This window comes from Paroedura picta, chromosome 1, assembly GCF_049243985.1.
Source record: "Paroedura picta isolate Pp20150507F chromosome 1, Ppicta_v3.0, whole genome shotgun sequence".
Classification (NCBI taxonomy): domain Eukaryota; kingdom Metazoa; phylum Chordata; class Lepidosauria; order Squamata; family Gekkonidae; genus Paroedura; species Paroedura picta.
The window spans coordinates 41,950,653-42,089,076 of record NC_135369.1 but is presented as its reverse complement, the minus strand read 5'-3'; the positions used below and the strand labels follow the sequence as shown (position 1 = coordinate 42,089,076).

The window sequence follows — 138,424 nt, the reverse complement described above, 5'->3', positions numbered from 1 at the left end:
CAAGGTTCCCCATGATGTTCTGATGGGTAAAATGAAGAACTGCAGACTGGATTTTCAGATGGTTAGGTGGACAGGGAACTGGTTAGAAAATCACACCAAGCCCTATGAGGAAAGGCCAAGAGACTTCGGGATGTTCAGTCTGGAGAAGAGGAGGTTGATAGAGGACATGATGGCTGTCTTGAAATATTTGAAAGATTGTCACTTGGAGAAAGATAGGGAGCGATTCCTGTTGGCAGCAGAAGATAGGACCTGCAGTAATGGGTTCAAACTACATTAGAATGATACTGGCTAAATATCAGGGGGAAAAAATTCATAGTTGTTCAGCAGTGGAATTGGCCTCCTAAGAGGTAGTGAACTCCCCCTCGCTGGTGGACTTTAAGCAGCGGTTGGGCAGATACTTATGGATGTTTTAGGCTGATCCTGCAATGAGCAGGGGGTTGGATTAGATGGCCCATTCCAACTCTATGATTCTATGATTCTATTATTTGTCGTATGCTTGAAAGCAGACAATGGTATGGAAGTGGCTTTAGTGGCCCTATTTAATTATCTCTATTTTAATGTAGATGGCTGTTCCTCTCTGTTGCTTTTCCTGGATTATGGTGGATCATGCCATTTTATTTGATATGATGATACATCATTCCATTTTATTTGGAAGAAGAATTTGGGATTCCAGTTGGACTGGTTTAAACAATTCCTTACCAGTAGGACTCAAAAAATCACTATTGGAGACCAGCCATCATCGGTATAGGATTTGCCTTACAGGATTTCACAAGACTCGGTCTTATCCTCCATATTATTCAATTGTATGTATATCCCTGAGGAGAAATCACATGTGGTTTTGGAGTAGGCTGTCATCAATATTATGGCCCCAGCCAGCTCTATATCTCTTTATCCAAATCACCTGGTGATACTCTTGTTGTTGTTGTTGTTACGTGCGAAGTCGTGTCTGACCCATCGCGACCCCATGGACAATGATCCTCCATGCCTTCCTGTACCATTCCCCGGAGTCCATTTAAGTTTGCACCTACTGCTTCAGTGACTCCATCCAGCCACCTCATTCTCTGTCATCCCCCTCTTCTTTTGCCCTCAATCGCTCCCAGCATTAGGCTCTTCTCCAGGGAGTCCTTCCTTCTCATGAGGTGGCCAAAGTATTTGAGTTTCATCTTCAGGATCTGGCCTTCTAAGGAGCCGTGAGGGCTGATCTCCTCTAGGACTGACCGGTTTGTTCGCCTTGCAGTCCAAGGGATTTGCAAGAGTCTTCTCCAGCACCAAAAGCCTCAATTCTTTGACGCTCGGCCTTCCTTATGGTCCAACTTTCACAGCCATACATTGCAACTGGGAATACCATAGCCTTGACTAAACGCACTTTTGTTGGCAGGGTGATGTCTTTGCTTTTTAGGATGCTGTCTAGATTTGCCATAGCTTTCCTCCCCAGGAGCAAACGTCTTTTAATATCTTTGCTGCAGTCCCCATCTGCAGTGATCTTGGAGCCCAGGAAAATAAAATCTGTCACTATCTCCATTTTTTCCCCATCTATTTGCCAGGAATTGAGAGGGCTGGATTCCATGATCTTTGTTTTCTTGATGTTGAGTTTCAAGCCCACTTTTGCACTCTCCTCCTTCACTTGCATCAACAGGCTCTTTAGTTCCTCTTCACTTTCTGGTATTAGAGTGGTATCATCTGCATATCTGAGGTTGTTGATATTTCTCCCTGCAATCTTGATCCCAATTTGTGACTCCTCTAATCCCGCCTTTCTCATGATGTGCTCCGCATACAAGTTAAATAGGCAAGGCGGCAGTATACAGTGATACTCTAGAGACCTTAAACCAGAGCCTTACTATCATGATTAACTCTTGTCTTCCTTTGTAGTCTAGGGGTGTTTCTGCACAAGGACCAATGTTGCCAATTGGTTCCACAAAGTGGAAACACTATTTTAAATAGTGTAATCTCGGTGTTACGCATACCTGCCTCTGTAGTAGAATCCAGTAGTGTTTCATTCGTTTCTCACAGGTTTCTGGTTTCGCAAAAATCGCTAGAAAGGAAGCGATTTTTTCTGTGCTTGTTCCCACCCCTGGCCATCAATCAAATGAACAGCCAATGGGCAGTTGTTAGCATGCTCCGGAAAAGCCCCTTTCCCTTTAAGCAAATGTTTTTTTAAAAAAGAAAAACTGTCAAGTGCTGACAAAACTCACAACAAACCTCTATGGAAAGAAAGCTTTAATGGAAGTTAACTCTAGTCACTATAACATTAGAAGTCAAATCTGCCCAACACAGGAACAACAAGCACTTATCAATACAATTCTCCCGCCCAAAACTTGAGTGTTCCCATGGGAGGGGGTGCCTCCTCTCCCAGGTGCCATCCCAGGCTTCCTGCCAGAGGTGTTGAAATTCACGCGGCCTTGGTCAAGCCGGCGCCGGCTAGCTGATAAGCCTTTCGCAGACACCGCAGGATCCTTGTAACAATGTTTCACAGACCCATTATGCACGGGGGTTTTAGCGCACATTCGGGGTGGAATGGCGGCGACTAAAATCACGGATAACGCACGGAGCCGGCTGCAACCGGCTGCAGCTTCGGTGCATGCCGCCGAAAAAGCCGCGTCAGTGAAACGCGGAAGAAAGCGCAGCTTCCGGGTGAGCGGGGCGCAACCAGAAGCGGCGCCCGGATCGGTGCGTGCATAATCGGTTACTCTGGGTTTTGCCGCCGTCGCGCCCCGCCCCGTGTATAACCGGTATGCGTCGCGTCTTCCCCCTCCGCGTTTTCCATGTGACCCGAAATCGCCGTTTCGGCGGCCGTGCATAATGGGCCACAGTGAGGAGGGAAAATATGCAGTGTGGGCAGACAGGGATCAAAGCAGGCAAATCAAAGGAGACAACTACAAAGCATGGTTACATGGGGACAGTGAAAAGACATGTGTCACAAGGACAAAGCAAAATATGCAACAGGCAAGATAGAGTCACACAGGTTCATCAGACAGAAATCATGGCAGAGACCAGGAGCTGATCCTGACAAAAACACACGTTGAAACAAATATGCCTTGATTCCTCCTAACATAGAGATCCATCTAGCTGGCGTGTGAGCTGGCGAGTCATCGTTACCACGCTCCCCCGAGTGAACCCCCCCCCCACGGGCACAATTTTTGGCCAAAAATAAAGGGAACTTGCAAATGGGGCTGTGTTGTGCTTGGGGACTTAGGGGAGCTTTAAAGCACTTCTGTGGAGGGACTGCTCGCTTTGAGGGGAAAAAAATGGTGATCACTTTGCCAGAAGTTCGGAGGAGAGAACCAGTGGGAGGGACTTTGTTGGAACTGCAACAATGGGAACGCACAGGTCTTTTTTGCTAGTGTTGCAGATTGTTCGCAAAAGTGTAGCGCTTTTCGGAGGGTGAATCCACTTTTCCCGATTTCCCTAGAAGCGCTACAATGAATTGTTTTCGCGGGAGTGTTGCAGGAGTGTTGCAGATTGTGTGTGACGCCTTGTGGAACTGCAAATTAGTAGCGTTTACAATATGCAAGCCTTCTGCTACATTAAAGTTGTGCGGAATGGTTTTCCATAATGAGGTAATATACAGACCTAAGAATCACTTTCATTCCTGTTAATACCTTGAACACAACCAAGACAAACATGTAAAGGTAAAGGTAAAGGTATCCCCTGTGCAAGCACCGAGTCATGTCTGACCCTTGGGGTGACGCCCTCCAGCGTTTTCTTGGCAGACTCAATAAGGGGTGGTTTGTCAGTGCCTTCCCCAGTCATGACCATTTACCCCCCAGCAAGCTGGGTACTCATTTTACCGACCTCGGAAGGATGGAAGGCTGAGTCAACCTTGAGCCGGCTGCTGGGATCGAACTCCCAGCCTCATGGGCAAAGCTTTCAGACGGCTGCCTTACCACTCTGCGCCACAAGAGGCTCTTTACAAACATGTAGTCCTACATAAAAACCACTGAAGGGAAATAATCCCATATTTAAAGGCATCCTTTGGGAGTGAGTGAAAGAGGCTCTGGCTCTGGCATTACAGTCCATGCATATTAGGAGACCTGCTATTACACATAGATGCTCCTGGTACAGGTGATTACCATGTTGTCTGATTTGTCTGATTTGGGCAATTTTGAGTCTGTGGGTTCAGTGATCACAGGCTTCAATTCTTCAGAACAGCTCTTTTTATTTAGTAACTCCAGACTACAACTACTGAACAGAGAAAAACAGGCAAACTCATGCACATTTATACCTTTCAGGCAGCCAGCTGCTACCTCTGATTGGCTCTAAGCAGAACAATCCGATTGGCCCTGAGCAATCGTATTGGCCCTAAGCAGAGCAATTCGATTGGCTCTAAGCAGAGCAATCAGGTGTCTTTGATTGGTTAGTTCCTTGGCTGGCAGAAGCCCTCATTTGCATCAGTGGCCAAATGCCCACAGACATAACAGACATCTGGAATTTCACTTCAACTGTGGGTATTGAGAAGACTACATGTGGCATGTGTCCTCTATATGTATGGTTGGCAGGTTTCCAGTATGTGAAACAGTACATGAGCTGGGTAGCTGTGTTGGTCTGCAATCAAGCAACAAGTTTGAGGTCCAGTTGCACCTCAAAGCTTAACAAAATTTCCAGTGTAAAAACTTTCAGGAGTCCAAGCTAGAAATCTTGTTGGTCTTTAAGCTGGTACTGGACCTAGTACATGAAATGGTAGCTTTCAAAAGAGTTAGATGTGACATTAAAAGATTACGAGAAAACCTACTGCTCTGAAAAGCACTACACCTGTCTTCATTTGTATATTGTTTTCTGCAGCCTCAGGAAACCTGAAAGGTAATTCTCAGACTTCCACCTGAGCACAATTAAATCGTTTAAAGTGTATTCTTGACCCTTTAAAAGCACACTGCCTGCTTTACAGCACTATGAGAAAATTCTCCAAAGGGTTAAACACTTTATTTAGTTGGGTTTGTTGGTTACATTATAGTGCTTTGCTTTTTCTGAGAATTAATGAAAGATAAGCTAAAAGTTCATTTATAAGAGTATTAAAGGATAATTATGATGGAGAAAATGCAGAGGGTCAAAAAGCATTATGATGAACAACTACAGCTTGGAAAAGAGACAGCAATATAGTATAAAATTCCAGTCTTTGAATTCCATCAGATGGTGAATCTTCAGCATTAAAAAAAAATTAAACTTCTTTGTCACTTTCTTTTCCCATTTTAATTAAAAGGAAGGTACTTGGAATTTTCTGTTCATCTGCTCATAATGATAACTCAGCTTCAGCATCTTAAATTAAAGTTGAAGGCAGGAAAGGAAATATGTGACCTTTTAATATCAACAAAACAATAAAAAAGATTTGGGTAGGAAATCTGTTTCAATCAGATTAGAAGAAAAGTGGGTAAAGCTGATTACAAGCCCACTAAACACAGTATTTGGGCAGAGTGTTTGTTCAGGAACAATAGCGTTAATTCCACTTTAACAAGTATTATCGTAGAAAATCAACAGTTAATGGGAACCCATTATTAACTTGTAAATGTAGGTGAAGAGAAAGTGGATGAAAATGGATTGGCCTCTTTTAATGTCACCAGCATAGTGAGCTTTTGAAATGTGCCACAACAAGAACAACAACAAGTGTGCCATGAACATTTTGCAGAATGAAATAGCAATAGTACATTGAGCTAGCCATAGTTACACTGACAGTGCAATCCTAAACAGAATAAAATTAACGGGTGTAGTTTTGGGCACCCCAATTGAAGAGGTATATAAACAAACTGGAGCGTGTCCAGAGGAGGGCAACAAAGATGGTGAGGGGTTTGGAGACCAAGATGTATGAGGAAAGGTTGGGGGAGCTTGGTCTGTTTAGCCTGGAGAGGAGACGACTGAGAGGGAATTTGATAACCATCTTCAAGTATTTAAAAGGCTGCCATAGACCGTTTATGCACTGGCCACTTCACTGCCCCAGCTCTCGTGCAGGAGCACAAATCGGGGGAAGATGAGGCACACTGGGCCAAATGCTCCCCCATGTGGATGCAGGAAGAGGTGGGGCAACCTGCCACAACTAAAACTCCAGCCTGCAGCCCGGCATGAAACCTCCAGTGCATAAACGGTCATATAGAGGATAGAGCAGAATGGTTCTCTCTTGCCCCAGAGGGACAGACCAGAACAAATGGGATGAAATTAATTCAAAAGAAATTCCATCTAAACATCAGGAAGTAGTTCCTGACAGAACAGTTTCTCAGTGGAGCAGGCTTCCTTGGGAGGTGGTGGATTCTCCATCTTTGGAGATTTTTAAACAGAGGCTGAAGAGGCTGACGGAGAGGCTGATTCTGTGAAGGTTCAAGCGGGTGACAGGTTACAGTGGATGAGCAATAGGGTTGTGAGTGTCCTGCATAGTGCAGGGGGTTGGACTGGATGATCCACGAGGTACCTTCCAACTCTATTATTCTATGATTCTAGTATTCTAGGATTGCACTGGGAGTATCACAAACATGCCAAATGCTGTAAATAAAGACAGAGTTGCATGGGTGGAAGAGATCTTATTACAATCCATTCTGCTTTTTGTCATGGTAAAGTACCTCTGAGTAGATTTTCTCCCTCTTTCTTATACAAATTGAAGTGGCATTTGTAAAAGTACATGAACTGACATCTTCATCACTTTCTTTCCCATCATCAGCCCCTTTTGATAGAAACAACCTCATTTGTCCTTATGAGTCTGTGTGAGTACAGTTTGTGTGACTTGTCATTGGAGTAGGTTTTTAAAACAGATGCCAAATAGTGCTGAGAAGACAATATACTTCCAGATTATACTAATGTTCTGCGTAAGGGAAAGAAGCTTGTACTTGCTGGAACTAAATATTAGCAGTAGACAGCAAGTGCCCTGTACATTTCTGTGAGCCTTTTTGAGAACAAGACTCAAAGGGTCCTGTTCATATTCTGACTGAGGCTCTATGTATCTAGAAGTCTTCAGGTGCCTGTAACATCCATCAGTCCATGACTAGAGATCCACCTTCTTGACCTTTCCTTGTCCCACACTTTGTGCAAGGAGAGAGAGCTTCTACTCTTTATCCATTCAGCCTTTAGTGTCACTTTTTTCTGGTGGAGAGGAACAAGAACAAGCTATAGTCCCTTTGTTTTCTCCACTGGCATCTACACATTGTATGGAAATCAAAATCGTGCCAGGCATGATGTGAAACACTTCAGTGCCTTGCTTGATTGTGAGATGAAGTTTTGCAAATCCCTTTACTAACTGATGGGTTTACTTGATTAGAATGCTAGAAACAGCTATTATCTGGAGGTAGGAAATAGAAGCAATCTGATTATTTGAAGCTGCCTTTGCTTGGAGGATATATGAAAACCAAGCTGTTTGTGTCAGATAGGGACACATAGCAGAAAATGCAATGTAGGAGATAAAATTCCCCACAGAGACACAGACCAAAATGGAGTCACAGAAGGCTAACCACTTTACAAAGATACTTTATCTGCTTCCACCAGGAAATAGGAGATTGTGCCAAAGGTCCTTGCAATGTCACAAGATCCTCTAGGATGATATCTCTTTTCAGGGAGAAACACCTGTAGGAGACAATTGGGTACAGTTGTCCTGAACAAGGATTATACTGTACCTCCTCCAGGAGGATCTTTCACCAGGAAATCAGAAATAGGTCGCATGGACTTTTGGGATGATCTTCCATTGCCTGTTGGAAAGAATAACAGGGAGATGAGAACACCATAGCAGACTATGCCAGTTGAGGGCTAAGGTCAAGGAGGGGCTCACTCTCCAGCTTCTCATCTCCCAGCATGCCTGTGACCAATACTTTAGCGATGGAGAGAAGGGAGTGGTATTCTTTCACTCTGGTTCCCTCTCTCCCTGGCCTATGCTTGCCCTCTGGCTTTGAGGATAAGACCTGCCCTCTTTCCTTCTTGGTTGTCTTCAGGCAGGCCACATAAAGGAACACCTGCAGCTGTTGTCCTTCCACTCTCTCCAGTTTGCAATTTCTCCTCCAAGTCTTTAAAAGCCTTTCCTTGAGCCTTCCTTCCTAGGCTTATCTCATATTTTTCCAGACTGCTTCTGGCCTGCTGGGCCTTCCACCTGCTCTGGGGAGTCCCCCAGAGGTCACCATTCCTTTTCTCAGGTTCCTGTTGCCACCCAGCTGCCCACTGGCATCACTTCACCTTCCCTCTCCTGACTTGCCCAATAAAGCCAGCCACCCTCAGTAAGGGTTCCCTCCCCCCCAGTATTGTTAATAACCAAATATTTTCAAAATGTATTTTTTGGATGATGAAATGATAGACAGAATTTTGTCTCTGGTAATATTTTGCTTTGTATAGTTCAATCCCCAAATGGTCCTACAATATCCAAAATTTGTAGGGGTCTACTAATATTAATTTCACAATGTGTAATCACTCTTCAACATTAACAATATTGAGAATATCACTGATGAAGATATCAAAAATGAACGATACCTAGGAATTCATTTTGAAATTGTTTTGAACATTACTTTCATTGGAATAAATCATTTTGCCATCGCCAGCTTGAGTCTTTTTTCTTCTACTTATATTACGGCTGATGAGTCTTCAACTGTTCCCTCAGTTTCTTTGGCAAATCCAACTCCTGAGCTTCCAGTGATCATGGCCTGGTCCTCCAGACTGGCTCCTGGGGAGGTTCCTCTGTATCCTTCAAAGGGGTTCTGGTCCAGGCCTTTCTCATCTTCATCCCAGGGCCTCATGGACAAGTTTCACAAATGCTGAGGCATCTTGGATGAGGAGCACAGGGTAAACTCTCTGTGTCTCTCCCATCATGTGGGTACCATCTCTGTTGCTAATAGGTATCTGCAGGATCAGCCACCAATGGGCATGTTGATTCACATACAAGATTTAGATCTGACATTGTATGGGCAGCCCAAGCAGGAGGAGGAGTGATCACACCATTCAGTATCACCCAAGAGTTTTCTGCCTCAGATGGTAACAGAGGTAACCAGGAAAGACCTGGTTGTCTACCAAAAATAGAGTCCCCTCCCAGCCCCTTTCACTTACCATTAAGGGGTATTCATGACAAAAAAGTACCACTTGGCCTAAGGTGTAACAAGGACTCCTGGCAGGGCACCACCGTACCCCGGCAACTCTGCCCTTTCACTGGTGATCCTCCAGAGAAAGCCCCAACCTCTTTCAGAGCCAGCAGACCTGGTGTCTGGGCCCAACAGAAAACTGGGGTCTGCTGCGAACCCTGTGGCCATCCTCAATCCTCAGGCACCTCATGTCTACAGATACAGCATGCAGGGGGCAGGACTGCCAGAGCAGACTCACCAGGCAAGTTGGTGGCATTGTCTGCCACATAATTCTCCAGGATGGTCTTCAACCTTCTTAGGGTATTTGGGCTTGCCCTGGAGGACCCGGAGTCAGATGCTGGCAGGTACAATTTGCAACACATGCTCTGTGATCACCTTTTCCATCAGTGGAGAGCCAATAATATCAACTCAGTCATCACCAGTTATGGCCAGTTGCCCTTCTGCCACACCAATGCTCAGAAACATGCCCCAGAATTTCCTTTTTCCACTTAGATGTTATCTTCTCATGGTATTCCTTCACATTTCCTCATGCTAGAGTTGCCTCTGCCCCATAATGCATGTTAACAACACATCTTGGGGGTTGTGCATTCTGAATATAATAATAGCATCTCAGGTGGCTTCCATACTGAGGGTATGTTCCATCCTGGCTCTTAAATTTAAAAATAATTATCAGGTGATATGACCATATATGGTTGTGTTGACCAGCCCCCCCCTCCCAAAATGGCCAATGATGGGCCTGGAGGGCATAGAAAGTGGAGGGGCCCTGGTCATAAAAATCCTTCCTGGCCGAGGCTCATTGCATGTGGTAACAAATGGAGTCCCAAAAAGTAAGTTCTCTCACTTTAACCTAACTGCATTGGGGATGTGTGAAGAGGGCCAACGGAGCAGCAGATGCCTGCTACAGACTGGAGTAGGCTACTGGGCCATTTTCTGGTGTTGGGGAGATAGGGATTGACACAGCATGAGGTCACATTAGGTGGGAGCGTCTGGGTGATGTCACTTTTGGTGACATGTGACTTTAGAGGGTGTGGCAGGGATGTATGGCCTATTGACATCATTTGCAGGGTTTCTTGAAGCCTGAAGAATGTTTCAGGGGTTTCTCAACAATAAAAGAGTTGAGAAAGGCTGTCATAATGATATGCCTGTGTGTGTGTGTTTTTTTTAAGTTGGCAGAAAGCCATTCTGTGGTGCTGGGTGAATCCTTTCTTCATTTACTGTCTGCATTTCTCACTAATAATCAAGGCAGATTAGAAAACATCATCTGAAATTGAATTGAAAAATCAATTCAAACAAACAGCACAGATCTCCAGTAAGACTCAACAATGGACTAGGGAGAAGAAATTGGGGAATCGCTTCTGCATTCACAGCAGGAGGGAATCCACAGTGAGGCATCATCCCTGGGTGGAAGCAGTCCTTATAGAGAAGTCTGACTGGTGCCCAATTTATAACTTGCAAGAAGTTATTTCTTGCAAATTGCAAGAAACTGGTGTTCCTTCCAGGGTGATTTTTAGAAGTCTGTAATGATTATCAAGCCCTGACCAGGATAGCTGAGGCTAGCGTGATTGCATCTGATCTCAGAAGCTAAGCAGGTTCCCAGGACCACCAGGGAATACCAGGGTCACAATGTGAACACAGGCAATGGCAAGCCACCTCTGAACATCGCTTGCCTTGAAAACTCTACAAGGTTTAAGTTAGCTGTGATTTGACAGCAAGACAACACAAAAAGATCACCAGTGATCTGAGCCCTTGGTGGATTCCTGGAATGTTAATAGGGTGCCCTGCGTCTCCTGCAACCATCACCATTGATATGGGCTGGCCCATGAAAACGGCATGTCGGTTGTGCTGCGATATCATTTCCTTGACAATCAGCAATACGTGAGGCTTTCAGCAAAAAGAACAGATTGAAGACAGATTGCATGGATGATGCGCTGTGGTGCCACATCGACAGGGAGTGGCTACAGAGAGATGACATTTAATCATTCAACATTAACACAAGACATCTGTCACCATACTCAGCAGCAATGAGGCTTTACTGCAGCTCGGAGCAAAAAAACAATATGTTCTGGACCTCATAATCACTTGGGGGGGGGAATTCTGCTTTTGCAAAGCGTTCTTTTAGTGTCCAGTATAAATCTGTATATTTTATTGTCGCAATCTCAACTCAAATCCTTCAGTAAATGGAGTTGTTATTAATGTGCAGCTGTTAAGTAAACAGGGGGGTGGGGACATAAAATGAATCCCTGATTAATCGTGCTGATCCAAAAGAGCAAGAACCAGAAGCCAAAATAAATTTGTACAGACTTTTATTATTATTATTTAAAACCATGTTTCATCCCCTCACAATCCTTACTTTCTTATTTTTGGCAAATGGCTTATTTTGCAATTTCCATAGCTGGGTTAAAACAATGTGATTCAGTTGCTTTGGAGATTCCACTACAGAGAAGAAGTGGGGGTGTTCTTAAGGCCAGTGGAGGAAGCATGATGTAGTCTGGCCCTGAGGGAGGCATCGAGTTGAGAGATCTTAATTGTTTTGGCAGTTGATGAATTAGATAATTTTTATGCACAACTCTTCAGACCAAAATGTGATTATGTCTCTCAGCTTACAGCTGCAAATTTAAACAAATAAAGAGATATTATTTGGCTAAGGCAGTCTTTTTGTTGCAAATTTATCCTATTAAGCAGGGGTCTCCAAAGCTGAAAGTGGTCTGGGCCTCTTAGTGCTTAAGAACAGAGGAAGAGCCTGGCTAGCTCAGCCCAGTGGGCCATCTCATCCAGCATCCTGTTTAACTCAACAGCCAACTAACGCCCCCCCCCCCCCCAGTTTCATATCTTTTTCAAGATTTATGAGTTTGCCATTAATTTGCTGGATATTTCACAATTGTCAGAATATTCTGTGCCAGTTAATAAATGGCCTACTGAGAGGGCTGGTGATCTGCACACTCAGTCTCCACCCCTCATGATTCTCAGCTTTTCTCCTTGCTTGTTCCCACCTGTCTTTAGACTTTGTGTGGGACTTTTTTCCTCACTAAAGCCTCTTGGCCTCCACTGGTTTTCAGTGTTCCACCATTGATCCTTCTCTCTCAGTGATCTTTCCCTCTCAGAAAGCCAGTTTGGTGTAGTGGTTAGGAGTGCGGACTTCCAATCTGGCGAGCCAGGTTCGATTCTGCGCTCACCCACATGCAGCCAGCTGGGTGACCTTGGGCTTGCCATGGCACTGATAACGCTGTTCTGGCCGAGCAGTGATATCAGGGCTCTCTCAGCCTCACCCACCTCACAGGGTGTCTGTTGTGGGGAGAGGAAGGGGAAGGCGACTGTAAGCCATTTTGAGACTCCTTCGGGTAGAGAAAAGCGGCATATAAGAACCAACTCTTCTTCTTCTAGTTGGTCTGCTTGGGAACATTCTTTAACAAGATCATAACTGTAGCTGTCCATATAACAAACATATTTCCTAATTCTATGGAGATATCAAAGATATCAAAAAGGTGATGAGACAAAGGTGAGGACCTCAGATTCTTATATAATCAAATTAATAAAGGATACCATACAAAATCAGCTATGGACAGCACATCCTATTACTTGTACGCTTCCACACTGGGACAGTTTTCCAATTTTCTCGTTGCTGCTGTGAATGCCCAGGTATTCACAGCAGCAACAGAGTGGAACAAAACTTCCACAAGGAAGTTTTCCCTGCACTTTCCAGACCTTTCCCTTTATGACTCTACAATGACCGTTTACACACTGGGAACGTCACTGCCCCAGCTCGCATGCAGGAGCACAAATCAGGGGCGGATGAGGTGCACCGGGCCAAATGCTCCCCCGTGTGGGTGCAGGAAGAGGTGGGGCAACCTGCCATGACTAAAACTCCAGCCTGCAGCCCAGTATGAAACCTCCAGTGCTTAAATGGTCAATGAGAGTTTCTTTTTAAAACATGAAAGCTGGGAACTGGTACATTGTTAAAATTGTTATAAGGCTCTAATGTTCCAATGCAGTATCCTCTGGGTTATTGTTGGATCACTAACTTGATAGGCTTCTGTAAAACAAAAAATTAGTTATTTTTATTCCTTCTTTGGGCCTGCACCATTGGATGCATCCACTCAAGGACCAGTGTCAACTAGATTGCCTTGTCCATGTGTTTCATTTTCCTCAGTAAGTCAAATTTGTTTCAGCCATATCTAAGGCAATGGTGCTTTCCAAAGAAATATAGTTTAAGCTTTTCAGTTCTGGGACAAGTCTTTCTCATTTAGCATACCCCCCAATAACAGTTACTGGCACCTCCTCCCTGGTTCTGATGTTGTTTATTTGTTTTTATTGAATTGTTTTATCATTTTAAATGTTCTTTCTCATTGTTCAAGTGTTTTAATGTTTTTTTGTTCACTGTCTTGGGGACTCTGATGAGGTGGAAAGGCAGCATACAAGTGTTTTAAATAAGTAAAAATAGTTGCACAGATTTTCAGAATAGTGGAGCTTGAATGGGTAGGTCTACCTATGAATATTTCGTATTGGTATTGTCAAACATGTAAGCTATTATAAACCCACCTCATGAACCCAATACCAAGAACAATTCTAGTTTATTTGTTTTTTTTATAAAAAGAAATGCCTTTTTTTTAAAGCCAAGGCTATATGTATTCATAATGGAATGCAGGCTGCAGTCCTAAGGACTCTTTACGGGTATTAAGGCCTGCTGAATAAAAACAAACTTCTTTCTGAGTAAAACAGTGTTTGGGTCCACTGGCATCAACCAAGTTGAATTCAAGGTATAAGCTTTCGTGTGCATATGTACTTTGTCAGATATACACTGTTGTCAGAAAGCTAACCTTGAATAAAACTTTGTTGGTCTTAAAGGTGTTCCTGGACTCAAACTTTCTCCTGCTGCTTTGGACCAACATGGGTACCCACTTGAATTTTCTTTCTGAGTAGAACTGCTCAGGATTTCTCCTCTCTTTTAAGGTGCACCAGTTGCCTGGAGCAGGGGGTGGGCGATGAGTAAGGCTGAACCAAGTTTCAGTGTGTCATTATGCCTGTCTGTTATGTGGATCATGAAACTCTCAGGAAAGTGGACTTGGGGTGCAGATGGAGACAGTTCTGTGACTTTCCCTCCAATTATTGTCTCTATCTTCTTTACCCATGTATGGTGGCTAAAACCAAGACTGACATTTCTTAACATTATTCTTGGTTATACTTCGGAGAGCTGTGTCTTTGCAGGACTAACTTGTTTAGGCAAATATTTGGCCGGAGGGGATGAGGGAGATTTTACTCCAACGGCAGCCTTTATTTTCAGCTTTGTAGAGTTTTGTATTAGACACTGACCTCTTGAAAGTAATTGAAGTAGGTTTTGGAGGATTACATGCTGATGACACCACTCTTGGAATCTCAGTGGAAATCTGGCTTGATCTAATTATCCACCCAGAACTGGGAGCACAAAAGGGCAGAAGTCAAGAAACTGTTCAGGGAATCCTTTTATTGGAAGTCTGTGCCCCTTTCTATCTTTGCCAAATCTTTTTTGCAAAATATTTGACTGCTTATCCACTGCTTATTTGGGTTTCTACCCCCCCTCCTCGAGTCACCTGTGGTTTGGGGTGGGAAGATAATAATTAGAAACATGGAAAAGAACAGGCAACTTAAGCTTGCATCTAGCTTGCATCTCTTGCTGCACTGCAATTTATTCAACTTTAGTCTTCATTATTCCCATTAATCCTCACGTGTTCCCTGTACATGATGCTTCCTCTTTCCTGTAATCACAGGCTTTGGGTTTTTAAAGCAATGAGTTTAGGCTGATACATAACTGGATAAATTGATAATTTAATGATGTTTGCCAAAGAATACACTCCTTCTCTCTCTCTCTCTCTCTCTCTCTCTCTCTCTCTCTCTCTCTCTCTCTCTCTCTCTCTCTCCCCTGAGTGAACACATCCAGCTCTGGACTGGGAGATATCGGAGGTGGGGGGTGGAGCTGGGAATGAGTGGAATTTAGTACAGGGAGGGATCTCACCAGGATATAATGCCAGAGAGTCCTCTCTCCAAAGAAGCCATGTTCTCCAGGAGAACTGACCTTGTTTGTCTGAAGATCATAGAATAATAGAGTTGGAAGGTACCTCATGGGTCATCTAGTCCAACCCCCTACTATTCAGGACACTCACAACCCTATCGCTCATCTACTGTGACCTGCCAGCCCCTTGAACCCTCACAGAATCAGCCTCTCCATCAGATGGCTATCCAGCCTCTGTTTAAAAATTTCCAAAGATGGAGAACCCACCACCTGCCAAGGAAGCCTGTTCCACTGAGAAACCGCTCTAACTTTCAGGAACTTCTTCCGGATATTGAGACGGAATTTCTTTTGAATTAATTTCATCCCATTGGTTCTGGTCCATCCTCCGGGACAAGAGAGAACAATTCTACTCCATCCTCTATATGGCAGCCTTTTAAATACTTGAAGATGGTTATCAAATCCCCTCTCAGTTGTCTTCTCTCCAGGCTAAACAGACCAAGTTCTCCCAACCTTTCCTCATATGTCTTGGTCTCCAAACCCCTCACCATCTTTGTTGCTCTCCTCTGGAAACGCTCCAATTTGTCTACATCCCTCTTCAACTGGGGTGTCCAAAACTGAACACAGTACTCCAAGTGAGGCCTAAAAAGAGCAGAGTAAAGCAGTACCATCACCTCCCGTGGTCGGGACACGATACACCATTTGTATCAGACAACTGAGAGCACGTGGAGAGAGTTACTGGGGAGAGTTGCTGCTGACCAGGTGAAGCTATTGTTCTGCCTGGGTGAGGTGATTGCTGGGTAATTGTTGGGAGGATTAAAAAGGGCTACTCCTCACCAGAGGCAGAGCTCAGACAACTGAGAGCACGTGAAGAGAGCTACTGGGGAGAGTTGCTGCTGACCAGGTGAGGCTATTGTTCTGCCTGGGTGAGGTGATTGCTGGGTAATTCTTGGGAGGATTAAAAAGGGCTACTCCTCACCAGAGGCGCGAGCCTTTGGCGCGAGCCGAAGGACGAGAGACAAAGGGCTCTTGGCCTGGGGTTCTTGGCCGAGCAATTAGAATCAGTAGATTATATCAGTAGATTATATTTCCCTAGTACTTCCACTGCCTAGACATTACAATGGACCTCCAGGACACTCATCCCATCATCTGCAGTAAGTGTGACATGATTGCCTTCCTTCCTGAAGACAAGATGGACTACAGCTGCCCCAAGTGTAAGCTGGTAAGACTTTTGGAGGAAAAGATTAGGGCACTAGAAAACAGAATTATTACTCTGACCCAAAATAAGAAAGGGGAGGAGTTCGTAGTCCAGAGCTCTGCAATATGGAATAAAGAGAATAAAGAGAATACAACCAGTCCTGAAGAGGACAAGGAGATTGACCACAATAGGGAGCCTCTGCAGGCAGTTCGGAAAAAGACTGAACGGCGAAGGGCGAGACAGTTCTCGGGGCCTTTGGAGCTCCAGAATAGATTTCAGGCCCTTGCAGAGGAGGTGCAAGGGTCAACAAGGGAAGAGGTCCCAAAACAAACTCTAAGACAAAGGGAAGAGGCCACGGGGACAGAAGGAAATGGAGTTGAGAAGGAAAAAAAAAGGAGAGTACTGGTAATTGGAGACTCCCTGCTAAGAGGAATGGATCGCCATGTGGCTGGGCCCGACCCCCTAACCCGAGAGGTGTGTTGCTTGCCAGGGGCAAAAATTAAAGATGTTTCAGAAAAGCTGCCCAAACTCCTCAAATCTATGGATCGCTACCCATTTGTGATGGTCCATGTGGGAACGAATGACATGTCCCTGAATACCATCGCTCCTATTAAAAAAGACTATCAAGATCTGGGGAGGAAGCTCAAGCAAATGGGGGCACAAGTAGTATTCTCTTCAATCTTGCCTGTCAAGGGAAGAGGAATGCGTCGGGAGAGGAAGATAATGGAGGTGAATCACTGGCTGCGTAGTTGGTGCCGGCAGGAGAGATTTGGTTTCTGGGACCATGGGATAGGCTTTCTTGAGGAAGGCCTACTAGCACCTGATGGACTGCACTTATCGAAACTGGGGAAGAATGTGTTTGGCAGGAACCTGGGGAGATTCATCAGGAGAGCTTTAAACTAAAGCCACTAGGGGAAGGAGACGATCAACATAGGGAGTGTATGGAAGGAAAACTATCGGAGGCAGCCCAACCGGCAAGGCCAGCTCATAGGGAACCAAAAGTAAAAGGATTCAGATGTCTTTATACTAACGCCCGAAGCATGGGCAATAAAAAGGAAGAGCTGGAACTTCTCATGCTGATGGAAAGGTATGATCTAGTAGGCATCACAGAAACTTGGTGGAATGATTCTCATGACTGGAATGTAATGGTGGATGGATATGAACTGTTCAGAAAAAACAGAATAGATCGAAGAGGTGGAGGAGTGGCACTGTATGTGAAGAAAGGGCTTACCTGTCAGGAAATTCTAGTGAAGGAGAGCATATCTACAGTGGAAAGCATCTGGGTGAAAATAAGCGAGGGGAAAACAAACAGTGTGGTGATTGGTGTCTGCTACCGACCGCCTGACCAACGAGAGGATGTGGATGCTGCACTTTGTGAGCAGCTTGTGAAAATATCCAAACGGCAGGACCTTGTCATCATGGGTGACTTCAATTTCCCAGATGTGTGCTGGGAAACAAACTCTGCAAAGCGTCCTCAGTCATGCAAGTTTCTGACCTGCCTGGCTGACAATTTCATTTATCAAATGGTAGATGAACCCACAAGAGGTTCAGCCATACTGGACTTAATACTGACCAACAGGCAAGAGTTGGTGGATGAGGTGAAGGAGGTGGGGACCCTAGGGGGAAGTGACCATGTCCTCATAGAATTCCTTTTGAGATGGGGAGCCAAGGAAGCTTGTAGCCAGACGCGGATGTTGGATTTTCGTAGGGCAAACTTTAATAAACTCAGAGACATGATGAGTGTCATACCATGGACAAGAATGCTGGAAGGGAAGGGAGCAGGTGAAGGGTGGGCGCTACTCAAACAAGAGCTATTGCATGCTCAATCAATGACTATTCCAGAAATACGAAAACACTGCAGGAGCTCTAAGAAGCCTATTTGGATGAACAGAGAACTTCAAGAGGAACTAAGAAAGAAAAGGAAAATGTTCAGGAAATGGAGGGAAGGACAGAGCTCTAAAGAAGAGTACCTACAGGTTACTAGGCACTGTAGATCAATCATCAGAAAGGCCAAAGCTGAGAGTGAGCTAAGATTGGCCAGGGAAGCCCATTGTAACAAGAAAAGATTTTTCAGTTACGTGAGGAACAAACGTAAAGTAAAGGAGGCAATAGGGCCGCTGTTGGGTGCGGATGGACAAACTCTAACGAAAGATGCAGAGAAAGCAGAAAGGCTTAGTGCCTATTTTACATCTGTTTTTTCCCACAGGTCAAAGTGTTTAGGCACATCTAGAGATGGCTGTAGCCAAAGGATAGTGTCTGGGTGGCAGGTTAACATGGATAGAGAGGTGGTCGAGAGGCATTTAGCTGCACTGGATGAGTTCAAATCCCCTGGTTCAGATGAAATGCACCCGAGAGTACTCAAAGAACTTTCCAGAGAACTTGCACAGCCCTTGTCCATCATCTTCGGAACCTCTTTAAGGACTGGAGATGTCCCGGAGGACTGGAAAAGAGCAAACGTTATTCCGATCTTCAAAAAAGGGAGGAAGGATGACCCGGGAAACTACAGACCAGTGAGTCTGACCTCTGTTGTGGGGAAGATAATGGAGCAGATATTAAAGGGAGAGATCTGCAAACATCTGGAGGACAATTTGGTGATCCAAGGAAGTCAGCATGGATTTGTCTCCAACAGGTCCTGCCAGACCAACCTAGTTTCCTTTTTTGACCAAGTAACAGGTTTGCTGGATCGGGGAAATTTGGTTGATGTCATTTACTTGGATTTTAGTAAAGCTTTTGACAAGGTTCCCCATGATGTTCTGATGGATAAGTTGAAGGACTACAATCTGGATTTTCAGATCGTTAGGTGGGTAGGGAATTGGTTAGAGAACCGCACTCAAAGAGTTGTTGTCAATGGTGTTTCATCAGACTGGAGAGAGGTGAGTAGCGGAGTACCTCAGGGTTCGGTGCTCGGCCCGGTACTTTTTAACATATTTATTAATGATCTAGATGAGGGGGTGGAGGGACTACTCATCAAGTTTGCAGATGACACCAAATTGGGAGGACTGGCAAATACTCCGGAAGATAGAGACAGAGTTTAACGAGATCTGAACACAATGGAAAAATGGGCAAATGAGAACAAGATGCAATTTAATAAAGATAAGTGTAAAGTTCTGCAACTGGGTCAGAAAAATGAAAAGCATGCCTACTGGATGGGGGATACGCTTCTAGGTAGCACTGTGTGTGAACGAGACCTTGGGGTACTTGTGGATTGTAAACTAAACATGAGCAGGCAGTGTGATGCAGCGGTAAAAAAGGCAAATGCCATTTTGGGCTGTATCAACAGAGGCATCACATCAAAATCACAAGATGTCATAGTCCCATTGTATACGGCACTGGTCAGACCACACCTGGAGTACTGTGTGCAGTTCTGGAAGCCTCACTTCAAGAAGGACATCGATAAAATTGAAAGGGTACAGAGGAGAGCGACGAAGATGATCTGGGGCCAAGGGACCAAGCCCTATGAAGATAGGTTGAGGGACTTGGGAATGTTCAGCCTGGAGAAAAGGAGGTTGAGAGGGGACATGATAGCCCTCTTTAAGTATTTGAAAGGTTGTCACTTGGAGGAGGGCAGGATGCTGTTTCTGCTGGCTGCAGAGGAAAGGACACGCAGTAATGGGTTTAAACTTCAAGTACAACGATATAGGCTAGATATCAGGAAAAAGTTTTTCTCAGTCAGAGTCGTTCAGCAGTGGAATAGGCTGCCTAAGGAGGTGGTGAGCGCCCCCTCACTGGAAGTCTTCAAGCAAAGGTTGGATACACACTTTTCTTGGATGCTTTAGGATGCTTAGGGCTAATCCTGCGTTGAGCAGGGGGTTGGACTAGATGGCCTGTATGGCCCCTTCCAACTCTATGATTCTATGATTCTATGATTCTATGATTCTATGATTCTATGATTCTATGATTCTATACAGCCCAAATTCCCATTCGCCTTTTTAGTCACTGAGTCACTCTGTTGACTCATGTTCAATGTATGGTCTACTAAGACTCCTAGATCCTTTTCACACTTGCTACTGCCAAGACAAGTCTCCCCCATCCTATATTGGTGTTTTTGGTTTTTCCTACCTAAATGCAGAACTTTACATTTGTCCCTATTGAACTCCATTTTATTCAGTTCTCAAGCCTATCAAGATCATTCTGTATTTTGTTTCTGTCTTCGGTTGTGTTTGCTACCCCTCCCAGTTTAGTATCATCTGCAAATTTAATAAGTATCCCCTCTAATCCCTCATAGAAATCATTTATAAATATATTGAACAACACAGGCCCCAGGACAGATCCCTGGGGTTCTCCACTTGTCACTCTTCTCCAAGAAGATGCTGAACCATTAATAAGTACCCTCTGGGAACGATCAATCAACCAGTTATTGATCCACCTGACAGAATTAGGATCCATACCGCATTTTACCAAGTATAATAGGGCCCCCATGATCATGACCGCTCTCCCCTCCCCCACACATGCTTTTGTAGTTAAGCATTTATGGGAGGTTAGAAAGGCCAGATGAGGCTTTGGTCCAGCAGGGCTTCTGAACTGCCACTGGAAAGCTGATTGGCTATGCAGATTTTCAAAAATATTGTATAGTTATCAGCTGCCACCCCAGCACAGGGACCTTCACAGCGTGACTGATTGCATGGTAAGTGTATGCAAGAAAATATTTTTAAACAATGCATTCATTTTAAAATATATCCTATTAAACAAGGCTTCAACCTGGCATGCCGAAGAGTTATTGTTAGAATTTTGCATGACTTCACTCCCAGACATTTCAAGTTTGGCTACACCCTCTGCGGCATCCATTTTGTGTTTGTGCCATCTGTGTCAGAAATCCAAAAGTGCCCACAAGTTAAAAAAACACACAAAAACCTGGGAACCCTTGTTCTAGCTCATGCACTATTGGGCTCATAGTAGGGCCCAGCTTTCAGTAATTTCTATAAGGCTTGCATAGGATTGTACTCAGTGCTATCTGGGAGAAGTGGAACAGAGCCATTTGGTTTTGTCAAGTACCAAAATGTATTGAGTTGGATCTATTTGTATAGTCATATCACCATAACTCTTCTCAGGCATTTGCCCGAGACCGACAACAGGTCCCCCCTTAGACATCCTCTTCATGGCCTGAACCAGTCTGTCCTTTCTAAGGGCCTTAGCTAAGTTCTGTTCCTATTATGTTGTTTAAGATCACTGAAATTAATGTTGTTGTTGTATTTGTTTATGTTATATATTAATTCGTTCCCTGTATCCCCATGTTGTATGTAAACCGCCCTGAGCCATATGGAAGGGCAGTATAGAAATCAAATCAATCAATCAATGTTCAAATCTGAGGAAAAGGGACGCCTGTTTTTTTTTAATTTTATGAACTCAGGCAGATTGTGAGTGGATGGGCAGGAAGGGATATGCCAGTTTTTGTCTCTTGTGGCCCTTCCTTGCACACCCAGGGAATTGCTAATTGCCACTGTGGGGTGGTAGGTGAATATCCTCCAGGCCAGGCTGGATTCTAGAGATTTTTGGTGGTGTTGGGGAAGCATTTGAGCATGATATTGGAGTCACTGTGAGTGGGCAAGTCATTGTGAGTTCCTGCATTGTGCAGGGGGATGGACTAGATGACCCTGGAAGTCCCTTCCAACTCTATGATTCTATAAAGGTATTGTGAATGTTCTTATATAGCCAAAACAAACTTGTCATTGAGACATATTTATTTAAATCAGGCCTGCACAACTTCTATACACGCAGCCTCCAAATCATTGACTGTGGCCTATAAATTCCCTGCTTCTCACGATTTTTGCTGTCCCAGTCAGACATAAAAGCCCATAAATCACCATTAGGCTAGCTTAGTGGCAGTGCCTGTCTTAAACTGGGAGTCTTATCAAAGCCACATTTTATACCCACTTTAGATTAGATATGGTCCAGCTGTGTGGTAAAAGACTGGGGGATAAATCAAGAACTCTTCCCCACCTCCCACAGTTAGCAAGATATGACTGTCATTTCCAGAAGGACTGTAGTCCGTGAAGGAGAACATGCACAACTGTTTGGATGTCACTCTGCATTTGGAAAAAAGTGACAGCTATTAGTGCATTCAAGATGAGACAAGAAGCTAGTTATTCTTATGTTTGCATGTCTGTTTCAGTTTTTAATTAGGTTAACTTTTTCCATTCTGAGTATCGCTTTGTGACAGGGTCTTTCCTTATGAAAATCAATACCATATGGCATGCTACCCAGCTATCAAACGTAGAGAATAATTCATATAGAAATACTTCTGCATAGTCTTGTGACCCAGTGCAAGCCAATTAGAGATGGGTGAACTGTTCTGGAAAAAGAAGTGATCAGACATATCTTAGCCCAATTATTTTGGCTGGTCTAAACTCCATGCCGTTTGGTTGCTAGAAAGAGGACGCTTCTGCCTGTTCTTGGCCACAAGTGCTCTAAGAGGTCAAGAATGGAGAGTAGTAGAATATGGCAGATATTGCACAGAGAAATAAGTATCTTCAGAGGATCCAAGCTTTTTAGAGTGCCATTGCCCAGTGGTAAGCAGAAGGTTCAGAGTCCAGTCTCCAGACTCTCTGTTTAAAGGATCTGGTAGCAATTGGTGTGCGTGGTCTCTGAGACTCCTGGAGAACTGCTGTTAGCTCGAGTAGACAATGCTGATGTCCATGGGACAATAGTCTAATTCAGTGTAAGGCAGAGTTGTGTGTTCAAGATTCAACCAAGCTAGCAAAAGCAAACGACATCCTGATTCAAGGCCATCCTAAAAGGGGGCCATAGCTCCATGTCTTTAAATGTGAGTCTGTTGCAATCACATATTAAGCTGGTGTGGGAGAAGCAGGTTTTGAGAGCAAAAAGGGTACATGGGAGCCAGCATGGCAGTTAATGTGGTGTTCATCCTATTGGGACGAGATGCTAGGACTGCTGAAATTCCAGTCTACTGTTGTTGAGTAACCATGCTAACTGTGAGAACAGAGTACATCCCAAAGCTGTTGTTGGCAGAGTCACCACATATGCCACCCTGAGCTCTTTGGAGGAACAGTGGGATAAAAACTTAGCACCTCAGCTCTAGTTCCCCTTGTCTGTGGCTTATCTCCTTGCACCTCTCTTCCCAGGAACATGTCTCCAGCTGAGCTAGTTGCAGACTCTGTCTGGGGAAAACCCACTTGGAAATAGTAGAGGATATGGCAGCAATCTCAGTGGGATGTTAGAGGAGGGCCCAGTGCTCTTGCCTTTTGATTTTTAAATCCTATCCCTACCTCCTATTGATATGTCGCTGGGGCAAATGCACATCTAGAACAAAGGGTTTTGTCACTGTCATTCTTGGTCTTGGCAAAACCTGGGGCACAGGTACATATTACAATCATGGCAGGGATGCATCTCATGCCACACTTCCTACTGCAAATGTGACATGTAGATACCCCATCTGCACTTTTAAATCACTCTCCCTGCATTGCTTGGGATCTTGATTGTGGCTGTGTTCAAGTGGCTGTGTGAAGTTATTGAATGGTGCTTGTTTCTGTGTTTATGAAAGGGGTATTTTACATGCTTGCTGTGGAAAACTCCGGCATAGTCCTGGGGGTTCCCACAGGGAAGCGTCATCGGTAAAACTTCCCAGTATTCATTCTGTTGCTAGACTATGGGGATTTCCACACCCTTTAAATATAGCGTCATGCCAGTCAAATGCAAGCTGAATATTCCAGCCCCTTCACATGATGTTGCCCACATCCACCATCTGGCCCGCTGACTGCTCACTACATCCTCCATTTTAAAGTGCTTCTCTGGGAATCCCAAGGGCTGGTTCTCTGCCCTGTGAAGTCACTGGAGAAGAGGAACGTGGAGCAAGGCACTGAGAATATTCACTACTACTTCTGCAGCTGTGCCAACCATTCAAAGGCTAAAGGTAGCAGTACATATCTAGGTGACCTCTTTTAGCATTTCTCTCCATCCATTGCTGGCCATCTATCGGTGGATCCTGGCCCATGAGAGGTGCAATTGGCTTGACCAGGTGGAATGAGCTCCCAGAGGAGCTGAAGGCCCTTTCTGAGCTTACCCGTTTCCTCAGGGGTCTTCCCCCAGGCATTTGGCTGAGACCAGAGTTGAGAAGATCTATGGGCCCCTCCCCATTTCAGCTATACCAGCCTACCCCAGCAATATCCCCCCTCACGAGGTGCAGTTTAGGAATGTTGAGAGGGTGGGCTTGGAGTTAGTTTTCACTGCCAGGAGGGTTGGAAGCGTGAGCCTTAATTGGGATTTTAGTGGGGGATTTTATGGTGGGTTTTTTATTGTATAACCCACCATGAGCCAGCTGGCCTGGGAGTAGCAGGAAATAAATTAAATGAATGAATGAATGAATGAAGGAAGGAAGGAAGGAAGGAAGGAAGGAAGGAAGGAAGGAACGAACGAACGAACGAACGAACGAACGAACGAATGAACTAATGGATGCATAATAACTTTAAATTATGCTATGCTGTGGAGAATCCCCCCAACTTTCATCATTTTCTCATAATTTTAAAAATCACATAAAAGGGGCTATTCTCCGGGTGTTTTGCCTCAGGGAATCACACAGAAGTGCATCTTTTCCTTCTCTTTTCATTTTCTCTTTGTAAACTATATTAGCATTTTACATGTGATTAGAATGCATTTTATTACACAAATGCTTGGAGTTCAACAGCATTTTGTGAAGCTGATGAAGTACCAATAGGTGGTGAGTTGCAACATAAAATTTGTATTGTTATCAATTTATTAGACATGAGATCCTAATTCTTCATTTAAATATATCCTGCCAGTTGTTTAATCAGACTAATCCAGCTCTTCTATCTAATATTTCATGTTATTATAGTCTGATATTTCACTGATTTGGTTAATTTCATTAAAAATGTTGGCCAGAGATTACACTGGATTAGTAACCATTAGCATCCCCTCATCTGCATACTGCATTCCATTTTATTAATGGATTAATTACGAATCACTGTTATGATATTATGCTGAATTCTATTTGGGGACAGATGGTCATTAAAAAGGGTAAATCACAATAGGAAAAGTGAGTAATTTATTTCTTTCCCTTTTTTGGTAGTCTAAATGTTCTATAGTACAATTAATTTACATACTTGCTCAAATTTTTTTCAGTATGTTTTTTCACAGTCTTATTGGCTAAGAAATTAGTTGTAGAACAATCCTTCCTTCCTTCCTTCCTTCCTTCCTTCCTTCCTTCCTTCCTTCCTTCCTTCCTTCCTTCCTTCCTGGCCATGCTTTACATGCAGAAAATCCCAAGTTCAATTTCCAGCATCTCCAGTTAAAAGAATCAGGTAGCAGGTGATGTAAAGTCCTTTGTCTAAGCTCTGGAGAGCTGCTGCCAGTCAGTAGACTACTGGCCTTAACAGACCTATAGTTTGACTCAGTTCAAGGAAGCTTCATGTGTTTTCATGCAATGCACCAATTTTGATATATGTGATTCAATATATTATTTCTGGCTGTGATAACTCTAGTATTACCAATGGAATACTGCAGGGTATCCTTCTGTTGAGGGCATTTGCATGGGTGTAGGGGTGCATCTTAACTTTTAAAAGGTTTCTCCACATTTTGCCTTGCATGACTGTTGCATTGCAATGACCTAAAACCATGTTTTTTATTATTCAATAGCTCTTTTGTGTAGTTCTGGCATTCCATTCGTGAAATCCTTTGTTATGGGAAATCTTACTTCATGTAGAAGGAAATGAGCCATGCGACTAGTTTAGAAAAGGGTCAGATAAAACAGGTGTGGCTCAGCAACACTGCAGACTAATACTTAATAGTTGCCTACTAGGCAGGCAAACTCCAGATAACAGGACCAAGGACAGCTCCAAGGCCATCAGCAGGAAGAGCTTGAAAGAAGTAAAGAGCTTTCAAGAGCTCCCTGTCTGGGAGCTGGGCACTCCAATGTCACCTTGAAGTATACCGTCTGCATTCTGTGCAAAAACCTTCCAATGAGGCTAGGGACTCTAGGCAGTTGCTCAATTGGATCTTCTGCTGACTTTGGTTGCACACTTGAGAAATCTTCAAACCCTAGGTACCCTCAGATATCAGTTCTTCTGGATGCTCTCCCTGATTGTTCTTGATTGGACCTCAGGCCAGTCTGGAGGATGCAGTCTCTGAATAGACATGCATGGGATCCAGCACCAAGGCTGCAATCTGGTTCATACAACTGAACTCAGCAGCCTTATCTCTAACTGAAGTCATTTAGGATTAGGCTTTATATGAACAGGACAAAAACTATAGGGGAAAAGGCTGCATGTGGGAAAATATATGGATCCGGGAACAAAATTCTGTGGTTATGAAAAATTAGAGCCTCTCTGTTAAATGGGCAGGCAACTCTGACTCCAAATCACAACCGTTCAAGGCTGTTTTCCATTATTTAAAAACCCAGAACTTTTGCAGCGATTGCACAGAACATATTTGTCCCTCAAATCATCTGACATTAAAAGCAAAGAATTTGATGCAGTTTAGCAATTCAGGCAATCTTAGCAACATATATAGGGTAGGTCTTCCCTTGTGCTCTCAGATGGGAATAGCTATCCACTTCTAAACACAGAAGCATTGGATGGCTGCCTTAAAAAAAGAAATCTGGGCTCCTAGATTGCCCAAATCTGGGCAACTTGACACACATAAAAGCACCTCCAGATTCCTTTCCTTTCTCTCTCGTAAAATATCCTAAAGGAGACAATTTAAAAATAATCCTTGTTATCTAAAACATCTTGATGAAGTCTGTTAATAAAACCTGAATATAATAATGTGAGAAGAAGGGCAACAGCTTCAGGACAGATAAGAATTGTCAACTGGGTGAGACCTGATATGTGCAGGCCAGCATTTCCTATTTTCAAGAGCAGCAATCAGCGGCCTCAAGAGGTTCACAAGTCCTGCATGAAAGTGATGGTACCATGTATTCAAAGATATACTGTATCTGTACATGGAGGCTCCATTTCACTAAAAGTCATTGGCAGACCTCTGTTCTGTGCATTTAACTAATCCTTTAAGAAGCTTTCTAAGCTAGTGGATATGGGCACATTTTGTTGCAGAGAATTCCATAATTAAAAATTATTGTGGGCAATGGAAGACATGCAGACTTTAATACAGGGGTAGTCAAACTGCGGCCCTCCAGATGTCCATGGACTACAATTCCCATGAGCCCCTGCCAGCGATCGCTGGAGGGCCGCAGTTTGACTACCCCTGCTTTAACAAAAGGGGAGCAGGAACCCTGCTCTAAAAGTTGGAAGCAATTTAGAAATCAGATCCAGTTGGGAAGGACTCCGGCTATTTTATGGACCAGAGTTATAAGTTATAAGAGTTATAAATTATATCCTTTCTTCTGAAGCTCAAGAGTATTTGAAAACACATCATGGAATTAAGAAATATATTAATCTTAATATGGATGATGAAAGGATGCTAGCAAATTTGGAAAATGCTACGTTTTGAAGCTCCATCACAGAAGGAGGCATGGCATGTTTATCTCTTGACTTGAGGGTTTTCTGTAATTCAGCTATGACTTGATGCCATTTTCCCACCACTATTTCCAAAGTTTCTGTGTAAAAATGCTTCCATGCTGGCACAATGAGACTTGTTTATAACATGTTTACACATGAAAACAAAGTCCTGTTCTAAGTATGTTTGTTCCAAGGCACATTTTGTGTTTCCAAAGGACTTACTTCCTTATTTACTATTGCAGCCCAAAAGTGCCTTTGAGCCTTCCACTACATATCCACGTGGTCATGTTACTAAGAACACAAAACTGAAGTGATTTTAAACTTGATGCTCCATTGAGTTCATGTAGTATTGTTATTCAAATTACAGATGCTGGAATATTAAAAACTAAACCGGGTCGTGTGGCAAAAGGGCTAAAAGACCATCTTCAATTTTTGACCTTTCAAAGAAGTCATGCTGCTGATCTTTGTCCTCTTCCATGCTCCTTACAATTCTGGATTTACCATACTTTCCAGCTACTTTTCTTTAGCCTCATTTTCAGGGTGCCCAGGAGACATCCTTGCTAATTCCTTGTAATAGATTTCTTTCTTAAGGCGTTTGATTAAAAACAGAAGAGCAGTCATGACTTAAATAGACTTTAGGAGCTAAAGCATGTGTTGACACACTGGACATTTGCATCTGGAGTGTTGCAGATTAATCAAAGTGCTGGAAAGTGGAAGAGCAAGACAGCTGTCAGAGTAGTCCTGGTGAGATCTTTTAATTAATTATTGGGGAAATACAGGGGTGGTGGTGGGGAGAGAAAATGAACATCCAGTTCCACATGCCTGTTTGGTAAGAGACCCAAATAATTGCACATACTTCTTGAGACATGGTAGAATTTGAAATGGTGGCTGTTTCCTAATCCTATTGACTTATTTGACTTCATTATATCCTACTTTTCCACCCAATGAGGACCCAAAGCAGCTTGCACCATTTATCCTCACCACAATCCTGAGGTAGGCTAGACTGAGTGTATGTGATGAGCTCAAGGTCACCCTGTGGCCGCTTCTGTGGCAGAGTGGAGATTCCAGCCCAGCTCTTCTGGATCCTAATCCAGCACTTCTGCCTTTTCACCACATTCACTGTCATATTTGTCTATTCTTAGCCTTTGAAGGCATTTTATTCAGAAGAAAATCTTATTGGGTTCAGTCAAGTTGTGCTCAGAGTTCAAGTGGACTTTCTGTCAAAACAGTGTGCAAAATAAGTTAGCCCATGAACCAAAAACATGTCTTCTCTGCATCAAGCCGCCAGTTTACTGTACATAGATGAACATGTTGATTTCCCGTTGCTATTGCCTGGAGAGAGCTGAAGATGGCTTTACCCATCCCACTGAACATAACAACTTTGGCAGAAACATGTCCTAAGCAGCATGAATCCACAGGTCACAGTTATGTGTACACAAGTACAATTGAAATCATTGAGGCATAAACATGCCAAGTCCAGGCTAGATTGTTGTCCAACTCCTGATACTACTTACCAAGTACAAAGCTGCAATAGGTTTACGGATGATGACTGAATTTTCACTAACCACAACTGACTGTTCTGCTAACAGTCAGGATGGGTGAGTCTGTACCTGGGATGATACGCTTAAAAATATGATGGCTAAAAGCAGGGGAAATGGATTGATGAAGATGAACATTGCTGTAAGTATGACAGAAAAGAACACTCCGTCTTATTTCCAGATCTCTTCCCTTAAATCAAAGCACCACATTTAACATGAAAATGGATTTCCCGCCCAACCTCAATCTGACAGATTACATTAAAAGCAGTTGGTGCAATTTATTTGTGGTCCAGTGCTGACACATGGCCCGTGCAGAATGCCAACTACCATGGGAGAATAAAACAAAACAAGGACAAGATGGGGGGAAAGCTCAAATTCCAGCAACTTAAAAGAAAAAGGAACAAAAGTAGGTCGAGAGACAAAAAGAGAACAGTGGTGGCAGATCTATACAAAACTTTCCATTACAAGTTTCCAGATCTCTAAAAATAAGTCCATATGCAATTGTTGTCTATCTACTGTGGGTTAAAATATTGATAAGGTTTAAAATCCTCAATCTACTCTTCCAGAGGTGGGTATTTATTTCTCCAGTGTTGTAATACAACTCCTTGAGTTGTAGTAAGGGCATGGAGAGTCCATTCTCATTGACAATTGGTTAGCCTCCAAGAGATGGGCAGATAGTTCAAAAGTAAAAGAGAATCCTCAAAAAACGACGAAAAGATAATACAAAACTGATTTAAACAATAATGTGCTCCCAGAAAAAAAAAAGAATGAAGAAGAAGAGTTGGTTCTTATATGCCAGTTTCCTCTACCCGAAGGAGTCTCAAAGCGGCCTCCAATTGCCTTCCCATTCCCCACAACAGATACCCTGTGAGGTGGGTGAGGCTGAGAGAGCCCTGATATCTCTGCTCTGTCAGAATAGCTTGATCAGTGCTGTGGCGAGCCCAAAGTCATATCCTAAACATAATTTTTGATGAGTAAGTTGCAACTTAAGGTCCACAGATAAAGCAGGCATAAACTTTAAGGCCATAAGGCAGGGGTAGTCAAACTGCGGCCCTCCAGATGTCCATGGACTACAATTCCCAGGAGCCCCTGCCAGCATGCCGGAGTCGTGTGACCTTGAACATATATAGTGAATAAAACTTTGTTGGTCTTAAAGGAGCCATTGGACTCAAACTTTGTTTCACATATAGAATGAAATCCAATCCATGAGATGAGGAGACCACCTGTCTTTCCAGGCCCTTTGAGGCAACTGCTTCTTCCCCTTCCTAACTATGCTCTTGGTGTATGGGTCAACCAAATTGTTAACCATGGGTAGCTGCAAATCTGAATACCACCATCAGCTGAAGAATTTGGGTTGACTGGGAGTCTAAGGGAATGAAACGACAAGGCTTCCAGGTATGTTGAAGGATGTATTCTGTGAGTTTCATGCTCAGATCTTAATTTCTAGGCATGTGAGGGGTTTGATTGATTGATTGATTGATTCGTTGGTTGATTGGTTGTATAGTCTGCTCCTCCCTGCAAGCAGGCTTGGGGCAGTTCACATCATACAATACATTATTAAAATCACCATGAAAACAATAATAAAACCTTGCAGTGCTTTGTCTTCTTGCCTCTTATTCTAGTTTGTCACCTGCCTGTCAGTCCGTTTATGGGCATCCTATAATTTTTCCCTTTGAGTTCGCCTTTCAGTTTGGTGGTGGGAATATTGGAGATAAATGGAGGACTGTGGAGGACTGAATTGGGATTGTGACCACAGAGTGTGGAGAGAGGTGGCTTAAGCCAATCCCTGACATCTCCCTATCCTGCTTTCCTGACCTGAAACAATTCCAAGAGCCCTTATTTGACTGCCTGAGTAAATTTATGTGTAACGTATTACCATGTAGGAACTCAAATGACAACTTTTAAACTCCTTGTGATCTTATGAGTTTGATGTCTTAATTTTAACTAATTTTGTATTGAACAGTCAATTTGTTTGAAATGGCCAATGGCGGACTAATAAATTGAATCTCAATCAAATCTGAGTAAATGTATGTGTAGCCCAAGAGTTTCAGGTGGGGAAAATGGAAAGAGGGCAGGGGGATTAAACCCCCTTCTCCCTGACTACTGTGGTCTCAATCGGAATCACATGCCTACACAAGCCTCAGGGATGAGCTGGGGAATGAAGTGCCATGTTTGTGTGTCCCATTTCTCCCACCCAACCACCAAGGAAGTTTCTCATGCCTTTAAGACAAACAGCTATCAGGTGATCTTCTCTTCACCCCTAGGTGAGGAGCACATCTGCCTGTTGAATTTCTGTCTGTTATACATCAAGATAAGCCCTGGGGGGGGGGAAAGCAGCAGTCCTTTAAATCATTCTTTCTCTACCTCTGGTGACCATGAGCAACTCTGATGAATTGTTGCATGGACCAAGTAGGCTGCAAGCCACAAGCTCTCCATACAGTGGTCTGAGGGTGGGGTGGGTCGGTAGTGGAACCAGCTTGATTCAAGGCCGGAGGCCCCAGAGAAACCGAGAAGGGAGGTGTGACTCTTGAAAGCTTCTGCCCTCAAGCTTGTAAAGCACTGCCAGAATCAAAGCCAGCACGTAGCAACTCCCCTGAAGCCCCGGAGGTCCCTTGCAATTCTGGCAGAACCCCAGGCCACAACTGGGGGCTGGTCACCGTTGTGTCTCCCGGAGGGCCCCTAACCCCCAACGAGTGTGGCTGTGGAGGGAGGGGGTGCCCCAACACCAATGCCAGGAGGACCAGGAGGAGGCTCTGATTGCCCCACTTGAGGCTCTGATTGCGGAAAGATCGGCAGCCCTTTGGGCTGTGGACAACAGGGTGAATACCTCAATACGGATTGAGTTGGAGTCTGACCCTCCCCTCAGGGGAGCATCTCCCCCCTTTCACTGGCCCGCAGTCCCAGGAGTGGCTTAAGGATTCCCGGGGCCCCAGCACAGGACTACTGCGGAGGGAGCAGCCCGACTTTCTCCCGGGGAAGCTGAGTGGGACGTTTCCTTTGCGCCTCCTCTCGCTTTGGGGTTGGCTGTTGTTGTTTCTGTGTGTGTGTTTGTTTTAAAGATTCCTCCACATTCTCGGTGCTTCATCCCTCAGCTTTCCCAATGCCCCGGAGGCGTATCCAGATGCAAGGCTTCTGCATCCAGGCAGGAAGAGCTCAGCATTTTAACGTCAAGGGCTGAAATTAAGCTGATTCTGGTGCCATGTCCACACACACACACACACCCCAGCCCGCGGGAGAGAGGGAGAGGAAAGAGTTTTATCCCCTAATATCGAGTCGGACAGGAAATTTGTGGTGGGTGGTGGCCGGATTAGGGTTTCTAATTACTGCGCCAGATTTCCTTCCTGACGCTTGCAGCGAAAGTCCCCGGGATCCAAGAGACCTGCAAAACGAGGAAAGTGGACGGGGTCGAGGAGGCGAGGAGAGGGACCCGCTCAACTGGAGGCGCGCCGCTCCTATGGGGGGGGGGGCAGCTGCGGAGCCAGGCGCCGGGGGAGACCTCCGCGGAGAGCCAGTCCGGAAAGCCGGCGCGCGCGAGCGTCGCCCAGGCAGGTCTCCGCAGGCCGCGCAGAGGAGTTAGGCGAGTGGCGGAAATCCCAGGCACGATCCCGTCAAGGGAGCTCGGCAGGCGCCCTCGCAGGGCCACCCCGAGGAAGCCCCGAAGGGCAGCCGGGAGGTCGAGGGGACCACGCGGCCGGGGACAGGGCGGGGCCTTGGAGAGGACGCCTTAGCAAGAGGGCTGCGCACTTGCGCCAGTAAAGAGATCAACGGAAGCTTCTCTTCATTAGTGAGGGCGGGCCGGTCTTCATCAACGGGGCCCGAAAGGCTCTTGACGCTCCGCGGGGAGCGCTGGGAGACGGAGCCTGGCTTTTTCGAAAGCCCAGCACGGACTAAAGATTTCCGTTCCGGCTGGCAACTGAAGGGGGCTCGTCCGGTCGCGCTTCCAGGAGAGCGTGGCTCCCGGGCACATATTCGCAGATGGGCCAGTTCCACTGAAGTGATGCACCAAAGCAAACATGATGATTCCCGCGTCTCAACAAACATTTGCCCGGCAGGAGACCCCTGTCCATCAGGTTCACTTCGCTGCTTCCTACCGCCCGTCCTTCCGCCTTGCTTCTTGCCAGAGGGGGGGGGGGAATTTGGGCTTAAGAAGTGGGGTCCGCAAAACCGGCAGCCTTGTAACCTTGCCAGCCACCCCCTCTTCCTTGATCGTGGCTGACAACTTCAGAACGAGAATCCAACTTTTCTTTTTCTTCTTCTTCTTCATTATTATTATTATTACATCATCATCATCATCGTCATCAATAATAATAATAATAATAATAATAATAATAATAATAATAATGCAAAATGTAATCATCAAAAGCAAAACCATTCAAATCACAAAATTACCGTCAATGAAAGTTATTGTTTTGCTAATCCTAGGAACAGCTTGCAAGGGCAGATTTGGGTCTTTCTTTAATAATGTCCAGTTAATACGCAGCCCTCTTGTAATTATCTTTATCAGAAGACCCCCCTCTTTAATCTGGTTGTTTAGCGCAAAAAAAAAAAAACCAGTACCAAAAAAAAAAGGGGGGGGGAGAAATCTGCTTTTAGAGCACTGGATGTAAGCTCTTTGTCCGTACTAGTTTGCATAGACAGATGATGCCATTCTGGTGCAAGAACTGGACCCTCCCCCTCCGGGAGAGGTGAAAAACACCTACTAGTTATAAGTGTCATTGGGGCTGCCGGGAGCAGAGAGTTTCAAGACTGGAGCTGCCCTCTTGGATTCCAGGGAGGCTAAAAATAACGCTGACCTGGAATCACTGCTTGACTCTTCTGGCCAAGGATGCCCCAGACAAATGCCCCGGCATCCAAGTGTTGGCCAGCTGACTTCAGTGGGCAGCCAATCCCATCGGCAAAGTTTCTTTCTGCCTAGTAGTAGAGGTCCCTTGTAAACTCAGCTAAAGTAGCCGAGAAAGCGGGAGAACCAATTCTAACCCAATGTACATTCTACTCTTCCCAACTAAGGTTGTCTAATTTTGGCACCAAGGCTTGAGGCACCTGTGAAAGGACTTTGGAAACACCATTCCCCTTCCCACAGTATAGTCCCACAAGCTAGGCAGAGGTCAGCAGCTACTGGCCTCTTAAAGTGTGAGCATTCCTCTTCCAAAGATAGCTTTTGCATGAGAACTGAAGTTGCCAGAAGGGCTGGAGAAGAAAAAGCCTTTGATAGAGGCTTAATGGGTGGCAATGGGCAGGCTATTCATGTGCACCTAGGTCATCGTTTTGACCATGGAGGAATCCCTGAAATATTCTTTAGGCTTTGAGAAACCTCAGAAGTGGTGACATGCCTCTTCAGAGAAGTGAGTATGGAAGCAAGTTGCAGGAGTCAGCCAATCCATCCATCCATCATTTACCATTTCCATTGTGGAGAAAGACACTAGGCCTGTAGAGCAACATGGGAAGTGGGCTCCACCGACATCTAGTGATCTCAGCCACTACTCAGACTTCTTGAAAAGGCCACATAACCCCTGGGAAGCTCACATGTAACCCCAGGGTTCCCTGGAACTTGGACATAGGTAAATAACATTGGGCAGGCTATTGGTGGTATGTAGATAAATAACATCTCATTGATCTTCTGTTGAAAAGACAGGACGTTTCCCCCCACCCCTCCAAGCAGTTGGCAATCCTACAGACATCCTCCCCCCCCCCTCCGGGTAGGTACTGCCCTGTATGAGTGCCAGGTGAAATCCTACAAGTGCCCATTTTGTTACAATTACATGTGCTTAGAAGATGCTTAGAAGTAGAAGTTTGTGACTGCTGGAATACATGCATACATAGAAGTCAGGCCATATCAGTTCAGCCTCAGCCACTCTGGCTAGCAGTGATTCTTCAGGGTCTGAAGTAGAGATCTTTCAGATCACCAAACCACCTGACTGTTTTAACTGGAGATGGCAAAGAATGAACCTGGGATCTTCTGCAGGCCAAGAATTCGCTCTACCATGGAGCCATGGCTCCTCCATCATTTCCTGTTAGAGGGAAACATCCATTGAGCTAATTGCATATGATGCTCAGACTTTGGAGAGTCAGCTAATGGACTCTCAGCAGGCTCTGAGCCCTACTCAGAACCAAGTCTGAAATTACGACCCCTCTCATTGGCTCTGTGAGCAACCAATGCACAGTCATTTATAACGGTGTTCCCCAACCACCGGGCTGTGGCCTGGTGCCGGGCAGCGAAGGCCCTGGCACTGGGCCGTGGCTCCCTGTCTCCACAGGGCTGCGCCCAGGCCGCGCATGCGCGTTTGCACCATGCGCGACCACAAACGCACATGCACGGCATTTCCACGCATGCTGTAGCATGCGCGGCCGGGCAATCGCCCTTCCTGCCGCCGCGGGTCCGCAGCCTGAAAAAGGTTGTGGACCACTGATTTATAAGGCCCAGGAATCTTATTCCTACAGCAGAACTTGAGCACATGTTGACCCAGTCAAAGTGAGGGTAGTTGAAATCTGTCAGTCTATTATCTACTTGGGTCACCTCTCTTATTTCCTTCCCCATCTCAAGATCAGCCTCAAGGGTTTGATAAGAGAAGCAATCCTTCATCCCAACCCCACCTCTGCTCCAGCAAAATAATGTCAGGTATGAGACCAGGAAAAGGACCCCTGCTTGTCCGTGTGCTGGGCAGGCAGAAGGGGAAGTGTGGGAAGACACAGAACCCTCATAGGCTGATCAGAGGCCCTTCCCTTCCTTCACTTCAATAAGTTCAATATGACTGTGGTCAGTAGTGCCAAATGCCATCCTTTTGTGGTTTCTTAAAAGTACCTAACCCTGACAGCATCTGCATGGAAAAGCTGGGGGGGGGGGGGCAGACATAATTATAACTCTGGCAAGCCAAACCCGTTTAAAAGAGGCCTCTTCAGTCATAATTCCCACTCCTGTTTGATGCATTAATGACACATATTGTAGCATTTTGTGACTTTGTTTTTAACACTGCAGGAATTCTCTCTCTCTCTCTCTCTCTCTCTCTCTCTGTGCACCTGCACAGGTGTAGTTTCAGTCTGTTAAACTGAAGGAGAGACTGCTCCAATGAGATTAAAAAAGGTAAAGGTATCCCCTGTGCAAGCACCGGTCATGTCTGACCCTTGGGGTGACGCCCTCCAGCGTTTTCATGGCAGACTCAATACGGGGTGGTTTGCCAGTGCCTTCCCCAGTCATTACCGTTTACCCCCAGCAAGCTGGGTCCTCATTTACCGGCCTCGGAAGGATGGAAGGCTGAGTCGACCTTGACCCGGCTGCTGGGACTGAACTCCCAGCCTCATGGGCAAAGCTTTCAGACTGCATGTCTGCTGCCTTACCACTCTGTGCCACAAGAGGCTCTTTCCATGCTAACTACCTAAACTCAATTACGACTGCACCCACATTTGCCAGTTGAGAAGCTGGAACAGTGGTTAGGGTAGACCTGGTTTTCAGATCCATTGCTGCCTGTGTAGGTCTGATGGGACAGCCTTCAAAAAGTTTCACAAACAGGTCAACTCTTCTGTGGCCGGGAGCCTCCCTGGGACCTACCCCCGGCCCTCCTCCGCACTTCTAGACCCGCCTGAAGGAGTCCCAATGAACAGGCCGTCAAACGGCAGCAGAAAGCCTCCAGGGCGCCCTGGGGGGATCGTGAGGAGCCCGCGGGGCAAGGGGCGGAGAGGCCTCCCCAGGCGGGCGGGCGGGCGGGCGAGAGGCGAGCGCTGCAGGCTCCCACTGCCGGCCTCGCTGGGCGTCCCGGGCGCGCGGCTTGCTGGCCGAGGGGGCCGGAGCGAGCGGGTCCCGCGCGAGGTCTTGGCGGGAGAGGGGGCGAGCCCTTCGGGGGCGCCAGTGGCCCGCGGGGGCTCCGGAGGCGCTGGGGGCGCGGCTTCGGCGCGGGGGCTGGACACGAGGCCCCCTCCTTCCTCCCCCCCCCCGCGGCGGCGGCTGATTGGCGGCGGGCGGCGGGGGGCGCGCCATAAAAGGGCCGGGGCCGGGGCCGGGTGCGGATCGGAGCGGCATGACGGGCCGGGAGGCGCTGGCCGAGGGCGGCGCGGGCAGGGGGCAGGCGCTGGCGCCCCGCGGGGAGAAGGCGTCGGCGCGGCCGTCCAGCGGCATCGTGCGCGCCTCCAAGGGCTTCGCCATCACCGACCTGCTGGGCTTGGAGGCCGAGCTGCAGCCGCCCGCGCCCGGCCCGGCCGCCTCGTCGCGCTGCGAAGCCCTGCCCGGGGCCGCCCTCCCGCTCGGCTTGGGCTTCCTCTGCGGCTTCGCCCCGCAGCAGCCCGCCGGCGCGCCCTGCCTCCTGCCCGCCCACCTGCCCTTCCTGCCGCCCCCGCCGCCCCCGCCGCCGCCGCGCCCCGAGCCCCACGGCCAGCCCGCCGCGCCCGCCCGCAAGCGCCCCCCGCTCCACGCCCCACTCTCCGGTAAGCGCGCCCCGGCCCCAGAGCCGCACGCAGCCAGCCAGCCAGCCAGAGCGGGGCCGAGAGGGACGCCCTCGGCGGCGGTGGCGGCGGCAGCAGCCCGGGCTGGATGCTTCGCCTCGACGGCTCTCGGCGGCCCGCAGCGCCCACCGCCACCACCCCGGGCTGGGGAGGGGAGAACCGGCTTCCTCGCGGGAGGGGGGCGGGTGGTCTTCGAGGGCCCGGGAAGCGCCGTCCGGGCGGTGGCAGAGGCCGCTGGGGATCCGGGAGCAACCGAGGCACTCTCTTTAGTCCGAACTTGTTTGCACTGCAAGCCAGTCCCGGCACCTCAGCCCTGCCTTGAGCAGAGCATCCCCCAGCAAATGGGGAAAGGCACCTGTTGTTTCCGATGGCTTTCCAAGTGTGGTTGGTGGGGCTTAGCCGCTTCCCTGGAGCCTATGGCAAATCCCACCAAAGACTATTGAACACGTGAGATCCAGATGGGCAGCCGTGTTGGTCTGAAGTAGCACAAAAAAATCAGAGCCCAGTGGCACCATTAAGACCAACAAAGATTTATTGAACTTTCAAGGCGTATCTCCTGGACTCGCTCTGAGCCCTGGGAAATGAGGTGCCTGAGAACAGTGGGCTCTACACTCCTGTTGCGCCGCTAAGAGTGTTGCGGAGGACATCCCGAAAGCCATTAGACTCACACTTTGTTTGGGTGGGACAGAATGATTTTGGGATTGTCTGAACAGGCAAACTTCCGATAGAGAAGGTGCCAATATGGTGTGGGACCCCAGGTGATATACCTAAAATAAGGGCTATCTGACATCTTCTGCTGTGGTTCAAGGAGGACTTCTTGTAGGGCTTGGCTATTCCTAGCCTGTTTCCATTGGTCCTTGGGTAGATAAATTGGGCTGGCTCTCCTTTTTCTCCCACCCTGGCCTCGCAGAGAGCTGTGCTGTCCATCTGCTCGTGTTGTTCTCCTGGTGCTGAAAAGCTAGCGTCTGTGCCAGCACTCCCCACTCCTTTCTTTTGCTTGGCAGAGGAGATGGATGGAGCTGACCTATATTCCCGATGACTGAGAAGAGTGGGTTTAATCAGCGCTGGCCACTTGCCAACCCTGCTTGCTCTCCTGGCTGGCAGTCATCTGCCCCCCTCTCCTTGGTTCCTCCCGGTGCCATTGTTGGGCATGGCCCAGTAGAAAGGTTCATTGCATGTGGGTCAGCATGGAGGCACCGGCGGACTGCCGCCTCCCCCAGCTATCTCTCTAAATACTTTTCTTGTTAGATACCAACTTGGGGGGACGACAGATTTGATCACTTTTCTTTTCTTTTGAAATATGTAACAGATGAAGATAGCTTGTCAGGGGACAAGAGTGACCTGAAGGTTTCTGGGTCCCAGATCAAGAGAAAGAAACGGCGGCACAGGTAACAATGCAAGCAATAGGGGCCATGACCTGGATCCCCGCTAACCTTAAGCTGTAATGCCAGCTTTCAAATTAATCTCCCTAAGAAAATGTCACGGTTTCTGCATTTTTAAGCTTTACTGTACATATCAGAGGGAGACTTAACTACTTCCATCCACTACTTAATTTCTACAGTGATTGTTTTGAGGGTTCATGACAAACTGTCACTCAGTCATTGGTTGAGAAGAATAACAGCTATTTGTATACCCTGCTTTTTACTGTCCTAAAGGTAAAGGTATTCCCTGTGCAAGCACCGAGTCATGGCTGACCCTTGGGGTGACGCCCTCTAGTGTTTTCTTGGCAGACTCAATACAGGGTGGTTTGCCAGTGCCTTCCCCAGTCATTACCATTTACCCCCAGCAAGCTGGGTACTCATTTTACAGACCTCGGAAGGATGGAAGGCTGAGTCAACCTTGAGCCAGCTGCTGGGATAGAACTTCCAGCCTCATGGTCAGAGCTTCAGACAGCATGTTGGCTGCCTTACCACCCTGCACCACAAGAGGCTCTTTTTTACTGCCCTACGGAGTCTCAAATTGCCTGCCCTTCCTCTGTGAAGATCAGTGGAACTGGGAGAGGTCTGAGAAAACTGTGGCTGGTCAAAAGTCACCCAGCCATCTGCATGTGGAGGAACCAAACTGGCTCTTAAACTAGGAGTAGCTGCTTATAGATTTTGTTATAACCGTCTTTTGTTTGCTGTATGGTATTAAGAACCATACATACCAGATTCTCTGTTAGGAGATTGTTCTTCTAAATTGAAGTTGCCAGTTGAAAACAATTTTTAAATGTCCCTTGATGAAGCTATGCAGCAAAATGCATTGGGATCAATTTAGAATTTTGAATATTAAAGAATCAACTGAAGCTTGAAGACTCCCTAGAAGTCTGTTGATTACACTGAATGATTTGATGCACCACACTGGAATCCCAGTGCCCTCTTGCTTGCTTTGTGGCAAGAAAAGTGGCATCTTGGTTATGGAAATCCTTCCCGCAACTGCTCATCTGAGATCTAGTCCATTTCTGTTATCTACTAGGCCAAGAAGTTTTTTTTGTGCATGAAGGCATTCAGTTGATGGGTGGTGGGTATATGTATGCTTGCAAACTTTTTTGGTTTTTAATGGAATTTTCATGTCTGGATGTTGATATTTTGGTAGAATTATTTTAAACTTTTGATTGTTTGTGGAAGCTACCTCAGAAGCCTTCTCTGAGAGGTGAGGTATAAAATTTTTAAAAATGCAATCACCCTCTCATGTTTTCCTTTACTCAAGGAAGATTTTTCAGGTAACTAGACTGCAGGGAGTGAGAATGGTGTATTGAATGAGGTGTGGAAAATTACGTAGTTGTGGTAAGGAGTGTGTCAGAGCAAAGATCCATCTGGTCTAGCATCCTTGTTCCTACCGCTCCCAACATAATGCCTTGGAACTCGCCGGCAGGTCACAATATTAGCTGCCATTCATATTCAGAGACATGTAGCTGTTGAGTGATCAGTAGAGTATGGCATGGGTTCATGATGCTTTCAAAGTACCTGTGCTGGACACTGCTCTGCAACCAATTCTGCAGTAGTAGTCTTGGTGCCTCTTTACTGTTCTGACACCCCTAATAAGGGGGCTCAGTTCTCTCATGCATACTCAGCAGCACTGAGTGGCAAAACCTGGTAGACATGCAAAGAATTTCCACATGAGCTGTGATTAACTGCTATTCAGTCCCAGTGATGGACTCTAATACTAGTATCATAGGAGAGAGGGGGGAAATCTATTTTACACAAAGATATCCTCCTATCTCCCAAACCTTGGGCAGCAGGTTGGACAGCTCCCTCTTTCTTTCTCATTTCCTCAGAATGGGGAGAAATTTATTTGCCAGCCAAGATTTTAGACTAGTCTGTGTAACATGTAGCCAGACAAGCTGAGTGTGGTCACGCAGGAGGCATGGCTTATCTGGGGCTCAATATTTCCCCTACTTTTGCAGGCTGACCATGTAAGCCTTGGGGGGGGGAGTAGGGGTGGGAAGGGGAAGCTATTAGACATTTTTCTTGGCTGGTCAGAAGCTGTACATGTCTTAAATAGTGAGGCTTAGAAGGTGTAATTCATTCTACCCACAGTTCGCAAACTTTTAATATAGACACTAAGTTGCCATGATCGTGGCTCATGTGCCCATTGTTTACAGTGGGTAGAAGATATGTTATTCATTTTGTGTGTGTGAAAGAGGCAACTGGACACCATGACTGTTTTTTTAAATCTTCTGTACCTTCAGGACAGTATTTACTGCCCACCAATTGGAGGAACTGGAAAAGGCTTTCAATGAAGCTCATTACCCTGATGTCTATGCCAGGGAAATGTTAGCAATGAAAACTGAGCTCCCTGAAGACAGGATACAGGTATGTAGATATGTGCCCCATAAGCTACACACAGAGGACCATGGGAAATGCATTGGCACTGGAAGCCCTTCTTTATACTTAAAGATGACATATATCCATATCAAGGAGGGAAAGTGACATGGTAAATATTGATCTCACGCTAAGCAGGATTGGTACTTGGATGGGAGACCCCCAAGGAAGACTCTGCAGAAGAAGGCAATGGCAAACCACCTCTGCTTCTCACTTGCCTTGAAAGCACATTATGGAACCAGAGTAGTATGGATGACTCCCTAATGCCTGCTGCATGAAACAGGCAGAGTTTACTCTCCCCCCCCCCCAAACAATTATGGACATAATGCTTGGTGGGATTTTTGAATCTCTAATTCATTTGAATTTGACACCCATAAGCTGTAGATAAAAGAGCTGTGTGCTCCTCACACAGGTTCTGCACTTAATCTGGAACACATACAGCTTCTCTGCTTGATAAAAGATGTTTGGAGGAATAGAGGATCATAGTACAAGAAAGGCCTGTAGCCACAGTGGTGCAAAAAGGGATGTGGCCCCACCAATCATTTTACATGCCCCAACAATTAGCATTAGGGGCTGTGAAATATGTCACAAGTCTTCTGCCAATGGGTGAATCCCTCCCTCCCTCCCTCCCTCCCTCCCAAGCTTTGCCAATTCTCTTTCCTTCCTTTCTCCCTGGCTTTCCCTTTGCACTTCACTTCCTGCACTTCCATCTGTGCTCTGAAGCATGTGACACAATCCTTTCCCCTCCTTAGTTTGCTAGCTTGTGCCAGTAATGGATTCCTCTGAACTGCAGCACTGTAGCACATTGATGCAGAAGCAAGAAGGCCTCTATTTTTTTCCTAATTGGGGAATTTTCAAGGGTGGTCAGGATCAGAGGGGCTAGGTGGCAGCAACAATGTCTGTATTCTGCCTTTCACAAGTGGACTCATGACCATTTTATGTTGTGTGCTGATGCCCATGTAACTGTTTTAGCCCTTGGGGTAGAAGGAGAGAACCCACAGTGAATTAAGATTTCACAGCATTTAAAAAATCTCTGTAAAATGGTGGCAACTGATGCTGGCAGCAATTTTGCCTTCTGTTTTAACAGGGTTCAGCAAGGGGAGGGAATCAATCTCTTTTGCTGTAGAGGGCAGCCTCCCCAGCTTCTCTTCCCATCTGCGTGAAGCAAAAAAAAAGGCACCTGTCCCCTACATCAGGGGTAGTCAACCTGTGGACCTCCAGTTGTTCATGGACTACAATTCCCATGACCCCCATGCCAGCGTTTGCTGGCAGGGACTCATGGGAATTGTAGTCAATGAACATCTGGAGGACCACAGGTTGACTACCCCTGCCCTACATGACAGGCAGACTGCAGATGTAAAGGAAAAGTGTGTGTGTATGGACTTGTTAGGGATGCCAACTCCATTCCTGGAGATTTGGTGGATGGAGTCTGGGGAAGGTAGAGGAAGGACATAGACTCTATGGTATCATACCTGGTTAATGTCCTTCATCCACCTCCACCCGTCAGACTCTACCTTCTGAAATAGCCATTTTCTCCAAGGAAAATGTTCCCTCTTGTGATAACTTGCAATTCTGGGAGATCTCCAGGCACCACCTGGATCCAGGCCTTTGTCTAATAGGAAACTGAACAGGTGTTCATTCAAAAAAGTAGCGTCAAAACTGAGATGCTGTTAATTTGGGTAAAAGTCATATGTTGTATGAAACTTTTATTACCTTATTTTTGAGAAATGAGATACTGATGCCTTCTTCTAAATACATGAATTGATGACCTCATCTTCCTCTCTCTCTCAAATACACATACTAGCACTGGTAATGTAATAAGACTGCTGTCCTATACGTGCTCTCCTACAACAGGTCTGGTTTCAAAACCGAAGAGCCAAGTGGCGGAAACGCGAGAAGTGCTGGGGCCGCAGCAGCGTCATGGCAGAATATGGGCTTTATGGTGCTATGGTGAGACATTCCATCCCGCTACCTGAATCCATCATCAATTCTGCCAAAAGTGGGTTAGTGGGCTCCTGTGCCCCTTGGCTGCTTGGTAAGAAAACATGTAGTGCCATGTCTGAATTAGTTGCGCTCAAACTCTTAAGTAAGAGAATTAGGAGGCACATTGATGGACAAAAGCTATTGAGAAAGAAGCAGCATGGGTTCTGTAAGGGAAGAGCTTGTCTCACTAAACGTTTAGAATTCTTTGAGGGGGTGAACAAGCATGTGTTTAAGAGTGACCAAATAGATACTGCTTATCTAGGCTCTTTTGATAAAATTCCTGATCAAAAGACTGCCATGGAAACAGGTTCAATGAAATTAATGAGCAGTAGGTTTAGAATCGACAAAAGGAAGCCCTTCTTCACCCCAAGAGTAATTAACACATGGAATCCACTCCCCTAGGAGTGTCAGTGGCTATAAGCATAGACTGTTTCAATAGGGACTGTATAAACATGGAACAGAGGTCCATCAGTGGCTATTAGCCACAAAATATAAATGGAGCACTATGTCTGGGACAGTGGTGCTCTGCATTCTTGATGCCTGTGGGGCCACAGTGGAAGGGCTTCTGGAGTTCTGGCTTTGCTGGTGGATGTCCTGATGGCACCTGGGTTTTGGTCACAGTATGACACACAGTGTTACTCTGGATGGGTCATTGGCCTGATCCAGCATGGTTTCCCTTATGATCTTGTTAAGCTGTCATACATGCCTGTCAGTCAGGGTAGAGTTGATGAAGGTCACCAAGATACAGCATATATTTAGTCTCTTCTTTAGTCTCTTTAGCCTCCTCTAGGTAAAACATAGTCCTAAAATGGGATACTGTTTCAGCGATGGAAAATGTGTCACCCACAATCCTTGACAGAAGGAGGTGTGGTTTTCACTGACAGGCACCCCTCAGTACATTGCATGCACAAATATATGTATGCATGTCATGGGCACACACATACACACAATTATAATAGTCATCCCTTTCTTCTACAAATATCCCACCCATCATAGTATTGGGCATTGTAGCAGTAAATACATGTTACAAAGTGGTTAAAGATATGAGCAACTTTACTATTTAAATGTTATTTTAACATTTCTATTTAATTCTTATTTGACACTTAATTTTTATGTTTTAGAAAAAAGGAAAAGATTGGTAGGTGACATATCTCGAACAGAATTGGCTTTTTCTACACTGAGCTGTCAGATATCATTAGGCACAGCATATTTTTTCCTTGTATTAAGTGTAAATTAACTCTCAAAGCTAATGGGTGGGCTCTACTCCTATCATTCCAGTAAGCAAAGTTTGAAACTTTCTTCCAACTTATTCCTCTGAACTACCTAAATAGGCAGAAAGCTCTTTGGAGAATGGTTGGATCTGCCACAATGACTCCTGTCCAACCCTCAGAGCATGGTAGGGAAGCTGTGAACACAGAAGAGTTGACCTGTTTGTGAAACTTTTGAAGGCTGTCCCCTCAGACCTACACAGGCAGCAATGGATCTGAAGACCAGATCTACCCTAACCACTGTTCCAGCTTCTAAACAGGCAAATGTGGGTGCAGTCGTAATTGAGTTTAGGTAGTTAGCATGGAAAGAGACTCTTGTGGCGCAGAGTGGTAAGGCAGCAGACATGCAGTCTGAAAGCTCTGCCCATGAGGCTGGGACTTCAGTCCCAGCAGCCAGCTCAAGGTTGACTCAGCCTTCCATCCTTCCGAGGTCGGTAAATGAAGACCCAGCTTGCTGGGGGGTAAAACGGTAATGACTGGGGAAGGCACTGGCAAACCACCCCGTATTGAGTCTGCCATGAAAACTCTAGAGGGCATCACCCCAAGGGTCAGACGTGACCCGGTGCTTGCACAGGGGATACCTTTACCTTCAGTTAGCATGGAGAACCCACCAATACAGATGTAATTGTATTTGCAGACAAGTACTTCACTAATCTGACTCTAGGTCACAATTATGCTTGGACCAAATCCAGTTGCCACAATTATATAGCACTCAGTATCTGTAAAGTAAATTTAAGGCATAAATATAAGCAAAGGTCTAAATACATTGTCTGAATACCATCCCTAAGTAGAATTGACTTTGATTTTTAAAAAATTCCTGTGACTTGTGCCAGTGCCAACAAAAAAAACCTCAAACCCAACCAAGGAAAGGTTAATGGGGTCTGAACTTTCTGAGACCGGTAGCAGATAGCTCAATGAAATTGTCAAGCCAGTGTGCTGCAGTGGTCGAAAAGACAAATTCTGTGCTGGGGATCATTAGAAAAGGAACTGGAAATAAAGTGGTTATATTATAATGCCCTTATATATATTTATGGTATGGCCTCATTTGGAATACTATGAATAGTTCTGATTACCATATATCCAAAACGACATTGCAGAGCTGGAAGAGTACAGAGAAGGGCAACCAAGATGATCAGGGGGTTGGAGCACCTTCCCTTTGAGGAAAAACTGAAGAGGCTGGGACATTTCAGTTTAAGGAGAGATATGATAGAAGTTTATAAAGTTATGCATGAGGTGGAAAAAGCTGACAAAGAACTGGTTAGCCACTGTGTGGGACAGAATACTAGACTACAGGGACCCCTGATCTGATACTGCAGGGCCCTTCTTATGTTCTTATATAGGGGATGGACCCATACTAAATTTTCTGCTCATGCACAGCCATTCTGTCAATTGAATAAAATGTTCCTGCCTCCCTTCTTCTTATTGCAGGCTACTGATTTCCCTCAAATGCTTTTCCGGTAGCTGCAGGAACAGCATGAGAGGTAAATGGAGCATCTGCAGCAGGAACAGGGAATTGGTTGAAATTACACCACCTTGATCTAACTGAGCCTTTCTCAACTTTTCTACCTTTGAGAAACACTTGAAACATTACTCAGACTTCAAGAAACCTCAGAAGTGGCGCAATCATGCAGAATATGGTTGGGAAGCATAGCTGTGTACACACATACACAGGGGCCCTCCCTGTCCCACCCCCTCCAGGCCTTCAGTGGCCATTTTGGAGGGGGGGGGAAGGTCAACATGACCATATATGGTCATATCACCCAATAAATGTTTAACAAATTTTAAAAATATATACAAAATGAATTAACTCCCACTCATTAAGCCATCAAAAAACCCCAGGGTTTCACAAAACCCTGGTTGAGAAAGCATGCTCTAACCCGGGGGGCACGCCGGCAGATACAAACGGCCATGCATAGAGCTACCGCGCATGTGTGTTAACGCCCTCTGGTGGTGAAAATGTGCATGTGCAGCAGCTCCGCGTGGCGCCCAGGCTGCTGGCTCTTCCCCACCCTAAAAAGGTTGGGGACTGCTACTATAACCCATAGAGAACTATTTTGGGCATGTACCTAGTGGATATGATTTGTAATATTTTGATAAGCAGGGGGGAATCTTGGTTGAGGCAGGGAATCACTTATTCCTAGCAAGTTGATAGGGAAAGGGAGGCTAAGGTGAGGTATTATCCTGCTCGTCTGGTGCTACATGCCACCTCTTTCTCTCTCTTCCTTTTAGGAGAGGGAAAGTTCTGACCTACACTCCTACTTCCAGTCCAGCACTGTTTAGGGTTGCCAGCTCCAGGTTGGGAAATAGGTGGATATTTTGAGGGTAGAGTTTGGGCAGTTGAGGGACTTCAGTGAAGTATAGTGCCGTACAGTCTACCCAGAGATCATTTGTAATCCAGCTATCACCTGGATAGAAACACCACAGCAGCAGCACTTCTCCACTGCAATACTGTGATCCTGAGGTGATTTTTGAGGCAAGGATGCATGAATGGGGAACAGCTGCATGTCAAGCACAGTACTAAAGAAAAAAGGAAAACGATGAACAAAGTAAAATATCAATAGAGAACCAATCATATATAAAATAAACATATGAATAATTAGTACATAATTACTTGTATATGGAAATAAACATGGCCCAGATCTGGAAAGGTAGAAAACAACGTATAAAACAGGAGCATAAATTGCCTTTGATTCTTATTTTTTTAAAAATAAATATTGTTAATCATTCAAGATGAGGTTACAGCATCCAGGTGTGACAGATGAGTTTAAGATGAATGCACACTCCTAGTAAATGTGCTGCAAAAAAGTTTATAGCTGGAGGCATTTATACTTATTTCAGTGGATTTTGAATGTGCCTATTTTTTAAAAAAGAAAAGTAGGCCAAATGATAAAGTAACAATTACTTTTGATGATGTTATATCATGGTTTAATCAGTGTTCTATTTCAATATAGTCTTTTCATTTCTTTCTTTCTTTAAGGGATGCATAAAAAATCAATGGATGTTTCAAGAAAGCCTGAAAGTGAGGAAAAAGGAAATGGTGGCTGGAAATCTGAACGTTCTGATGAGGAATTAAAAAATAAGGAGATAGAACAGGAGAGAAGCTCCAGTGACAAATTCCACTCAATGGACTATTCTGAAGATATTGCAATTGATCTCTCAAGTACAGCAAAACATGAGAAAAAGAGCAGCACTTTGAGACAGTGTCTCAGTGGAGGGCCACAGCCCAAAATGGACAGTGAGCACTAAGAATGGGGAAGAAGACATACATAGCACAACTTAAAAAAAAACCTTCAATACTCTGGGGAAATATTAATATTTATTTTAGTATTCATTAGTATTTTTCAACTAACAATACAGTATTTTGCATTCAAATGAGAACTTTTTGAGATGGTGCCCCATCCAAGATATTAATTTATTTTTTCAACTTAAAAGTTGTTTTATATGTTGTTGTTGTTGTTGTTATGTGCGAAGTCGTGTCCGACCCATCGCGACCCCATGGACAATGATCCTCCAGGCCTTCCTGTCCTCTACCATTCCCTGGAGTCCTTTTAAGTTTGCACCTACTGCTTCAGTGACTCCATCCATCCACCTCATTCTCTGTCGTCCCCTTCTTCTTTTGCCCTCGATCACTCCCAGCATTAGGCTCTTCTCCAGGGAGCCCTTCCTTCTCATGAGGTGGCCAAAGTATTTGAGTTTCATCTTCAGGATCTGGCCTTCTAAAGAGCAGTCAGGGCTGATCTCCTCTAGGACTGACCGGTTTGTTCGCCTTGCAGTCCAAGGGACTCGCAAGAGTCTTCTCCAGCACCAGAGTTCAAAAGCCTCAATTCTTTGACGCTCGGCCTTCCTTAGGGTCCAACTTTCGCAGCCATACATTGCAACTGGGAATACCATAGCTTTGACTAAACGCACTTTTGTTGGTAGGGTGATGTCTCTGCTTTTTAGGATGCTGTCTAGATTTGCCATAGCTTTCCTCCCTAGGAACAAGCGTCTTTTAATTTCTTTGCTGCAGTCCCCATCTGCAGTGATCTTGGAGCCGAGGAAAATAAAATCTGTCACTATCTCCATTTCTTCCCCATCTATTTGCCAGGAGTTTTATATGTAAACATGATCAAATTTAGGGGGAGTAGAAATGCCTTCTTAATATCTTTCACTAAGTCACCTTTTTAGTAACTTTAGAAAATTATCACAAAACTATAACAAAAAATAATTATGGAGGAGAGCTTTGTAAGCTAAACTGAGGTATGATAGTGATTAAAACAAAGTGTGTGCGTGTGTGTGTGGGAGGGAATTCAGAGATAATGATCAAACTTGGTTTCAGGCAGAGGTGTAAAAATGTAGAACAAGAATGGGTAACTTGTATGTTTGGGGACATTGTCTGGATGATAAGTGAAAGGACAGAACATTCCAACCTCATCACAGATGAGCAGGCTCTATAGGAGAATGACTTTGCCTAACCTTGGGTTTCTTGACAGCCCTGGAAGAGTTTCCCCGAATAGGTGGGAGTTAATTAATTTTTAATATATTTTTAATTTGTTAAACATTTATCAGGTGATATGACCATATGATACAACCCGCCTCCCAAAATGGCCAAAGATGGGCCTGGGGGTGGGTGGGATGGGAGGGTCCCAGGGTGGGCATGTACACAGCTATGCTTCCCAACCATATTCTGCACTATCATGCCACTTCTGGGGTTTCTCAAATCCTGAAGGATGTTTCAGGGATTTCTCATTGGTAAAAAGGTTGAGAAAGCCTGCATTAGGGGCTTCGTAGACATGGATCATATGTGTATAAAAGACACATGGTCTTATAGCTTTTCTTCTTTATAAATAAAACGATGGACCTTTTTTTGCTAAACCAATATTAATATTTGGCAAGGCTAAGCAAAGATACTTCAGATGCTAGAATTGACCTGCAGGCTACCAGTTGGTTATTTTTACTATGTGTGTGTTACATGCTGTAAGGTCACTTCCAATTCATGGCCAAATTAACGGCCTCCAAAATGTCCTGTCATTAACAGCCTTGCTCAGGTACTACAAACTGAAGGCTGTGGCTTCCTTTATAGATTCATCTGTAGTGTAGGACATTATCAATGATAGCTCTTACCAAACTTTGCAAATAATCAGATAGCATACTGGTATAATTTAATGTCAGTGGGATTTGTTCAACATAGCACCATTGGACAGAACCATTTTGCCCATATTGAAAACTGTTAACATGCACTGAGCCAGATTTTAATGTGTGCCAGAGAATGTGGTGTGCATCTCTAAAAATGATCTAGTAAACCTTACTCTGTAACAGATGCAGAGCAGACACATGTTTTATGTGTGCTTCCTATTGTACAAATGAATGGTTTCTTGGGTAAAATTGATAGATGCTGTTTATACAGAGTTTTGTGTTTGTAGCAAAACTTGGTTTGAGTAGGAGATGCTGCAATGGGGTTCATGTGTTTACAAATTGCTACAGCTAAGCTGCTGTAGAGAAGAAAAAGAAGAGCTGGTTCTTATATGCCGCTTTTCTCTACCCAAAGGAGTCTCAAAGCAGCTTACAATTGCCTTCCCTTTCCTCTCCCTACAACAGACACCCTATGAGGTGTGTGAGGCTGAGAGAGCCTTGATATCACTGCTCGATCAGAACTGTTTTATCAGTGCTGTGGCAAGCCCAAGATCACCCAGCTGGCTGCATGTGGGGGAGCAGGGAATTAAGCCCAGCTCACCAGATTAGAAGTCCGCGCTCCTAATCAGAGAAGCAGAGGGATTCCAGAAACAGTGTAGTCTATACCATTAGCCACTGAAAATTGTTACAGAAGTGTCTAGAGCCACAGGACTGTCCTTTGAGATATTTGTATCAGCCTAAGAAATTACCGTTTTTCTTATTACAAATTTGTATATTGGGGAAAATACGCAATAACTTTACATTTTGAATGTTATTACTTCTTGCTATGCATAACAGAATTCAAATTTGTATAAACATGTCAAGCCATAGGACCCAGAAATAAGATGTTGCTATCTTGTAAAATGTTATAGGAAAATATTTTGTAATTATTATATTTGTAAAAGTATTAATGTTTGCTCTTTTTCTCGGTCTTTTCCTCTTTGTCTCAAGGCACTTTAGATACTTGTATTTTTCCGAACATTACCTGACCTATTTTGTTTATCTCTTATTTATTATGTGTTCATAAATAAAGGTTTTGTGTTTCTTTGTATGCTTTCTTTTTTGTTTGGGGGGAAGGCTAAAGTTGCACTTTAATGATTACACATTGGTTTGTATCACAAAGGCTTGTGCCAGTGAAAACTCTGAGATGTGGTACTTAGAGGGCTTGCCTGTCTGGGAGACCCTCCTCACAACTTTTGGCTAAGATACTAGGATGGCATGCAGTGCTTAGAAATATGCTAATTTTTAATGCTGACTATGATTTAAATTGTGAATGAATAGTGCTATTTATGTGAAGAAAATGAAAAGATAGAGCACTCAAATGCCTTAGAAACAGGCAGAGCTGTATGGACAAGATGAAGGCTGGAAGCAATAGAACGAGGAGAGGTTCAGTAAACTTGCGAAGGTGGAATGGCTTAAAACAGTGGTCCCCAACCTTTTTTTGGCTGGGGACCGGCAGGGCGATGGCCATGCCCGCGCAGCGCGTATGTGCCGTGAAAGTGCCACGCATGTGCGATTTTGGCCGCGCAGCGCGCATGTGCGCATGCGCGGCGCGGCCCTTATTCCCTCTCCCCCCCCCTCCCGCAGTAAGAAGCTTCCCGGGCTGCAAGCTTGCGGCCTGGGAAGTTTTTTACTGCGGGGGGGGGGGGCGGGAGAGGGAACCACGGCCTGGCGCCGGGCCGTGGACCGCAGGTTGGGGACCACTGGCTTAAAAAACTGCAGAGTTGGCAGGAGGTTGAGAAATGGGAACAGTGAAGATGCCCAGGGGCAAGAAGGTCAGAGAACAAAACAAGCTGAATTCATAAAATATCAGACAGGATCCAGGAATGTGCATGCATTGGGCTGTAAGCAGAGTCCTCATCTTGGAGTTGCAAAATCAAAACAAAAGGAAGGCATAAATTAAAACCACAATAAGCCAAATGTTTATAAGACAGGCAGTAGATAAAGATCATAACATTCATAGGAGGAAAGTGCCTTTCTAAAAGCTACCAAGGAAGGTGCCAAATAAACCTTATAGGGAAGGCCATTCCCAAATCTCTATGACATCACCAAAGAGGCCCTGTCAGGTATTGAAAGGATAGTGCACAAAGCAGTGTCACAAAGTAATCTCACTACCTGGGCAGGTACCTGTTGGGGATTTCAGGTATCTTGGCTAAACCTGCACTTCAAATTGCTCCCAGAAACAAACAGGTAGCCAACCTATGGTTTAGCTGTGATCTCTGCAACAACCCCATTTGGACAGCAGCATTTTGGAACAACTGAAGTTTTGGTTATAGTTTTTGTTTTTTTAATCAACAAGCATTTATACATTTCTAACGCAAAAAATAATGCATTCCAATGATATTTATCCATAAGGATGGATCCATTGATTCTGTTCTGCTAAGTTTTCCTCCCCTGTTGAAAGATTTCCTGCAGTGACAAGAGGCTCTTCCATCTTTTAGTTGAAGGAATCCAACCTTTGTTCTGTATAGTCAGGTTTTGGAATCCCATAGCTGCACATGACGCAACATATGACTTCTGGGAGTTGATTGCTAACTTTATTAATATTATGATACATTTCTGAGGTACAAAAATCACTACTCACTTCTGGAAAACAGGAAAAAAATGGGTTGGGAGTTTAATGCAAGTCAACTGGCCAAAACAACCATCACTACTTCTGTTGTTACTGTGCCAAAATGAAATCTAATAAACCAGATACTATAATAATCTCAGAATAATTTATTATACGTGTGCCAGTTTGAAGATGCTGATGCTGATGTTAGCCATTCAGTCTTGTCTGACTCTTGGCAATCCCATGGGTCAGCTGTCTCCATGTCTTTTGATCTTGCACCATTTTTTTGTTCTATAATGCCCTGGCCAGTGTCCATTTTCATCATATCTAACCACTGTGTTCTGAGTCAGCCTGTTTTCCTTTTACCACTGACAGTCCTAGCATAACTGCTCTCTCCACTGAATTGCATCTCATGATACGTGAGCCAGAGTTTCGTGCTTTTGCCTTCCAGTGATATATCGGCTTCATGTGCTCTAGTATTTCCTTGTTTGTGACTTTTGCTGGCCATGAAATCCACAGAAGCCTTTGCCAGCACCAGAGTTCAAATGAATCAACTCTCCTCCGGTCTGATTTCTTTATTGTCCAACTTTCACAGCCATAAGTGGCTATTGGAAATAAAATAGAATGAACTAATCTATATTCGGCAATCAGGCTTATGTCCTTGCTTCTCAATGCTTGGTTCAAGCTTATCATTGCTGAGGAACCCAGGGAAATTTGATGTGTAATTTCCATACTGTGACCACCACTCATCCATTTGTGATCCAAGAAAAATTAATTCTTGAATGTATTTACCATCAATTGCTATTGTGACATGTCTGTTTCTTGCAGTGGTCATTATTTTGGTCTTTTTAATGTTTAAGACAAGGCCAAATTTTTTACACCGTTATATTTCATGTGTGGGCCAGATAAAAATGGTCCACAGTCATATATTACCAGATATATTGAAACATTTCCATTTGTTTTTCACCAGTCAATTTTTACCTTAAAATTATCTAAAGGGTTTATTAAATGTCAGGTAATTCCAGTCTGGAAATATTCCTAATTAAGATGATCATGTGAACGAAAAGTAATGATGTCCTTGATGCAGCAAGAACTGCAGCTCTATAAATAAGCAAACACTTGTACTGAACAACCTGATCCAAGAAAGTAATAGCAATATTCAGAAGACTGTAATAGTAAGAATACTCTGATCAATAGATTTTCCTCATCTCTATCATGGTAAATATTTGAAAATACTCTTTGAAAAACATGGCTGGAATATATAAGAAAAATTATAGACTTTGGGGGGGGGGAGTCCTTGTGAGGAGATGCCATCCTCCCCAACCGCCATCAACATTGATTCGGGGGGGGGGGCAGGAAGGAGGGGGGGTTGGCTTGGCTAAACTGAACTGCACACCCTTACAAGTTGTGAGAGATCCTGACTTCCTGAAATTGTTCTGAACATGATACATAATGACTGGTTAAGGTTTATTTAATCCGAAATTAGGCTTCATGGGAGCCGAGGTCTGGCACATTTAAAGCCTAATCCTGATTCAGCAGCATTTGCCAACACATTTATCTGGGCCATGGCACGAGTATTTTGTTGAGTTTATGAGTCTGTCTCCTGAATGGCACAGATGGCAATCTCTCTCTCTGGTGATCACATTAAATAACAGCAGCCAGCTATTACCAAAGAGATAGAAGTGAATAAAATGTAAATGTAGTATTCTGGGTTTTTTCATTAATCACTCTTCTCAGTGACATAAATCACCTAACCAAAACCCACCCCACTATTTGGGTAATCCCTTTGCTTTTCTGTTGCTTGGCCTACTTGTTCCTCTGCACCAGCTTCCATACTAAGGCACTTGCTACTCCTCCTTTCCCTTTCCACAAATATCACCTCAGTTATACATCCTGTTGCTTTATACCAAGTGATGACAAGACTCAGAAATCTTCTCAGAAGGGACAGTATCATCCCTATCTATCCCCATTTATTTGTATATTTGACTTTACAAAGACATATTCATCATTTATTTACCAAGGCAAGTACCAGCTAGCATGTCTGAAAAAGCCATCACAGATTGATTACCAGGGACAGAACTTTCCTGTCACCCAATACAACATTCTTCAATGAAGATACGTACCTGGCTGAGACTCATAATGCTAAATAACGATGTGATGTACCTGCATATCACCAATTCTGTTTTATATGGATTACTTTTGGATTTCTCCCCTTTGCATTTAAACAGTTCTGCCCCAATGATAGCAACTGATCCGTGTGAAATTGTCATAGTTTAATTAGCACATGCAGATGAAAGTATTTTTCCTTCTCTGGAAAAGAGAATGTGACACTGTGGTTTCTTTAGGCAACACATAGTTGCCCTTAACAATGTTGTATGACAGCTACCTTTTAAGAAGGAACAATGTTTCTATCACATGCTGTTCCCTGATGTCATGATGTGTCCATATTTCTGGCTAAAGGCCAGCTCTGGCTGATTCAGGTTTTCCCAGGTACACTCTGCTGGATAGCCCAGAGGAAAGTCCATTGACAAAGTCATGATTCTGAACCAAATGCGAGTTCAGAACGAAGGCTCCTACCACAGCAGCCATTTGAGTCAGACTAATAGCACAACAACCATTACCATTGCGGCTCCCCCAGGCTTCTATTAACATATCTGTTGATCTGGACTCTTCCCAGGGATGGATAGTTCCCTTTCTTGCATAGAACTGCCATCATGTATGGTAGCTTTGATCTACCTGTTACAGCAGGTAGCCCAGGGAGGACAGACTCTATGATTCTATGATTCTATGATTCTATCATGTCCCCTCTCAACCTCCTTTTCTCCAGGCTGAACATTCCCAAATCCCTCAACCTATCTTCATAGGGCTTGGTCCCATGGCCCCAGATCATCCTCGTCACTCTCCTCTGTACCCTTTCAATTTTATCTACATCCTTCTTGAAGTGAGGCCTCCAGAACTGCACACAGTACTCCAGGTGTGGTCTGACCAGTGCCGTATACAATGGGACTATGACATCTTGTGATTTTGATGTGATGCCCCTGTTGATACAGCCCAAAATGGCATTTGCCTTTTTTACCACTGTATCACTCTGCATGCTCATGTTTAGTTTACAATCCACAAGTACCCCAAGGTCTCGTTCACACTGAACTTCTAGGTGTTACCTAGAAGTGTATCCCCCATCCAGTAGGCATGCTTTTCATTTTTCTGACCCAGATGCAGAACTTTACACTTATCTTTATTATTAAGCATCTTGTTCTCATTTTCCCATTTTCCCATTGTGTTCAGATCTCATTGAACTCTGTATCTTCCGGAGTATTTGCCAGTCCTCCCAATTTGGTGTCATCTGCAAACTTGATGAGTAGTCCCTCCACCCCCTCATCTAGATCAGTGGTCCCCAACCTTGGGCTGTATCAACAGAGGCATCACATCAAAATCACAAGATGTCATAGTCCCATTGTATACGGCACTGGTCAGACCACCCCTGGAGTACTGTGTGCAGTTCTGGAGGCCTCACTTCAAGAAGGACGTAGATAAAATTGAAAGGGTACAGAGGAGAGTGACAAGGGTGATCTGGGGCCAAGGGACCAAGCCCTATGAAGATAGGTTGAGGGACTTGGGAATGTTCAGCCTGGAGAAAAGGAGGTTGAGAGGGGACATGATAGAATCATAGAATCATAGAATCATAGAATCATAGAGTTGGAAGGGGCCATACAGGCCATCTAGTCCAACCCCCTGCTCAACGCAGGATTAGCCCTCTTTAAGTATTTGAAAGGTTGTCACTTGGAGGAGGGCAGGATGCTGTTTCTGTTGGCTGCAGAGGAGAGGACACGCAGTAATGGGTTTAAACTACAAGTACAACGATATAGGCTAGATATCAGGAAAAAAAATTTCACAGTCAGAGTAGTTCAGCAGTGGATTAGGCTGCCTAAGGAGGTGGTGAGTTTCCCCTCACTGGCAGTCTTCAAGCAAAGGTTGGAGACACACTTTTCTTGGATGCTTTAGGATGCTTTGGGCTGATCCTGCGTTGAGCAGGGGGTTGGACTAGATGGATTGTATGGCCCCTTCCAACTCTATGATTCTATGATTCTATATATTCACATGTGTGCATCTGTCAATTTACCTCTGATGAAGTTCTGTTAGATCGAAACGCATTAGGGAAAGGTCCTAACAACTTGGTCCCAACAACAACCAGATGTTTTATGTGTGCCATCAGATATTTTAATGTTTTTAAATATATAAGCTCTAATAAGATGTATCTTTTATAATGGCTTTCATCCCTAACCTTTTTGGTTCTTGCTTGTTTGGGGTGGAGACTGCATGTCACCTTGCATGTCACCTTGACAGTTTATCTCTGGCACCAGCTGGATCAGGCTGGCTTGGCTATTCTTGTGCTTCTCAATCTTTCGGCCACATTTGATATGGTAGACCATGAGTTGTTAGCCCACTGCCTTGCCGGGGCTGGGGTTGTGGGGACACCTTACAATGGCTGGTCTCTTTTCTCCAGCACTGAACACAGAAGGTGACAATGGAGGAAAAGTTATCTGGCCCCTTTGTGCTCCCCCAGGGTTTTCAGCATCTATGTGCACCCTCTGGCACAGCTCTATCTCCTGATGGAAGGTCAGCTGGACTCCCCCCAGGAAACATTCCTGAAGTTTGGAAGCAGTATCTGGCTTAGGCAGAGTCACCTGAAACTCAACCACTCCATGATGGAGGTCCTGTGACTGGGTAGAAAGGGTAGATCAGGAAGCGCACCTCCACTGCCTGGATGGGGTGCAGTTTACGGCTGTGTCTGCACCCAGGAATTTAGGGGTGATCTTTGATGCCTCCTTGTCTATGGAGGCTTAGTTCATGAAGTTATCCAAATGGCGTTTTACCATCTTCGCCAAGCTAGGCTACTAGCACCTTACCTCTCCCCAGAACACCTGGCTACAGTAATCCATACAATGGTCACTTCCACATTAGACTTCTATAACTTGCTCTACATGGGCCTTCCCTTGTCTCAGACCCGGAAATGCAATTGGTGCAAAATGCGGCTGCTAGTGTCCTCACAAAGTCATCTTGGAGGGCTCATATCCAGCCTGTGCTGAGGCAGGTGCACTGGTAACCAGTTAGCTTCCGGGTAAGGTTCAAGGTTTTGATTCTAACTTTTAAGGCCATCTGCAGCCTGGGCCCTGAATATATGAGGAGCCAATTGTCTCCTTATGCCCCCCATAGGGCTCTTTGCTCTGCGGGTATGAATTTGCTGGTTATCCCTGGCCCCCGGGAGGCATGCCTGGCCTCGACCAGGGACAGGGTTTTTTTAGTCCTGGCCCTAACCTGGTAGAATGAACTCCCGGAAGAGCTGAGGGCCTTGGCAGAGCTGTCAACATTCCGCAGGGCCTGTAAGTCAGAGTTCTTCCACCAGGCATTTGGTTGAGGCTGGGCCAGGGAGACCGGGGCCCTCCCTATATAGGCCCCTGTAGATACCTGTAGAGGCAATGCCTTCAGTCAACTGGGCATGGGTACCTCTTACAAGGATGATGGTGGATATCGGAGACCGATGTGCCTTGGTGTTATAGGCTGCTGTTAGGGTAGGGGGAGGGATATAGATTGTTTACCAGCCATCAAGGATTATTATTGTTCCTGTTTTATGGGATTTTTATTCCTTTATTGTAAACCACCACGAGCTAGACTTGGTTTGGGAGTAGTGGTGGATAAATCTAAATCAAAATAAATAAAAAAATAAACCAGCATATGCTTTTTTTCTAGTTAACCACACTGAGCCTTAGGGAAGGGTGGTATATAAACGTAAATTAAATTGTTTTCAGAATTTCAGAAGCAATTTCTAACTAAATATGTAATACAGAATAATGAACATAAGAGGGCAATATTCAGCTATGTGTCATTTCTTAGAGAGGAACTGGTGAAGGTTGCCTATTGTGGCAGTGAGCTGTCCACTAGTGGATTACTGGCCAGCTTCCTTCTCCAGCAAAATAAGGTTTCCTGTGCTGTCAATGTGAGCAGTTAGGTCTCATTGGGCCACCTGTTGCTGGCTAACAATGGTAGTTAAAGGGAGTGAAACTGCACATAAAACATACTTTTGGTATAGACTGTTAAGATTCTTAAGTATTCCTCAGAGCCTTGGTGTCTAATATTGGAAAGTGCTTGTGTGGAGGGAATGGCAGTCCCTGCATTTGTTCAGAGATCCATTGTTCTTTATTATCACTTCATATCTTCCTATTCTACTGAGCCAAGGTGTGAACCAAGGCCAAAACTCCGTCTTCTTACACCTCTGGTAGGGTTCATCCTGGCAGACAGAAAGTTAACAGGTAAAACACTGCAAAAGTGTCAAAGTCCACTGGAAAATAAAGGCTGTAGTAGATTTTTCACCATAAGCCCCTAAGAGATTGTGCCCTGTTTATACTTTTACTAGAGTTAAAGCCCATTTTATTTGTTAATAAAATGGGCGCTAGACTGACCTTGTGGCGGTTCTGTGGGAGTGGCAGCGGTCGTCGGTGCAGTAGGCAGTGCAAGGTGGCGGCCTAGCGTCCAGGCGAGGTGGTCGGCGTCTGGCCTTGTGTCGCAGCGCAGCCGTGGCGGGACAACGATCCTGAGACTGCGAGGCCGCTGCAGTGGGTGGGAGAAGGTGGCAGGGCCCCGGCTCCCCCATGGCAGCTATCTTCATCCATGTCCCGGGCGGTGGAGTGGCCAGGAGAAGGCGGCGCGGCCCCCCCACACAGCGAGCCATGCCGAGGCTTCTGGCGCAGCAGCGGTGAGAAGGCAGCAGCCCCCCCCGGCAATCGCAGCCATCTTCAGCCACCTCCCGGCCGTTGGAGCATCCGGGAGAAGGCGGCGTGGCTCCCCCGCCACACCGGGAGCAATGGCGAGGCTTCTGCTGCAGCGGGCAGTTGAAGGCGGCAGGGCCCCCCCTCCCCAACAGCAGGGATCTTCAGCCGCCTCCCGGCCGGTAGAGCACCCGGGAATAGGCGGCGTGGCCCCCCCGGAAACAATCGTGGAACCTCCCGTGGCCTCTCTTAATCCCAGGCCGGCTCCCGACGGCGCCCTTCAGCGTGGCGTGCCATGTAATGGCGGGCGGGAGAGCCAGGGCCCTCACTTGGCACTTCGGGACTGAGAGCTGCCACAGGCCCCTGCGGGCGGCTTCCCAAGCAGCGACCTGGGAGAGGAAGACTCCCCCAAACTGCCTCAAGCCCCGCAGCCGATGCACCTGCAGCCTCTCTCTCTCCCGCGGGAGTTATGCGCCATTGTCTGCCTCTGGTGCAGAGGCACGGCAAAATGGATCGGAGCCGCCGTGCACACGGCGCTCGGTTAAGCCCTCGCCGGAAGACCGAGTTGCAGGGCCCCGGGCAGGCCGGCCTCACCCCTGCTTCAGATCTCTCTGGGAAGGCCAGGCTTGCTGTGGCCAGGCGGCTCTGGCCTAGAAGGCCCCGACGGCGGCGTGTCTGGGTTGCTGTAGCAGCTCCTCCTCCACGGGTCCTGGTCTCTGCACCGAGGAGGCACAGCCTGCGTGCCAGTCGAGCTTCCGGGGACCGTGGTGTCGCTCCAAAGCAGAAGGCAGAGCGCCCCCCGCATAGCTGGTCGTTTTGGGGCACTTCCCGGGCCAAGTTGGGAGTGTGTGCAGCTGGAAAGGGGCAGGGCCGCTGTGTCTTCCACGCGGCGTCCCTGCTCCTTTCCCCGCATTGACTCTGGCAGCCAAGGAGGAAATGGGGAGGCGCGGTTCGCGCACCTTCCCATTGCCTCCTTTGTCCAGGATTGACTCTCGGAGGGGCGAATCAGTAGCTCCTGATGAAAAGCCGAGATGAAAAGTTTTCAGCTTTAAAAAAAACCTACAGCTGGGGAAGAAATAGTATTTTAAAGAGACCAAATTAGCAATTTGTTGTTAAACTGGCAGGAGTTCAAACATGGGGTGCATGTATGCCTAATTACAAGTTTCTGGAAATGTGGGAAACAATTATGGGTCAACTCAATAAATAAACTACTGACTAAGCAACATATACAAGTCAGGAACAGGATATGTGCTAAGAAGTCATAATAAAGTGTAAAGGTATCCCCTGTGCAAGCACCGGGTCATGTCTGACCCTTGGGGTGACGCCCTCTAGCATTTCCATGGCAGACTCAATACGGGAGGTTTGCCAGTGCCTTCCCCAGTCATTACCGTTTACCCCCCAGCAAGCTGGGTACTCATTTTACCGACCTCGGAAGGATGGAAGGCTGAGTCAACCTTGAGCCGGCTGCTGGGATTGAACTCCCAGCCTCATGGGCAGAGCTTTCAGACTGCATGTCTGCTGCCTTACCACTCTGCACCACAAGAGGCTCAGTATAATAAAGTGTATCCCAGGCAAATCAATAGAGACGGTAATCAAAGAATTATTAGTTGCACAGAGGAACAAAACCCACTGAAGAAAAATCACTATGGTTTCTACAAGGTCTGCCTCACCACATTTTTGGAGTTCTTTGAGAAAACAATCAGTAGACTACATATACTTGGACTTTCAAAAGGTTTTTGATGAGGTATAAGAGAAGGGATTGTCCTATGGATTAAAACTGATTAAATGACATAAAGCAAAGTGTAGGAATAAATGGACAGTTTTCACAATGAAGGGGAATTGCTATAGAAGCCAGGACCAACAGAAGTTGAGAGAAATTAGGGGCTTCTCCTTTAAGGCACGTTTGTCACATGACCACCTGTGGCCAATCATGGGTCCTCTACTACGGAGGAGAGCCCAGATTCAAAACAGACTTTAAATATTGAGGATTAAAAGCACTCTAAGATATCACACAATAAAGGTAGGGTCACTGCGGATCAATCCTTCTTGCTGCAGAAGGAAAATTTAAATCACCCAAAATCCAAACGGAAATCGCATTCTGTGTAGAGGGCAGGGACTGAATTGACCTGGGGTTGGTATAAAAGCTCCGTGCAGTTTACACCCAAATAAGCACAATGAGAGTGTTAACCCAGTGTGCTACCACAGTGAAAAAGGCAAACTCTATGTAGATCATTAGGAAAGTGAAAAATATAATAGTTTTGTATGATGTCCATTTACATCTATTGTGTGGGCTCATTTGGAATACTACGTGCAGCTGTGATCACTATATTTCAAAAAGGACATTGCAGGGCTGGAAAAAAGTATAAAGGCAACCAAGATGAGCAGAGGTTTGGAGCACCTTCTCTATTAAGAAAGGTAGAAGAGTCTGGGACCTTTCAAATTAGAAAAGAAACAACTAAAGAATGACATGATAGAGGTTTGTAAAATTATGCATGATGTGGAGAGAGTTGTCAAAGAGAACTTTTTCTCTCTCTCCAAGGGCCCATTGTTTAACATCTTCATGCACCCAGTGGCACAGCTGGTCTGGAGCTATAGGCTGGGCTGTCACCAACAAACGGATGACACCCAGCTCTATCTCTTGATGAATGGCTGCCCAGACTTCCCCCCAGATACATTCACCAGAGTTTGGAAGCTGTAGCTGGACGGTTAGAGCAGAGTCACCTGAAACTCAATCCTCCAAAACGGAGTTCCTGTGACTAGGAAAATGACAGATCAGGAAGCATTGGTTGCGGTGCAGCTTAACATCTTGCCCTCAGCCAGGAATTTGGGCGTGCTCCTGGATACTTTCCTGTCTATGGGGGCCCAAGTCATGGGAGTAGCAAGCATAGCATTTCCCCAACTATGCCAGGCAAAGCTACTAGCGCCCTACCTGTCCCCTGATTGCTTGGCCACATCATCCATGCAACAGTCACCTCCAGATTAGATTTCTATAACTCTCTCTACGCAGGCCATCCCTTGACCTTGTCAGAGCTCAAACCCGGAATCCTTTTTGAGAATGCTTTAACTTTAGCAAAACACACACTTGTTTAATATTTTTTTATTTGTATGTTGATGTTAACCGCTGCGAGACAGGAGGTTTGTGAACGGGGGCATATAAAGGTAAAGGTAAAGGTATCCCCTGTGCAAGCACCGAGTCACGTCTGACCCTTGGGGTGACGCCCTCTAGCGTTTTCATGGCAGACTCAATACGGGGTGGTTTGCCAGTGCCTTCCCCAGTCATGACCGTTTACCCCCCAGCAAGCTGGGTACTCATTTTACCGACCTCGGAAGGATGGAAGGCTGAGTCAACCTTGAGCCGGCTGCTGGGATTGAACTCCCAGCCTTATGGGCAAAGCTGTCAGACGGCTGCCTTACCACTCTGCGCCACAAGAGGCATATAAATGTAGTTAATTCATTCCTCTTGTTTTATGTCTATGCGAGTGTCACTTATCCCAGCGGTATAGTCACGGTAGGTAGAAAGAAAACAAACTGGACGGCCTGCTGGACACACAGCTGCTCTCAGGGGGCTTTGAGTGCCTATTCCATGACGCAGTTGCCAAAACCTTCCGAAGTACTCCTGAAGCCTCAAAACGCAACAGTACGTAAAGGGCGGCGGGAGAGGTCTAGTAAAAACACACAGCCAGAACAAACCCCGTGCTCCGTGCGATACAATGCCAGCCCTCTTCGTAACCGCCGGCGGCCTTCCTTCCTCTTCCGCGTGTCCTGTGGGGCAACTCATCCAACCGCCGTTTCGCTTCCCTCCGCTCAAGGCAGCCGGGGCGGGCGGGCGGGCGAGGCAGAGGGCAGGGCAGGGCCGCCCAGGGGAGCTGCCTCAGTCCCAGCAGAGACGCTTCGTGGCGGCGCCTTCTCCCTGCCCCGCATCCCCGCAGAAGGCCCGATGGCAACCCCGACGGCGCGGACCTGCCTCCTGCGCGCCCTGAGCAGCCAGCCCCGGCGCCTGTGGAGCCGGAGTCCGTCCTGGGCGTCTTCCGTCGGCCGCCTCGCCAGCAGCGCCAGCAAGGGCGGCGGGGCCCTGGGCGGGCCGAGCGCCCCCGGCCTGGAGGGGGACTACCGGGAGTTGCACGAGCGGGCGCGCGGAGAGCCCGGCCGCTTCTGGGGGGCGCTGGCGCGGGGGGCGCTGCTGTGGGAGACCCCCCACCACACGGACTGCGAGTGGGACTTCGCCCGGGGCCGCGTCCGCTGGTTCCTGGGCGGCCGCTTAAATGTGGCGGGTAAGAAACGCCTCGTTCCTTGGGGGCGGGGGAGAGGGGCGCCCTGACGACCCCCACGAACGTCTCGTCTCTTCTCTCCCCGTTTTCTTCCTTCTCGTTTCCCAAACTTCAGGCGTCCTCATCTTGCCGTGCTGCCCTAAGTAGAATTCCACCCGTCTAATTCCACTGCTCACTGGGCTTGGGAGTGCTGAATTGTGTTCAGGCTGGCGCTGTAAACTGCAGGGCATAGGGGAAACGGCATAAGTACAGCCTGAGCTGAAGAAGGCAACGAGCTTGCAAGGGAAAGGTGGCGGGTTTTTGTCTAATCCAACCCAATTCGTGTGGAAACCCTGCCCTCTACGCTCAGATGTGCCTCTTGTGTGCTGAATGATATGCTGATTATTTGCTGGTTAAAGTAAACCATAACTGCCACCCTCCTGCGGGATGATATTCAAGAATGTGGAAACTGCAGAAGTAAATCGGGTATCAATACAAAGATTGTTTCTAATGTTACACCAGCTTAGAAAGCATTACAAAGCTTGCTGCTGTGCCTCCCCTCCCACACACACACCTTTCACTGACAAACTGTAAGGAATTCTCATGAAAAAAAAACTACAGCAGGGCACTAAGAATTACAAAAGTATTTGTTCTTGAGAGGCATGTTGTGAAAGGAAAGACAAAATTAGAGTCCAGAGGCACCTTGAACATGTTCTGACATGTTTAGACATGTTGTTTCTCATTTTAGACAACCAGCTGCAGAGATGTTTTGTAATTCCTCTTCTATGAAATGTTTTCATCCCTGCAGGACTGACAGGACAGGCAAGCTGAGGTTCAGGTCGTGGGTTCTGCTGCTGTGCTTGAGGGCAGGCCCCATGCTTTAAAACAGGCTTCCTCAACCAGGGTTTTGTGAAACCCTGGGGTTTCTTGACGGCCCTGGAGGGGTTTCTTGAATGGATGGGAGTTAAGAAGAAGAGGAAGATGCCGCTTTTCTCTACCCGAAGAAGGCTCAAAGTGGCTTACAGTCGCCTTCCCTTTCCTCTCCCCACAACAGACACCCTGTGAGGTGGGTGAGGCTGAGAGAGCCCTGATATCACTGCTCGGTCAGAACAGTTTTATCAGTGCTGTGGCGAGCCCAAGGTCACCAGCTGGCTGCATGTGGGGGAGCGCAGAATCGAACCTGGCATGCTTGATTAGAAGTCTGCATTCCTAACCATGACACCAAACTGGCTCCCTTAATTTTTTACATGTGTTTTAAATTTGTTAAACATTTATTGGGTGATATGATCATATATGATCATGTTGACCTGACCCTCCTCCCAAAACGGTTAATGATGGGCCTGGAGGGGGTGGAAAGGGGAGGGGCCCTGGGTGGGTATGTACTCAGCTATGCTTCTCAACCATATTTTGCACAATCACAACACTTCTGGGGTTTCTCAAAGCCTGAAGAATGTTTCAGGGATTTCTCAACAGTAGAAAAGTTGAGAAAGGCTGCTTCAAAGGCAGGTTCTGTCAGTGCCATCTAGCTACGGTAAAAGCATCTCAGATAACAGGGCCTCTAGATCATTTCCTGACAGAAATCTTTGGAGAGCTGCTGCCTATCAACATGGTGCTGAGTTAGTTGGTCTGACAGTCTGGCAGTATATCTTAATATGCTCACCCTCATTGTCTGCCATATGTAGCTCAAGGAACCTTTCCAAGGCAATATACTTGTGATAATGTATATATTGAATTCTAATACAATTTCTTTTACAATTTTTAAGAAATTGTAAAAGAAATTGTATTGGAATTCAATGTATACATTATCACAAGTATATTGCCTTGGAAAGGTTCCTTGTTTTTTTGTTGATTTTCCATTGTGAACCTTCCTTTTTTTGTGTTGTAATTTTATTGCCATATGTAGCTAGCATAAAGTGTACTGGAGATGAGGTTCAAATCTGTGTTCAGATGTAAACTTTACTATGGGAAGTTACAGTCTCTCAAGACTTTTCTGTTAATTGTTTTCCTTGCAGAGGAAGGAGCGGATTAAATTAATCTGTGGAGTGGATTAAATAAAAGGCTAAGGGCTGTTGGGGAGGAGTTAGGGCGGGCCCTGTCTGGGATAAAAACTCTGAGGAGCGAATCAGGAGCCACAAAGCGGTTCCTGATTCGCTCCTCAGAGTGGCAATCCAGGGCCAAGTGGCCAATTGGGGAGTGCGCGAAGCGTGCCTCCCTATTGGCCACTTGGCCCGTCTCCCAGATGGCCCGCTGTTAACTCTACACTCCTCCCGAGCCACCATCCTTGCTGGATGGCTGCCAGGCAGGAGCCTTGCCCCATGCCGCTGGGCTCCAGAGAAACTTCTTTCCCTCCGCCCAGTGACTGCCCTTCCCCACCAACGGACCACCACAACGTCCTACCCCGCCACCCGCCACCTGAGCCCTTCCCACCCCGAACGTCCGTACCCGCCCTCTCCACACTGCGCCCTTCCCACCCCGATCTACAACGGACATCTCCGCCCGCCAACGCCTGCACCCTTCCCACCCCCAAACCCCCACTTACACGCAGCCGCTTCCCCGCCTGTCCCCGGAATTCGCCGCTGCCGTGCCCACTCCAAAACTTCGAACAACGCTTCCCTGCTTCGCCGCTTCCCTCAGACTTCGCCGGCGCCACTGCCGCCAATTCCACGGAGACAAGATGGCGCCGATGACTAGGGCAATGCCGGCGAACCGCTCTTTCGCCAGTGGCCCACCGACGCCTCCCACGCCCGCCCCAAAATAGCGTTGCTGCATGGTGCGCAAAACCGCCATGCCGAGCCTTCGCACCCCGCCCAGAGCCGCCTGCCCTCCCGCTGCCCACCTAGGTTCCTGCACGCTGCTGCCTGCTCAGGACCCGGTGAGTCTCCAGGACGGGAAGGGGGGGCGCGCAACGACAGCCACCCCCCCAAGCCACGGCCCGTCCACCAGCCTCCCGCGGCCACGTTCTCCCCCAGCTTGCTCCCGCTGTATTTAAACGACAGTGGGCTTAATTCCTAGTGTTATAAATAAGTAAAAAATTTAATTTCTCCCGACACACAAACAGCAACACTATGTCACAGGGTCTTTTTGAAAAGGAGTGGAAATAAAATAAATAAAAACAGTATTTTATTCTCAGGTAGCATTTATATTGATTATATTGACATGTGGGTTGTGGTTGCACAGATGTCACAGGGGACTTTTTAAGTGATGTCTGTGACAATTCCAGTGATTGGCAATATGATTTTTCCCTTCTGTGCGTGTGGCATATATTCATTTATGTAGTGCTATTAGCATTCAGGGTGCTGAGTTAGTTGGTCTGATACAAGCAAAAAGCAGATCTTTGTGCCATATTATTTAGGATCTAATTTTAGATGTTTTGGGTAGAGTTGAAAATGGGGAGGAAAGACGAGAGGCAGTGGGATGAATAAGAGCAAGAGGGGTTGTAGAAGATGAACTTAGACTTTGGCAGCGTTCATATGTCTTGATCAGCTGTGGTTAATAAACTCTTTCATATTTAGCCATGATGTCCAATTGAAGGTGACCAGGTGACAATCTAGATTTTGCCACTGATTTTTAACCTGATTTTCTGTTCTAACAGTAGTTTGTTGTGACCTTTGAGTTAACAAACTTTGCTGAGCAGCATCACCCCTTGTGTACAAGGAGTGTACTATTTGCAGGCACAGTAGTACAGGTGAATGATCTTTCTAGTTAAGTGAAGGGGAGAGGAGGTAAGAAGCCGATGAACAGGTTTACAAACAAATGGGAATGTCTTTTAACAGCAGTCCACCGTTCATACACTATATAGAATGTTTTATCTGTTCCACACAATAAATTTCTGGTAAGGGCTTGGAGGAGGAGCGTGTCTCGTGGCTTAAGTGCTACCCAGCGTTTAACACCCACTAGGGACAGCTGTCCCGCCCCTGAGTGCCTCCTCCTCCAACCTGGTTAACAGCCAGCCAATCGCCTTTCGTACCCCACCCCTGACCACCCCCTCCTCCTTCCCTCTGAGGCTTGGAGGCTACAGATCCTTACCGGGTGAGAGCTGCTGCTGTTGGTGAGTTCCACAAGAGCTGCCTGCAGCCTTTCCAGGTCCTGGGGGGAAGGGGAGGCCATCTGCAAAGTTCTTCACCTCCAACCCCCTAATCTAGCACTCGTTGTATTCCTGAATGAGTCCAGTGCCACCTAAAGAACATAAGACCATAAGGAAAGCCATGTTGGATCAGGCCTGTGGCCCATCCTGTCCAGCACCCTTGTGTCACACAGTGGCCAAAGCTCAGGTGCAATCAGGAGGTCCACCAAGGGGGGCAGAACTCCAGAAGTCCCCCTACTGTTGCCCCCCCCCCCAACATCAAGCATATAGAGCATCACTGTCCCAAACATAGTATTCCATAGGAATAGCCACTAATGGACCTGTTTATCCATCCTCTCTTGAAGCTGTCTATGCTTGTAGCCACCACCACTTCATGCAGTAGTGATTTACTCCACTTTGGATAAAGAAGTACTTCCTTTTATCTGCTCTAAGCTAACTGCTCAATTTCATTGTGTGCCCATGAGTTCTAGAGTTGTGTCATTAGTCTTCCTTCTTATGGTAGGTGTTCCATCCCCTTAATTGTTTTAGTTCCCCTTTCCTGTACCTTTTGCAATGCTAAAATATATTTTTGACGTACAGAGACCAGAACTGTACACAGTATCCCAAATGGGGCTGTACCAAAGGGTTATACAGGGTTGTTATGATACTGACTGTTTTGTTTTCAGTCCCTTTCCTAATAATCCCCAGCATTCTCTACCATGACTCCAAAGTCTTTCTCATAATCAGTTACCACCAGTTCAGACCCCATCAACGTATATTTATAGTCAGGATTTTTCACTCCAATATGTATTATTTTGCACTTACCCACCTCCTCTACCATTTCGATATCCACTTGCTTAGCTTCAACAGATTCACAGTCCTCCCTGGTTCTCATTTCCCTGAACAATTTAATGTCATCTGCAGACTTAGTCACTCCACTGCTTACAACTCTCAATCATTAATGAATAAGTTAAAGAGCACTAGACATTGTACCAAGCCCTGTGGTACCCACTGCTTCTCATCTTCCACTGCAAAAACTGCCCATTTATACTCACTCTCTGTTTCCTTTTAATTAATACAACAGGACTTATACTCTTATTCCATGACTGCTGATTTTACTTAGGAGTCTTTGATGAGGAACTTTATCAAGAGCTTTCTGGAAGTCTAAGCAACATCTACTGAGTTACTCTTATCCACATGTTTGTTTACCCCCTCAAAGAACTCTAAAAAATTAGTGAGACAAGATCTTCCCTTACTGAATTTGTGTTGATTCTTCCTTAATAGCTTTTGTTCCTCAATGTGCCTATTAATTCTTACTTAAAATACAAGATCTTCCCTTGCAGAATCCATGCTGATGGTTCCTCAATAACTTTTGTTCATCAAAAACCAACAAAGATTATTGAAATGTTTTAATTCTGGATAAAAGTGAGAACTGAGTGACCAAGTGACTAAGCTTGTGCAGTGAGATAAAAACCCAATATCTCTGTTAAGCCCTGAGGGTTCCATTGTCATGTCAGCAATCTCCCATTCCAGTCTGTTTCTGAAATTCCTTTATAATACTTTACAACACTCAGGACAACAGAACCCCCAAGGCTTAACAGAGATATTAGGTTCTTATCTCACTATAGATATAAGCCACTCAGGCCTGACAGGGCGGAGTAATTTCTTCGTTGATCTTAAACTTGCTGCAAGACTTTTCCACCAAAGGTTTACAGCAAGTTTTATCCCTATAACTTTTCTTTTTTAGAAATTATCCATTGTTCAACAAAAAATAAAAGAAGGGATGAAGTTTTAAAGCCACAGTAACTGATAAGGTAAATTACTCTTCCCAAGGATTATGGTGTTCTGAAGTCCATGTTAGCTGTTGCTGCATCAACAGTGTCTTTCACCACCTCAACAGAAGTGATGCCTTACCTAACAGGAGATGATCTACCTATTCAGCAAAACCATCAACTACAGTCACTCTTGGATTATACTAGTACATAATGGATTATCTTGAATTATTCTAGTACACAGTTCCTCAGGGCCTGTAAAACAGAGTTCTTCCACTGAGCTTTTGGTTGGGGGCAATGATCTGATAACATCTATAGGTGAGGAGTAGTATGATTGATGGTACCGCAGTTGAGACAGCACTGGAATTCTATGTTCTGTTTGACTAACCCCAGACAATGCTCAGCATCTGTCATTATAATTATCTTAAACTGGAGAAAGCTACAGTGAAATAATAGGTGACATTTTCCAAGAAATGCCACACAGTCTTTTGCATTTTCTGCCTTTTACGAGTTAATGTTCTACAGGGCAGGTGCCTTAAATAAGTACACATTGATGGTTTATTATGAGAATCTACTGGAACAAAGTAACCACATTAAAAAGTCCTTGGTCATGACCTAGTCCAGCAGGCAGTGCTACTGGCATCTTCTATTTGTTTTAATTGTGCTTGGAGTGCGGCGCTACTTCATGGGTTATATCTTTGTATAGCCCACTACTGCACAGTTAGTCCTACTTAAGAGCATAAGATCCCTGTTGAATCAGAGCAGTGGTCCATCTAGTCCAGCATCCTTTATCATACAGTGTCCAACTAGTTCCTCAGGAAGGCCAACAGCAGGGCATAGATGCTCAGACCTTTACTCAATAGTGCCTTCTGGCACTGGGATTCAGAGATTTCATGTCTCTGAATGTGGAGGTTCCTCTCCATCACCATGGCTAGTAGTTATTGACAGACATCCTCCATTAATCTATCTAAAGCTTTTTTATTCCTGTGGCCATCACTACATCCTCTTGTGGCAAATTCCACATTTTAATCATACTCTGTGTCAAGTGATATTTCCTATTCCCATTCACAGTCTGGGCTCCACGTATCTGAGGAACCACCTGTTGCCTTATGCCCTCTGCAGGGCTTTGTGCTCTGCGGGTACCAATCTGTTGGTGGTCCCCAGCTCTCGAGAGGTGTGTCTGGCCTCAACCAGGGCCAAGGCCTTCTGGATCCTGGCCCCGACCTGGTGGAATGAAGTCCTGAAAGAGTGTGGGCTTTGTTGGAGCTTTCACAGTTCCACAGGGCCTGCAAGCAGAGCTCTTCCACCAGGCATTTTGTTGACGCCGAGGTAAGTGAGATCAGAAGCCCCTCCCCAGTTGTGCGGTGTCATCTGGCCCCCATGGACATCTCCCCTGAGGCTCTTGGGGAGGTTGTTGAGCAGGGAGACGGTTGTTTTTTGTCACTGGGAGAAAATGTTTTAGAGGGTATGTTTTAACTTTTTATTGTGGGATTGACTATTGTAACTCACTGTGAGCCAGTTCCTGGGAGTGATGAATGAATGAATGAATGAATGAATGAATGAATGAATGAATGAATGAATGAATGAATGAATGAATGAATGAATGAATGAATAAATAAATAAATTCCATGCAAACTGAATTGGGACAAAATTTGGCAGATTTTTCTTTTCATATACAGCTTGATTTATGAAAAACTGCCATAGATAGCTTCTTAAATATATTATTTAGCTAAAAGGGAATTGCATATGAAAATCCTTTATAAGCAAGTCTTTGATTTCACTGTACAAAAATAATATTAATACCATTTAAACGTTAAAACTTCAGGGAATAAAAAAATAGTGAAGCCAGTTTGACTGCCATGACCATAAAGACAATACATATAAAAGTTTTAAGAGTATTTTTGAACTCTGAATGTGGCTAGAATGATTAAAGGAATTCACTGCCACTGTTGTTTATTGAAGAAGCTTTTCTTGTTAAGGACAATCAATGTGGAACCATCCACCACATACAGTAAAGTATTCACTGCAGCTTTCCCATAAAAGTCATGCATGTTTTATTAAGTGTACATACACTTGTATCTCAGATACTATCTTTAAGTCCTTGCAATGGAGACTTTCTTAGGAAAAAATGAAGAAAGGATTGTCTGGTGAACATATACTATTTCTAGAGCTCAAGGTCATGTTTACACAACAGCCTTTCAGTGGAAAAAACGTTCCTAGATATTACATAATTGCAGACAGGTGAATTACATGCTGTCATGCGAGAGATTATGGTGGTCAAACCTCAACCATGATTTCATAGTGGTAGAGAAATTTAGAAAACATTAGCAGCTTTTGTACATCATGTTTGTGATGCAGTTGGGCTTCTCAATGCATTAGTTTTCCAAACTCAAGAAATACTGGAGAGAACAACAAGAAGCATGATAAGTGCGAGGGAACCCATTTAAGAAACCAAGCCGCATCAAAAACTTGTGGAAAATTGTTGTGGAGTAATTCTGTTATGCTCAGAAACTGAAAGGGAACAAGTCTTTCTATACTGAGGGGGCAGAACTTACTTCAGGATGCTATTCACACTGTTATTCCTCAACAAAGTACTCAGAATGCTTCTTTTGCATGATCTGTGAAACTTTCCTTTCTATTCTTGTGCAAGTTTAGTTCCTCCGCTGTCTATTTGCAGTTCCCTGCCTCGATCATACAAAGGTCTCTGCCAGGTCTTTTATTTTTCAAATGGTAAATGCGTTAGGTAGATGTTATATCTGCCAAGCTTTGCTTCTGGATAACAGAAGTTTGTTTTTTGTTTTTGAGAATTTTAGATATTGTTGTAAACATCAAAGGACATCAACAAATTCATATTGGAAGCTGGTCAGTTTTGGATGTATGTTTTGCAAACAGCATTGTATTGATATACATGTTTACTGAATCTAACAGAGCCTTGCTGATGTTTTGCTGAGAATTCACATAGGCTGATTGCTTGTACAATGCAGTCCCATTTATTTAAATGAAATTTGTGTATATTTATTTATGTATAGTTAACTGCTTGGACCAGCATGCACATCATTCTCCAGATAGAGTGGCTTTGATCTGGGAAAAAGATGAGCCTGGCACCGAAGAGAAAATTACCTACAGGTATGATACTTTACTTTAGAAAGCATCGTGTAAATCATCTTGATATTATTTACTGCCAGCTGGAAGAGCTGATTAACTCTTTGTATAAAATCTTTCACTTTTCTTGGTAATTACCAAGCCAAAGAACATATGCAATTCAGTAACAGTGGCAAATGCAGCAAATGTTTTAGCAGTATAGCCTTCAAAATGATGGGATGATGGGATGTTTAGGGATAGTTAGGTATGATTGCCCCAGGCTCTCTCTTTTGCTTGTCTGAAACCTGATTGATGGGTTATGAAGTCCTTGTGTCACCCTTGGTCTTTTTGATCAAATTTCTAGGAGTTCTATGCTTATAACTTATTTACCAGGTACATGTGAGACTAGTTCAGATCTGGAATAAAGGGATTAGGAATAGCTGGATAGCCTGAGGTTGTTTCAGGATGGAAAATGTTATTTGGGGGGGGGGGAGGCTAATTTCCCAGGTGAATATGTTGGTTACTTACTACACACATTGACTCTTCAGGGGAAGTATCAGGGGTGCTTTGTCTGTTGTAAGTCACCCTGTGCCTCTGGGGAAGGGTGGCATATGAATGAATGAATCGTATTTATGTACATGATCTAGAGGATTGGGGGGGGGGTCTCTGCTGCTGCTAGTGACTTTTATACCACTCTCCATTACCTTTCATTCTCTAACTCTTCCAAGTGGTTTTGATTGGGAAGATTTTCTGCTTCATCTCTACTATTTCAGTCATAGCTCCTTTATCACTGTCATCTCAGGCATTTTGGATGAGTTGTTTTGGTTTGCTTTGCCTTTCTACTAGTATGGCCAGACTTCATTGCTGGCCAGAGAGTAAAAGTTTACTACAAGCTTTCATATAACTCCTATAAAATCCAAGTAGTCATTAACTACTGTGAATAAACAGATCAAAATTTGAATCCTGTGGCACCTTTAAGACCAATAAAGTTTTATTCTGGGTATAAGCATTCATATGTACACACACTTCTGTCATGCCCTTGTCCCTGACACCATCTGACACACCAAAGGGGGCACATAAGTGCCTGTACCAGTCATAGAAGACGATCCCAGGCTGGCTACATCCTCACATGGGTGAGGCAGTGGTGGAACTAGCCACGGGGGAACTAACTGAGAATCAGGGCCATCCAGGCCTAGCTAGTGCAGAATGGCCTAGTCCCAATCAAGAACCCACCCAGCTCTTTGTGCCAGCACCACTACATCAGGATATGGGGGTCCTGTTCCATTCTGAAGGCTCGCTGGAGTGGCAGAGGCAGCACAGAGAGCCAGGCTGTCACCACACTATTAAGCCAGATGGCATTCCGCTGAAGGACCTTCCTAAGAGAGGGCTGAGCCCAGTTGCAAACACTCTGAACTTACCCTCTGAACTCAGTATTTAAGGCCTCTCCATGGGTGAAACCTGTGCATTCCTTGCTCATCTGTCTGGATGACCAGTTTCTTGTGCTCTTCAGTGAAGCTCTGTTGGTTTGTTTCCCAGTTCCTGACTTTGGCTCGGCTTCGGACTCTTTGGTGGTTCCTGAGTTTGGCTTAGTTTTGAACTTCCCTCTGGCTTCGGGAGGTGGTGAGTTCTCCATCTTTGGAAATTTTTAAACAGAGGCTGGAAAGCCATCTGACAGAGAGGCTGATTCTGTGAAGGCTCAAGGGGGTAGCAGGTTACAGTGGATGAGTGATAGGGATGTGAGTGTCCTGCATAGTGCAGGGGATTGGACTAGATGACCCATGAGGTCCCTTCCAACTCTATTATTCTATGATTCTGACCTCAGCTCAGCTTTGAATTTTCCCTGGCTCTTGACTATGGTACTGCCTTGGAACTCTCCAGTTACTGACTCTGGCTCAGCTCTAGACTCTGCTTCATCTTGCCCCACCTCTCTGGTTGTCTGAACTCCCTGGACTCTTGGCCTGACTCCCAGACTTTCTCTCTGCCTGAAGATTTGGTCTCGGCTTCTGGCCAAGGGAGTATTTACCCAGTCCTAGGGTGTGGCCTGACAGGGCAGAGAATTTCTTCAGAAGTGTGGTACCTGAGGAAGTGTGAGTGCATGAAAGTTTATGCACATAATAAAACTCAATTGGTCTTGAAGGTGCCACTATACTTAAATTTTGTTTTGGTGCTCAACATGGCTACTCACTGAATGTATTATAATTAACGTCATTGTCATGTATGACCATAGTAACTTTTAGGGATGGGCATGAACCGGGAAAATTGAGGTTCATATAGGTTTGTGGTTCATGGGTCTGCATGAACCTCAAGTCAATACAAACCTTTCTGTTTCCCAAACCGATTTGGTTCCTGATGCGGTAGAATGGCTCCCCTGCAGGCTAGAGATGCCAAACTCACTGTGGAGCCCTAAGTCTCATCTGTCTGGCTCACATGCTTCAACTGCTAAAGGATGGGAGCACTGTCATGGGGGCTGCCTGGGATATGCCCTCCCTTGCTGGAGTTGGGGTGTTAGGTAGACTCAGAGCTCTGAGCCACCCTGTTTCTCTGTCCATTCCTTGCAGAGGAACTTAGCCTGTGGGTACCTTGAATGAGGACATACACTCTCTTCCTTCTCATGAACATCCCTGTGTTCCATGTGGATGAGAGTAAGTAAGGATGCTTGTTGTGTGTGGAAGAACCCCCTCCCACAAGCCAGGCACCAAACCCATCCTACTATTCTTCTGGAGCCTGGCCATAGCACTGCTTTCCCATAGCCTCGTTCTGTTGATCTATTCTGGAGTCTCTCCTTGCCCAAAGACACCAAAAACAGGATGACTCTGAACGACAGCTAAGCCCTTCTTCCCAACAGAGCTCTGAGTCCACCTCACACAATACCAGCTATCCAGAGCTAGGCACAATAGGGGAAGGGATCCTCAGCCAAGGAGCCTAGTAGCTAAGCCCCTCTACTCAGCACAAGCAGAAGGACAGATGTCTCCTGAAGCACCAAAATCCAGCCCCACTATTCAGATTGAGAAATGTCATGTCAAACTAACCCTACTTTTTTTTTTTAGAAAGTTGCTACCTTGCTGGATCAGGGGAATGCTGGGATATAGTTTATCTTGATTTCAATAAAGTTTTTAAATAAGATTACACATATTCTTGTTGACAAGTTGGTAAAATGTGGTATGGATTCTATTACTTTTAGGTGGATCGATAACTGGTTGACGGAACGTACCCAAAGGGTGCTTGTTAATGGTTCATCGTCCTCTTGTAGAGGAATAACAAGTGGAGTGCTTCAGAATATATTGTTCAATGTATTCATAAGTGATTTGGATGATGATACTAAACTGGGAGGGGTAGCAAACACACCAGATGACAGAATCAGGATACAGGATGATCTTGACAGGCTGAAAAAATGAACTAAAATGAATGAAATGAATTTCAATAGTGATAAATGTAAAGTTTTGCATTTAGGTAGGAAAGATCACATGCATTGTTGTAGGATGGGAGAGACTTGTCTTGGCAGTACTATGTGTGAAAAGAATCTACGGGTCTTAATAGGCCAAACACTAAACATGAGTCAGCTGTGTGACTTGGTGGCTAAAAAGGCAAATGGGATTTGGGGCTACATCAAAAGAAGTATAGTATCCAGAATACATGAGGTGATTGTTACCACTTTACTCGGCTCTGGTAAGACCTCAGAGTACTGTGTTCAGTTTTGGGCACCACAATTGAAGAAGGATGTAGACAAACTGGAGCATGTTCAGAAGGGGGCAATGAAAATGGTGAGGTGCTTGGGAGACCAAGACATATGAAGCAAAGTTCATGGAGCTTTATCTGTTCAGCATGGAGAGAAAACAACTAAGAGGTATCTTATTTCCAGTATCTCTCTCCCTCTAATGATGTGTTGTGAAAACTCTTGACAAAAAAAAGTTGTGTGTTAGCAGGGCATATATACCATTCTGCTTCCATACAGCAGAATGGGAGCTCTCTTATTGGTAGTAAGCAATGCCTGTTGAGCTTTGGAGGGCTACTGTTGGTGTTTTCAGTGTTATAGAAGTCCATCCCTCCCGTACTTTGACAATCAGTTGATCAGTGCCAGCGTGTCTGCTGAGGATACTGACAAAACATACATTGCCAAACCTCATCGGAAAACCACATGGAGAGTTGTGGGAGGTTCATGCAGGTGTGATTGCACAGACCTCAGGTCATGAAGCATGACCCAGGCGATTTTCTTGGAGTTTTAATGTTCCTGAGCTGGGTCCTGCCTGTTCCTAGTAACTATAGCCATAGCCTTGAAAGTGAGGTCACTAACTTCTCAGTATTAATATACATTTTCACTGCCAGAGTTCAGTTCAAAAACAGATAATGTAATAGCTGGCTTTCAAGGGTTACCAAGTCCCTCTTTTACTTTTCCAGACAACCATAAATATTGCATTGTCTTCAGACACCATACAAAAACAGTTTCCAGGCGGTTCTGTTTTAACATAGCTGCATCTTATATAGCAAATACAAACTTATAGTTCATTACAGATTTTATCTTTATTCAGCCTCACTGAGTAGGTCAATACAAAATCAGATAAGAGGTTCCAAAAACATTTAGTATACTTATTCAGATTGCTATCTTATTTCCTAGATCTTGATGGAATAGAAATTATGCAAAAATAATGTGGCTCAGTAATTCTTGCAGCATTGTCCCATACTCTTAAATCCTTAGACTAGCATGTCTAAGACTAATCTTGGTGTTTACCGATGCAGTTTATGGAATGCACACAGGCAGTTGCAATTAATCAAGTGTCACACTCAAGGCAGAGCCTGGTGCTTTTACTTTACCTGGAACTTCCCAGATACAATTAATCAAGGCAAAAGACAGAGCAAAGTCAACAAACTGATCCAGAAGATCAGGGAGGCAACAGTTTCCATCCAAGGCTCAGGAAAGCAGGGAGTTTTATGGGTGATAGAATCATAGAATCTTTACACCATTCCTGCGGAGCGGTACAAATAAAAGCCTAGGGGGTAAAGGGGTAAAGGGGAGGAGAAGGGGCGGGCCAAATCTGTGATAAAAAGTCCAAGTGTCATTCCAGGGCCAAGTGGCCAATAGCCGTGCTTTGCACGGCTCCCCATTGGCTGCTTGTCCCATCCTCGGTTGGCCTGGCTGGGGAGTCGCCGCGCTAAGGGAAGATGCCGCGGGCGCCACGGTCTAAATAAAGCGATAAGGGCAGGTGGGGTGGAGTTAGGGCGGGCTCGGTCCGGGATAAAAACTTGGAGGAGCGAATCAGGAGCTGCAAAGCGGCACTCCAGGGCCAAGTGTCCAATTGGGACGCCACGCCTCCAACTCTGCAGTCCTCCCGAACAGCCATCCTCGCCGGATGGCTGCCAGGGAGGACACTCGCCCCGCTCCCTTGCCGCTGGAATGACTACTTGGGAGGCATGAAGCACCTCCCGAACTGCCCCCCCCTCCGAGTTTGCCAGCATGCCACTGCCCGCCGCCATTACCTCCGCCTTGCCAGGGCACGTCGCAGCCTCCGAGGAAGCAGTGGCGGCGGCAGCAGCGGCTCTGGACGCAGCGGCGGCTGCGGTGCCACCGGCCGCCGACCAGACGCCTCCCCGCTGGCCCACACACAGACGCGCGCCCACCGTGGCTGGCTGCCCCCAGCCCATGTGCCTGCGCCGCCGCCGCCAACACAGCATGGGCCGCCGAGGCACACAGCTCCAAGAGTAGCGGCAGGGCCAGCCGCTGCTGCCTGCCGCCCGCCCGCTGACTACGGATGTCAGCCACCACCCTCCAGCCCCGATCGCTGCTCTGCACACTCCGGCCCCGATCTACGCCGTCATCAACAACGGTAGGCCACGCCCCGCCCGTCCAGCATGCAGCCGAGCCGCTACCGGAGCCTTCCGGCCCGCCACATCCCCGCCCTCACCTGTGGGGGGGGGCGCGGGAAACGCTGCAGGCTGCCCCGGGAAGGATCTCATCTGTGCTAGCGCCCACTGTATTTAGGAGACAGCGGGCTTATTTTCTAGTTTTTAAATAAAATGGGCTTTCCCCCTAGTCATAGAATAATAGAGTTGGAAGGGACATCATGGGTCATCTAGTCGAACCCCCTGCACAATGCTGGACACTCACATCCAAATCACTCATCTACTGTAACCTGCCACCCCTCTGAGCCTTCACAGAATCAGCCTTTCTGTCAGATGGCTATCCAGCGTCTGTTTAAAAATTTCCAAAGATGGAGAACCCACCACCTTCCGAGGAAGCCTGTTCTACTGAGAAACTGCTCTGTCAGGAACTTCTTCAGGGTCCGGGTCCAAAGTTTGGAAACTGAAGCAGGAGACAAAATTTGGGTTTCTAACTGAAAAAGGAAGCACAGATTTATCAGACAGAATGCAAAGCAACACTCTGTTTACTGAGGAAATCATGTTACAGAGTGGTGGTAGTGTGGTTGCTTCCACAATGAGCTCTGTTCAGCATCTTTCTTCTGTTAGTCTAATTAGCTGACTCATCCTGAAAGCATTTGTGTTACTTCTCCACTTGTTATTCCTGTTCCTGCAATGACTGTGCTTCAGGAGTTAGTGCCAATCACCATTGTGCAATTAAACAGGCACTTTTTCATCTTAAATAGGCTGTCAAATACTCTCTCTGTCTTCTGTACTTTGCTGATTCAGTAGATTCTGGTGGTGACTGAGACTGATTCCTGTCCCATTATCTGCCAGAATGAGCAACACTCATTCTCAAATGCTTCTTTCACTAGATGCTTCTTCCACATGCATCTGTTCACTGGATCTGATTCTACATGCATCTATTCAGACAGGCATTCCACAGGTATAGTTCCTGATTCTTCTATTCCGTCATCCTTGGAGGAGGGAAGCACACCCAGCCAAGAACTCCTATGCCTTGCTGAGCAATATGCACTGCATAGCACAGTGTGTTGGTGGAAACAGATGAGGAGGGAACTTAATCCTAAATCAAATTTCCTAATTTCTTTTGGTGCTTTTGGGATGTATAAAGGATATTGCTTTATGTTGAGTTGAGTCTAGAAAGTCAGATTCACCATGATTGTTTGGTCTCTGATAAACTAGGTTATAACTATGGATGTCTGTGGACTTTGGGGATACACTAACATAGTTCTATAGTGCTATTTGTCTTGTTTTCTTTTTTAAATCTCCTTTTGTTAGAGACTTCAACACACCTGTGTTGCATGAAAACCACTTGTAGATAGGTAGAAGTCCTATTCATAGCACTAAGATTTACTGAAGAGAACTGAAGATATATTGTTTATTCCTAGCAAGAGATCAAATATCTTATGTGCAAGATTGTCTAGAATGGGACAGAAGCATACAATTCTTAGATGCATTTTTGTAGAAAGAAAATGAATTAACTAAGTAATAGTTTGATTTTATTCCATGTTTTTAACAATGCCTGTCATCTAATCAACCCCAGTGTTATAAAAACAATTTGGCTCAGCTACTGCTAGCCAGATAGCAGTTATCAGGGCCAGTGAGAGAGAAAAAGCAGGTGACCGGTAAGATAAAACAAGTTTGAAGGGAGGAGGAGAAAGGCAAGGAAAGTCTGACTTCCTTAACAAAAAAGCCAGATGTAAATAATTAGAACATGTGACTTATTTTATTTACTGTGTCTATACACATAGTTTTGCTTGTTTGCAAAGTAAATAATCCTTACTTCTTACTTGTGTCATCTGGGAACATATGAAAAATATGGTGGGAGATTATTACCTATCACCATTTTGGGTTGTTCAATATGGAGGGAGGTGGTTGGTGCCAAATGTCCTGTTCAATTAAAATAGGAGTCCATTGGAAGACAAGTGGTGATTTGTTGCAAGGCATCAACAGAATACACAGACAAATGATTAGGTCTCTCCCCTCCTCATCTGGTCTCAGATATGAAGGCTGTGTTTCCAGGCAGCATTTGACTGCAGTGACAGGACTTGGTGTACGTGACCCAGTCACCACTGAAGTGATAAGTGTTGGTGATGTCTGAAGTGTTGATGTTTAGCAAGTCTGGTGGTATTTCAGTCATGTGATGCAGTATTTCCTGTTTGTTGAGGTTTGTGACTGTGTTTCTGGGCACTTAGGTTGCAGCAGTAGCTGTGGCTATATTTCCTGTATACATGAAGTACATTGAAGCCAAAACAGATGTGATTCAAGTCCCTATAGCAGGGGTAGTCAAACCACGCCCCCCAGATGTCCATGGACTACAATTCCCATGAGCCCCTGTCAGCATTTGCAAATGCTGGCAGGGGCTTATGGGAATTGTAGTCCATGGACATCTGGAGGGCCGCAGTTTGACTACCCCTGCCCTAGAGTGTTCTCTCTCTCTCTCTTCCCCTCTGTCTCCCTTTTCTTCTGCAGCCCACCCTCTCTTTCTCTTTATGATTGAAGAGATGTTGAATGAGAAAGGTATGTAGAAAAGGCAGGCAAAGACTATTATAATGTTCAGAAAGCTACTTTTTAGGCACAGATGATGTGATGTCCATGTGTAGAGTCGTCTCTTGGGTTGTTGGAAGAGTGTTTGCTATGACCATTGTATTCTCTTGACAAAATTCTACCAGCCTGTGCCCTGCTTCATTTTGTACTCCAAGGCCAAACTTGCCTGTTATCCCGGTTATCTTTTGGCTTCCTACTTTAGCATTCCAATCCCCCATGATGATAAGCACATCATTTTTTGGCGTTGCTTCTAGAAGGTGTTGTAGGGCTTCATAGAACTGATCAACTTCATCCTCTTCCGCAGCAGTGGTTGGGGCATAGACCTGGATCACTGTGATGTTGAATGGTTTGCCTTGGATTCGAACTGAGATCATTCTGTCATTTTGGGGATTGTATCCCAAGACTGCTTTTCCTACTCTCTTATTGATTATGAAGGCTACTCCATTTCTTCTGCGAGATTCTTGTCCACAGTAGTATACCTGATGGTCATCTGAATTAAATTCACCCATTCCTGTCCATTTTAGTTCACTGATTCCTAAAATGTCGATGTTCAGTCTTGTCATTTCTTGTTTGACCACGTCCAGCTTGCCTTGATTCATGGATCTGACGTTCCAGGTTCCTATGGAATAAAAATCTTTACAGCATCGGATTGTCTTTTCGCCACCAGTTACTTCCACTATTGAGCGTCCTTTCGGCTTTGGCCCAGTCGCTTCATTCATTCTGGTGCTACTCGTACTAGCCGTCTGCTCATCCCCAGTAGCATATTGGACACCTTCCGACCTGAGGGGCTCATCTTCCGGCGTCATATCGTTATGCCTATTGGAACTGTCCATAGAGTTTTCATGGCAAAGATACTGGAGTGGTTTGCCATTTCCTTCTCCAGTGGATCACCTTTTGTCAGAGCTCTCAGCTATGACCTGTCCGTCTTGGGTGGCCCTGCACGGTATAGCTCATAGCTTCACTGAACTACGCAAGCCCCCTTGCCACAACAAGGCAGCGATCCTTGAAGGGGGGACTGCTTCATAGAGCTGTTTTAACTTATCACAGTTAAGTGCAAAAATTGTCCACATGAAGCAGGCTCCAGAATTTGAATCTAAGCCAAATGTATGCTTCCATCAAAGTATTCTTTTATAAATTTGGACTGAACCAGTGTCTAGTTTGATAAAACCAAATGTATCTGGTATCCCTGAGCTTGTCATGTCTGTGGACACCTTTGGAATTCTGACACAAGGTGGTGGGTGCAACTACAAAATGGCTGCGGCTGGAGGTGGAGCCAACACAATGTCAAGTCTTATGGTTATGCATAAGTCTAATTGTAACTCTTTAGCATTTCAGGCACAAGCTCTATTTAACAGGATATTTTGTAAAGGAATACATACAGCGAAGACTTGTGCTGTAGTGGCAACTGTTGCTGAAGCAGCTTTTTAAAAATTTGCACAACTAACCAGATTTCCAGTGGCCAATAAGAAACCCTGCTGGGCAAAAGCCCCACCTAGCTCTGTGCACTTTCTAAAAACACTTGAGTGAGCACCAGGAAACCTGTTGGCGGGCGTCATAGCACCCACAGGCACAAGGTTGGGGACCCCTGCGATAATCCTATTGTGTCAAAACAAAGTAGGTTTCCATAGTGCAGAAATATTGATTTCTGAGAACTGTGTCAATTTAGGTATGACATAGTAAAAATGTATTTACATTTCAGACAATACCATAAATTGTTATTGGTTTTTACACTGTTAATCTTTTTCAGCCTAACACACTCAGTCTTTATAATCTTATCTCAGTATTAATAGAAGGAAATTGATATTGAGCAGAAACAAATATTGCACAGGTGACAACTATAGTAGACGGTTGGGCTACCAATTATGTATTTTTTCTTAGTAGATCTATATATTTTTCACTGAAACACTGTTTAACAAAGTGAAACACAAACATCTTCTATTTCAGGGAGCTTCTGGATATGACCTGCCAACTTGCTAATACCTTGAAGAAAAATGGTATAAAAAGGGGCGACCGAGTTGCTGTCTATATGTCCGTGTCCCCACTAGCAGTGGCTGCTATGTTGGCTTGTGCAAGAATTGGTGCTGTTCACACAGTCGTTTTTGCTGGATTCAGCGCAGAATCCTTAGCAGGAAGGATCAACGACTGTAAGTAATTTTCGTAGTGCTGGGAAGGATAATCAACACTTCTAGTATGACTTCTTTTCATGGTGTATAGCAAATAAACCTTCAAAGAAAGTTACTGATGCACCTTTAGTCTATTTTTTAAGGACACAGGCCACACTACAACAGTGTGTGCTGCACATTTCCATGCATACATTATGCATTTCTATTTAGAATGTAGACTGTTGTTGTAGGTCATGGTGCCTCCAGATTCACCTGGAGAGCAGAGGGTTGTGGCAGGCTTGGCAGAGATCATGACTCTTCCCTCTAGGCACAATGCAAAGCCAAGCAATGCTTTATTGTTGAGTTCATACTGTGATTACATTCACCCAGCCTCTGCTACAAGGTGGCAATCCAATCTTCTTCTACTGGCCACCCTCATGTGTGCAGTGCTATGGCATTTAAGGCTTCCCCCAGAGCTTCATTCCCACTCACCCTCCAACCTAGTCAGTTCTTCTCATGATAAAGGGCATGCCTTTTTTACTCAGGGTTGCTGACACTGTGCTCCAACCATGCCCTACTGAATGCATGACTGGACTCTCCTGAGATGGGTCTCCCATGCCCATGGCCCTGAACTGCACCAAACAAGGTTGATGTTGAGGACATAGCCACTCCCCCATGGTCCTAGGCATACCTGGGCCTGACCAGTTCTTCAACATGGTCAAATGCATACATGCAGCCCAGTATTTGACATAGATTTGTGGAATTTAGAATGTGACTTGTTATTATTATTAATTATAATTACCTTACACAGAAACAATATTCTAATGCTGCATATGATTTCTGTTGCTAGCTGAATGCAAAGCAGTTATCACCTGTAACCAGGGACTCAGAGGAGGACGGATTATAGAGCTGAAGAAGACTGTGGATGAAGCTGTTAAGAACTGTCCAAGTGTCAAGTGTGTCTTTGTAGCTCAGAGAACAACCAACAAAATCTGCTTGGGGAGTCATGATATTCCGCTTGAAGAAGTATGTTGATGATGCTCAGTGTTCCTCTTTTAAACCAGGTACTCCTATAGGGCATGAGACTGTTTTATCTCAGCAAGTTTTACGATGTGAGAGACGAGCTGAAAGCTGGAGTTGCATTTTTCATGTTAGGCAAGTACAGGGAGAACCTTCTTATCCTTGTGGTTACAAACACAACTAGAAGTGCAGGCAGCATCCCAGACAGCAGCAGCAACCTTTTCACCAGAATTCTTCTATATTCATTGCAACAACCCAACTTACCACATTGTGCAGGTGTACTAGTACTGCAAATTTAGCAAGCACCCCTTCTATTCCTTCATCCAAATCATTTATGAATATGTTGAACAACACAGGGCCCAGGACAGATCCCTGGGGCACTCCACTTGTCACTCCTCTCCAAGAGGATGATGCACCTTTTGGGTGCAATCTGTCAACCAGTTATTGATTCACATAAAAGTAATAGGATTCGTACCACATTTTACCAACTTGTCAACAAGAGTATCATGCAGAACCTTATAAAAAGGCTCCTTATCCTTCACTCACATGAATTCCAAAGCAACCTTCATGTAAGCATGCTCTAAAGCTGAAAACTAAGAACCATTAGCACTGGTAAAATACTTCCTATCAAGCCCGCTGTTGTGGATTTAAAAAATGCCTGTTATCTCTTGGGTCATGGAACCATTTGTCAAACCTCACAGCAAATATTGCCATGGAGACCTCAAGCTGGATGTGTTCTGGACAGAGGCAAACATTTATAGATGTTAACACCTGTGTTTCACTTAAATCAAAAGGAGGACAGGTGGTGTCTGTTTTTCAGAGCCTGCTGATTGTTTTGCATTCATATTTTGCCCTTTCTCTTTACTTGATCTTGTTCTTTTGAGTAAATTTAAGCAAATAGAGCATTATCTTAGGCTTGGGTTGAAAACATTTTATGAGACAATTCTTACTAAATTACAAGTGATTGCCCTGAGTTCTGGTATGGGAAGGGCTTGGCCCAATCCCATTTTGGCACCAGTGCAGTAGATCAAGTCACAGTAAACCATAGGCATATTTGGGATCAGGCCCAACACTAAGTAGCAATTCCCATCCAGCACGTTCATGGCTCCTGGATTGAAATGCCAGCATGACTGAGCTGGCTTGTGACAGCAGCAGTGGTAGCTGTGGCACAGCCTGTCTGTGCTTGAGCTTAGCTGGGTTTGAGGGACCTGACAGCAGAGTAGCATGGCATAGTAGTAGGTTTGTTCTTACTACACTATTGGCACAAGAAATGAAACTGTAACTCTGAAGCAAGACATTGCTTTAATTCTGAGGCATTTACAAATGGGAAAATATTCCTTTTTTTTCTTTTAGGAGATGGCCAAGGAGTCTTCAGTTTGCCCTCCTGAAATCATGGACAGTGAAGACATGCTTTTTATGCTTTATACCTCAGGGAGCACAGGGAAACCTAAAGGGATTGTTCACACCCAGGCTGGCTATCTGCTTTATGTTGCCTTAACACACAAGGTACCTGTGTAATCATACCTGTAAGGAAAGGACAATGGGTGTTTTATGGGGGCAGTTGTGAGAAAAATAGTAAACAAGTGTTGTATTAGTCATCTTTGGAAGTTATCATGGAAGAAAAGTTCTTTGACTCTTATGCACAAGGCTTAAATTCACACATGCACCAACTTCTAGCAGGCTCAGATTTAAGTTCCACAGAGGTCCAAGCCAAAACTCTCACAATGCTGTTTTATGATTGGAAAAAAAATGAAATGCAAAAGCATCCTTATTTTGAAGAAGAGCTGAAGAGCTGTATTTTAACTGAAAGAATCTCAGAGGAGCTTACAATTGCCTACCCTTCCTCTCCCCACAACAGACACCATGTGAGATAGGTGAGGCTGAAAGAGCTCTAAGAGAATTGTGACTGGCCCAGGTGGCTGCATGCGGAGGAGTGGGGAATCAAACTTAGTTCTCCAGGTCAGAGGCTGCCACTCTTAATCACTATACCAAGTTGTTCTCCTCTTGTTCCTGCTTTGTTCTTGTCCTGTTTCAAAAGGCAGCTGAGATTCAGGCATGAGCTGTGTCCTGAGCCCAGAGAGGCAGGGGGGAGGGAGGGGATCAAGGACTATAGGTAAGATTAACAGTACAGAATCTTCCCTGCCAAGTCACTACACTACACTGTCTAAAATGGATTGCTCTTTCAGAGGTCAGTCATCATTTGCTATAATTGGTTGCTACAATTGTATATGTTTTGGTATATGCTATGTGATGTCCTGATAAGGCCCCAGTGATTTGAAGGCTTCACCAGGTCAGGTCCTCTGGAAATAAAAAATTAAGTCTTAAATAGAAAAATGTTTCTTTTAAACAACTGCAAATCAAACGTTCATGTCCCGCTGTCCCTCAGATTATTGTAACCATTATGAATCATTATGAATCTAGTCCTTTCCCCTCATCAAATTACAAAGGCCAGATTTCCCTGCTCTTCTCCCCTAGACAGTACTTCACAGGCCTGTTTGGCCTGAAAGTTTCGTGTTGATGCTGATGGAGGATTGCCTCCACAGTCTTCTTTCTGATCCTGGTGAGACATTCTTAGGGTTTGGAAATTCCTGGAGAAATTTGAGGCTGGGAGCTGGGGAGGGCATAATTTCAGGAGGGACCTCAACAGGGTGTAAAGCCATAGAAACCACCCTCCAAAGCTGCCTTTTTCCCAAGAGAGCTGATCGCTGTAGTTTGAAGATTGTCTCCAGGCTCCACCTGGATGTTGGCACATCCCTCTTTTCATCCCTCACACAGATGCAGCCCAAGATCTTCTAGCCTCTTCCTGGCTATCTGTGCCTCAAAGAAGTGTCCCCTCCTCTGTTCTACAGAGCCATGAGCCAACACATGGCTGCCTAATGACCACAGTTGACTCACAGGGGCAGATGGAAGGAGGCAGTCATTCAAATACAGATGCATACCAGAATCTGAGATACTTGGTACTAAAACTACACCAGACACCAGATTCGGTGTTTATATAGTAAACCTGTGAAGCTGATCCTAGAATCACGGGTTAGGGTGCTGCCTCAGAAGTTTCACTGTGATAGCAGGCAGAGATGGTTATGCAAATATGCCAGTCACAAAAATATCATTTAATTAGATGTAAGTACAAGTGAAATAGTTTATGTGGTTGTCTGAACACATCCATATGAATACATATCTACACATGTGCCAGACCTTAGGCCTATCAAGGTCAGTCTTATTTCCAGGGTCTTTCTGCTACCTAATCTTTTTAAATGGAGATGTTGGAGCTTAAAGCTGGAATGTTGTGCATGCAATCAGATGGTAATCCACTGATCATCTACTATTGAGCCATATCTCCAATATGAGTTTATTGCTATTTTGGAGGGGAAAACAGTTATTGAAATTACAATAGTTTAGTAGTAGTAGTAGTAGTAGTAGTAGTAACTGCTGGTAGAAACCCTTTAATTTGTCCGTGCTTAATGAATTGCATAAATATTTCCAATCATGCATTTGTAGGATGAAGAAATTAAGTGACTGAAATCTATGGCTGTTCCATTTCTCCCACGACAGGGGGTGTAATATGTAACTGTCCAATGAAAAAAGTCAAGAAACATCTGTCAAAAAAATAACACAAACACATTAACACAAACTTAATCTTATTGCCTTTTTTGCAGCATGTATTTGACTACAAGCAAGACGATGTTTTTGGCTGTGTGGCTGACATTGGCTGGATCACAGGACACAGCTATGTTGTATATGGGCCACTCTGCAATGGAGGCACCACAGTTCTGTTTGAAAGCACACCAATTTATCCTGATCCAGGTGACTTTAGTAGAAAGTGCAGATATATAATGCGGAAATACTATTGGAAAAAAAGACTGCATGTTCTGAGCTGAAGCTGACTGCTGTAGCTGGAGTGAATATTCAGAAAGGGAGCTTGGATGTTATTAATTTACAAATCCTCACAGTAGTTGTGATTGCTCCATGCAGAATTTACTATCAAACAATGCTTTTGTTAACTACTTACAAATGCAAAACCTTTCAGTACCTGGTGAATTACTTTGCAATTGTTATAGAACTGGCAGTGGGCAGAGTGAATCTTAGCATGTTCTGTATAATAGGGAGTTTTGTCAATACACATTGACTGTAATACATTACTCTATATGTGGCTCTTCAGAACACATTCTCCATTGTGGCCCATACCATCTGGAATGTATACTGAGCCAGCATGGTATAGTGGTTAAGAGCGGCAGTCTCTAATCTGGAGAAAGGAGTTTGATTCCCCACTTGTCCACATGCAGCCAGCTTGGTGATCTTGTGCCAGTCACCATTCTCAGAGCTCTCTCAACCTCACAGGATGTCTTTTGCGGGGAGAGGAAGTGTTGGTGAATGCTGCTTTGAGATTCCTTCAGGTACTAAAAAGCAGGGTGCAAAAAACCAGCCCTTCTTCTTCTAATGGATTTACTGTTTGGTCTTGTTCTACCGCTGAGTGTCTAGTGATGAAGTATACCCAATAGCTGCTTCAGCTCAGCAACGCAAAGCAGGATGATGAACTGTTGTATATGAGCTAACTGTTGTCAATGATGAATTAAACTGTCAAAGTGAAACCCATTGTGATTGATTATGGATATCTGAATGCTATTATTCATCAACGTAAATTAAATTTTTTGGTCCTTTTGAAAGCCTAAATAGTTTCAAGTGGATTGGCTACTTGAATGCCTACTTTTTCCTCTGGCCTCATCTGTAATTCCTTTTGCATATAAAAGCAGGTGTTTTGGTGTAAGTTCTACAATGGATACCTTTGAACAGTCATCAGCATTATAAAACAAGATTCTTATTGTACATGGAATATTCTGAGCTTGCAATGCTAAGGAGTTCGTGTCACAGACAAATTTAAGGTTGCTCTTTGGATCTTTGCAGGTCGCTATTGGGAAACCGTACAGAGGTTAAAAATTAATCAGTTTTATTGTGCCCCCACTGCATTGCGATTGTTACTGAAGTATGGAGATGAATATGTGAAGAAATATGACCGATCTTCTTTAACTACCCTTGGATCAGGTGAGGACAGGAAGGGTAAACTTGTTCCCCCCATTTGAAGTCAGCAACATGAATTTTGCTGATTTCTTTGAAAATAGAATTTTCAAGGACTTCTTGAATCCTGTGTCTAAGTGGCTGAAAAAAGATTAGTTGCATCATGGACAAAGACAGGTGAGTCTTTGTTGAGATTATGCAGTGTGTAAAACGTGTTTTGTTGAGAGAGAGTGAAAAGAGCCATATAACCCAGTGTTAAGACCAGGGTGTGGCTTTGAGTGAACTCATGTGGAACCTTGTCAGGAATGAATGTTGCAGCATCTGGAATCTGAGCCTAGAGTGCAACAGCTGAGAGATTCTGGCGTATATTAACTAGACAAAATTTTTAATACATAAATACATTAAAAACTTACCAAGGCCTAAACTAAATACATTAAAAACTAGCCAATGCCATACCCAGTCATCAGTAAGCATTTATTTGAAAAGGTGATATTGGATTGCTTCTTTTGTAGGGATTGGATTGTTGATTTTTCCTCCTAGTCTTGCACTATTGAGGCAGTGGGAGAGGAATTTGGGAAATGCTGCTGGGGTTCTTTTAATAGTATCTTTATATAAGATTCCTGTCCATGTTTTCCTTGAAAGAGTCTTTCAAGATTTGCAATCTTGTCAAGCACTCTCTTGCTTTACCCTCCTGCCTTCTTTTTTAGTTTAAGTGCTTTTCTTTTAACTATTTCTCATATGACTTGCTTTGTAGAGTTGTTACCAAATATAAATATTTTTTGCTAACAATCAATTCTTCCTTTAATGTTTGTGTTTCAGTGGGAGAACCGATAAATCATGAAGCTTGGGCATGGTTCCATAATGTGGTAGGAGATGGACGGTGCTCCCTTGTGGACACTTGGTGGCAAACAGGTAAAAACATGGCAGAAAGTAACATTCAGGGGGAAAAGTCAAGCAATGTCATGTATAGTTGCTTCTTGTAGTAACCGCTGGAACATCAGTCCTAATCACATTGCTGTGAATGAGATTGGGCATGTGGTGCTCTTTATTGCCATGTTGAGGGAAACTTATGAAAAGAATACATCATTGGTAATTCCTGGGATCAACAAGGGTTACAATGTTTGTCTAAAATGTGTGCCAAGCAGAGTCCCTGGGGTGTAGATTTATACCTGTTTAACTGTCATTCCTCACAATTAAACCACTCTGGTTAATGTTGTTCTAAAATGGGACCAGCCTCTAACAAAGAATCTCTATCAGCCTCTGTCATTACTATTTGCAAAGTTCTTTAAGAAAGATGTGGCTTTAAGTAACCACCTCATCTAGTTCCCCTTCCCTTATCCATAATTTCTAGTAGTATTTATCTAATTTTGTGATGTCAAAGCATTCTGCATGTTCTTGTGCCTGTTCTATATAATCAGCTTCCTGCAGTGGGGGAATCTGCCCCTATCAAATGGGCATTTTTGTAACCATGTCAGCAGTTTTCAGCAGTGCCTCTACCAGTTTTTGTTTTCCATATAAATGGCACAGTTCAGTTTGTTATTAAATCCATTTCAGATGAGTGCTAACCTGTAGGCAGTTAATAATAAAGGCAAGCTTGATTTATTTTTAAGTGCTTAATAATTGTCCTGACTTTTTGTGTAGGCTCAGCCCTGCATGCAAGGGAGATGGGGAGAGTGTACTCAGAGCCTTGCCTAGCCAGCATGCCTGTTCCACAGCCACTGGCTAATCATATAGCAGGATCACATCCAATGAGCAACGGATCTGTTTATGTAGTTAAGTTCTTAGGTATGGTTCAGGAACTGACTATATGAACTGAAACACAGATGGATGGTTAGGCAGAGTTGCCTGAAACTCAACCTCTCCAAGATGGAGGTCCTGTGGCTAGGCAGAAAGGTGACAGATCAGGAAGCGTGCTTACCCACCTTGGCCAGGGTGCAGCTTAGCATTCGCCTTCAGCCAGGAATTTGGGGGCAATTTTGGATGCCTCCCTATCGATGGAGGCCCAGGTCATGGGAGTAGTTTGCATGGTATTTCTCCATCTTTGCCAGGCAAGGCTACTAGTGCCCTGCCTGTCCTTGGATTGCTTGGCCACAGCGGTTCATGCAAAAGTCACCTTTAGATTGGACTTCTGTGATTTGCTCTATGCAGACCTACCCTTGTCCTTGACCCAGAAATTGCAGCTGGTGCAGAATGCACCAGTAAGTGCAGAACCAGCCCTGGTTGCTCCTTAATCCCAAGGTGGGATGCTGTCTGTGGAGTGGTGGGGGGGGGAGTGTTTATCGCCACCACAGTATGCTAGTCTTAACTGTATTGTTGTAAGGGGGGGGGGGGGGTTATTGAGGCAAATGTTTTGTTCCCCGCCACGAGCCACTTTGCAAGAGTGGCAGCCTAGAAATTAAAAAGAAAGAGAGAGAGTTGGGTTGGGGGGACAGAATGGGGAATTAATGGTTTTGCTGCATCTTGTTGTTCTTATCTGATGTATTTTTTGTCTGTGGTTTTAAGGGGTATTTTATCGGGGTTTTATACAGACATTTGTAATCTGCCAAAAGCTGCTTGGGAGTGGTGGGTAAGAAGTCTAAATAATAATAATAGTAATAATAATAATAATGATGATAATAATAATACAAAGAAAAGTCCATTCTTATATGCCGCTTTTCTCTACCCAAAGGAGTCTCAAAAAGGCTTACAGTTGCCTTCCCTTTCCTCTCCCCACAACAGACACCCTGTGAGGTAGGGTGAGGCTGAGAGAGCCCTGATATTACTGCTCAGTCAGAACAGCTTTATCAGTGCTGTGGTGAGCCCAAAGTCACCCAGCTGGCTGCATGTGGGGGAGCGCAGAATCAAACCCAGTTTGCCAGATTAGAAGTCTGCACTCCTAACCACAACACCAAACTGGCTCTTGTACAGTTGATATACATAGTATATAGTTGGATTTGACCCCAGTACACCACAGTGCAAACAGCTAATGGTGTTAAAGACAAGGGCAGGCATGCCTGGTAAATGGGGATGTAAATGCACTCCTGCTTACATGGAACTACCTCATACTGAATCAGAACTATCAAGATCAGTATTATGTACGCTGACTGGCAGTTACTCTCCAGGGTCTCAGACTGAGGACTTCCACTTTACCTGCTACCTGGCCTTTTTATATCAATGAATGAACCTAGGATCCTCTACATGCCAGCTAGATGCTCTGCCACTGAGCCACAGCCCCTCCCCAAATTGTTCTTTCTCATGTTATGCAGAGCCCATGATGCTGGATATTGTCTGCAGTTTATACATATGAAACTAAAGTGCATGCGTGCAATCATTTTTGCTATGTTTTGCTATTGCTCTTCCTACCTCTGTAATTTGTTCTTTTGGTTGACCCATACTAACTTTTACTTATATTCAGTTAATGCTAGCATTGTGATGCTACTCCCCTCCCACAGTAGATGCCACATTGGAGGTTTTGAAATGACAGATATTTAATCAAAATTAGAGTTGCTTAGACCAGTAGTCCCCAACCCCCGGTCCGGGGACTGGAACCGGTCCTTGGATCAGTAGGTACTGGGCCACGGCTCCTCCTCACCCTCCTCCCCAGCTGCTGCTTCGGGGGCTCCCTTCCGCTGGCTCACCTTTGGTGCTCTCCAGAGACCGCCATGGCTGGGGCTCCCCCTTGGCGTGGCACTGTGCAGCAGCTGCTGGCAGCGCCCTCCAGTGGGTGGCGGGAAGTCAGGGGTGCCGGCAGGAAAGCAAGTGGAGCAGGGTCTCAGGCAACATCCCTCAGCAAAACACTACCCCCCCCCTGGCCTCAGTAAAGTTGTCAAGCGTTGACCGGTCCCCGGTGATAAAAAGGTTGGGGACCACTAGCTTAGACCATTTTTCTTTAACTCAACAGGTATCAGCAGATGAACAATTAGTACAATGTTCACTTGCCAAACTAGTTATTCTCACAGAGGTTTAATTATGCTGAGATATAAGCATAGTCAACATTAGAAGTATTAGGGTGTTGTATTTCATGTATCCCGGATTTTTTGAGTATTGATTTTTTTTGCGAAGAATAAATGCTGTGCTGTTATTATGACTACTGTGAGTAAAGGGAAAGAAGTTAGTATGGATTAAATATTCTACTTCCTCACGACAATCATTTTCTTATTTTAGAATAGATGAGTGGTTTTAATGAATGTAGAAATTTTGTTAAGCACTTAAAATATTAGACATTTCATTATTAACTGGAGTTAAAATTCATCTTTTGTTATGATTGAAGATTTTTTTAACTGTAGAACCAAGGTAAACTCAAGGTTTATGTTATTTTATGATTTCACATTGTGATATTTCCTTCGAGTGTAATTACCCTGTGTCTCCTGACATCTTAAACCATCTTGTTCATTTTCCTTTCCCCCATGTGTATATATATGGGGGAAAGGAAAATAAACAATGTGATTTAAGATGTATTTATCTCATTTCCTTCCAATACTTAGTGTTTCCACTTAAAAACATTTTTATAGTTGCTGAAAACTGAGAGATTTTGATGCAATTCATTTAATCTTGAAAACAAAAGCCATAATAGTCTCTCAAAAGCTGATTACTCAGTGTAAAAAAAACAATAAAAACAAATGTATAAATTCCTGTGAGGATTTATTATTCTCCTTGAGTACAAATGGTGCATGGAAAAATAATTAATATATAAAGAATGCAGGATGTGAGTTGATTTGCTACAGTGTTAGCTCAATTGCACATCTCAATTTAAAAATAGCTCATTAATTGCTCTTTATCCTCTCTGGAACATTGCTCTCTGAAGCAGCAGTATGCCACAAGATAATCAACTTGAACAGGCATAAAGATTAGCAAATCAGGCTTACTGAATCCATTTGGAAGCATTTGGGTGAGTGGATAAGTGAGAGGGAGATTATGAGGGACTAAGTATGGTATGTGTATGAAGAGCTTGTTGTAAAAATGGTGTTAGCGTGTTTGGAAAGTTTCAAGCTTTGTTCAGTAGTATGACTTTCTGAATGAGGTATTCTGGTAGTTTCTGAGCCCTCAGTATTAACAGGGTCCTCTTGAATATATAACTTAGCACTTAAGACTCAAAACTTTGCAGCCAACTTATGGTGACCCCAGAGGGTTTTCAAAGCAAGAGAAGATCAGTAGTTTGCCATTGCCTGCCTCTGCATAATGCAGAGATTCCCAGCTAAGGGCTCATGGGGGTCCACAGCCTTTTCCCTCCTACCTTAATGGACTCGACCACAAGGTAGGGAACCAGCTGCTTCCATTGCTTCCCCCTCCTGAGTGTGAGTGAGTTCTCTCATGGTTTCTGTGCTTGGGAGGGAACGGAGCCTGTCTCTCCCCACTCAGTCCTCCTCAAGCCAGCCTGTTAACACAAGTGGTGATGTCACTTCCAGTGACATATCACTTCTGGGGGGAGTGGCAGGGAAGCATGGCCAGGTGATACCACTTTTGGGGCTCCTCAAAGCCTGAAAAATGATTTCAAGGGGCTTCTCCATGGTCAAAAAGATGCAAAAGGCTGGCGTAATGTCCCTGGTATTTCTTTGTGGCCTTCCAACCAAATAATGACCAGCCCTGACCCTGCTTAGTTTTTATGATCTGATGAGATTGGGCTAGCCTGGGTTATTCAGGTGTGGGCAAGACTCAAACTACTCCCTCTAAATCAGTGGTAGTCAACCTGTGGTCCTCCAGATGTTCATGAACTACCATTCCCATGAGCCCCTGCCAACATTGGCAGGGACTCATGGGAATTGTAGTCCATGAACATCTGGAGAACCACAGGTTGACTACCCCTGCTCTAAATAACTTGAAATAATGAGATGCAGAATGTCAGTGCCGTGCACCATACCAAGCCATTCCCAAAAAACACACACACACAAATGAACTTAAAATGGAATGCTGGCTACAACTTGAACACTAAGAGTTCATATATATATATATATTATTTCCATAACCCATGTAACATCTGATAAAGTATGTAGATACAATTTTCCCAATTTCATAGTTGTGACCTCAAGGTGAGAGATAACTCTTAACCATTTTTATACATGTGGTATAAAGCAGTGGTCCCCAACCTTTTTATCACCGGGGACCACTCAACGCTTGACAATTTTACTGCGGCCCGGTGGGGGGGGGCGTAGTTTACTCCTCTACTCTCAACCACTGCCCTAACGCTCTCTGATCGCTATGGTAATGTTTAAACATCCCTTCAAAATATGGGGCAATGAAGGCAATATCCTAAATGTGCAGGAACAGTGTTTTAAAATATTTCATAAAAATATGTAATTAGAGAAAATGCCTATTAACGTATAAGTCATGTTGGAGTCCTGGTCACCATAAATGAAAAAAGATGCGGGATTGCTGATTTATGTCAAGTAGGGGAACCCTTTCCTTCAGATTCAGAAGGCAAGCAAGAGGTAAAACCCCTTGAATAAATTACATGAATAAATTAGACTTTTTACATTTGATCTTCATGTAAATTTTTGCTTTCAACAGAACTGCATATATTTATGTAAACATTGGGATATTTTATTATTAGTCAGGCGTAATAGTCCTGTAGTTTTACTGCTGCCACTGTTTCCCCCCCCCCCCCCATATCTGAATTAGTGTTTAGCTGTAAAAGATCTGATTAAGGTTGAAATCTCTGATCTGATTTAACATTTATCCTGAATAGAAATGAGGAAGGAATGATTAAGAGGCTCGGTCTTGAATTGGAAATAATCACAGAATGCCCATAATGGGTGGGAAGGTCTAATCCTATATAATAATAGTATTTTAGTCTCATAAACCGCTTTTCAGGCAAACCATTCAAAGTGCTGTGAAAACAGCACAAGGACGTACATTCCATAATATTCTTGCTCCTCTATCATTGCTTCTGACATCAATTGCAAAGTGCATGAAATTAGGTTGAATATTGGCCTTTTATGCACTGGTGTTTTTCTTCACTTTCATTGTGCATTCCCATTGGGTTTTCTTTTTTTTCTTTTGCATTTCACCCTGTTTTCACTGTACAAGTGTGTTGAACTATTTTTTTCCAATCTGCATGTGTTTGCTCCCTTCAGCAGTTCACTTTCTGTTTTCTGTTTCTCCAAGTTTTGTGAGAGAGGTTTTGTAGCAGTTTTTTCCCCCTTGCTTCAGTCCCAAGGTAAAGGTAATTCAAAAGCATAATGATGCCCTTGGATTTTCCCTCCACCTTTTTTTCATTTAATGTACCCTCCAAAAAATAATGCAGGAGGAAGCCAGGGAGGCAGACACAGTTGAACCGGCATGGAGAATGTTTTAAACAGGCTATACCAGTGAGGCATAGGCAGCTGAGCCAGCATGGAGAAGGCTGTTCATGTCAGCTTAATTGTTTCTGTTTCCTTAGCTTCCTCCTGGATTATTAATGATGAAATGATAGGTCAATAGACTTGAATTTTAAAAAAGAAAACTTTAAATGCCTAGCTGTACTGAAGGGGAAAGAAGCACTAAACATTCAGCAAGATGGCTACCTTAATGTAAATGAAGATAGAAGAAATTTCTCCCTACAATAAAAAAAAAAATACAGCCAGCGTGAAAGTGACCAATAAAGTGACCAATCAAATGAAAAAAAAGTGCTGTGACACTATTCATTGAGGTACAGAACACATACGCCACAATTACCATGAGGAAATCAGATTTTTTAAATGTGCAAAGCGCAGGGATAGGATTCAAATTAAAGAAATGCTAATTCAAATTCTCTAATGACCAAAAGTAAGTTGTGAGTGCAGAAAGAGCCATCTTTTTCTGGCAAGCTTTATATGGAGGGTGAAGATTAGAAGAAGGAACTGCCTTGCCTTGTTACAGAAGAATTGATGGCTACCCTCCAAGTCCTTCAGCAGCACTGCAGAGAAGGAAACTGCTTAACTAAGCATATGTCTATGCCTAACTCTGCATAGAATAGCATTGTCAAACTCATTTTTGTTGTTTGTAGTACTTTTGTATCAAAACTTTCAAAATAGTTTTTGATGCCACTTCTGATGCCAGTATTGGCAGAAGGATAGGACATTCAGTTTCAGCCTAGCTACTTGTAAGATACTCTGGTAATTATATAACTTATTTAATACTAATTAAGCCCGCTGTAGCTGTAATACAGCGGGCGCTAGCCGTGTGTCCAGCCCCCCCCCCGCCGCGGCCTACCCGAGTGTTCGTTCTCCGTGGTGGGGGCCGTGCTGTTGGTGGCGGTGGCGGGGTATCTTCCGTCTTCGGCGGGTCCGGTCGCGGTTTCTGCGGCGGTGGCGGCGCTGCTCTGTTTGCCGGGGGCTGTCGTGCTGTGGGGCAGCGGCCTGACGCGGCGCGAGGCAGCGGCCTCTCGCCGCGTCAGGCTGCTGGGCAGGGATCCCCCGGCAGCCGTGCTCTGCGCGACTGCCGGGGGCTGCCTGGGGCGGCGGCTTGATGCAGTGAAAGGCGCTTTGCACCTCTCGCCGCGTCAGGCCACCGTGCAGGGAGCCCCCGGCAGCCGCACTCCGCACGGCTGCTGGGAGCTCCCTTGCTGGCGGCCTGACACGTCGGGAGGCGCTTTGCACCTCCCGATGCTTCAGGCCGCCGGCAAGAGAGCAACTGCGAGCCGCGCTCCCCGCGGCTCGCAGTTGCTCCCTTCGCCAGGGCGGGAATCGGCCGGGCCAATCGGCAGGCGCTTCATGCCTGCCGATTGGCCCGGCCGATGGTCTGTCCAGAGGAAGGGGCCAATCAGCACCCTTCCTCATCCCGGACAGAGCCCGCCCTAACTCCTCCCACAAAGCCCTTACGGTTTTATTTAGTCCGCGGCGCCCGTGGCAAACAATAAAGAGGATACGTTGATAATAAATTTGCTTTTTAATGCTATTTTATACTTGGGCTTCTACATGGAGCTCTTGCTCCACTTTCCCTATTCCTCATTGTAGCAGTTTTTCTTTGGGTTTCTGTACAACATTGTTATGCATTTGCTTACCTTACATTTCCCTAAACTTGTTTTGATACAGTCTTTCTGAGAAGTGGATTTGGACAAAAGGGGATAATTTTTCTGCACTGGATAGTGGTTGAAAGGGGAAAACATGAATAATATATCTTTTCAGAAACTCCATTGCCTCTGGAAAGCCCTTTTATTTGCAGCATTAATGAGAACAGAATGGGGAATGATTCCTCTGTGGACTAACTTGAGTTACAATCTACCTTTTATTGTAATTGGTAGCAGACCTATTCCTGTGCTTAAGGTGCCTTTTGTCAGAGAGTAGTCAGTACATTAATTTCAATTTCTTCTTTCCCTGTAATTGCTCCAGAAACTGGTGGTATTTGCATTGCTCCTCAGCCTTCAGAGAAAGGAGCTGAGGTTGTTCCAGCGATAGCAATGAGGCCATTCTATGGGATTACCCCAGTACTGCTGGATGAAAGGGTGAGTTGAAAAATGCAGTGAACTTCAGTAGAGATACTGCTTCTGAAGCTATATGTCTCATTTTATCCCTAGATGTCTAAAACATTTTAAAAATAACTTCTAATACATTATTATTAACATCAATGAAATCCTGGGGGAAGTGTATGTATAGCCAGACCACAGGTCCATCTCTTAAAGGTGCAAGTCTCAGGATGCCAAAGTCACCATAACTTCCATCATTTCAGCCACTGGCCTTTTCCCCCACCCTCATGGCAAAAGACAAAAATATTTTCATCTCCTCCCCTTCTTTTTCTCTAAAATGGCAAGTTCCAGGATACCAAAATCACCTTGACTTCCAGTACATTGTTTCTTTTGGTCATCTACAGATTGAGAGTAGGGCTTTAGACAGAGCTTTCAAAGGTCCTAAGGAAAAAAAATAAGGCCAAATTGGTCTGAAGTGGCAAACAAAATCAGAGTCCAATAGTACCTTTAAAACCAACAAGGATTTATTCAAGGCGTGAGCTTTCGAGTGCAAGCACTCGGTTGTGCTGACTCTGACTGAGTTAAGGGGGAAAAGGCTTCCCAGAAAGGTAACAAAAGTAGGCTTCTGCCTTTCCTGGAGCAGTTTGGTAGGCTAGGAGAACAAAGTTTGAGACCAGTGGCACCTTTAAGACCAACATAGTAATAAAGCATTTACTAGTATCCTGTCTGTGAAGGCAGTAATTCTCTTCATCCATTACTTAGATTAGATAGTTTCAAAGATGTGGGACTACTATAGATGAGCTAGTTTCAAGTATAGTAGCATCTTAGAGGCCAAAAAGATTTTGGAGGGGTAAGATTTTGAGAGTCAATTCTCCTTTTGTCAGAGGTCAACAAAGGGAGCTTTGACTCCAGAAACATATATCCCTCAAATATCCCTGGTAGCCTGGAGGGGACATTGCCCCTGCCAGGAAATCCCAGTGTGTGTATGTGTGGATGAGCTCTGCTGAGTCCTCTATATAGTTTGTGCCACAGCTATGGGTAATATATGCATCCAATTATGGGATTTTAAAAAACCATCCAGACATGTTAGAGATGCTTTTCTATCTTTACTATATCTTTTTACTGTTATTCTTAAAGTGGCCTGAGGAAATAGTAGCTGAGTAGATTCAAATGATTAGACATGTTTGTCTGAAGCAGTAGAACAAAGTTTGAGTCCAATGGTTTTGATGAGTAAAAAAAAAAAGTTTTTGTTATAATTGCCAAGTAAGTGATAAGTTTGTAACTTTACTCATAACTATCTTAGAGAAATAGAAAACTGTTTTTTTGTTTTAAAAGACCCAACAACATTTTATTCGAAGTATAGCCTTTTGAGTGGAAGCACACTTCTTCAGGTACAGTGAGACCACATCTTTTTCTTCTCTATCCCCAACTTTTTCTTCTTCATTTAAAAAGGTCTTCTGTGCTTTTCTGTAGATACACTATTTTCACCAAATGTTCTGTCTTTAGCAAGTTCATCAATTAAATGCTGTGGCTCGTCCCTGTTTTAATGTTGTGGGTATGTTTAGTTATGGGAAATAACAGAATGTGAACACAGAACATATAGGCCAGCTTCTGAGATTTTTTTGATCATGGATAATTCTATTTCATATCTTAGTTGATATTTGTTTTTATACTTGGGTCCACAGGGAAAAATTATAGAAGGCAACAATGTCTCTGGTGCTCTCTGCATTGCACAGCCATGGCCTGGTATAGCAAGGACCATCTATGGAGACCATCAAAGATTTATAAAAGCTTACTTCAAAACCTACCCAGGTGAGAATGATGAAAGAAAATACTCTCAGTAATTTCCTGCATGAAGGAAGTAACAGTTTAGAAATGTAAAGATCTGGAAAAACTTGCCCTTAAGAAGAATCTAATGCACAGAAGGTGCTCCAGCGGAACATGTTGTAAAATGATATAGACCATTTGCAAGTAAATGTTGTTCATGAGAGCTATGTAATTGTTTTCAAGAGCTTTGGAAACTAGTCACGAAATGGCGCCTCGATGGGTGACTTGAACTGAAATTCAGTATTTATTCATTCATTCATTTATTTGTTTGATTTATTTCCCGTAGCTCCCTGAAGGCTCACGGCGGGTTACAACATTTATTACAACATTAATAAAACAATGAAACAATCTCTAACATAAAACCCAACAAGATGGGAAAAATACTGGCGGCAAATCTCGTCCCAATTTTAGTAAAACCTAATGCTATCTTAAGGGGTAGGTGGTGTGAGGGAGAGGGCGCTGATGGAATTCACTACCATCGCTTCTATGGGAGGGCCCTTAATTACCTGGCCACCTGGCCTTACCCATAGACCTGGCGGAAAAGTTCCATTTTGTTGGCCCTGCAGAAAACCGGAAGTTCTGCAGTGCTCACATTACAAAAGCAAACCACCCCCTACTTCAGCTGTAGAAAGCAAATATATATTTTCCTTAGAAGAGGCAGATAGTTTTGATGCAGGAGAAGAGAGGGTCAACAGCATGCTCCTTTCCCCTCAAGACCATAGGACATGTGAAAAAGGAGGAGAAACAATGGGAAACGGTATCACTGTCATTTTCCCATTTAGAACAAAGCTGCATGTATGTGCTTTCTCCTCACAAAAGAGAAAGAAGAGAGAAGCTGCTGTGGTAGCTTTAAAGGGAAGAATAAGAAAATGATTGTGACAGCACTGGAGAAAGCTTAGAAAGTTCCTATGAAAGCTTAGAAAGTTAGAAAGGCCTGGAGCGTGACACGACATTTCTGAGTGAACATCTGCCCACTGAACTTTAGACTATTCCTCAATATCAGTAGGATGTCTGACTGGACAGTCTAAAGCCAAGTTTGTTTCCTTTGATCCACACTCCTGTTGGTTCATTTTCAGCAGTTCCAGCATGTCTTTCCCTTCTTTCCCTCTGCAGGCATCACAACTGTGTAGTCTCAGTCCAAATCATGGCCACTCTTGGCTGCTATTTACAGTGCTGTTTATCGTTTAGGACAGTGGTACCCAACCCGCGGGCCGTAGCCCAGCACCGGGCCGTGAAGGCCTCGGCGCTGGGCCGCGGCTCCTTCTTCCCTCCCCCCCCGAAGCGAGAAGTTTGTAGATGAATACAAAATGAACCATAATGGATGAACTGATTCTAAAATGTATGAATTGCCATTGTAATTACAAATGAGTTGTAATAAATTCTGTGTAAAATAACATAGTATTACTCTGGAGCAGTGCCTGGTTAAGAGTGCTGTGATCTTGAATTATATTACTAGTACAGTTGTATAGCATAGGTATCTCTGTTATTATTTCACAGGTTACTATTTCACAGGAGATGGTGCTCACCGAACAAAGGAAGGCTATTACCAGATAACGGGGCGAATGGATGATGTTCTAAACATTAGTGGACATAGACTTGGAACTGCAGAAATTGAAGATGCTATGGTAATTATTGGGGCAAGGAAGAGATTCTTCCATGTAGCTCCAATAATTCACTGATTAAACATCATGGACTGTTAAGGAGCAGGACTAATTTGCAAAACTTTTGGTTTTACAGATGAGCTCAAACATGCGGATTTATCACTCTTGAAGTACCATTGTGATGATAGTTGCATATGCAAATGCCTTTAAGTATTAATCACCACAGGGGAGATTTTTATCACCCCATATGAACTCCAGTGCTGCTTTTCAGTTAAGCCAGTATGCACATCTTCAAATCACCAAGTTTAAGACCTGGGCTCTCAGAAATTGTTGATGTTGAATACCTGTAGTTGGGTCATACAACCTCAGATTGCTACTTGGAAGTTCACATAATCAAATGTACCTTCATATGAAGGAAAATTCCTGTCCAATGAAGACTTGGGAAACATCCTTAACCCCACACCCATGCTAGTTTTCACAGAGCCCTCACCTGATATCAGAAGTGATACTACTGTTGAGCCCATTCACTCCTCCTTTCTCTGTTTTCATGTGAAACTTGGTTCAGACCCCCTGGTTTTATTAAATGTCAGTCTGTTGTGATGTCTGTTTGCAGGTGAAATAGAGTGTGCTTACTTCACACAAGCTGAGATTCAAAAATAGAGTTAAACTGAGGCTTAGTATCCCAGTTAATTCTTTGTTGGGTGGGATGGGAAGGGACAAGACAAGCTGCAATTCAGTCAGACATTCAAATGTCAAGGTAAATTCAAACTTGATCAAGCCAGGAACTTTTGAATTAACATCTGGGAGGTGGGAAGAAAGAGAGCACACCAATAAGCTGTGCTCATACCAATTGCACTCAGATCGTGCACAAAGCCAACTTTTCTTCTCTCGGCATCTATTAATTTAATGTGTGAAGTTAAACCAATATAGATAAGTAGCCTTATGATTTTTTTATTTATAATTTTTTTGGTCATGTGTTTAAAAGGATGATCATCCTAAAGTACCAGAAGCGGCTGTGATTGGTTATCCCCATGAGCTCAAAGGGGAGGGTAAGTGAATAAAGTGATTTAAAGCCCATTATCTAAATTAATTTCATTTTCAATCATTACTTCTTTAAGGCCCAAATATGAACATTCATTGCTGACTTTTTTATTGTGCATGAATGACATACAGAAGTTACGGCTTGGGAATGATAGATTCAGATGGGTAGCCCTGTTGGTCTGAAGCAGCAGAACAAAGTTGGAGTCCAGGGGCACCATTAAGATCAACCAAGTTTTATTTATTTATAATTTGGTTTTTATATAACGGTTCCCTGTGAACAGGCTCTGGTCAGTTTACAGTAATAAATGAAAACATTGTTAAAAACTTAAAACACAGGTAAACGATAATCTTTCCTCCCGCTGCCTTTCATCTCATTTGCCAGACTGGCCACATTAGATAGTATAAATAAATAAGAGGGAGGGAGCCAAGGAGAGGAGGGAACCCCATATGGTTTCAGGCCACCATGGACTTAGCCATAGGCCTAGTGGAAGAGTGCCTTTGACAGATCCATCAGGGCCCAAATTTCAACCAGCAATCTGGATACTGTATACTGATGTATGAAGAAGTGTGCATGTGCCCAGAAGCTCATACCTTGAATAAAATGTTGATGATCTCAAGGTGCCACTGGACTCAAACCATTCTTAGCTACATGTCGTCATTTATTTCACTGAGTGATAATTATTTTGTACTAGAAACTAAGCCCGCTGCCGTTTAAATGCAGTGGGCGCTAGGGAGGCAAGAAAGTTCGGCAGGGTGGCGGTGTGAGCTGTGGGCAGGGAGGCAGCGCACCAGAGGCCAGGGATGGGGCGGCCCGCATTGTTCCCCTGGCGTGTGCGGGCTCCTGCATCGAAGGGCGAGGCGGAGGACGTACCGGAGGTGTAGGAGAGCTCCGGTAGGCTTGCAACGGCATCCTGGAGAGGAGACGGGGTGCTGGGGCAGCGGCGGCATCGCTGGGGCCGCGTGTGGCGCAAGCAGCGTGTGTGTGCAGCATTGGGGTGGGGGCCGCTGGAGGGTGTTCCGTGGCCATTGGTGGAGGGAGCGGGCAGGAGGTGGTCTCAGGTGTGTGGGCCGGCAGGGACGTTGCGTCCTCAAAGGCAGGGCGTGCGCAGGCGTCCGTGGCGGCGGCGCGGTTGGCGGCGAGGCGGCAGGCGCGGGGTAAGGGAGGAGCGGCTTGGGCATAGTTGGCGGGGAGGCGGCAGGGTCGCGGGAGCCGTCTTGTGTGTCTCGGAGGAGGCGTGCTTGCGGCTGGGGTGGCAGCGGTTGCTCCTGGGGGCGCAGCGTGTCGTAGACTTTCCGTGTCGGGGGCTCGGAACGTAATGGCGGCCGGGCACATGGTTCGGAGTTGGGGGGGCGGATCGGGAGCCTCCCGATTCGTGAGTCCGGCGGCAAGGGGCCAATCGCGAGGCGCGCTGCGCGCAGCTCGGAATTGGTCCCTTGGCGGCGGACTGACAATCGGAGGGGCCAGTCCGGGGAAAGGGGCCTATCGGCACCCTTTCTCATCACGGACAGGGCCCACCTCGGGTGCGCTTAACCAATTATTTAATCTGCTCCGCAGGATTTGTTCCCTTGTCCAAAAAGATCGTATTACACTTTTTGAAAAGCAGTTTAATATAAAGTAAGTGAATTCTGTTTCTCTTTCTTTCAGCTGCATTTGCTTTCATAGTGTTAAGGGATGATGATGCTTTTCCAGAGACTGTTACCAAAGAGCTTAAAGAAATAGTTGCTTCTAAAATAGCCAAGTATGCTGTGCCTGATCATATTCTGGTAAGTTCTTTAAGATGATGATTAAAATGAGAACAATCACACAGTCGTTTGCCAATGCCATGTTTTTTCCAAGTTATAGGCATTACTTCTCAAAATATCAACTATGCCTGTGGATTTCTCTGCAGGTAATTCCTAGGGGAAGATCCAAACATCTTCCGTATTCTCCCCAAACCAGTTTTTAGACGTTCCTTGATAATTGGTTCCTTGATAGTTCCTCCCTACTTGTCCACCTCTAAATGGGGGCTGCTCTTGAAGATAGGTAAAGTGTGCAATCACTGGGTCATCTCTGACCCTTGGGGTGACACCCTCTAGCATTTTCATGGCAGACTCAATACAGGGTTGTTTGCCATTGCCTTCCCCAGTCATTATTGTTTACCTGATGTACTTGCATTGCACATGTCACTATGAATATAATGTTCTGCCCTTGCATTGCATGTGTCACCATGAATATAATGTTCTGCCCTTTTGTCTAGCATCAACTCCATGTGTTTTTACAATATGCCTGTCTTGTAGTAGATGAGGGACTTTTTGTAGCATAATCACAGACCTTCCATCCAAACATCTCTCCCTAGCTACAATGACCATGGAGAGTTTGGGCTTTGTAATAAATCAGAAGTCAACATTGACTGCAGTCCAAACAATCCAGTTTATAGGGGTTTGTGCGGACTCTAAGGAAGCTTAAAGCTTCTCTCCCATGAGATAGAGTACAGAAACTGGCAGGCTTAGTGTGCAGTTGACCTGAAAAAGGTATAGATCTGCTATATCTATACAGGTATTATTAGGGTGTATGGCTTCCACTACAGGGGCCACCTCCTATGCTTGGTTGCATATCTGAGCGTTGCAAAATTGGTTCCTATGGGCAATTATAATGACCATTTTTCATGATGGTGATAGGAGAACTGAAGGGAGATTGCTCGCCCCTTCCAGGTCAGGTGACATTTGGGAGGGAAAGTCACCATCTTCGGGGGGGGGGATGAACAGTCTTGAGAGCTAAAGAATATTTACTTAGAAAACTCACTTGCTCCTTTCTATGGCTTGCCTATGGAATCACAGTCCCATGTGTGCCTGCACAGAGGACCACCTGAAGAACAGTTACAGGCAACTGCAGCCTTGTTTTTCTTTCTGATTGACCAGGTGGTAAAGCGCCTTCCCAAAACTCGATCTGGAAAAATCATGAGACGATTGCTACGGAGAATAGTGACAGGCAATGCCAGCGACCTGGGAGATATCACCACACTGGATGACCCCAGTGTCATCAAAGAAATACTGGACACATATGAAAAATACAAAGTAAAGCATCCTACTTTATAACCCTTGTTATAACCCTGTGGAAATTTGCTATTAGAAACCAAAGGAATAAAAGTAATGTGATTGGTTTTGATTATTTTTACAAAAAGAAGATTGTCCTCCTAAAATCATCCCATAGATTAGAATAGTCTAATCCTTGCGTTGCCTTTCTTTGTCTGTTGATAACCATGGAAGATACTATTCCGTTCATATGATTCTAGAGATATACTGAATCATACTGAACCATAATTGTGGAACCTCTGGCAGCAAGCATAACTTTAGTATTAATATCTGTGCCCCAAAGAAAATTGGTAAGACCTCATTGAACTTTTTAAAATATAAAAATAACTGCTCTCTAAATGTTCCCGAATATTTAGGTGGATTGAATTTATCACTGCTTGAGATAACTGGATTTCCAAGCACTTGCAGTCACACAGATATTCCTAGTTTTGCTTTAAAAAAATAGTAGGTTAATTCACTTTTCTGATTTTTCATTTACTTATTTTAAAACTTATAAGTGGTGCTTTTTTAGTCATGCATGCATAGTTGTGAAAATAGTTGTGGCTGACAGGTCGGGAAAGAAGGGGTGGTGAATTGTTACAAACCATAGTGCCAATAGTTGTGAATTCTGAACTTGGCTCAAATATCCTGTTTTGTGTGAGGAACACATTGCGCTGTTCTTCCATATGTTATAATTTTGGTTTGAGAATGAAAATGTGTCCTGAGTCATCCCAACATGTAGTAATCCTTGGCAGTTGTTTTTATTACATCCCAAGCCACTGGAGGTTGAATAGTGCCATGATCTTTTTTGGGTGATCAGTTTCTTGCTAACAAAAATCAGGGATCAAAATGAACATTTTCCCAATTACTGTTCAGTTGCACTAATGTCCCTTGTAGGTTTTTTCGGAAAATTGCAGAAAAAGGGATAGGAAATCCCCTTCAAGAGATCTGAAAATTAAATAAATAAACAAACAAATAAATAAAATCCATTCATATGTAGAAAAAGTAAATAATACGTGACAGTCTTCTGAAAATTCTGTACTAAAAGCCAGGATTTGAACGAGTCTTGATTCCTATTCCAGTGTTTTAACTAGAAACATATTATCTCTCAGGGTACTACATTTGTTAATAGGACTGTGTTCTCAGACGATTTGAGGAATGATTGCTCATATGACATTTCTCCTATTTTGTGAAAAAGAGCTTCTGATAAAAGAGATTTGTCTGTATCATAGACTATACCAACAGCACAATGTGTCAATTTTTAAATAGATATCACTCCTGCTAATAGTAAAATGCCTTATCACCTATTATGTTCATGAAAGCAGAAAAATCAGGCCACTCACAAAGTAATTCTTCATTTGTCATTCTGTCTGATAGTAAAATGGCTAGGCCTCTTTGATCACTAAAGCAATAAAGTTGAATCACTTACATAAAATGGTAGGTATTCCATTTCTACATACGTGGAATAATCTGCAGGGCTATAGTGTGACATCCTTGTAAAAAGTTTTGTTTTATAAAACCAAAAGAGCACAATGAAAGCTGAATATATCCTAGGAAGTATAAATGCTGAGCAGGGTTAAAGAAAGAAAAGGGAGGGAGAAATTTGGCCTTTTAAAGTTCCACAGAGGATGAGGGTTTTTTCCAAAATCATTGATTCCAACCACCTATGATTCTTTGAGGGCCCACAAATGGATATTTTATACAGACATACACATATTCAGGTGGATAGCCATGTTGGTCTTAAGCAGCAGAACAAAATATGAATCTGGTAGCATCTTGAATAAAACTTTGTTAGATTTAAAGCTTCTACTGGGTGTAAGCTGCACGGAGCTTTTATTGCACTTCCAGGTCGATTCAGTCCCTGCCTTCTACACGGAATGCGATTTCCGTTTTGAATTGGGGCGATTTAAATATTCCCTCTGCGACAGAAATGATTGATCCGGAGTGACCCTACCTTTTCTTCGCGATTTCCTGGAGTGCTTTTAACCCTGGATAAATTAAAAATCGCATTCCTAAAACATGCAGCTGTTTGCGTTTCCTCGAACTAAAAGCTGCCGAGCCTCCAATTGGTAAGGGAGTCCGTTCAAATGCTTCCGGTTACGAAACTTTCCTCCCAAGATGTATTGTTACTCTTTGTTTCCCTCTGGAATTTGTTTCCCTCTGGATTTGCCTCTTCTCTGAGAAGCTGCTGGCTAGCTGGCTTTCGTTTTTCTTTTTTAATGAACGTTATTGCAAACTCGGGGAGGGAAGGGGAGGGGAAGGGAGGGGGTGGTGTTTACCTTCCAGTATCTGCAATTTAGACAAGCCTCCTATTTCAAAAGGAGGGCTGCAAGCTTTCCCTGTGAGATGGATCAAATTCCCTGTAAGTTCCAGTGTGAGAGGCTGGTATTAGCATAAGAAAGAAAGCACAAGGAGCTGGCTCCCAGCTTCACTTTCTGTTTCAAATGGGGGGGGGGGGAATAATCAGGAAGACTTGAGCTCAAATCGATCTGAATTCAACAGGACTAAATAAAGTAAGTGCAGATTCAGCCCTGGACTCAAACTTTTTACACACACACAACAAGACTACCCTCTAGTGGACAATTCTAATAACAGTGGCCATGAGAGAGATGAGGCTTTTTGATAGGTGAGTGCATATACACTTATTTTATATATTCAAGTGTTGCACATTTTGCTGCTCAACAGGGAACTACCTAGCTAGCCCATTTAATAAAAGGATGGGAAGACTGTTCTATGGTTTCACTATCTGGTGTCATGTAATTGTGATGCTGTATTAAAATGCATCACCTGAATTGGGTCCTTGTCAAGCAGTACTTCAAAATTCTGTAAGCAGTTTCAGTGTAATTTTACACAATATTTTGTATTAAGAGCCAGAATAAAGAATATGTGAATATTGTGTTAGTTCTGAAGATTGTTTTAGTATGCAGATTTCAAAATTTGTGTTCAGTGTATGGAGGAACATGAGTTTGATTATCCTTTCCCAATCACAGCTCACATATATTTGAAGGAAGAAGCTACAATTTATATTAATTTCATAACTGATGTAACATGTGGGTGTTCCATAGCTGTGTATCAGACCTGAGAGTACAAAATATATCTTTGGAAATGCCCCTCAGAATCATCGCTACTGCCTTTCTCACAGCTATCTCCCAAAGTTTAGAATGTAGTGTTTTTATGGGAATGTGTTTTTAATTAATCATTTTACTTTTTCAAGCAATGCTAAAGTCAAGAACCTTACTATTTTATATATCTGTATCTTATATATTAGTTCCTCCCCTTTTTGCCAATTGGTTTGTCAGCCTGAGCAGTAATTATATTAATAATGCTTGGAGAGGGATGTTCACAATAGTTAGCTGCATGTGCAGCTCTTATTTACCAGATAAGTTTAAAAGAAGTCTCTCCCCCCCCCCTGCCCCGCAGCTGTAACAGACAAGCCAAAGCACTCTGTGGCACAGAATGTTGAGTTATGGGAGCTCCTCTTTCGCAAGGCAGAGGGAGGACAGATTTACATTGTCAGCCAGGAACCTACCTAACCTTACACAACGCAGGCTCTATTTACTGGTACGATGACATAACTGGAATCTTCCTAAAGACACTGAAGAACAGCCAAGAACACTTTTAAAAATATCTGGGATGTGAAAAAAGATCTCCCTTAACATTCCATTCCAGTAATCTAAGCCCATTTTTAAGTGTATAATAGTATTAAAAAAAGTAAAAATCATGGAGAACACTGGGCAGGATGCTGCAGCTGAAAAAAATGTCCCAGTGGCAAAAAAGGATCAAGAAGAGAGGCCCCTCCTGCATGAGGCTTCAGCAGTGAGGAAGGAGCTCTGGAAAGCCTCCTGATGACCACACAACCAGCCACGTTGGGAGAAAGACCTGAGGCTCTGGGTTGTAGCATTGTGCTTCTCCTATCCCATATGCCAGCCACTGATGATCAAGCCCTGACCCAGCTAGAATCACAGGTTAGCACAGTGAGCAGCAGTGGCTGCTAAGCCAACCTCAAAAGCCGCAGAAGCCTTCAAGTGGTGAAGATCAGCATGGAGGGCACAGGGAGTAAGTTGACCCACCTCCTGGGGAGAGAGAGCGAGAGAGAGCAATCTAACTGACAGGGTCCTGAGCCGATGAGTGGGATATGTGGAAACACTAACATCAATCCTCCCTGGGCCCAAATTTCCACTCCCTGTGGGCAGCAACCTGCACAAGTGGCCTCAAACATGGTGCCCAAATAGCTTTTCCCTCTCAGCATGGAGTAGCTCAGGCTTTAAGATAGTTATAGCCCATTCCTATCACTTGGGGGCCTCCTTTTGGAAGTTTAGTTCAACCATCCATTCCAGCCCATTCCCTGTCCATTTCACAGACTCTCTAGGGAAAGTGCTTCAGCACCTGCTTGTCACGAAGCTTGTTTTCTGCCCAGCCAGAAGAAAGCTGCAAGCCCAACAAAGTGGAGGACTTGTCCACTGCCAGCATTCGTTTTGCCTTCTTATACAGAGAGATGTGTGCTGACACAACACTCAAGCTTGGGTTATGCAGTCAAAAAGGAAGCATTCTGCCCACAGTAGTTACAAAACACTCAGGGGGCCTTAAAATTAATATGATGTGAGTTTTTATGATGTGAGTTTTCATAAGAGGCTTCTTAGGGGAGGGAAGTACAAAAACATGGAAGACACGTGTTTTAAATAAAAACTGCCAAATCTAGTTTTAAGAACAAAATTTGTGGGATTATTTCCTATTAGGTCTATAGTTAGTAAGAATACTAATTGTTTATTTATTTATTATTTATTTATTTATTTAGATTTATATACCGCCCTCCCCGAAGGCTCAGGGCGGTTTACATTAAAACTAATCAACGATACATGAAACAGTCTTCGTTAAAACATACAGTAAATAATAACAGTGGTTGTAACCATATAACAGAATAATGTAACAGTATAACAGTATAATAAAATAATATAATGATGGAACGGTGCAATACCACAACAGGTCCAGAGCGCTCTGGTGGAGTTCTGGGAGGAAGGGGGGAGATGGGGGGAGGGGGGGAGCGGGGGCCCTTCATTCGCTGTTGGTTGTGCCTGGTCTCAACCAAATGCCTGGTGGAGGAGCTCCTTTTTGCAGGCCCTGCGGAACTGTTTAAGCTCCGTCAGGGCCCTGATCTCCTCCGGGAGCTCATTCCACCAGGTGGGGGCCAGTACAGAGAATGCTCTGGCCCTGGTCGAGACCAGGCGGACTTCTTTAGGGCCAGGGACCATTAGCCGGTTGGTGGCGGTGGAGCGCAGAGCTCTTTTAGGGGCATAGGCAGGGAGGCGGTCCCTCAGGTACACTGGGCCCTGACCGTGAATGGCCTTGAAGGTAATTACCAGAACCTTTAGTCTGATCCGGAATTCAACTGGCAACCACTGCAGTTGGTGGAGAATGGGCCGGATGTGGGACCTCCACGGTGTTGCTGTGAGGATCCTGGCCGCTGCGTTTTGGACCAGCTGTAGTTTCCGGGTCAAGGCTAAGGGCAGGCCTGCGTAGAGTCACTGTTTTGTATAATTGTTACGCAGAGTCATAACCAGTATGTATTTCGGCCCAGGCTGACTGAAGTTACCACAGAAGTTACCACAGTTACCACATCCAGGAAGTCAGGAGGTGCCATTGTGGGCAAGTTGAGAGAGCACATACACCGCAAGCCTCATGGAATCCAGTAGTAGTAATACAAATAAGCCCATTAGATTCTAGGGAGACTAATCACTGTTCCTTCATATTGTAATGGTTATGTTATGATGTCCACCCCTAACACCAGAGTTCTATTGACCTATCAGAGCAGAATCCAAGCAGTTTCCCCCCAATATATGCCTCGGTCGGAAGTTGAACTCTACCTCCTTCAAGCGGACAAAATGTCACATTCGTGGCAAGAGAAACACACTCTGCACATGCTCAGGAGTCTGTTTGCCTTCATAATTGTAACTTCAAGAACATGAACAAAATGCGAGTCCAATGGCACCTTTAAGACCAACAAAGACTTATTCAAGACATGGGCCTTCCTCAGAAAGCGGATAATCAGAGGACAGATCTATGCTTATATCCTCCAGGACTTGGGCAAGCCGCGCGGTCCCCCACGGGAAAAAAAAGTTTCCATTTCCTTGGCTCCGCTCCAAGCAGGCAACTCGGTCGCCGATTGGCCAATAATTTCCGGTTATTTTCAAAGTTCCCGGTAGGGGCGTGGCTTGACCGCAGACTCTCTTCGGCTCCGACGAGGGGGGCGGAGTGCGGTCATATATTGTAGGCGACAGCCCGGAGAAGGAAAGGCCGACGCCGGGGCATTTCCCGCCGCCCGCAGAGAGATGGGGCCATGGCTTGGCTGTGGTGGGGCAATCTCCGCGCGGCGGTTGGGTGGTCAGGGAAGAGCGGGCGGCGCCCGGCAGCGCTCATTGGATGGCCCTTGAGGATGGGGTGGGGCTCCAGTTGGGCAAGAGCGTGGCTGGGGCCCTCCCCCTCCCTAGCGGCCGTTGGTGGAGCGCAGGGAGGGGGCGGGGCCGCCGGGCGACTGTTGGCCGAGCCTGGGGCGGGGGCGGGGCTCCGTGGCAGAGCCGAGCAGGCGGGCGGGGGCCGGGCGCGCTTGTGGTCTGTCACGCCGAGGGGGACTCCGCCGGGCAGCATGAATGAGGCCGAGGGCCTGCGGCAGCGGCGGCCTCTCCGTCCGCAGGTGATCACCGAAGACAACACGGCGCAGGAGACCAAGGGCGGCAGGTGCGTGGAGGCGTCTGGCTCGCGGCGCTGATGCCCCCTCCCCGGGGCGGTCGCGTGAGGGAAGGGCATGGGGGCTGCCCTCGGTTCCCGGCGGAGAACCCCCCCCTCCCCGAAGGGCAGCCTGGGGATGAGCGGGCCGAGGCATGCGAAGGGCCTGCCTGCCTGCCTGCCTGCCTATCTGCTGCTGGTGTGATCCTGCGGGGCCGGCGTCTGGGTACCTGGGCGGGAGGAGAAAGGCCACCCTCTTCCCCCAAGACACCTCCCCGGCTTAGGCCTCCCCCTTAGGCCTTTTGCCTGCCTTCTTCCCCCTCTGGAGGCAAGTGACCTCCGGATCGCTGTCCCTAAGCCCAAGGATGTGTTGCTGCAGTTGGGCGCATCCATCCCTGGCCTCTTTCCCACCCCTGAAACTTACACATGTGCCAGATGCATCCGTGGCATTATATATGGCAGGTGGTATGTAAAAGCTGAAATTAAAACAGCAGTACCTACAAGTGCAGGCAGTAAAATAGCAGGGGTTTTTAAAAAGTCAGAATGACATCTCTTAGGCTCAGATATATGGCGTATGGCTATATGTGTTTAGTGTTTTGAGGTAGGTGTCATAAGGTAAAAAGAGTAAAGGTATCCCCTGTGCAAGCACCGGGTCATGTCTGACCCTTGGGGTGACGCCCTCCAGCGTTTTCATGGCAGACTCAATACGGGGTGGTTTGCCAGTGCCTTCCCCAGTCATTACCGTTTACCCTCCCCCCCTCCCCCCCTCCCCCCCCCGCAAGCTGAGTATTCATTTTACCGACCTCGGAAGGATGGAAGGCTGAGTCAACCTTGAGCTGGCTGCTGGGATTGAACTCCCAGCCTCATGGACAGAACTTTCAGACTGCATGTCTGCTGCCTTATCACTCTGCGCCACAAGAGGCTCATTGTGTCATAGGGCATGCTAATATCAATGTAATGTATCCTTTATATTGGCCAGAGCTGTGATGTCAAAAATGTTTCCAGGCATTAAGCCCTGGTGACCTTTGGCATAAATGAAAGGGGGTGGGGTGGAGGGATCACTAGAGGAGAGGTTAGTAGAGGAGAGTTGAGTCTTTGTTGCACTGAGAAATTCCACATGGGCGTATGGAGTTACTTGGTGCTAAAGTTGTTTAAATATTCAGGGTGGCAGTAGGCTAGATTTATGTGCAACTGCTACCAGAAAGCTATGCCAGAATATCGAAAGTACACAAATATGGTGGTTACAGTGACACAGTGGTTTCTGTGCTTTAAGCTTGACTAAGTGTGGAGCACATGTTGGTTGATGGCTTCCTTTCATTATGAAGCCATTTGGAGAACTCTGGTCATTTGGATTTGATCTGTTTGGGTTTTTTTCAGCCTTATTTTCTTAAATAATTACTTTTATTTACTTTTGGTGGCTTGGACTATTTGTGTTGACTCACTGTTTAGTTGTTATGTGTAAGCTGTTGTTGTTTTTTAAACCCTGATCATTGGTTAAATTGAAATGCCTTTTTTCTGCAGTGCTTTGCTGAAACCACTTTTCTCAACTTTTTAAATGTAGAGAACCTCTGAAATATTCTTTAGGCTTCAAGAAACTCTGGAAGTGGCATGATCATGCAGAATATGGTTGGGAAACATAGCTGCCCACCCAGGGCCCTTCCCCTTCTCACCACCTCTAGGCCCATCATTGTCCATTTTTTGTGTATGGGGGGGCTCGACATGACCACATATGGTCATATCATCCGATAAATGTTTAACAGTTTTAAAATGTATAAAAAATTAACTCCCACCCATTTGGGGAATCCTTCCAGGTCTGTCAAGAAAACCCAGGGATTCATGAAACTCTTGTTAAGAAAATCTGGCTAAGACTATGAAGGAAGGGGAAAGATTGTTAAGTGTGGCATCTTAAATGTTAATAAAGCATATTCTTAGATTGAAAGGCTGTGTATTCGGTGCTCCTAATATCTGAATGGCAACCCCAGAAAGAACTATCTTGGTTGTGGCACCAAAATTATGGAATTCAATCCCTAGAGAGAGATGCTGGCCCCTCTATCATTGTCTTTTGCTGGTGGAAGAATACTTTTATTTGTGTGTTTATAGGGATTGTTTCCTGTATTGGGATCTCTATTTTGGGAGTAAAGGTGGCATAAAAATGCTTTTAATAAATATTACTGAGTGTCTTTGTTTAGTAGATTTCTAATATACATGTGGGAGGCATCGTATCTGCACAGCCTTAAAGACTTTGGAGTCCTGCTTGTTATCAGCTTTCTTGAGGCCAGATTTTAATTAGGAATAAATACTGCAGTCCTAAACATATAATCAAGTTGCTGTGATTTAAGAATAAAAGTAGATATCTCTGTTCTTGGCAGTTGATATCACACTTTTAAAAGTTTTTTTTCCATTTTGTTAGTCTCATTTCTTACCTTACTGCTTTATCTTTCTCCCCAGTGGGAACCAAAATGACTTGCATCATTCTCTTCTCCTCTAGTTTATCTTCTCAACAATCCTGAGATTAGACTGAGTGTTTGACTGGCCCAAGGGCATCTAGCAAGCTTCCATGTGACCCAGATTCTAGTTTGATGCCCTAACCATTGCACCACACTGCTTTCACCTGGGTGGAGAAGGGCTTCTTCATGGTTGATAGTAGCCTGAGCTAACTCCCAGTTAGGATTGGGAACAGAACAGCTATATGAAGAAGATTTACAATAAAAGCAGAGTCCAGTAGCACTTTTAAGACCAACGAAGATTTATTCAAGGCATGAGCTTTCGAGTGCAAGCAATCTTCCTCAGACTATGAACTGACCATCATGACAGTGGGAATATATAAGCAAAAATTAATCCTGTTACATTAGTAAACTGTGTTACAGCATCCAAATACAGCCATATGATAATTCTTTGCTAAAACAGCCAATCAGACCCCTCACATTCAGTTGTAGTTCACAAATACATATCTTTAAACCGCCCGTGGCGCCACGGACTAAATAAATCGTTAAGGGCTGCCGAGGTGGGATTTGTCTGTGATGAGGAAGGGTCCGGATTGGACCCTTCCTCACGACAGGCAATCGGCCCTCCGATTCCCAGCCCGAGCAACTGCGAGCCGCGCTGTGCGTCAGGCCGCCGCCCGAGGGAGCCCCTGGCAGTCGCGCGGAGCGCGGCTGCCTGGGGCTCCCTGCCAGCCGGCCTGATGCTGTGAGAGGCGCAAAGCGCCTCTCGTCGCATCAGACTGCCGCCCGAGGGAGCCCCCGGCAGTCGCGCGGAGCGCGGCTGCCGGGGGCTCCCTCCCTGGTGGCCTGACGCGACATGAGGCGTGAAGCGCCTCTCGCTGCGTCAGGCCGCCGCCGCTGCAAGAACGCCGCCATCAGACTGCCGCCGAAAGAACGCGCTACTGGCCCCTTCGGCAGCCGCGCCAGCCTTCGCCCGCCGCTCACAGCTCACCGCCGCCCCGGGACGCCTCCAACTGCTGCTCCCGTCTACCGCTGCATCTCCAATGCCGCGCCCGCCCCCAATGCCACCGCCTCCCCCACCAGCCGCTCCCCCCGGGACAGGCCGCGGCCGCTAAGCTTCACACGCCGCGCCAAGCACGCCGCCCCTGCGACGATCTGAGGACGACGACCACGCTCCACTTCCTCGCACGCTCCAGGTACAGCCCGCACTGGCAAAACGCCCACAGGAGCCCCCGGACGACGCCAGACTGTCTCGCCCTCCCCTCCATGGCCTACAGTCCGCCCACAGCCCACTGCCACCCCCCCCAAATCCAATGCCACCCTAGCGCCCGCTGCATTTAAGCTGCAGCGGGCTTAATTACTAGTATGAGAAATAAAACTGTCAATGCCAGTGATCAACAGCTTCCACCCCACCATTTACTGCTGGCCCCATCTGTCTCTATAGTAGTGTGAAACATCCCTACAAGTAGAAGTTGAGCTGGCAGCTATCTTGTCCTGGGGCCAGAGAGTTGAATTCAGAATTACATTATATATTACTAACAGTTACATCAACCCAATTAAAATAAATTGTGAGGAATGTGGATGTACAAGTTAAACAAGTTTAACATGCATAGTGAGATTAAAAAAACCCTTTGTCCTTGTTGAGTCCAGGGTATGTCATGGTATTGAGTGTTGTAATAACTTGCATTTCTGCAGTCTCCCTTTCTAGCCTGTTCTTGAAGTTTCTTTGCAATAAAACTGCTACTTTCAGGTCCCTTATTGAATGTCCTGGAAGGTTGAAGTGTCCCCACAAAATTGAAAAACCTTCCCGGATATCCAATAAGGGACGTAAAAGTAGCTGTTGCAAAGGAACTTCAAGACCAGGCTAGAAAGGGAGATTGCAGAAATGCAAGTTGTTATTTACTTGCTAATTAATTACTTATTAATTGGGTTTATGCACTCGAAAGCTCACACCTTGAGTTGGTCTTAAAGGTGCTACTGGACTCTGATTTTATTGTGCTACTTCAGACCAACACAGCTACTCATTTGAATGAAGAATATTTGTTTGTTATACCCTGCTTTTCACTACCCGAAAGAGTCTCAGAGTGGCTTACAATTGCCTTCCCTTCCTCTCCCCACAACAGATACCCTGTAAGGTGGGTGGAACTGAGAGGGCTTCTGGCAGGACTGTGACTAGCCCAAGGTCATCCGGATGACTGTGGAGGAGCAGGGAATTAAGCCCAACTCTGCCAAGTAGAGGCTGCTGCTCTTAACCACTACACCAAACTGACTCTGAGTAATTACATGTATGCCCTGATCCCATTGTTAATGCATAGTTACGCAGGCCATCCTCTGATAAAACAGATGTCTCCATGATACACCTTGGTGACTTGTGTACAGAGAGGCTATGTACTAAAGAGCAGAAGTAGCAAAAATGTGAGAGCCTTCTGAGGCTTATATTGTGTAAACATACTGTTGCACAATATCTGGATGATCTGCTATGTTTTCATTCTTCCTGCTGTTCATTGGCTCAGTTTGAGCAACAGTTCACTAAACTGCACCTTGTCTTCCTGCTATACTTTAAAAAACGTGGTGGGTGGTTACTTTCTTAATATTACAAGAAATGTGGAGTCTTCTTATACCGACCAGCCTTCACAAACCTGAGCTAGGTTAGATAAAAAGAGTGGTTTGCTCAGAGTAACCTGCTGATATTCATGAACAAGTATCTTGCATGGAAGTATCTCATTAAATAAAAAACACTGAAGAATGCTTTATCATGCTATAATTCTTTGGTGGATTAATTTAATTAAATCACAAAGAATCCTGTGTAAACAGCAACTTTCGATTTAGTGTATATACAAATCCTAAATACATATGCATACTAATGTGAAGCTATAACAACAAAATACACTGATTTTAAAGTGAGTATTGCCTTTACATATCCTTTAACCTTCTTAAATAACGTGTTGGTTCCTATAAACCTTCCTTACCCCCATTACCAATGCCAGGAAGAAGACTGCATGATGGAGAAGTAACCAAAAAAGAGAATGGGTAACTTCATCAACCTTTACATGATTGAACAGATATGTGCTTGAGTCATACCATGGAAACAAGCTTTCTACCAGCATAAATTACTGTGTACTGGAACAGTTGGTCATAGAGTTAACCAGGGGTTCAGAATAACTCCAAGCAGGAAATGTACCACCAACTAAAAAGATGCCAAGTGAATGAAGCCATAAAAGGCAAATAGACTTCTCTGGAAAAGTGGATGTCTCCCCCAGTTGAGAAGCACAGGTTCTGTTGCAAAACAAACGGCAATTGACAGTAAGGAAAGAAAAAAGATTTTGAGGAGTGGATGACTGACAATAAGCATTTCTTTCCAAATATATCAGGATCAGGAATCCAGCCAGGGAGGCAATTGAGCCTAGGGATGACAGAAGGAATAAAAGGATTGCTGAGGGAATTTGGGGCAATGAGAGAAAAGCTGAATGAATTATTTGCATCTGTTTTTGCTGTGGAAAATGTCAGGCACATACCTGTGCTGGAGCTGTCATGTTTAGGAAGGATGTCGGAAGAAAGAAGTCAAAATGTGTGGTGATGAGAGATGAAGTTCTAGAACTACTGTGCAAACTGAACACTAGTTAATCTGCAAGTCAATATGGCATACACCCAAGGGTTGTTAAAAACTCTAATGTCAAATTATTAACAAGTGTAGATAACTTATGACTAAAACTGACCTCCATGCCAGATGACATGCTCAGGTCCAGCAACTGTATCTCTGTATTTCTGACCATATCCATGACAACAAGATGCTGACACCATTAAGATCATTATTCATTCATAAAATACTTTGCCTAATATTGCTTGTACAGTTGTATCATTGACAGATTTTTGTTGCCTTTATGTTGTAGGGGATGACTTGGTTTTCTTCTTCTGTTGGCCAGCCAGATTCTGAAGATTCTTCTGTGGCTATTAGATGCTGATTTCTGTTTTGTATTTTTTGTTCCAGTACATACAGCAATAAGGTCTTCCGAATGACCTTTGTGACACTGGCTATATCGCTAATTATTCCCTTAGTTGGAGCAATAGTTCTTCTGGATTCTCCAATAGATCCTCAACCTATAAGGTAAGTCATTAAATGGTTGTGATATCACAACATGAAATACAGTTTATATATTTAGGATTGTAAGTTACCTTGAGTTACCTTTGTATGATAAGAGAGGTGGGTTGCAAGCATTTCAATAAATAGTGTAAACATTTTGTTACTAGTCCCATGATGGTAAGAATTCTTTAAATACTTGTTGCAGAATGTTGGATGTAGAAACTGGTTTATGTCATTGCCCGCTTGACTATACTGGCTGCCATCCGAGATTCTGGGCAGTGCTGCTATTGATCTTTAAGTGGCTTGGGCCCAGTGCATACCTTTAGAAAGGTTATGAATCTCACCTGCTGAGGTTAACAGTTATGGCCTGGCTCTGGATTCCTTACTCAAGTTAAATATGCTGGTATACAGAGCAAGACATGTCTGGCAGAACCCAACAAAGGATTCTCCATCATACACTGTCAGATGATGTTTTCAGCTGTGTGGTTGATGTTTTTTATTCAAAAGAGATTTGCAGGTACATCCTCCCTCTTCTATTCAATTCATCATCATGGGCTTGAAAATTTCCTGGGTGGAAATAAATAAAATATCTGTAACCCATTTGTCTGGGATATACCTGAAAAGTTTCATGAGTACTGATGATTCCTGCACCCCTCATAGTCTTGCACTGTCTTAAAGGAAAAAAGATAAAATCTGTCGTTTTCTGGATTGCTAGTTGATTTGTAGTGTAGTGATTTCTTTGTCTTCACTATGGCACCTTCAGACTGGTCTGTGTGATTGTAACGTTTAGTTTAATATTTTTAGCTAGCCAGTATTGCATTTAAAGTGGCTGTTTGAGTATATGGAGAGATTCTTCACACTGGAATAAGCAAGATTTTGCAATGTAAATAAGGTATTACTCTCTCTGTGAAAGAGACAAGACAGTTATCATAAAGATGAGGCTTCTTCTCCACCATACATATTGAACATATATTTCTTGTAAGTAGTCGTGCTGGGTTGCTAATAAGACTCTGCTGTTCTTTTATGCCCCGCTTGATCACTATTAAATTGAATTAGTCCCTGCTGCATATTTGTAATGAGCTGGCCATCATATTCTAAAAGAATCCTTCCAAAACTTGGCTATGATTCATAGACCTATAAAGGCTGGAAATCCATGTAAATATACAAAGTGCTGCTGTGATATGTACCTAGTGAATAATTTGTTGCAGATATTTCGGAGTAAACAATACTGAGCTGTTCTCCAGGGTCTTGGGTACAGACAGGCCTCTCAACACCTGCTACATGAGATCCTTTCACTGAAAATGCCAGAGGTGGCCTTTTGCATGTAAAAAGTATGCACTACCAGTAAACCGTAACAACAATCCAGTCCATTACATTATGCACAGTCTCCAGCTCTTTGCAGTTACATTGTTTATTAACATGGAGTTGTCTCCTATAATGAGAACAGGATCGCAGGAGAGAGAAGCTCCTGGTTTGTAGTGTTGGGGTTGGGTGTTGAATTTTGATCCTCATTAACCCAAGTTAACAACAAATCTACCCTGTGCCATCAACAGACTTATGCAGGCCTTGACTAATTTCTTTTTGGCTCTAGGAACCAGCCCTAGGCTTGTTTTTCAGTTTTGAGAGTTTTGTATATTACTATATTTTCTAATTATGGCTACCACAAAATATAATCATAACTTTTTAAAGTTCCTCGTAACTTTATTGAATCTATGACAAAAGAGTCCGGGATGTTATTACAACAGAAAGTTGACATGTATCCTTTTTTTAACCTCCCATATTTCTGATAATGTCATAATTGCTTTAAAGGCTCTGTTTATTTGTTTATCGTTATATTTCTATTCCACCCATCCCCAAGGGCTCAGGGCAGGTCACATTAGTTAAAATATGCAAATTACAGATAAATAGAATTTAAATAAATTTAGGTTTTAAAAACATTAAAACTGAAAACAGAAAATTAAATCGCCTGAACTGTTGGTGGGGGTTGGATTACACAGTATGACCTTTGATGAAATTTTGATTAGGTGGATGTTGATAGGGAGGCCAGCAGATGTGATATTACATCAGGCCTCAACCATAGGCATGGCTGAACAGCTCTGTCTTGCAAGCCCTGCAGAACTGTTTGAAGCCCTGCAGAGCTCTGATCTTGCTAGGTATTCCACGAGGCTGGGGCCAGGGCTGAAAATGCCCTGGCCCAGTTCAGGCCAATTTGAGGCTGGGAACCCTGAGCAGATTTTGCTCACTACATCTTAATGTTCTTAATGGAGCTTGTATAGAAAGGAACTTGGGTAGGGAATCAAACCTAGTTGTCCAGATGATAGTCTGCTGCTCTTAACCACTACATCATGCTAGCTCTCATGTAAAGTTAACATATAAAAAGCAATGACAAGAACATCATGCACAGTTATTTTTATGTAGACAACATAACCATAATCTGATTGGAGATATAACTAAACAACTAAACAATACAATATTTGCTAAATGTACAAGGCACTGCAGTGTGTGCCATGGGTGCCCTTGATGTGTGCCATGGATGTATCAAGCCCTGAAAGTGGCCTCTCTCTCCTTGGTGGCAGCAGTCTCTTCCGAGGCAGCCACTTCCTTCCTCCCAAAAAGAAACTCTCCCCTGTGCTTCCTGGAATGGTGGTGGTGTGGGGGCAGAACAGGTAGTAGTTATGCCCTTGATGGCAGTTAGTCATGCACTTACTGTTGCTTTAGTGCTGCTGGCTATTTGATGACTACACAGACATGTGGGGGGGGGGAGCTTCCCTGAAAAGAATAAGTCTGTTAATTATTTTTACTGGCAGCTGCTCCCTCCAGTCTCATGAGACTCAAAGGAGGTGAGAAATGGAATAGACCAGATTGCACAGTGCTTCCTTGTACTCTCCAAGGAAGCTTTGCGTTTTGAGAAGTCGTACCACGTCTTTACCGGCTAATAAAAACACCTTTCAAAACAGGTCTAAATGAGTTTTGAGCAGTTTGGAAGAGACAAATACATCAGTTTAGATATTCTCCAGTGTGTAACAATCCCGCCAAAGTGGGCATAGCACTGCATACATGCTGATGGTGTTGCTAACCTGTGCCGGAGCTGGGGTGGGTACTGCAGCATCTGACAGCTCTAGTAATGCACCCAGATTCTCAGGAAAGCGCTTTGCAAATCGTACTGGCTACTTATTAGACATACTGGCATTTAGATTATTTGTATATTGTACAATCAATTTTGAAGCTGCCATCTTATCTGAGTTTCTTGCCTCTTGTCAACTCACTAATGACATGACAGCCTCACTGTGTTTTCTAGGTAAGAGTCATTCAGAGATGATTTTGCCATCACCCACCTCTGTATTATAACCCGGTATTCCTCGGAGATTTCCCATCCAAATACTAGTTAGGGCCAGTCCTGCTTATCTTCTGTGATCTTACAAGATCAGGCTAGCCTGGGCTATGAATACCTTTCTTTTCAAGAAGCTAGTATTTAAATTGGCATTTTAACAGAATTGTAACTGATCTCTCGAGGTACCTAGGTGAGTGAGGCAGAAAATGCTTCAAAAATCTGAATGTAAAGGAGCCTGCTTGGTGTAGTGGTTAAGAGCAACAGCCTATACTCTGAAAGAGTCAGATTTGATTCCCCATTCCTCCACATGCAGTCAGCTGGGTGACCTTGGGCTAGTCACAGCCCTGTTAGAGCTGTTCTTGCAGAGCAGTTCTGTCAGAGCTCTCTCAGCCCCACCTACTTCACAAGGTGTCTGTTGTGGGGAGAGGAAAGGAAGGTGATTGTAAGCTGCTTTGAGACTCCTGGTAGAGAAAAGAAGGGTATAAAAAACAACTCTTCTCATTAAAATGAGTTGGAAGAGCATATTGTGATTCCATAGTTCAGCCACTGTTGGTCATTATGTTAACTTTCTTGGGTGTCAATTGTGAGTCATTTTCCATCAGATTACTTACTTTGTCCTATTCCAGTGGAGTTTGATAGTTATAACAGACCCCTAAAAAGTTATTTATCTTTTGGTGCTTCTGAAATAAGAGATAGTTGCTTTGTTCCACAACAGTTTACTCAGCATATCGGTCACATAGCTAGTTACAAGAATCAGCTGAGAACAATTTCTAATCTCTCATGCAAATGCATGCAACTTGTTCATGTTGCTGCAAATACTTAAGCTGAGATTGTTCTGCATATCAGATTCAGATTTTCATTAATAAAGTATCAACACCTTCTGACACTGGCAGTACCATCCTATGCAGAGTTACCCCGGTTATAAGATTGATTACAGTGAATTTAAAGAGGCATAACTGCAGTAAGGCATTTACTTAAGGTGAAATAAACCGTACACCATAAAGGACAGCTAATTTCCCTCCAGGAATATAGGATTTTGAGGGTTTGGAAAAAACCATGATAAATCTTACTAAATTCAAACGTCTTTGGCATTTCAAAAACTTCTGTGAGATGTTTATTTTCAAAAAGCTGATTTAATTTTGTATCTTAAATTTCATTTTTGACATTTTACTATGCTTTATTTACGGATATGACATTATCTAAGTATGTTAGTACCTAAGCAAACATTGTTGGACACAGAAAAGGAAGGGTGGAACCCAATTCCTAACTACTCATAGTTTGAGTATTTGTACAACCTTGAAACTATCCAGATTTCTGGGGGAAGATTCTTCATTCACCAGCTAGTAAAGAGGACTTCAGTCTGAGTTATGCTGTAGAGTGTCAGTATTATTTACGTAGTTGTTGGATATACTTATTCCTTTAATTTTGTTTTAATTTTGTCAGATTTCCTGATAAAGCAAAGATTAGTAGATTCTTACAAACCTTACTGAGTACCACAAAATAGGTGCAGCGCTGTTTCAGATAAAATCTCAAGAATGTTTACAGTGAGTTGTAATAAGCTGTTTTACTGGCTATGCTAGAAAAAAACTGATCAAAAAGAATATGCTCTGGGGCTGTGCTAAAGGGATGAAACTTTTAAATGAATGCTAGAGGAGTCTCCATTTTATCTTCATATAGCACTGTGTTTCATACACAGATTAGAATTTTGCCAGGTGTTTGTGGTAGTCTTCATAGTTTGGGGACACTGTTTGAAAAACTCTTGTTCATGCTAACTTAGAAGAAAGTCCCACTAAAATGGGGTCACCTCGTAAGTGAATTGTTAGATCGCTTGTAATTAGAACTATAACCAGTTTAATAATGTGTAGCAAAATGGTGTGGTAATTTGTGCTCATCTCAGAATTTTCTTTCTTGAGTTCACTTTTAGTCAAAGTACATGATCCAAATAGAAGAGCATAGCATTAAGTAGTGCTTAAAGCAACCCCAAGCAGGGGAAGAATAGTCCACAGCCAACAGTATCCATTGCAATGTAGTCACATTCTGTTATCTTAAGTTCCTTGATTTTCATCTATGTAAACAATTAAAAATCTAGCTGTTGGTAGGAGGGTTTCCCACCTGCTGGTATGGTCAGTATTCCTGATGATTATATTTTATTGGTCAAAGTGACCAATGCTTATGCAGCATTTTACAGACAGCTTCAAAATGTACGAAGTATGCTTCCCTAAAATGGCTTGAATTTTTTCTAAGAAGGCTGTGTAACTGGGGCTCAAATGTTCTGGAAAAGTGCTGGGAATATTAAGAAACCAAGGCAAAATGCCGAAACAATGTTTCCAAAAACCAAGACAAAAATTCTGGCCACTTGGCTATCCTAAATTCTCTTTTGTATTTAAATATTGATAACAAAAAAGCTTTCTTGGATTTTAAAATGTCAAACAAAATATAATATAACTACCAAAACAGGTTTCAGAAAAATAATATTTATTTATTTATTTATTAGATTTTTATACCGCCCTTCCTCGCTTTCAGTTTTCATCTTCAGTGGTATTATTTCAGAAACTTGTATCTCTATTTTTTTCAAGTGTTTCATATACTGTGTCCTGATGTCTCAAAAGTTCAAGGAGGTTTTCTAACACAGTGGTCCCCAACCCCCGGTCCGGGGACCAGTCCCGGTCCATGGATCAGTTGGTACCGGGCCGCGGCTCCTCCTCGTCCTCCTCCCCAGCTGCTGCCTTGGGGGCTGCCTTGCCATTCTGTTGCCGGCTCACCTTTGGTGCTTTCCGGTGGCCGCCATGGCTGGGGCTCCCACTCGGCATGGCACGGCTGGCAGCGCCCCCCAGTGGGCGGGGGAAGTCAGGGGTGCCGGTAGTAAAGCAAGTGGAGCAGGGACTCGTGGCAGCGGTAACGTCCCTTGGCAAAAGACTTCCCCCCCCCCCAGACCTCAGTAAAATTGTCAAGCATTGACCGGTCCCTGTTTATAAAAAGGTTGGGGACCACTGTAGCAGCTTGCAGGCATTGAAAGCTTGTGTTCTTGAAATTTAGTAATAAATGTACTGAGACACAAGATGTAGGCTGTTTCTATTTAACATCTTTCCCAAGAGGATGGTTATAATTACAGACCCACTTAATGTCTAGAAACCATGAATTGTGTAAACTGGGTATTGTCAATATGTTAGTCATACTTGCTGTTAACCTGCCTTGTAGCAAATAATATTTCTAAACTGTTTTTAAAAATAGACTGGGATTTAATATAAATAGAACAGTTATCTAAAACTAGTTTTCTAGGAAAGTGACCATGACAATGCAAAGATTTTGTGGGATAAATATTCAGAATTTAAACAAATTTTGGACTAAATATACCTAGTACTTCAAGCTACTGGTATGATCAAAACTTTTCCTCCTTGTAGTGTTGTGGAGGTTTACTTAAAAATCCCTTGCTAGACTGAGTACTTGCTTTAAAAGGTTGTTTCTTTGTGTGCTTGATTTGAAGCAAATGTGCTTGGAATTCTTGGCTTAGTAAATTGGTTAGACGCTTATGTGACTGTTCCCATTGTCAATAATACTAGAGCCTGAAGGGAATTTCAAGAATGTAAATTTTTAGTATTGAGCCCCCCCCACCATAGAGATATTGTACTTAAAACTATACATGAGCATGTATCTGTGTGCATAATTTTTTTTTTGCATCTGTCATCTTGTGAACTGGTTTATGAGTTGAGATACATGCCAAAATAATTTAAACTATCAAATGAACATCAGGAATTAAGTAGTTTGTTCCTCCTGAAACAGTGTATTTTACATGCTTGTTTTAATGAACATGGGGGTTAACTTCATGTTCATAGTTTTCTCTTCATCATGGTTGTGTTCGATTTTATTTTATGTATGTTGGACTTAGTTTAGTTAAGATGCTTGAATTTTAAAAAGAGAGCATTTTGTTCCTCGTGGTGTGATGTGGCATACATTGACTCCTGTAGGCTGATGAACTTCTGCTTACTAGAACAGTTTCCTATTCTCCAGGAATAGCATTGTGTAATTAACAGTTATTTCAGTTATTAAAGGTTAAGGACCCCCCTGTGTAAACTTGCTGCAAACTGCTGGTGTTCTGTTCCTAAAGCTGATGCACCCATATATTAAACAGTAAACAATTGCCATTTAGGAAAACTGTTTTGCTGTTTTGAAATCACATCTGATGCTTGCAACTTGGTTGATAAACTGAAAAAAAATTCCACTTGTTGCTCTTTATACATGCTTAGCAGACTTATTAATCTTCTTCTGTTTTCCAGCTTCAAAGAACCACCTCTCTTATCTGGTGCATTAGAGCAAAATTTTAAGCTGCGACAAGCAGAAAGGCTGTTTGAAAACCAGCTTGTTGGACCAGAATCCATTGCAAATATTGGTGGTAAGCATAGCGAATCAGTGAGGATTTCAAGTGGCTGTTTATTTTACTTAAGGACCTTATTAATGCTTGCATTCTGAATTATGAAGGGCTCTGTTTGACTCAGATTTCAAGAATTACAAGGCAGACCTTCTGTACCCACAGCAGTCCCCTGGACTTCACAAAACATCTTAGCTTCTTCTGGACTTTGTGTTCTCCCTCTTGAGGTGGAGGACATCTTGGTGGGTGATTCCCACTCTCCTTTCAGGGAGGCAGGAACAAACTCTTTTTCACTTCCTGTCTTCCTGATGTAAGTCACCCATCTCCTCAGTTCTTTTCCTGCCTCAACATGGGGAGCAGCATGGATTAGACCAGCCTTTCTCAACTTTTTTGCCATTGAGAAACCCCTGAAACATTCTTCAGGATTCGAGTAACTGCTGAGGTGGCGTAATTGTTCATAATATGATTTGGAAGCATAGCTGTGTACATGCCTACTTGGTGCCCCTCTCTTCCCATCTCCTGCATAATTTGTTCTACATAGTGAACTATGTAGCCAGGCTTATTTTAGCACTTGTCCTTTTCAGATGTTCTGTTCACTGGTACTGCTGATGGAAAAATTCTGAAGATTGAAGATGGACAGATACAAACTATAGCTCGACTTGGCCATGGTCCTTGTGGTAAAAGGATTCAACTTGTTTTGCCTGTTGCTTATACTTTTAGCTGTATCTTACAGGGATTAGCCAGTTGCTTTTTAGACTGGTTCTGTCCTTTTCTTTCATTTCCCTGTACACTGACCATTCTAATTGATTGTATAGCACTACTGCTTTTTGCCAGACGGTAGCTGAGCTGCATGAGAACCACAATGGAGTCTTGTGGCAGCTTGTCTACCAGATACATTGTGACACAAGCTTTCATGGATGTGACCCATGTCATCAGTTACATGCAATGAGCCCTCCATGAATATTTCTATACAGAGGGGAGAAAATTAAAGGTTTAAAGGCAAGGAGAAATGCAATATTCATTTGGATATAAGAATTTTAACCACTATGTGTTGGACAACACCTAAAATTTCTACCTGCACCAGGGTGTTTGTGAGACAGTGAGATTTTCATCAATTCACCCCTTTGGCAGCAGAGGCTGATTATCCCTCCAAAGTATTTTTTTTAGGAAGGGGGGCTCTCATCTTTTAAGAGCAGCATTTTAGCATGTGAAGGCAGTGAAATGGCATTTCATGGATAGAAGGCTATAAGAAGAGTTGCTTCTCTACCCAAAAGAGTCTCAAAGTGGCTTACAGTCGCCTTCCCTTTCCTCTCCCCACAACAGACACCCTGTGAGGTAGGTTTCTCCAGGCTGAACATTCCCAAGTCCCTCAACCTATCTTCATAGGGCTTGGTCCCTTGGCTCCAGATCATCTTCGTCGTTCTCCTTTGTACCCTTTCAATTTTATCTACATCCTTCTTGAAGTGAGGCCTCCATAACTGCACACAGTACTCCAGGTGTGGTCTGACCAGTGCCGTATACAATGGGACTATGACATCTTGTGATGTCATATCCTTCTCATGCTCATCTTTTGTCTAAAGTGAAAAGTCTCAGATTCTTTAGGTTTTCCTCACAGGAAAGATACTCTATACTTTAATCATCTTGGTTGCCACTTTCTGTACTTTTTTCATCTCTGAACTATTATTTTTGGGGTACAGTGTAGTATTCCAGATGCAGTATTCATGCAGTATTCCAGAAAAGGCCACACCATACCTCTACGCAAGGGCATTACAGCAGTGATCATCTCATTCTCAATCTCTTTCCTAATTATCCCCAGGATAGAATTTGCCTTTTTCAGTGCTGTCGTACACTGAGTCAGTATTTTCATTGAGCTATCCACTACAATCCCAAAATCTCTTTAATAATTGGTATTCTTCAATTCAGACCCCTGTCAGTATATGTTCAAAGTTAGAATGCTTTGTGTGCATAAACTTACATTCACCAGTGTTGAACTTCATGGGCCATGTTGTTGCTCACTCACCAAATTGAGAGATTCTCCTATACCTCTTTTAAGCTGCCTTGGTTTTTACCGCCCTAAATAATTGGGTATGCTGCACAAACACTGTTCACCCCAGTTCCAGAGTGTGTATGAACAAAAACAATTTCCTGAAGAATACTGATCCCTGTGGAAACTTGCTGCTTACTTGTGAACAAGGCAGTAGAGGGCACTGTGGACTTCTGGGTTTAAGCTTCAGCTGATTCTATGGGTTCCTTTTTATTTGTCAAGAAAGAATAACTTACGTTAATAAGAAGCTAAAGGACACATGAAAGTCAATTTGTAGGTGTGAATACTTCACTGGACTTGAAATGAAAGCTGTGTTCTTCCAAAATTCTGCTTTTAAAAAAAATTGTCTTTCTAAGATTAAATACTAGACTGTTGACTTTCTTTTCTGAAACAAAGTTTAATGTTTACATACAAGCTGTTTTGAACCTGCTGATGTGTCTTAAAAGGAACTCGTGGAGATGAGGTCACGTGTGGTAGACCTCTTGGAATCCGTGTGGGACCAAAGAACACCCTTTTTGTGGCAGATGCCTACTATGGAATCTTTGAAATTTTTCCATCTTCAGGTAGCCTTTTTTTCTTACTAGTAAATGTAGTAATGCCTTGAAGATCTGTTTGATTTTGTAATTCTTTTTGTCCTGTCACCTTTTGTAATCTCATATTTGCTTTCATGCAGTGCTTACTATTCCACTGAAAAATGGTACAGTAGGTATTTCTAGCCATGTTCCCCCCCCCCCCCAATTGACTAGCTACTTTGGAAGGTTAAATATGATCTCATCTGCTAAAAACCCAGTTTTTAAGAAATAACCAAACATAATCATCTAAACATACCTGATGTACTCTAAGTTATTGCAAGGCCTCTGATGGGCCAGGCCCCTCTTGATCAAAATGCCATGCATTGTAGAAGGTTGCAGGAAGATGGAGACCTAGGCAAAATTGTCCCTTTAATGGAGCAGGCCACAGAGCTAAGATCACTCTACTTGTTGAAGATTGGGAAGGGGGTTGTTTCCCGTTAATCAAAATGTTTTTCTAAGTGTAAAAATGTTCACCCTTATGAAAAGTAAATTCAGAAGATATCCTGATGAGAGCTATGCTATTCCCATCACTCTAGTTAACGGTATTGCTTGACAATAAGCTGCTGCTGCAGTATCCTGCTTCCTGGTCCCCACTGGATCACCTGATGTCCAGGAAAGCCTACAAAAAGGCTGCAGAGGCTAAGACCGTTCTGTGCTGTTGCCCCTGCTCACACACACTTGGTATTCAGATGTTCCATTTAATAATCGTGATTAGCAGCCATTAATGGACCTCTCTAATGAGTTTGTCTAATATCTTTTTAAACAACTTATTGGTACTGGTTATCAATAGTGGCAGTGAGTTCCTCGAGCAAATTCACATGAAAAGGGTCCCAGTTTCCAGCATGTTGGCCATGGGGGAAAAAAACCCAGACTCTTTATTCTTTCCTAAAGGAAAAGATGCTTCAATGCTATGATCATTCAGGTTGCCTTTGTCTGCACCTTTTCCAGTGCCGAAATATCCTTTAGGGAATGAGATTGCCAGAATGCTACAGTTTCCCAAACAACTAGTCCAAGGCATTAACATGCTAGCTACCATGTTTTCAGCCCCTACTGCAGGTTTTACTCTGTTTTATTTACAGGCTCACCGACTGCTGATTTAGGCCCCAGTTAAGGATTTTTTGTCCTGGTGTGCATCACTATATACATGGTGTGTGCATTCAACCCTTTTATTATATTAGTGCCCATTCACCCAGTCCAGAGAAATCCTGTTGGAGCTCTCCACAATCTCCTTTGGTTTTCACCATCCTAAATCAGTGTCAGCTGCATATTTGGCCACTTTAATGCTCACTGTTGATTCCGTATTATTCTTGAACAAATCAAATAGAAGAAGTCTTGATATCGATCCTTAGTGACCCCATTAGTATCCCATCTTCCTGTGATTTTTGTTCAGATGTAAATTCCAAATAAGTGTCCATAGGATTGCAGTTAGGCTGCTTGTAGATTGAACTATGTAGTGTTCCAGGCCCAGAGCAATGGCAGACTTAAATACATGTTGTTTCTGCCAGTAGTGCACTTTCCGATGTTCAAGCAGAGAGTGGCAATTTCAGTTTTCATTGGCTGCCCCAAAGCAAGAGTAAGCTTCAGAATAACTTTATAGTTCTCATGACATCCTTATGACTGATATTGAATATAAAATACCCATTTAAAGAAATGCTGACGGTTCAGGTATAATTAGAACCATGTTTTGATTTTCTTTAACAAATTGATTTTTCCTTACTGATCATGTCCTAGTCTTAATCTCTTGTCAGTCTAGCACTCCTCCTAAGCGAGGGGGAAATAACATTGTTCAATTCACTGACATCACATCTGGGTAAAAGCCTGCACATGATGTTTAGCACATCAGCCAGCACTCTGGAAATTTCCCTTAAAGTTTGGAAATAACATTAGAGTTTGGGAGAAGTCCAGAATGTTGGCTGATGTCACATTTGGGGTTTTTCCCAGACATTACATCAGTGCATCATACAACATAATGTATATTCCTTGCCCCGCCCCTAAAACTCCAAGGGTACCAGGTGTTGGTTTGGCCACCCTATTTTGACTACAGCTGCAAATAAATTCAGTACTGAGTATCATAGAAGCAGTACCTCAGTAAGGCAATTTTCTGATAAAGTGGTCGGTATTTATTATTAAAAATAAATCTACCCCTTATATTTCATTTTAAAATTTAAAAATGTCTAAATATTGGGGGGGGGGGGAACCAGGATGAAAACATAATCCTAAATGTAAAAATGTGCTGGCCAAATGATGACCTTTAAGGGAGAGCACCAAGGAAAACTACAGAGGAAGGTAGTGGCAAACCACCTCTTTTTCTCACTTGCCTTGAGAGCTCACTGTAAGTTGGCTGTGACTTTACAGCACTTTATACACGCACACAGGGATCTGAATTAATGTATTACTTGCAATCTACCAACTGTCAAGTTGGGGAGGAGAAAGGCAAGTTGGTAATTATTTATATTTGGATTTATTCACCGCCACTCCTGACCCAGCTGGCTTGTGGCAGTTTACAATAGACAATAAAACACCCAGCAACAACAATAATCTGTATCCAAATGAAAAGGGTCCCATTTCCCTAACCTGCAACAACAATAATCTGTATCTGTACTCCAACCCCAGCCTACAAGACCAGGCCTCACCAGTCCCCAATAATCCGCCATCATCCTCAGGAGAGGTACCCATGCCCAGTTGACTGAGGGGGGAGTCCAACTGGCCTTCCATCAGGAGCTGGGTTTCATCAGCATAGTGATGACAACCCAGGCCAAAACCCCAGACCAGCTGTGCCAAAGGGTGTTCCAATTGGACGTGGACAAAGTGCATTTCCCATCATCCTTCCCTACCCCTTAGTGAAAAAGGTCCTTGGAGAAAGGCAGGGTGCAAATTTAATTTTAGATCTTGGGGCCTTTTGTTTTTCTTTTCAAAAAGTGTATAGAACATAACTGATGCTTGCACCGGGGCCAGGGTGAGGGGCCTATGTAAGAACTGAACATGAATATATGTATAGAGATTAGTGTTGGACTAAGATCTAGCTCAAGTTTAAATTCTCACTTGGCCTTGGAAACCTAATGTAAATAAATCACCTTTCACTTGCTTGTATGGCTTAAAATAAAAATAAAGAAAAACTGTTTCAGGGTATGAATAAAGACTTCTGTTTATAATTTTAAAAGTAGTATCTTAATGCAATATTAGAATTCATCTGAGCTGAGGAAAGTATGTGGTTAAAAAAGTGGTTCTCGTTCTGTGATCAGGGGAGGTGCAACGACTTGTGTCTTCCAAGGTTCCAATTGAAGGGAAGAACTTGTCTTTTGTGAATGATCTTGCACTGACTCGAGATGGAAGGAAAATTTATTTTACAGACTCCAGCAGTAAATGGCATAGAAAAGACTATTGCTTATTAATCATGGAGGGTACAGATGATGGGCGGTAAGTATTCAATTGAGACATTCTTTTTAAAAATTGCACTGATTTTGAAATGTTGGAGTAGAACATTAAACAATGCAACAACATTGATTTTTGGAATGATTTTGTCTTTATGGTTGTGATGGCCTGCTATGGAATTTTCAGTGAGAACCTTGGTTTTAGCCTGTGTGTTTTTATTGGTCATTTAATAGTTTAAACGTATAGGCCCTGTAGGTATTGCCCCTGGCAGTGTCCCAATTCTGGCTTCTTTTAATGCTGTATGTGTGAATGGGCACTCGGCATCATTGAGAGCCCCAGTGTGGTTTACTGTAGGTAAGGAGACTATTTATATGGTAGGCTGCATTTCTGTATCACCTCGTGAAACCTGCCTGTTGGACAGGGTGCATTTTTTGTTTCTGTCTTGGCCTGTGGATATCCACCTCTTATCATTGTTTAATATGACACGGTGCCTTATGAATCCTGGAGTTACTGGGCTTTAGTATTTTTCTTCTCTTTTCTTCATTGTAAAAATAGAAATGCTCACTACTTATATGGCTCCATAATTTCCCTAGGTATTGTGGTGCCAGCTTTGCACATGATCCAGAAGCCTCCAGCCCTGACCGCCAGAGCTATGCTTAAGGATACATTAGTTAAACTTATTTTGAAGTAATGTTTTCAGTGTGAGCATTCATTGTGCAGAATAAAGTATGTTGTGCTGTTCCATCAAAAGTGATGAACAAGTAACAGTGAGGCAACCATGTAAGGGAATCCCCTTTCCTCAGAAAGGAGCTGAATCTGTAGTGGTAAGAGATACTTTGGTATGAATAACCAAGTAAGGCCTTGAATATCTTAAAACTCCAGAAAAAGTGCACTAAAATTGTACCCAGCTGGATGTCGAGAGCTTATTGGCACAAGCGAATCAAAATGCTTTAGGATGCTTAGGGCTGATCCTGCGTTGAGCAGTGGGTTGGACTAGATGGCCTGTATAGCCCCTTCCAACTCTATGATTCTATGAAAATGCTTGCCCATGCAGTATGATCATGGCAGCAAAATTCTAGAGCCATCTGGCAAAAATAGACATTTGCATATTTCCAGTGACATACTCCCCCCCCCCCCCAGTGTATCATCCTTACATTTTTAACCCAGCCTTCCTCCAGGAAGTTTATGCAGTTCTCTATTTTACTTACTCGGCCAGTCTGTTAAGTAGGCTCATGGAATGGCCCAGTGAACTTTATGACTAAGTGGGAATTTAAATTTGGATATGTCTGGATTTGGAAAGGCAGCCATGAAGGAGCTAGAAAAGACCCTTAAATGAAAGATGCGATGTTGGTGACCATAATCAAAATAATTCATTTGGTGGCTATTTCCCATTACTGTGTCTGGGTATGCAAGCTGGACAATGAAGAAAACTGACAGAAAGGGGATTAATTTGAGATGTTTTATAGATACCTTGGACCACCAAAAAAACACATGAGTGGATTCTAGATCAAATCAAGCCTGAACTCTCCTTAGAAGTTAAAATGACTAAACTGAGGCTATTCTACTTTAATCACATTATGCAAAGACAAAAGTCAGTTGTCTTAAAAAACCATAAAGCTAGGAAATGTTGAAGGCAGGAGGAAACATTATTTAGGCTTTGAGAACCCCCAGAAGTGGTGAGATCGGACAAAACTTGGTTGGGAAGCATGGCTGTGTACATGCCCACCAACTCCATCCAGGCCTGTCATTAACCATTTGGGGAGGGGGAGGGGGGAGCAGGTCAACATGACCGTATATGGTCATATCACCTGATAAATGTTTAACACATTTAAAAAATAGATTACAGATTACCTTTAATGGTGTAAATATATAACTAATTAATTAACTCCAACTCACTTGGGAAACCAACACTTCCAGGGCCATCAGAAAGCCCCAGGGTTTCATGAAACCTTGATTGAGAAAGCTGCTATAGAGGAAGTCATGGCCTCAGTTTTCAGGGCCTAAGCAAGGCTGTTAGCAGTAAGATGATTTGGAGGATATTAATTCATAGGATAGCCATAAGTTAGAAGCAGCTTTACACTCCCATTCATAAAATTACCAAAATGTTCTGCTGGACAGGTGCTGTTCTCTGGTATTTTTTAATCTGGGAAAGTGGGCAGTACAAAATACCACAAATCATAATATAGCCTTTCTTTGCTAATGCCTGTGTAACTGTGCCCTTAGCTTGCTTGAGTATGACACTGTGACAAAAGAAGTGAAAGTTTTGATGGGGGGCCTCAGATTTCCAAATGGAGTCCAGCTGTCTCCTGCTGAAGACTTTGTATTGGTGGCTGAGACTACTGTGGCAAGAATACGGAGGTAGGTACAACACCTCTGATGGTGCTGCCTGTTTCATGGTTATGTATGGAGGGTGTTAACCAAATATTTGGTCCCATCTGTGTTGTTAATATGCTTCATGGAAGATTTGTCAAGAGGGGGCATGTTTGCTGGTTTGTCAGACAGAATGAGCTCTGGACTCACATTTTGAGTTGTCTAGTTAGGATCCTTGGAAAAAGGTAAGCTTCTGGAAATCAAATTGCTCTATAAGTGGCCCTCTTGAATTTTGTGTACTGATAACATACTTGTTCTTGCTTTACTTGTGTGTGTTATATAAATATACAGTTCTAAATAAAGACTGCCAAGATGAAGAATGTAAGGGATGAGCTGCATCCTTGTTTAAGGTAGATATTGACTGCTTGTTAGAAAGACTGCTTCCTAAAACTCATCATCCAGTTGTGGTCTCCAAGATGCTATGCTTTGTTTCTTTCAATTTTCAGATATTATGTATCTGGCCTAATGAAAGGCGGAGAAGATATGTTTGTTGAAAATATGCCTGGCTTTCCGGACAATATACGCTTAAGTAGCTCTGGAGGTTATTGGGTGGCTATGTCAGCTGTTCGGTCCAGTCCTGGGTTTTCTATGCTGGATTTCTTATCTGATAAACCATGGATTAAAAGAATAATATTTAAGGTAAAAAAGTCTCATAGTATTCTATATCTAGTCTTCTTTGATTAGAATGAGCTCAAGGGTAATCCCATTTTCCACATCTAAGCTCATTGAAGGGGGTAAACTCCTGTTCACCAGTAGTGCAATAATAATTGTACAAATTAAATCTCTGTCCTAGGATCTTTAGGATGCTTTGGGCTGATCCTGCATTGAGCAGGGGGTTGGACTAGATGGCCTATATGGCCCCTTCCAACTCTGTGATTCTGTGATCTGTTTGCACCATATATCTTCTGTGTGGTGATAACTTTTGTTATGATTAGAAATATGCAAACTTTCCCTTTTTGTTTTTGTGAACTTTAATTTAGAGGAACAGGCATTTATTTTTGTTTAACATAAATATATGCATGTTTTCTTTTTTGAAAAGGAGAGCACTTCAAGACATGATCTGAGACATGCATCTGTTAATTTTTTTAGTGTCACAGGGCTAGTACTCATTTCATTCCCCATGCATCTGCTAAGCTTTTAAATGATTCCCTTGAATAAGATGTATAAAACAGAACAGTGGCATTCTTTTGAGATTCTATAGTAAGTGTTCAGAAAACTCCTGTGATATTTTGGGGCACTGTATGAACTACCCAAAAGAAAAAACAGTTTGTTGCAGTCAATGTAAAATTGTGTCAAATTCCAGAATGGTAGTTAAGTTAAATGTTTCAGCTGTATGAATGGCACATTATGTAATTTGCTCTCCAAGAATTAAGTAGCTTTTGGCTGGAGGTCTCAGACATCCTGCATTGATATTAAGTAATCCGTTGTTGCATAGGCAAACTGAGAAAATCTCTTTGTGCCTGATTTCTTTCCAAGATAAATGCAAATGATTTTAATTACCCAGTTTCAGTGGAAGAGACTTGAGCACATGCTTAACTCTGCCATTGAAATCAAGTGTTTCCCAAGTAGATTGGGTGGGGAGCATCTCTTAAATACTCCTGTAACTGTGAATAATAAGTTATTACTTGACTGTTGGTTCAGACTTCTGTATTTGTGATTCTCGTGGCAGTTTCCCACAAAAACAATTCTTCTATTTCAGCTGCTCAGCCAAGAAACAGTGATGAAATTTGTGCCCAAGTACAGTCTTCTTGTAGAGCTGAGTGAAACTGGATCCTACAGAAGAAGCTTACATGATCCCGATGGAATGGTGGCCACGTACATAAGTGAAGCACATGAACACAATGGACATCTCTACTTGGGTTCCTTCCGATCTCCCTTTATTTGCAGACTGAACCTTAAGGATGTCTAACTCGGAGCCAGAAGAAATACCACTGGTGCATCAAATTGCCCCGGAAGGGAAAAATATTAATCACAAATTTGGCCATGGATGAAGAAAGAAAGCACAGTACTATTTAACAGGGTACTAAGCAAGACCATGACTCATTTTTAAGCATGCCATTTTAAAACCAATGGACACAATCCACCATGGCTTTTGTATATCTCCCATTCAAGTTAATGGGCTTAGTGTAGAAATTTGTGGTAGATTGTGCCCATTCTGTGGCATCTTTACAAAGATAAGGTAAATACAAGATTACCTCATGAAATAAAATTCCTTATATTCATCTAATAACCTTTAGAAGCTGCTTCCACTAAACTGTTGAGCCATAAGTATACCTGGTCAACTTTCATACATCAAATCAAAATATACTGGAAATAAGTCATTGGATTCAAACTGCTAGTCTTAGATGGTCTTGCATGTAATTATTTCTGGTTTGAATTGATCTGAGCATGAATTTCTAAACATGCATGTTATAATATCTTACAGTGCATTATAACTACATTAATGAACTTGACAAGTGCACCTCCATCTCTTTTTAGCACTGCCATTTGCACGGTACTTTTAAAGACCTGAGAGTGCTCCATCATGAGACTTTTAAGACTACAACTGTCATCTTACAATGATAAATAGATGCAGGTAACCTTGAGGAAAGTAGAGCTTGCTAGTTGAAAAAATGGGGATATTCCTGGGCTTCCAACAATCTTTGTAATTACATAAGTTGCTCAAACAGAGTAAGACAATGTGGGAAACTGACCTTGGATTAGTAAGACTGATGGGCATACACTATCATACTATTCTATACTACCAGACCTGGTCATACAGCATTAAATATGTCTGCGTGAAATTATTTTTCTAATCATATAAGGAGCAAGTTGTCTCTACAAGTGTATTTCCTCTTACAGCATTGACACAGCCTTAAGTGCTTCTGTTGTAATGTGGAGAGCTCAAGGTATTTCAAGATGAAAAGACTTCAAAGGGATTTAAATATATGAGATTTTCAAGAGTGAGTAAAAATCTCAGCAGATTTATTGACTTGCAGCTGGGTGACATTTAAAGGACTGCAACAAACAGTGCAAAGCTTTGTTACAGTTTGCCAATCAAAACAAAATTAAATGACTACATCACCTTGTAGTGTCCTATGTTTGTCTTGTTCAAAGGTATCAGGGATTCTGGTACAGGCTGAATGCCCTGGATTTTTTTGATATAAACAAAACACAGAGGTGAACTTAAAAAAAATTAAAATGTATTGTTGGTCCACGGGGGATAAGTGTACCTAAAGCTGTCTGTGTTGCTTTTGGGACCTTTAAGCCTGTGTATAAATGAGTCAACCTTGACACTGTATTTCTAGAAACGGAAGGAGGCAAAGAACATGTAAATAATACACTTTATATAGAATATATATATTATAAAATATAAAAAGGACATCATAAAGTGGATATAGCCAATTCAGAACTAAGCAGTTGGTCCAGCAAAATGTCACGTATACCCAGGGGAAGC

General features: G+C 44.1%; 3 protein-coding genes and 1 long non-coding RNA gene across 5 annotated transcripts; 3 read left to right on the top strand and 1 right to left on the bottom strand.

Moving 5' to 3' along the window:
* Positions 1-37,146: 37,146 nt before the first annotated feature.
* Positions 37,147-48,318, top strand: VSX1 (visual system homeobox 1). Its single transcript, XM_077335254.1, has 5 exons — positions 37,147-37,577; positions 38,905-38,983; positions 41,266-41,389; positions 43,253-43,433; positions 47,627-48,318. Exons 1-5 carry the CDS (start codon positions 37,175-37,177, stop codon positions 47,893-47,895), a joined length of 1,056 nt encoding a protein of 351 aa, XP_077191369.1. The 5' UTR covers positions 37,147-37,174; the 3' UTR covers positions 47,896-48,318.
* A 14,556-nt stretch (positions 48,319-62,874) lies between these two features.
* On the top strand, positions 62,875-108,584 carry ACSS1 (acyl-CoA synthetase short chain family member 1). Its single transcript, XM_077335227.1, has 14 exons — positions 62,875-63,386; positions 72,227-72,323; positions 82,641-82,840; positions 83,649-83,824; positions 85,172-85,324; positions 87,475-87,622; positions 88,721-88,858; positions 89,651-89,743; positions 98,095-98,207; positions 99,854-99,980; positions 101,493-101,620; positions 102,582-102,645; positions 104,283-104,401; positions 105,536-108,584. The coding sequence occupies exons 1-14, from the start codon at positions 63,053-63,055 to the stop codon at positions 105,710-105,712; spliced, it is 2,067 nt and encodes a 688-aa protein (XP_077191342.1). The 5' UTR covers positions 62,875-63,052; the 3' UTR covers positions 105,713-108,584.
* On the bottom strand, positions 63,384-68,329 carry LOC143836218 (uncharacterized). Of its 2 annotated transcripts, none has more exons than XR_013230546.1 (3): positions 68,251-68,329; positions 67,389-67,538; positions 63,384-63,602 (listed from the first exon to the last, which is right to left on the bottom strand). It is a non-coding gene; the product is annotated as an uncharacterized LOC143836218 (long non-coding RNA). The 2 variants fall into 2 exon arrangements; XR_013230547.1 differs by having other exon boundaries at positions 68,255-68,320.
* Positions 108,585-112,216: 3,632 nt separating the features above from the next.
* On the top strand, positions 112,217-138,052 carry APMAP (adipocyte plasma membrane associated protein). Its single transcript, XM_077335214.1, has 9 exons — positions 112,217-112,420; positions 118,841-118,957; positions 126,539-126,654; positions 127,215-127,307; positions 129,121-129,237; positions 132,489-132,663; positions 134,842-134,976; positions 135,435-135,627; positions 136,688-138,052. The coding sequence occupies exons 1-9, from the start codon at positions 112,329-112,331 to the stop codon at positions 136,895-136,897; spliced, it is 1,248 nt and encodes a 415-aa protein (XP_077191329.1). The 5' UTR covers positions 112,217-112,328; the 3' UTR covers positions 136,898-138,052.
* The last annotated feature ends 372 nt before the right edge of the window (positions 138,053-138,424 follow it).

Coding starts and splice junctions, on each gene's coding strand:
- VSX1 (XM_077335254.1), top strand. CDS start 37,175: ATGACGGGCCGGGAGGCGCTGGCCGAGGGCGGCGCGGGCAGGGGGCAG. Junction 38,984..41,265: donor AGAAAGAAACGGCGGCACAG/GTAACAATGCAA, acceptor CTGTACCTTCAG/GACAGTATTTACTGCCCACC. Junction 43,434..47,626: donor CTGTGCCCCTTGGCTGCTTG/GTAAGAAAACAT, acceptor TCTTTCTTTAAG/GGATGCATAAAAAATCAATG.
- ACSS1 (XM_077335227.1), top strand. CDS start 63,053: ATGGCAACCCCGACGGCGCGGACCTGCCTCCTGCGCGCCCTGAGCAGC. Junction 72,324..82,640: donor GAAGAGAAAATTACCTACAG/GTATGATACTTT, acceptor CTTCTATTTCAG/GGAGCTTCTGGATATGACCT. Junction 98,208..99,853: donor CAGTACTGCTGGATGAAAGG/GTGAGTTGAAAA, acceptor TTGGGTCCACAG/GGAAAAATTATAGAAGGCAA.
- APMAP (XM_077335214.1), top strand. CDS start 112,329: ATGAATGAGGCCGAGGGCCTGCGGCAGCGGCGGCCTCTCCGTCCGCAG. Junction 129,238..132,488: donor TGAAATTTTTCCATCTTCAG/GTAGCCTTTTTT, acceptor TTCTGTGATCAG/GGGAGGTGCAACGACTTGTG. Junction 132,664..134,841: donor GAGGGTACAGATGATGGGCG/GTAAGTATTCAA, acceptor CTGTGCCCTTAG/CTTGCTTGAGTATGACACTG.